The 139,916-nt window shown below is 51.5% G+C and overlaps 5 protein-coding genes and 1 long non-coding RNA gene across 21 annotated transcripts in view; 5 read left to right on the forward strand and 1 right to left on the reverse strand.

Moving 5' to 3' along the window:
* The first annotated feature begins 25,070 nt into the window (after positions 1-25,070).
* Positions 25,071-48,217, forward strand: LOC128102931 (probable splicing factor YJU2B). 9 transcript variants are annotated; one of them, XM_052726859.1, is made up of 14 exons: positions 25,071-25,182; positions 29,196-29,434; positions 32,233-32,286; positions 32,658-32,740; positions 33,533-33,588; positions 34,874-34,934; positions 36,097-36,239; positions 36,315-36,487; positions 37,579-37,717; positions 39,728-40,271; positions 40,833-41,008; positions 42,386-42,562; positions 42,649-42,873; positions 45,001-45,823. In XM_052726859.1, the coding sequence occupies exons 2-14, from the start codon at positions 29,432-29,434 to the stop codon at positions 45,156-45,158; spliced, it is 1,992 nt and encodes a 663-aa protein (XP_052582819.1). In that variant the 5' UTR covers positions 25,071-25,182; positions 29,196-29,431; the 3' UTR covers positions 45,159-45,823. The 9 variants fall into 9 exon arrangements, 8 of the variants coding, with proteins under 8 accessions (XP_052582819.1, XP_052582820.1, XP_052582824.1 ...); XM_052726860.1 differs by lacking the exon at positions 25,071-25,182 and adding an exon at positions 27,613-28,134; XM_052726862.1 differs by lacking the exons at positions 25,071-25,182; positions 45,001-45,823 and adding an exon at positions 48,103-48,217 and having other exon boundaries at positions 28,176-29,434.
* On the forward strand, positions 48,198-50,414 carry CUNH19orf53 (chromosome unknown C19orf53 homolog). The gene is made up of 3 exons (XM_052726866.1): positions 48,198-48,311; positions 48,396-48,451; positions 49,708-50,414. The coding sequence occupies exons 1-3, from the start codon at positions 48,221-48,223 to the stop codon at positions 49,846-49,848; spliced, it is 288 nt and encodes a 95-aa protein (XP_052582826.1). The 5' UTR covers positions 48,198-48,220; the 3' UTR covers positions 49,849-50,414.
* An 11,180-nt stretch (positions 50,415-61,594) lies between these two features.
* On the forward strand, positions 61,595-86,266 carry Zswim4 (zinc finger SWIM-type containing 4). The gene is made up of 14 exons (XM_052728219.1): positions 61,595-62,243; positions 63,887-64,088; positions 66,444-66,800; positions 68,524-68,672; positions 68,748-68,898; positions 70,201-70,368; positions 71,119-71,472; positions 73,505-73,642; positions 73,905-74,159; positions 74,486-74,621; positions 77,453-77,607; positions 80,256-80,419; positions 82,799-82,880; positions 84,423-86,266. Exons 1-14 carry the CDS (start codon positions 62,106-62,108, stop codon positions 85,280-85,282), a joined length of 3,309 nt encoding a protein of 1,102 aa, XP_052584179.1. The 5' UTR covers positions 61,595-62,105; the 3' UTR covers positions 85,283-86,266.
* An 11,893-nt stretch (positions 86,267-98,159) lies between these two features.
* On the forward strand, positions 98,160-105,390 carry LOC128104314 (uncharacterized). 4 transcript variants are annotated; one of them, XR_008215955.1, is made up of 4 exons: positions 98,160-98,431; positions 100,940-101,011; positions 103,552-103,792; positions 104,027-105,390. It is a non-coding gene; the product is annotated as an uncharacterized LOC128104314 (long non-coding RNA). The 4 variants fall into 4 exon arrangements; XR_008215954.1 differs by lacking the exon at positions 98,160-98,431 and adding an exon at positions 99,086-99,648; XR_008215953.1 differs by lacking the exons at positions 98,160-98,431; positions 100,940-101,011 and having other exon boundaries at positions 102,500-103,792; positions 104,027-104,216; positions 104,738-105,390.
* A 7,032-nt stretch (positions 105,391-112,422) lies between these two features.
* On the forward strand, positions 112,423-123,500 carry Nanos3 (nanos C2HC-type zinc finger 3). 2 transcript variants are annotated; one of them, XR_008215811.1, is made up of 2 exons: positions 112,423-112,518; positions 123,254-123,500. XR_008215811.1 is itself a non-coding variant. In XM_052728681.1 (2 exons), exons 1-2 carry the CDS (start codon positions 119,426-119,428, stop codon positions 123,319-123,321), a joined length of 525 nt encoding a protein of 174 aa, XP_052584641.1. In that variant the 5' UTR covers positions 117,084-119,425; the 3' UTR covers positions 123,322-123,500. The 2 variants fall into 2 exon arrangements, 1 of the variants encoding a protein (XP_052584641.1); XM_052728681.1 differs by lacking the exon at positions 112,423-112,518 and adding an exon at positions 117,084-119,882.
* Positions 123,501-124,592: 1,092 nt separating this feature from the next.
* The window catches only part of Brme1 (break repair meiotic recombinase recruitment factor 1), a 24,995-nt gene continuing 9,671 nt past the window's right edge, over positions 124,593-139,916 (reverse strand). For all 4 annotated transcript variants that reach the window (XM_052728680.1, XM_052728678.1, XM_052728679.1 and 1 more), the window contains 7 exons: positions 137,735-137,909; positions 134,825-134,903; positions 133,834-133,938; positions 129,594-130,703; positions 126,962-127,059; positions 125,296-125,388; positions 124,593-124,994 (listed from right to left, as the gene is read on the reverse strand). In XM_052728680.1, coding sequence (XP_052584640.1) covers positions 124,868-124,994; positions 125,296-125,388; positions 126,962-127,059; positions 129,594-130,703; positions 133,834-133,938; positions 134,825-134,903; positions 137,735-137,835 — 1,713 coding nt within the window. In that variant the 5' untranslated portion in view covers positions 137,836-137,909 and the 3' untranslated portion in view covers positions 124,593-124,867. The remainder of the gene's footprint in view (positions 124,995-125,295; positions 125,389-126,961; positions 127,060-129,593; positions 130,704-133,833; positions 133,939-134,824; positions 134,904-137,734; positions 137,910-139,916) is intronic.

A 139,916-nucleotide genomic window follows, 5' to 3' on the forward strand; every position in this document is an offset into this window, starting at 1 on the left:
CTGGAGGACGGAGATGACAAATGTATTTGTTTGGGGCTCTTCTCTGTGATCCAGCTCCTAAACAGTTTTAGGGCGACCTCTTCAGAGGGGGAAATGTTGGAGCAGCAGCGAAGGCCTGTTAGGACAAAGCTTCCTCTGGTCAAGAGAACAGAGTCCCTGGCTTGGGTACAGACCTGACATTCCCCTCCAATCACCTGGCCAAGGGAGTACCTAGAAGACAATCCCCCTTCAGCCATAGTGAAGAGACACACGGAATAACTGGTTCCTCCCGGAGATCCAGAGCTTCCCCAAGACCCAACAATCCAGTCATTTACTATATCAGAACTTTACCCTGACTCAAGACTTCGAAGAGTTTGCTGGAAATTTAAAGAAAAAAATGAAAACGTACAATAAAGATGGGAAATTGTAGGGAATGTTTTCTAGTAAAGACAGACGGCCCACTGTCTTTACTAGACAATGTAAGGCCAATATCCCATAACTCTCCCTCCTCACCTTCAATCTCCCCTTGTAAAACTTTTATGGAAATCTTTCTTGTTTGTTTGTTTTTGTCTTTCGAGACAGGGTTTCTCTGTGTAGCTTTGGTGGCTTTCCTGGAGCTCACTCTGTAGCCCAGGCTGGCCTCGAACTCACAGAGATTCGCCTGGCTCTGCCTCCCGAGTGCTGGGATTAAAGGCGTGCACCATCACCGCCCGGCCTATGGAAATCTTTTAATCTCCCTCACCTAGTAAAACTTTTGTTTACACAAAGCCCCCTCCCACTTCATTCCTGGAACTTGATGGCCTGGAATAACTGACCCCTTCTCCCAATCCTTCATTTCCCTTACACCGATTGTGAGGTCAGACCCCGGGCAATGGGGAGAGGACACAGTCACTACTTGTGTTAGAATAAAAGCTCAAGTGAACCTTCCGAGCTGGTGTGCTGATTGCTCACCGGTTTGGGTTCTGGCACACACACTCTTTTTGCAAACAGAAATTGCTTTGCCAAGTTACTTTTACTTTGTTAGTGTGTACCTGTGTGTGTCACCAAAATTATTCTTTATTTCTAACACCAACACAGGTGAATCCCTGGGGCCTGCTTGTTGGGAATGGGCAAAAGGCACCTTGCCCTAACTACTGCCATTTTGACTTCAGACTCCATCTTACCTGTAGGGTGAAACAAAGTTCAAGTTCCCAAGCCCTAGGGGAGCTGGGGACTTTGCATTAGCACCCTCCTCCCTATACCATAGAAATAATGTTATGCATCTTTAGTTCTCTAGAACTTTATGGCTGTCCCTAACAACAGAAAGAACAAATGAATCTGATTGGCTGGACTGAAAAGCTTACATTCTGTGTCATTTCACAATGGTGGAATACACAGGGAAGAACCCTAATCTTTGAATTCTGATTGGTGGAAAAATGTAACTTAACTTAGCACAGATGTTTGTGGGTTTTGTGCTTAAATATTTGTTGAAATGAATGTTCAGGGTCTCAATTTGGCTCCCAAGTCTGTTCTGCACCCTGATTGATTAGGTTTTCTTGTGCTGCCCAGTAGTAAATCTTGCTTTGTGGAACCTCCTGTGTCTGCCTGGGTTAATTCACAGAGCCTCAGACCACAACACACTGACCAGCTAGCCTGACCTGGTGAGCTCCAGGCCAGTAGGACCTTGTCTCAAAAAGACAAGTTGGACCACTCCTGGGAACAGTACCTGAGATACATATTATGAACACACATGTGTTTAGGCAAGTCTTGGACTGCTGAGTCCTACCCACAGCCCCACCAATAGCCAACAGTCGATGATCCACCATTATTAATTATAAAAGTTCGGCCTATAGCTTAGGCTTGCCCCATTAGCTCTTATAACTTAAATTAACCTATTTCTTTTTTTTTTTTTTTTTCGTTTTTCGAGACAGGGTTTCTCTGTGTAGCTTTGCGCCTTTCCTGGGACTCGCTTGGTAGCCCAGGCTGGCCTCAAACTCACAGAGATCCACCTGGCTCTGCCTCCCGAGTGCTGGGATTAAAGGCGTGCGCCACCACCGCCCGGCTTAACCTATTTCTTTTAATCTACGTTCTTTTATGTGGCTCGGTTACCTTTACCATGTACTGCCCATCCTGCCTCCTCTCCATCTGGCTGGTGACTCTGCCTTTCTTCTTCCCAGAGCTCTCTTTGTCCAGAAGTCCCTGCTATATCTCCTGTCTAGCTATTGGCCATTTAGCTTTTTATTAAACCAATCACAGTGACACATCTTCACACAGTGTAAAGAAATATTCCGCAACACTCAGCCCCGGTTCTTCTGGAAGAAATCTCCTTCTAACCGTAAAACATTAAAGCACTCCACTCCATCAGAGCCCAAGCCTTCACTCTCCTTGTTCCTAGAGGCATGTGCTGGTCGTTTTCAGAGTGTCCCTTCTCTTGGAAGGGGCCTCAGAGTGTCAGACAAGTGCCACTTCTGGGTTCTCCATGATTTTCAGTCAGGCACGCAATGTTTGGTCGCAACCTTCTCAAATCCTGGACAAAAGACCCCAAGACGTGTAACAAGCCTGCTGGTGTCATCTAGGGGACTGCCAAGTTCATTCCCTGGCACAGACAAAGGACTGAAGGATAGAAGACCAAGCCGTGGAGAGAGGGAGAATAACAGCTTCAGGAGGAGAGAGGCCTCAGCGGGTCTGCTGAAGGTGTGCTGGCCTGGGTACAGACAGAGGCCTTGGGTCTCGCCTCTCCCTGTTGATCCTGCTTAGAAACCCACCCAGTGCCTCTTCTCACTGTCCCTCTTCTCAGTGTCTTCAGGGAACAAGAAGATGCTACCTCAGGGAGCCTGCTTCCACTTTCCTTCTTCACTCTGCCCTACAGGGCCAAGTCCTAGCTACTCTCCATGGCCCCTTCAATCCTTCAGCCTCTATATTGCTAATAACAACACCACGTGGGAGACTCATACTGAAGGGCTCTACATTCCTAACGCTAGCCACCAATGTCCATTCCCTTATTTGGCCACTTCCTGTGCCTGACTCATTCCTGAGGCTGATCACCAAGATGCAGCTATCAAAACACCAAGGCCCAGCAATCAAAATTCATTATTCAGCTACACTGACTAACATGTCCAATCAGGACGTATCAACTCATCCTAACACAGAACTTCCCCCTTTTTCTCTTTAAAAACTACTCCTGGGGTTTCCCTTGCACCAGGCTTCTATCTGACCCCAAAATGCCCCCTCTGTAGCTGGAAGTTTTTGTGGGTCCCATAGACACTTGGTCCAAGTAAATACACAGAGGCTTATATTAATTACAGACTGTTTGGTCTATGGCCCAGGCTTCTTGCTAGCTAGCTCTTTCATCTTAAATTAACCATTTCTATTAATCTATGTTTTGCCATGTGGCCATGGCATTACTGTTGTTTATGGCACAATGTTATTTATTAAGCGGCGCTGTTTATCATGAGAGAAAAGCCAAGAGGTACAACAAAACCCACTGTAAGAGTTTATTAAGGGAAGGGAACAGAAGGGGTATACATAGGCCTATGGAATGATCATGTAGGAGGAGAGGGAGAAATAGGTGGAACTTGCTTTATAGGTTGCCCACACACATGTGCATATGGGCTTATGTAGCTACGCCATGTATGTGCATAGGTTACATGATCACGCTGCATGCAAATTAATCACACAGCACACAGATTATGTAGGATGTAAGGCCCTGGGATGACTAAGCATCTTGCCCGGCTACTGGACAGCGCAGGAGAGGTCATGTAGCTGGGGGAGTGGCTAGGAATTCTAACAATTACCAGTCTGTTGATGTGTTGATCCTTTGGCGGCGGCTGGCGTCTGCCCTGACTCTGCCCTCTTCTCCCTGTGTCTCTCTTGAATTTCCCACCTGGCTCTTGTCCTGCCCTACCACAGGCCAAAACAGTTTCTTCATTAACTAATAGTAGCAACACATATTCACAGCATACAGAAAGACCACCCCACAGCAACCCCCCTCAAGGCGTCTCTTTCATTACTCTCCGCCTCCATCCACACTCCCATGAATCTACAAGGATGACCCCAGCTAAGACTCTGAGCAATAGTAGAGAGGGTGCTTAAACTGGCCATCTCCTGTAATCAGATTGGTAACCCTGCCAATTGTCATCAGAGAGCCTTCATCCAATGACTGATGCAGAGATCCACAGATAAGCACTGGGCGGGGCTCCGGGAACCCTGTTGAAGAAAGGGAGGAAGGATCATACAGGCCAGGGGGTCAAGGTCATCACAAGGGAACCCCAGAAATAATAACCTGGGCTCCCAGGGGCTCACAGACTGGACTGATAGCTAGGGAGCCTGCATGGGACCAACCTAGGCCTTCTACATATGTGTGACAGTTGTGAAGCTTGGTCTACTTGTGGGACTCCTAACAATGGGAGCAGGGGTTGTCCCTGATGCTTTGGCTGGCTTTCAGGAACCTATTCCTCGTAGTGCGTCATCCAGCCTTAATACAAGGGGAGGAGCTTAGTCCTACCTCAACTTGATATGTCATACTTTGTTGACACCCGTGGGAGGCCTGCCCCTTTCTGAACAGAAACAGAGGAGGGGTGGATTGGGGGAACAAGGTGGAAGATGGGGACAGGGGGAGGAGAGGAGGGAGGGAAAACTGCAGTTGGGATGTAAAATAAATCAATAAGTTTAATTAATTAAAAAAAAAAATACTCCTGCAGAGACAACTGCTGCTATCTTTGCCCGATTCAAAAGCAGGCACCTGGCTCACTAACCTAAGACAGAGCGCCTGTGTGGCCTGGGCAGGCGTCTCCACGACGGGCAAGGTGACCTGCTGACGTCCCACGCAACCTAAGTCAGAAGCTCATTTTTTTAGTAAAAGGGGGACCTGTAGGGCTCTGGCCCCCGTTTTGGGTAACTGTTGCCTTGCTTGCTGACCTTGACCTTGATATCCTCCCTATGCTAATTCCCTGCCGGGTTCCACCCTCCTGAATGCTTAAGGGAAGTTCCTTGTCTGTGTATCCTGTATAATGGGCGTTAACAGTTTAGATGCAAGATTGTAAAACATCGATAGCAAACTTCTGCCCTCTGGGGTTCTCCCATTGTGCTATAAGCCTGTATTTAAGACCGCCTCCCTCCTTCAATAAACAGCATTCAGCAAAAAAATAAAATAAAATAAATAAATAAATAAATAAACAAACAAACAAATAAATAAATAAATAAATAAAGGAAAAAAAAAAGCAGGCGCCTGTTTGTGACTCTCCCACCCCAGGGTAAATAAATCTCCTTTGTGCTGAGAATTTGATGTCTGGGTGTGTTCAGTGCGGACTCTGAGGCCCCTTCACATACACGTCATCAAGTTCAGCTGAGAGCTTGAGACACAACCTGGGCCCCTCTGGACCACGGCTCCTGTGTGCTGACCCTGAGGAAACACATTCTAGATCCTACCTTGGTGATGCTGCCCTCTTCTTAGTCACAGCTGATTTTTCAGTCCCAGCTGATGAACCCTGATTGTCCCAGGAAAGCAAAGCTTCACTGCTGGCCTCTTGCTAACCACAGCTGATTCTTCAGCCCCAGAAGACCGGAAACCAGAAATTCTTAATACAAAATATTACAACAGCCCTGAGAGTCCTTGGGGACTCTGAAACGTCACAAGTCAGGCTTTCATCATCTATGTTTATCTCAGCATTTTTATCTTGTAAGCTTCCACAGAACAGTCCATTAAACTTTGAACACCAATGGCTTTTTCAGCCCACATTTCCAAACACTTCCACAGTAATCCCGAAACAATGTGGTCAGGTCTGTCACCGCAACTGCTCACTCCCTGCTATCAATCTCTGTCTGAGGTGGGTGTCTATCACGGTGACAAACACCATGACCAAAAGCTACTTGGGGAGGAAAGGGTTTGCTTCATCTTACAGGTGACAGGCCACCATGAAGAGAGAAGTCAGGGTAGGAATCTGGAGGCAGGAACTGAGACAGAAACCATGGAGGAGTGCTGTTTACTGGCTTACTCCTGGTAGCTTCCTTTTACATGCAACCCAGGGGTGACACTACTCACAGGGGCCTGAGCCACGCCACATCAATCCCTAATCATGAAAATACCCCATAGCAGACTTGCCTACGGGCCGATCTGATGTAGGCATTTCCTCAGCTGAGTTTCTTCTTCCCGGGTGACACTAGTTTGTGGGATGTTGACAAAAGCTAGCCAGCACAATGGCTTTTTGCTATGTAGTTCTGTAAACAGAACCTGGAGTCCTCTTGACCCACTCAGCCAATTCCTGTGTTTGCCGTAATTATTGAGCCCCTTCAGCAACCCTCTCCCACACCGCTGGCTTTTCACCTCCATACAGCTGTTGTTCCAATTCGGATAAATGCATATTGTGCCTGATCTAACAAGTAAATTACAGCAGTGGTTTACCCCGCGGTCGGGACTCATTTGTGGAAAATTGTGGTGTTTAAACATAAGACACCCTGGGGTGTACATGAGACAAAAAAAATTAAAACCCAGCCTCTATGATGGGCTGGGATTGTGACTTAGTTGATGGAGCACTCGCTTGGACCAGTCCCTGGGTTTGATACCCAGCATGCATGAACACACACACACACACACACACACACACACACACACACACACAGTGTCTAAAGTATAGGACTGTCTCAAGTATTTCTATCAGCTCTTCAGCTGTGGCTGATTTTTTTACAAAAAACTTTTGTATTTTTTTATTTTTGATCGTTCCTTTAATTCTCTCAAGCATCTACCTGCCACTCCATGCTTCTGCAGTTACTTGCCTGGGAACAGCAAGAACTTGAGGAAGTTGGATAGCCCCACCCCATCCCATGGGGCCTTGCTGTGTAGCCTAAGCTGGCCTGGAATTCAGGGTCTTCCTGCTCTAGCCCCTGAGTGCAGGGATGCCACCATCCACTTCTAGCTTTGTTCTAAACAAGACTAATATGGTAATGAATAGGTCTATCTGAAGCTCAGGACCTATTGAGGGACATGGTAATTACACTGTCACACCCTTGTCTAGGATCAGGATGGAATCTCTGACTTGAAAGCTGGGTGTGATGGTGAGGCAGGAGAATGGCACGGGGAAGATATCACTCAAGGTTTGCAAAATTAGCATCCAAGAGCTAACGCTTGCCTTGTAAGCATGTGGACCTGAATTTGATCCTGAGAACACACATAAAGAGCCAGGTGTCGGTGACACACACCTGTACCTCCAGCACTGGGAGGGCAGTGACGGGAGGGTCCCTGAGACTAGCCTAGCCTAATCGGAGATTCATAGGCCAGTGAGACACCATGAACTGTTTCTAAAGACGATACCCAAGATTGAACTCTGACCTACACACACCCACACACACATGCACACGCACATGCACACACACCATCACACAGAGGATCATAAAGAAAAATAATAATTTTTCAAACTAGAAAACCCTGTTGGCAAAGATGGTGGTTAGAACTGGCTGGAGTCACTAACACCGGCGCAGAAGCACTCCAGAGGCAGTCCATTGTAGAAAGTGGAGGAAGTCCTGAGTGAAGGTAGCCATGACATGGGCATGGCCATGTCGAGGACCCCATGGCCTCAGATCCATGGAGGAAGGGCAAAGCGCCCTGCCAGGTGAAACTCAGAGCGACTTCTGCCCTTCTCTGTCTATAAAGCCAGTGTGCGGGTTTGAATGAGAATGGTCCCCATAGGCTAATACATTTGAATGTTTGGAGGAGGTGTGTCACAGGGGGTAGGCTTTGAGGTTTCAAAAGCCTCTGCCAGGCCTAATCCTCTCTCTCTCTCTCTCTCTCTCTCTCTCTCTCTCTCTCTCTCTCTCTCTCTCTCTCCCCCCTCCCTTTCTCTCTTTTCCTCTTTCTTTCTGCCTACTACTTGTAGACCAGATGTCAGGTCTCAGATACTGCTCCAGGGCCATGCCTGCCAGCTACTGCTCCAGGGCCATGCCTGCCAGCTACTGCTCCAGGGCCATGCCTGCCAGCTACTGCTCCAGGGCCATGCCAGCTACTGCTCCAGGGCCATGCCAGCTACTGCTCCAGGGCCATGCCTGCCAGCTACTGCTCCAGGGCCATGCCTGCCAGCTACTGCTCCAGGGCCATGCCTGCCTGTTACTGCTCCAGGGCCATGCCTGCCTGTTACTGCTCTGGGGCCATGCCTGCCTGCTACTGCTCCAGGGCCATGCCTGCCAGCTACTGCTCCAGCGCCATGCCTGCCTGCCTGCTGCCACATTCTCTGCCATGATGGCCACAGCCTCACCCTCTGAAACTGTAAACAATCCCCCAATTAAATGCATTCTTTTATAAGTTGCCTGGTGTCTCTTCACAGCCATAGAACAGTGTCTAAGATAGATAGCTTCTGCTCAGTTTACGGGGAACACTTGCTTCTTATTTATTTTTATGTTTTTACGTCTTGTTTGTTTTGGGGGGCTGGGGCACTGGGGGGCTGGCCTCACTTCCTATGTGGATGAAATGTGATCTCTCTGCAAGCTGCTGCCACCATGCCTTCCTGCCATGACAGACTGTGTCCCTTCTGGAACTGTGCATTAGGATAAGCCCTTGTCTCCTCTAAGTGGCTGTTCTCGCTTTTCTCAGGGTATTCTACTCAGTAATAGAAAACTAATGCAGAGAAGAAGAACTTGCCCTTAACGGGAGCAGTGATGGTCACTAGGCTGGGGGCCTGCGTCGGGTAGAAGTGGGAAGGGAGAAATCTGCCTAGGGAGTGTGAGCATCACACTCCTGAGCACATGGGTCTGCTGCTACTGCCATGGTCTGTAAAGCATCAGACTACAGCTTCTTTAGACTAGTGTGTGTGTGTATGTGTGTGTGTGTGTGTGTGTGTGTGTGTGTGTGTGTGTGCTCAAGCATGTGCTATATATACACATCGTGGGGTGTGTACACGTGAGTATTCAGGCCAGAAGTTAATGCCAGGTGTTTTTGGCAATTATTTATTTTCTTGAGATAGCATCTCTCACTGAACCTGGACCTCACTGATCGGCTAGTATGGCTGGTCAATGAGCTCCAGGGTTCTGCCTGTCTCTGCCCTACCTTCCAGTGCTAGGGTCACAGCCGTGTGCTGCCATACCCAACTTCCACATGGGTACTCGGCTCTGAACTCAGGTCCTCATGCTGGTGCTGTGGGATGTTCTGTATGGCAAATGTGTTGCTGATTTGTCAATAAATAAAACACTGATTGGCCATTGGCTAGGCAGGAAGTGTAGGCGGGACAAGGAGGAGAATAAAACTGGGAAGTGGAAGGCTGAGTGAGAGAGACACTGCCAGCCGCCAAGATGACAAGCCACATGTGAAGATGCCGGTAAGCCACGAGCCATGTGGCAAGGTATAGATTAATGGAAATGGATTAATTTAAGCTGTAAGAACAGTTAGCAAGAAGCCTGCCACGGCCATACAGTTTGTAAGCAATATAAGTCTCTGTGTTTACTTGGTCGGGTCTGAGTGGCTGTGGGACTGGCAGGTGAGAGAGATTTGTCCTGACTGTGGGCCAGGCAGGAAAACTCAAGCTACATGCTGGCACAGCAGGAACTTCACCAGCTAGCCACCTCCCCAGCCCCAGGGGTCATGACCCTTGTTTGGAGGTTATGCACAGGGGCTTGGAACTCTTCCAGCTAAAGCTCCCCTCATGGTGTCTCTCCTTCCTGTGGCAGAGTCCCAGACCTGCGAGGCCTGCTGCAAAGTGTCTTTCCACATTGGAGGGAGGTTTCCTTTTCCTGTTTACTCACCTGCCATCTTCCCTTATGTGTGTCCACAGGCCACGCAAACTGTGTCACTGTTCTGTGTGGACACACAGTCCTTTGTGTCCCGCCTTCCTGCTGTGACAGGAGGGCAGATTTGTAAGCACCGATCCCTTTCCAGGTTTTGTTTCCACAAAGGACTTTAGAGACCAAATAAACCAGCTGTGGCTGAAGGAAGGTAAAACATTGCCCTGCCCACCTCCACCCCGACACCAGGCAAGTACTCTACTGCTAAGCCAGTTACATACTTTACATTTATCTCAGGCTGTCAAATGAAGCATCTCTACCGGGTTAGTCTTGCAGAGGACCTGAGTTTGGTTCTCAGCACCCACATTCAGGTCTCACAACCTCTGTAACACCAGCTCCAGGCATCTGATACCTTCTTCTGTCCTCCAAGGGCACCACATGAATGTAAATCACCTACACACACACACACACACACACACACACACACACACACACACACACACGCACACAAATAAAAAATAAAATATTGCTGGGCAGTGGTAGCACACGTCCTTAATCCCAGCACTCGGAGGCAATGGCAGGCATATCTCTATGAGTTCGAGGCCAGCCTGGTCTACAAAGTGAGTCTCAGGACAGTCAGGGCTGTTACACAGAGAAACCCTATCTCAATAAACCCAAATAGATAAATAAATAAAATATTGGGGTTGGAGAGATGGATCAGTGGTTAAGGGCCCTTGCTGCTCTTGCAGAGAACCTGGGTTCAGTTCCCAGCACTCACATGGTAGCCCACAACCACCTGTGACTACAGTTCCAGGGGATCTAATGCTCTTTTCTGACTCTTCAGGCAAATATCACACATGTGGTACACATATATACATGTAGACAAAACAAACACATGGCCTACAGTGACCTCTCCGTGTCAATGAGGAGTGCTCAGTGCCCACAATGAGTGCTGGACTGAGTGTTTGGCCGCTGACTCAGACTGGGTGACCTGTGGAGGAAATTCAGCCTCCTCCACTGGCACTTCTGGTCCTCCACACCCACCAATGTCTTTCCCATGAAGGCACTGCAGAAGCATGTTCTACCAGGACTTGATCCTGTCAGCTGGCCAGGGCTCCTGTGTCAACGGCTGGTAACTGAGACCCATGTGCCTGGCTCCTTTCTCGGACTGTTCACCTCAGTCCCGGAACGCAGGGTTCTGATTGCCGTGGGTGACAGCTGTCCAGTGGCTATCTACACCAACCTGGGTCACAGGGCTTTCTCCCCGTCCTCCTGACATCCATGTAGTAGATCACCTGTCCTCTTGGTTTTGTTTTGAGAAGGGGTCTCACACTCCAGTCTAAACTGGTCGAGAACTCACTATGTGGCCCAATTTTGAGCAATCCTCCTGTCTCCACCTCTCAAGCCCTGGGATTTAGATCTCTGAGCCACCACACCCAGCCTTCTTCTTTTTTTTTTTTTTTTTTTTTTTTTTTGCTGTTGTTGTTGTTGTTGTTGGTTGGTTGGTTTTAGTTTTTCAAGACAGGGTTTCTCTGTGTAGCCCTGGCTGTCCTGAAACTCACTCTATAGACCAGGCTGGCCTTGAACTCACAGATATCCTCCTGCCTCTACCTCCCGAGTACTAGGATTAAAGACATGCACCACCATGCCTGGCTTAAAAAGTTTTTTTTAAATACAGTGTGCTTGCTAGTTTTATGCCAACTTGACAAAAGCTAGAGACATATCTGGGAAGAGGGATTTTTTTTTCTTTTTTGGTTTTTTGAGACAGGGTTTCTCTGTGTAGCTTTGTGCCTTTCCTGGACTCACTTAGTAGACCAGGCTGGCCTCGAACTCACAGAGATCCGCCTGTCTCTGCCTCCCGAGGCGTGTGGGGAAGAGGGATCTTAACAGAGAAAATGCCTCCAGAAAAATTGGGCTGTAGGCAAGCCTGTGGGGCATTTTCTCGGTGGGTAACTGATGTGGGTGGGCCCTTTTGATTGTGGGCGGTGCCACCCCTGGGCAGGTGGTCCTGGGTGCTATAAGAAAGTAGGCTGAACAAACCATAGGGAGCAAGTCACTTATCAGCACTGTAATCCGACTTTCTTTGGACACTGGTTCCCAAATAATGACACCAAGACTTCTTATTAATTATGAAAGCTTGGCCTTAGCTCAGGCTTGTCCCCAACAAGCTCTTATAACTTAAACTAACTGGTTTATATTGATCTGTGTTCTGCCCCGTGGCTCATTACCTCTCCTCAGTACTGTACATCTGACTTGCTCTGAGTCTCACTGGCTTAATCCCATGTACCTCAGATTCTCCCCAAGTTCCTCTCTGTCACCCGTCCTCTCCTGCCTAGCCATTGGTGATTCAGCTCTTTATTAAACCAATCAAAAGGTGAGTTAGGCAGAGACATATCTTCACAGCGTACAAAAAATTATCCCATAACACAGAACTCCTTCGTGGCCTCTGCTTCAGTTCTTAGCTGCAGGTTCCTGCTGGAGTTCCTGCCCTGACTTCTCTGGATGGTAGACTACAAGCAAGCTGTAAGACGAAACAAACCCTTTCTTCCCCATGTGACTTTTGGTGCGGGGCGTTTACCCACCAACCCCACAGCTCCCCAGAGTTTTCTTGAGTGTGAGCAGCAGGAAATATTAGATAGAAGGATTTATATTGTGGAGATAAACAGAAAATAAAGGATAGCCTTGAGGGCCTGGAACCTATTCCAACTCTCTGCCTCAGGGTATTTATAGAGACGCCAAGGGGTGAAGCAAAAGACCTCCCCCCAGTACAGTCAAGTGCAGACCATCTCAGACACCTGCACTCAGGCCCGTGGTCTAATCATCCTTCTCTATGCGGACCTCCTGGGTAAAGCCACGAGGAACCTGAAAACGGGCTCCCACATTTTGGTCATGGTGTTTTGTCTCAGCACAGAAACCCGAATTAAGCAGAAAGTTTCAGGCTTTCCTGTTTGCACATCCTCCCCAAGGATTGGGGAGAATAAGTAAATAAATAAATCTAAATAATAAATTATAAAGAAAAAAGTGATCTTTTTCTCTTTTCTTTTTTTATAAAAAATAAATTTTTATACAGTATATTCTGATTACAGTTTCCCTCTCCTAACTCCTCCCAGATCCTTCCCACCACCCCCCACCCAAATCCATACCCTTTCTTGCTCTTTTCCTCAGAAAACAAACAGGAATTAAAAAATAAATTAATAAAATAAGATAAAAATTTAAAAGTAAATAAAATAAAACTAACCTGAGTGGGACAAAACAAACAATCAGAAAAGAAAAAGCAGGCCGGGTGGTGGTGGCGCACGCCTTTAGTCCCGGCACTCGGGAGGCAGAGCCAGGCGGATCTCTGTGAGTTTGAGGCCAGCCTGGTCTATAGAATGAGTTCCAAGACAGCCAGAGCTGTTACACAGAGAAACCCTGTCTCCAAAAACCAAAAACCAAAAAAGAAAGAAAGAAAGAAAGAAAGAAAGAAAGAAAGAAAGAAAGAAAGAAAGAAAGAAAGAAAGGAAGAAAGAAAGAAAGAAAGAAAAGAAAGAAAGAAAGAAAAGAAAGAAAGAAAGAAAGAAAGAAAGAAAGGAAGGAAGAAAGGAAGGAAGAAAGGAAGAAAGGAAGGAAGAAAGAAAAGAATGAAAAAGCACAAGAAATACATACAGACATAGACACACACATTCACATACACAAAATTCCCCAAAAGACACAAAATTGGAAATCATAATAAACAAGCAAAAGACCTGTAGATGAAAGAAAGAGAGAGAGGGGGGGGGGCTAGACAAAGCATTATGAGACAAAAAAACCTCCAAAAATGCCACCGAGTTAGTTTTCTGTTGACCATCTACTGTTGGGCACAGGGCCTGCCCTTAAGAATGGTTTGTTTACCAGTGAGACTCCGTTGGAAAAAACAAAACATTTTATCCTTTGTGAGCAGTTAGCAATTGGAGATTACCTCTGGGCTTGTGTCCACTTCCTCTCTCGGCACTGGGACCCCCATCCAGCTCGGACCCGTGCAGACCCTGTGCATGTTGTCACATCTCTGAGTTCATGTGTGCAGCAGTCCTGTTGTGTCTAGGACTTTTCCTTGGTATCCTCCATCCCCACTGGCTCTTAAAGTTTTCTGCCTCCTCTTCTGCAGCATTTCCTGAACCCTGAGGTGGGCAATTTGATGGCACATCCCATTTAGAACTGAGTGATCCAAGGTCTCTCACTCGCTGCACATCGTCCAGCTGTGGGTCTCTGTGTTTGTTCCCATCTGCTGCAGGAGGAAGTTTCTCTGATGATGGCTGAATGAGTACAGCAGAATGTCATTAGGAGTCATTTTATTGCTCAGTTCCTTCAGCAGACAGTAGTGTTTGGTTTTCCCCTAGGGCCATGGCCTGTTTAGTCTCAGGTTCTTGGCCACGTGAGCAGTGCTGGGCATGGGTTCAGTATCACAGAATGGGCCTTATATGAATCAGATAGCGGTTGGTTACTCCACAACATTTATGCCATTAGTGGACCAGTGTATCTTGCAGGGAGGTCACCCTTGTAGATGACCTTTCTCCTCTGGTGGCGCGCAGAGTACCTTCCAGTACCAAGAACACTAGTCAGTAGGGGTGAAGGCCTAGGTAGGCACCAGCTCGACTTCTCCATGTTCAACGAGTTACATAGGTGGTGTTTTTAGCAATAGGGCCTTTCCATTTGTTTCTGAAAACTGACCAATAACTTTGGCAATAGCCTGGGTTGTCTGGGGTTTCTACAGGGCTCCTTTGGCCAATAATTCAATAGCTGTAATCCATTCCTGGTGGTGGAGGTTTCGTTTTGTGGTGAGAGGTGTCTAATAATAGCCTCCCTGTTACTTGGCGACCCCTTTAGATTTCTTTCACATATGCATCTGCAATAGGTTTCCTTGTGACCCCACAAATGGTCCTTCATTTTAGCTGTCCCACCTCATATTCTCCCTTACCCCTCTTCCACAGCCCTCCCTGTTTGATCCTCCCATTCAGTCCTCTCTCTACTCCATCCATCCATATCCATCTACTCTACTTGCCCTCCTTAGGAAAGTACTCCCCGACCCAGTCCCTTCCTCTATACCTAACCTCCGTGGTTATACAGACTTCTCGAAGGGGCAACAGCTGACATCCACATGTAAGAGAACATACCATATTTGACTTTTGGGATCCGGGTTACCTCTCTCAGGATGATTTTTTTCATAAACTATATCCATTTACCTGTGAATTTCATGGGTTTTTTTTTCTTAACAGCTGAGTAATATTCCATTATGTAAATGACCACATTGTCTACCCATTCATCCATCAGTGGTCATCTCGGCTGTTTCTAATTTCTGGCTATTATGAATAGAGCAGCAGTGAACGTGGTTGAGCAAGTGTCTCTGTAGCACGGTGTAGAGCCCTCTGGCTATACGCTCAGGAGTGGTGTAGCTGGATCTTGAGGTAGGTCTATTCCCACCTTCCTGCGGGACTGCCATACTGATTTCCATAGTGACTGTACAGGTTTACACTCCCACCAGCAATGGATGAGTGTTCTCCTTACTCCACATCCTCTCCAGCATGAGCTGTCACTTGTGTTATTGACCTTAGCCATTCTGACAGGTGAAAGATGAAATCGCAAGCCAATCATGGTGACACACGCCTTTAGTCCCAGCACTTCAGAGCAGAGGCAGGTGAATCTCTGAGTTTGAAGCCAGCCTGGTCTACAGAGCAAGTTCCAGGATAGCCAGGGCTACACAAAGAAATCCTGTCTCAAAAAAAGATGAACCGGGCAGTGGTGGCGCATGCCTTTAATCCCAGCACTTGGGAGGCAGAGCCAGGTGGATCTCTGTGATTTCGAGGCCAGCCTGGTCTACAGAACGAGGCACCATAAACTGCCAGCCTGGTCTACAGAGTGAGGCACCAAGACTACACAGAGAAACCCTGTCTCAAAAAAAAAAAAAGGATGAAATCTGGAAGTAGTTTTTGATTTACATTTCCCTGATCCTGATGACCAAGTGTGTTGAACATTTCTTTGTGTTTCTCAGCCATTTGCATTCCAACTTTTGAGTTGAACTAAAACTGTTTAGTTCTGTACCCTATTTAAATTGAGTTACTTGTTTTTTGTTTTGTTTTTGTTTACTTGTTTTCTTGATGTCCATTTTTTTAGTTCTTTACATTTTTTTGGATATTAGCTCTCTATCAGATGTGCAATAGGTGAAATCTTTCACAGTTCTGTAGTCTGCTGCTTTGTGTGAATGATGGTGTCCTTTGCCATATAGAAGCTTTCCATGAGGGTCCCATTGATTAATAGTTCTTATTGCCTGCGCTATCAGTGTCCTGTTCAGAAAGTCATTTCCTGGGCCAATGAGTTCAAGGCTATTCCCCGTTTTCTCTTCTGTCATATGCAGGGTATCTGGCCTTATGTTGAGGTCTTTGATTTGGAGTTGAATTTTGGGCAGGAAGTGGTTATGAATCTATCTATGTGCACCTGTCCAGTTTGACCAGCACCATGTGCTGAAGATACTTTTTTCCAGTATGTGTTTCTGGTTTCTTTTTTTTTTCTTTTTCTTTTTTTTTTTTTTTTTTTTTTGAGCTGAGGATTGAACCCAGAGCCTTGTGCTTGCTAGGCAAGCACTCTACCACTGAGCTAAATCCCCAACCCATTCTGGTTTCTTTATAAAAACTCAGATGTCCATAGGTGTGTAGACTTATGTCTGGGTCTTCAGTTCAATTCCAGTGAATAACCTGTCTGTGTTTATGCCAATACCAAGCTGTTTTTATTACTATAGCTCTATAGTACGATTTGAGATTGGGGATGGTGATACTTCCAGAAGTTCTTTATTATTCAAGATTGTTTTAGCTATTCTGAGGTCACTGTGTTTCCATATGAAGCTGAAAATTGTCCTTGCAATTTCTGTGAAGAACTGTGTTGGGATTTTAACAGGGATTGCACTGAACCCATGGATAGCTTTTGGTAGGATGGCCATTTTCACTACATTAATCCTACCAATCCATGAGCACGGGAGATCTTTTCCATCTTCTGATATCTTCCTTGATGTCTTAAAGTTCTTATTATACAAGTGTTTCCCTTGCTTGTCTAAAGTCATCCCCAAGGTATTTTATTTTATAATTTGAGGCTATTGTGAAAGGTATTTGTATAAACTGATGACGTGACCGCTCCATGGTATGGTTAAAGAAAGGTGTTCATTGTAGACAGAACAGCCAGAGGCACTGGGAAGAGTCCAGAGCAGAAAGAAGCAGACTGAAACCTGTCCAGTAGACTGGACCTGACATCAAAGAAGCTGGAGCAGAGACAGAGAGACTGAGACAGACAGAAAGAGGGGAATGAGAGAGACAGAAGGCATATCAAAAAATAGCAGTGTTATAAGGAGAATGAGTATGAGTAGCTTGGGGAGGGAAGCCTGTGAGCTTGAGGGGGGAGGGTTAGGGTGAGTTCATCTCCCAGAGCCCATGCACCGAAGGAGAGACATCTTCTGGACACTGTCCTCTTACCACCACACCACATCGTGGCACATGTGCCAACAAACATGCTGCAGATTAAAATATAATATAAATTGGGGAGCCAGAGAACTGACTGCTCCTCTAGAAGACTCTGGTTCGATTCCCAGCACCCACTTTGTGGGACACAATCATCTGTAACTCCAGTTCCAGGGGATCTGACACCATCCTCTGGCCTCATGGGCACCAGGCATGCACATGGTACACAGAAATACTGCAGGCAAAACACACACACACACACACACACACACACACACAAATTTAAAATAAAAAATAAAACAGGGGGCTGGAGAGATGGCTCAGAGGTTAAGAGCACTGACTGCTCTTCCAGAAGTCCTGAGTTCAATTCCCAGCAACCACATGGTGGCTCTCAACCATCTGTGATGAGATCTGGTGCCCTCTTCTGGCCTGTAGACATACACGCAGACAGAACACTGTATACATAATAAATAAATTTAAAAAAATAAAAAATAAAAAAAAAAAATAAAACAGATGCTGGCAGCTGCTGCTGGCTCCCGGTTCCCTGCTGCGCTGGCTTCTGTATTAATTACTGTACCCAGGGCTGTGGACCGAACACCTGGCAGGTAGTAACTTAAAGGAAGAAGGGCTTATTGTGGCTCAGTTTGAGGGAACATAGTCCAGCACAGCAGGAAGGCACGGTGGTGGCAGTGGCATACGGCGGCTAGCCATATTGCTTCCAAAGTCAGGAAGCAGGAATGGGCTATAAAGGCCCAACACTCTTCCCCGTGGCTGTGCGTGAGGCTCCATCTCCTAGAGGTTCCACAACCTTCCCAAGTAGTACCAAAAACTGGGGACCAGGCACTCAATCACAGGAGCCTGCATGGGACATTTATATTCAAGCATCAGCTTCTCATGGCTGTGACAGAATGCCTGAGAAAGTCAACTGAGAACGTCAACCACTGTTTCAGCAGCTTCAGCCCATGGTCGGTCCAGTGGCCGGTGGTGTACAGGACACAGTGGTAGAAGACAGGACAGAGGAAGTTGCTCATAGCAGCTAGGAAGCCAAAGAGCCTGTAAGGAAGGAGCTAGGGACAAAATATACCTTCAAGGACACACCCCTAGTGATCTACTTCCTGCCTAGTCTCATAGCTAGCTCTAGGCCTGCCAGGGATATATCGTGATACCTGTTTGGGTGGGAACTCCACCTCAGCCCCTGGCACCCTGGCATCCTATACCCAAAGTGTCTGGAATGTTCTGGTGGAGGATCCACGTCATATTCCCCTCCCCCATCTCTTTCCCCAAACCCACCCCTTCAAAGCCCACCAAACACAGCAGCTCCTCCCCCAGAGAGGCTCAAGGCCACTCCCACAGGGCATATAAGCTGCAGCCCAGAAAACAGACATGTGGTTCTTCTGGTCTCTTGTTCCAGGTCTCTTCTCTGAGGGGCTGGGGAACCACCCGGGGACAGTTTACCCCGTTAAACTTGGACTTTTCCAATTCGGTCTAATTCGGTTTAATTTGGATTGCTGTGTCAGCGGAGAGGCCTTCAGGGTGAAAAAACTTATCAATACCCTTTCTCAAAAAACACAACTAACTAGCTGGGCCGTGGTGTCGCACGCCTTTAATCCCAGCACTTGGGAAGCAGAGCCAGGTGGATCTCTGTGAGTTCAAGGCCAGCCTGGTCTACAGAGCAAGATCCAGGACAGGCACCAAAGCTACACAGGGAAACCCTGTCTCGGAAAAAAAACAAACAACAACAAAAAAAAAACCACAACTAGCAAACAAACAAAACCCAAATCCCCCAAAAGCACTCCTGCTTCCTGCAGGCATTTGTCACAGCTGTGAGAAAAGTTACTAGAAGCTTCCCTGAAGTCTTTGAGGGAGCTGTCCACCATATTTTTGTTTTAGATTTTTTTTTAGTTGTGTGTATCTGTGTTGTTGTGTGGGTGTGTGCACAGGTGCTCTGGGAGGCAGGGGTATCAGATTCCCCCCTAGAGCTGCAGTTACAGGCCATTGTGAGCCCCTGAGGCTGGGGGAGCATCTGGACCATCTCTTAGCCCTCGGCATGTTTTGAAATGCCCTGCGAGACAGGAACACAAGGTAGATGTGGTCTGGACTGAAATGCCCCCCAAAAGTCAGGTATTGAGGATGTGGTTCTCGACGCAGCAGCATTCATGGCTAGGATCCTGGGAAGTGGCTGAGCCACGGAGCTCTGGCCCCCATTAATAGAACAACCCATATGCTGATTCAGAGCAGACTGAGCTACAGGGAAGTGGAGGAAAATAGAGGATGTGGTGCTGCCATTTAGGGGGGGCAAGAAAGGGTTTGATTTCTTTACTTAAATAATTAAGAGGCAATAACAGTAAAAGAAATGTGCATTCTAAAAATAATAATTAGCCGGGTGGCAGTCGTCTACAGAGTGAGATTCAGGACAGGCACCAAAACTACACAGAGAAACCCTGTCTCAAAAAAAACTAAATAAATAAATAATAAATTAAAAATAAAATAATTAAAAGGCAACAAGGAAGTTTTGCAAAGCCAAATTTTCTTCAAGGAGGTTAGTGAGAAAGTGAACTCTTCACGCTAGACGTGAACCATCATACGCCACTTGCTCCTGGCCTTAGAAACAAGCACTGATGGGGTAGAGGACCTGCTCACACTGACCAACTTCCCCTTTAAGATTGTTTTGTTTTTTAAGGATTTTTTTGTTTTTACTTTTAAACAGTTTTATTGAGGAAGAATGACATAAAAAATGAGAATATCTTTAAAACAAATAACTTGGCAAATTTTGATGCATAGATACATTTGTGAGACATCATCTTAGCCAATATAGTAGACATTGTTGTCACTTGCCAAAGTAACCTTGTGTCCTTCTCTAGTCCTTCCTCACTCCACTCCATCTTCTGCTGACCCCTACACTCCACTACTGAATTTTGAGGGACTTCTGGATAGAAGTCTTTTTTTTTTTTTTTTTTTTAATGCTGAATGCTGTTTATTGAAGGAGGGAAGAGGTCTTAAATACAGGCTTACAGCACAATGGGAGAACCCCAGAGGGCAGAAGTTCTCTACAGATGTTTTACAATCTTACATCTAAGCTGTTAACGCCCATTATGCAGGATACACAGACAAAGAACTTCCCTTAAGCATTCAGGAGGGTGGAACCCGGCAGGGAATTAGCATAGGGAGGACATCAAGGTCAAGGTCAGCAAGCAAGGCAACAGTTACCCAAAACAGGGGCCAGGGTCCTACAGGTCCCCCTTTTACTAAAAAATGAGCTTCTGACTTAGGTTGCGTGGGATGTCAGCAGGTCACCTTACCCGTCATGGAGAAGCCTGCCCAGGCCACACAGGCGTTCTGTCTTAGGTTGATGAGCGCCCCCCAGACATTACTCGTCTCTGAATACTCATTATCATACAGGCTCAATCGTGTGTGAGCTGCAGAGTTAACTGCTGCCAAAGATCTCAAAGTGGCGCTGGGCTTGCAATCTGTGTGTTCGACACAGAAAAGACCGACAGAGGTCCTAACCCACCCATAGCCAGTAAGCTAAAGGCAACTGAGCCATTCCCTTCCTTAACGAGCCTTACTGCAAATTGGAGTCCTTGTAAGATGGTATCACAAAAGCAAATGGAACTTGAGTTTATAAATTTATAATTTTCAAAGCCAATCGAAATGTATATAACTATTGAATTAAATTTATCATGCCCAATAGAATGAAAGATTAACTAACTGAGGTAGCTACTTTTGCTGCCAGGGTCTCCACTGTGTTAGCTGTAGTAAGCAATTATGAAATGGTAATCCCAGACACAGTAGCAGCAGTGGCTGCCACTGCTATAACAGCAACAACAGCAGCAGTAATGTCAAATTCTCTTCTGGAGCATGTGGAATTTATTTTTATTTATGTGCACCACGTGTGCTGGTGTCCGTGGCAGTCAGAAGGTGTCAGATCCCTTGGAACAGGAGTTATAGTCAGTTGTAAGATGCTCAAAGTGGGTTCTGGAAGCTGAATCCAGGCAGTAAGTGCACACAGCCTCTGAGCCACCATCCATCTTAGTCACAGCTTCTATTGCTGTGATAAACACCATGACTGTCTGAGTTAGGATCACTGTTGCTGTGATGAAAACGCCATGATCAAGCCTGGCTGTAGTGGCGCATGTCTTTAATCCCAGCACTCAGGAGACAGAAGCAGGCAGATCTCTGAGTTCAAATCCAGCCTGGTCTATAGAGTGAGTTCCAGGACAGCCAAGGCGAGAGAGAGAGAGAGAGAGAGAGAGAGAGAGAGAGAGAGAGAGAGGCAGACAGACCATGACCAAAAACAATTTGAGGAGGAAAGGCCTTACTTGGCTTACACTTCCATATAGCTGTTCACCATCTAAGGAAGTCAGGACAGGAACTCAAGCAGGAGCTGATGCAGAGGCCATGGAGGTGTGCTGCTCACTGGCTTGTTCCCCATGGCTTGCTCAGCTGGTTTTCTTACAGAACCCAGGACCACCTGCCCAGGAAAGGCCACACACACAATGGGCTGGGCTCTCCCCCACTGATCACTAATTTAAAAAATGCCCTACAGGCTTGCCTACAGCAGGTCTTATGGAGGCATTTTCTCAAATGAGGTTCCTTCCACTCTGATGACCTAGCTTATGTCAAGTTGATGTAAAACTAAGCAGCACAGCATCTCTCCAGCCCCTCATCCTTTTTTTTTTTAAGAATTTAAATACATTCTTGGGGGGACACAAGCATATGGGTGTGTCACAGCATGAGTGTAGAGGTCAGAGGACAACTTTTGGAAGTTGGCTCCCTCCTTACTGTTGTGGGATAACCTTTTTGTACACAAAAGATGTGTCTTTGCCAAGGCACCTTCTGATTGGTTCAATAAAGAGCTGAATAGCCAATAGCTAGGCAGGAGGAGGTTAGGCAGGGCTTCCAGGCAGAGAGAGAAAAAGAAGAGATGAATCTATGCGCAGGAGAGAGACGCCAGAGGAGACAAGAGGACATACAGGAGGAGAGGTAAAAACCACAAGCCATGTGGCAGCATGTCATTAATAGAGATGAGTTAATTTAAGTTATAAGAGCTAGTTAGAAACAAACCTATGGTCAAGCTTTCATAATTAATAATAAGTCTCTGTGTCATGATTTGGGGGCTGGCAGTCCAAGAAAGCCTGCTACACTTTCCACCATGTGGATTCCAGGAATCAAACTCAGACGGTCAGGTTTGCGGCCTGGAGACTGAGTCTTCTTGCCAGCCCCTCTCATCCTCCGTCAGTTACTTCTGCATCACTATGACAGAAGTTCTGACATAGACAACCTAAGGGAGGAACTGGAGGATTTCAGTCTTCAAAAGGCTGAGTGTGGTGGCACACATCTTTAATTCTAGCACCCAGAGGCAGAGGCAGGTAGCTTGCTTTGAGTTTGAAGCCAGTCTGGTATACATAGTAACTTTCAGGTCAGCCAGGGCTACAAAGTAAAAGCTTGTCTCAATAAATAAAATGCTTCCATAATTGGAATCGCGCATGTGCTGACTGTCCCTAATTACCATGGTTTCTTGAAGTTCTCGGGTCCCAGGAAGGGGCTCTTCAGGGCAGACGCTTCCTATTGGTCCCCCATCCATAATAATTGGCAGTTACTGGGCAGGATAGTGCTTGCCTTTAATCCCAGCACTTGAGAGGCAAAGGCAGGTGAATTCCAGGACAGCCAGGGCTATACAGAGAGACTCTGTCTCAACCAACAACAACAAAGAAGAAATGGCAAGTCAACAACTCTATCTCATCCTCTCTTTTAACTAATTTACATACCAAACTGGAGGCTAATATGGATGAGGCTATTTGAATCTCCCTTTCTTGTAACTCTGCCTTTACAGTAAGTTCCTACTGGGCCACCATCTCAGCCACAGATGCATTTTTCACTACACAGAGCAGCAGCCAGGCAACCCTGGCATGCACTCTCAAATTGCAAAATTTCTTCCAAACCTTTAACTGTTCTCAGGGAATCTCAATATACACAAGGTGGACCCCATTCACCAAGCAGGCATACCACCCCCATACTGCTGATGGCATGACCGCTTCATGATATGGTTAAGGGGAAGGTTTTTAGAGCGAGGGGAGGGAAGAGGGGGGAGAGAACAGCCAAAATAGGAGGGTTATAAGGAGAATGAGTAGCTGGGGTTAGCGAAGTCGGTTAGCTAGGGGAGTTTAGGGGAGGGAGGAGGTGAGAAGAGCTGGGATGCTGGCATGGACATATGTAACGGGCTCTTGTGGTACTGAGGGAGCCCAGAGGCCAGCATGCACTTCGGTATGCTACAAACTCCAGTCATTTGTTCCTTCTGCCTTTTGAAATTTGGGGAAACGGAGTTTCCTTTATACCTGACAAATATCACATAGACAAAGATTGGCATCCTGGAATTCCTTCCACGGATACTCCAACTTGTGATGGCTCATCCTTAGTTACACATCTCACCAGAGCAAGAACCATGTAACTGCTGCTCTTGCATAAAGTACACTAACACTTACCATACAGGGAAGGTCGGCTTATTGTTATCTCCTCCTCTGTGCTCCCCTCAGGCTGCTTAGCCTCGGTTACATGCCTGTCTAACCATAGCCAGAACCACACACGCACTCGTCCCAACTCCTCTTTGGAGCTGCATAGCCATGTTTCATGCCAAATGTTGTGTCACAGACTTTTCCTGGGAAGACACGGCACAAAGGCATCGCCAATCAGAACAAGAACCCACAAAAGACCAAAGTAATGACAGCACCAAGGTCTGACCTGGTGAACCAGCAGGAGAATGGGTCAGGGTTATTTACAACCAGGAACAGAGATGACTCAAAAGCAGGTCTGAGTCACTTCTCACAGCCGGGGTTCGCGCCCTCCCCAGCCGTTGACTCCTTTTGTAAAGCTAAGGGGACTTCAGGAATCTCCCATGTTTCTGGCCTTTTGTTTTCAACAGGCCTAGCCAAAGTGAAGATATTCTAGAGAGGCTCCTGTATCTCTCAATCTATCAGATTATGGCAATAATGGACCCCAAAGTTCCCTAGGAATCTCACGCTGGGCAAAACCAGAGGGGAAAGTTCTCTTCTGGAAAGAAATTTCACAGTTCTAACTTGTCAGACCGCTGAGACTGAAGCCCAAGACGGTGATGATGGGTCTGTGGTGGGCGGAGCCACACATTGGCCCGGTCTGCCTAGATGTGAATATCCTTGTCCCTTTATTTAACTTTGATCTCACTTCAGGACTTGGGTGGTTCCTTCCCTGAATCTCTTTGTCCCCCTTCTGAAAGTGCCAACATTGAATAAATCTTTTTCTGCTTTCTATTTTTTTTTTTAAGATTTATTTATTTTTACCTGTATGGATGTCTTGGCTGCATATATGTATGTGCACCACATGCATGCCCAGAGGTCCACGGTGATCTCTCCTTGGGGATCGCTCCTTCCCTCAGACCTTCACCTTCGTGGCACCCTAGCACTCACCCACATGCACACATTTTTTTTTAAATATAGTCTCACACTCTCCTAACTGGCCTTTGATTATGTAGACCAGACTACCTGTCTCTGCTTCCAGAGTGTTGGGATTAAAGGCGTTCGCCAGCACGCCTGGTCATAAATGTAATTTTTTTAAATCCATAAATGAATAGCCGGTGCTCTGCAGCCCCGGGGTAATCGGATAATCCCACCACTTGAAGATTACAAGGCGAGTCAGAAGTTCAGAGTCATCCTCAGCAATATAATGAGTTCATGGCCAAATTGGGCTACAACAACAACAAACTTCTCAAAAATCAATTAATCAAAGCTTTAAAATGACGAATCAGCTCTTTTTGAAAGCGCAGCCGCCAAGCCTGGGCGGTGGCAAGTTAGCACTTCCGGGAGGGAGGGGCCTGGCAGCCATCTCAGATTGGGCCCCGCCGAGTGGGCGGGGCTTTTCCAGCTCGACGGGCCGGAATGGGTCTGCCTGCAGGACTCTCAGCCAATCAAGATGGCGGAAGTGCCTCGCCCCGCCTCGCGCAGGCGCCTTCGCTCCGCGGAGGCGGGCGCTCCGCGGGTTCTCGGGCCGGGTGTGCTTCCGGGCTGGTGGCGGCGTGACGTCAGGAGGAGGGCAGGTAGGTACGGGGTGCGGACCGGTCCGCGGCGGCGACGGGGGTGGCAGGACCTCGATCCCACCCCTGCGGCTTGGCGCGGGCGATGCGAGACCTGCGGACGCGAGCGGGTTCCCAGGGCCCCTAGCCGTCTTCCTGCAGAAGATGAGCCCTCCAAGCCCAAGTGTGGAGCATGGTGCTTAGGAACAGTAGCTTGAGGGCCGGCGAGGTGGCTTAGCTAGCAGTGGCGCTTGCGGCCAAGGCTGACGACATGAGTTCGACCCCCGAGCATGGTGAAAAAAGTCGATTCTTGTGGGGTGTTGTCTGACCTGCACACACTTTGTGGCACGCTCCCCCAACACACACAAAAGAAATGAATGTAATTTTTAAGGGGCTGGAGAGATGGCTTAACGGTTAAAGCTTGTACTGCTCTTGCAAAGGACTGGGGTTCAGTTCCCAAAGCTCACATCTGCCTGTAGCACCAGAGAATCCAACCCTCTTGCACTCACTCGTTCATAAACACATACACATAACTTAGTAATTTTTACAGTTGTTAGTAGGTAGGAGAAAGAGCTGAAATCGTCCTTGCTCTTTGTCCCATGCAAGATTTCTTCTCAATGCTTAACACCTGCGACGACTTCCAATTGCAGCCATGACAGCTGCGTCCTTTAGAAAACTACTTCTTTTCCACATGAGGAAACCGAAGGTCAGCGGTAGCGGCTGGCCCGGAGTCAGGCAGCTGGGAAGCAGCAGGGGAGACTGATAGGCTTGCTCAGGCAGGTCAGGAATGCCTGATGACCTCATCCCTGTGCATACACCTGAGCAGCCTGCATGTAACCTGGCTGTGGAACTGTGACTAACCATCTTAAGGCTTCGGAAGCCGAGGCTGGGGGATCTGAAGTACAAAGCTAGCCTGGACTACATAGAGGGGCGTGTCTCCCAAAACATTCTAAAACGGACCCCAAGCCCACACTGATTCACAAGCTAGGTGTCTACACTTACTTCATTACAGCAAGCTCCAAAGTCATTCCTCCTGTCAGGACCCCCATTTTCCTTCTTTTGTTTGTTTTGTTTTTGCTCTTTGAGATGGGGTCTCACTGTGTAGTTCTGACTGGCCTGGACCTGCTGTGTAGATCAGATTGGCCTGGAACTCAATCTGTACTCCTGGTTCTGCCCCCTGAGTTTGTGAGGCATGCGCCATCACGCCCTGGACCTTATTCCCTCCTGACAGGTGAAGAAGTGGGAGCTCCAGGAAAGTCAGAGACCCAGGCAGCCGGGACCCCAGACCTGGCGGGACCCCAGACCTGGCGGGCACTTAAGTACTTGGCCATCGAAAGTATTTGGGTGAGGGGGCAGCAAGATGGCTCAGTAGATGAGGACACTTGCTGCCGCCCGGCCTGACAACCTGAATTCCATCTCTGGACCCACTCGGTGGAAGGAGCGAACTGCCTCCTCCAGGTTGTCCTCTGACCGGCACAAACTGTGACGCATTCGTACCTGGACACACACAATGATTTTTTTAACTTAGGGGTGGAAAGATGGTTCAGCAGTTAAGAGACATACTGCTTTTCTAAAGGTTCTGAGTTCAGTTCCCAGATGACTCACTGCTGCCTGTAGCTCCAGCTCCAGGGAATCTGCCATCCTCTCCTAGACTCTGTGGGTATGTGCGCACACACACAAAATTTAAAATAAATAAATCTTTTTTTAAAAAAAAATTCTCAAGCCAGGCAGTGGTGACACACACTTTTAATCCCAGGAGACAGAGGTGGCAAATCTCTGAGTTTGAGACCAGTCTGGTCTACATAGTGAGTCCAGGACAGCCAGCACTCCCTGTCTTGAAAACCCCAAAAAAGAAAGAAAAAAAATTTTTTTTTTTACATTTTATCTATTCATCTTGTATGCGTTCGTGTGCAGGGTATATGTCATGGCACATGTGTAGATCAAGTCTGTTCTCCCTTCCACCATGTGGGCCCCAGTTTTCAGGTTTTAAGTGGTTGGGGAGCTACATCTCAGCCTTTTGGTTAATCTAAGATCAAGTGTAAATCATTGAGCATCTCAGAAGACAGGTTACACTTACGTGTAATTCAGACTTACCAATAAAAATAAGATTGGGAGCCAGAATGGTGGCTCAGGGTGTCATAGTAGCTGCCACACAATCCTGGAAGCCTAAAACCCTGGTAAGTTTGAAAGGACACAAAGTTGTCCTCTGGCCTGCACTTACGCGTGTTATACACACACACACAATAATAAAATTTTTTAAGAAATTGGTTTTCAGCTGGGCGGTGGTGGCGCACGCCTTTAATCCCAGCACTTGGGAGGCAGAGGCAAGCGGATGTCTGTGAGTTCGAGGCCAGCCTGGTCTCCAAAGCGAGTTCCAGGCAAGGTACAAAGCTACACAGAGAAACCCTGTCTCGAAAAACCAAAAAAAAAAAAAAAGAAAGAAAGAAAAGAAATTGGTTTTCCCAAGGCCAATCTTTTGCCTGATATCCATACGTGCTTTTAGCCTAGGGCAGTTGAGCACAGATATTGTGTGGTAAGAAGACAGAAATGTGTGTTATCCATCTGTCAGTTTTACCTGCCTGTGTTCACTCTAGAGCACCCCTCCTCCCCAACGCAGCTGTCCCCTCCCCCAGTTCTGACAGTTCTCTAACTTGCATGAGTCTCTGCTGCTCGCCCAGTTAGCATTTATTTCAAGACTGGGTCTCCTGTAGCCCTGACTGACTTTGAACTTGATCCTCCCGCTTCCACTGTCTGAGTGCTAAGATTACAAGCATGTTCCACCACATGTGATTTGTGCAATTGGTAGAACCCAGAGCTTCCTGCATGCTAAACAATGCTATACTAACTAAGCCACATTCCTATCCCTTTTTTGTTTGTTTGGTTTTTCGAGACAGGGTTTCTCTGTGTAACCCTGGCTGCTCTGGAACTCACTCTGTAGACCAGGCTGCCTCTTCCTCCTGAGTGCTGGGATTAAAGGTGTGTGCCACCACTACCTGGCTCTTATTTTTATTTTTTATAAACTTACTTATTTTGCAGTGCTGGGGATGGAACCCAGGATCTTCTGCATGCTAAGCAAGCACTGTCCCCATGAGCTAGATCCCTAAACTGTTTTAGTTTTATTTTGACATTGCCCAGTATATTGCCCGTGCTGGTCTTCAATTTGGACTCCTCCTATCTCAATCCTGTTATCCTTAGTAGCTGGGGTTATAAGAATTACACCTGGCTCCAAGAAGTGACTTTAGATTGGGTGATTGGATGAGGCCTCTGGCATTCAAGAGAAACAACAAAAACTACATCTTTGGACCTAGGGCTAGGCCAGTGCTCGGGCCAGTGCTTAGAGTCCTCCAGTTAGGGAGGAGGGCTGTGGCTCAGTAGTGGAGCCCCTGCTTAGAATCCTCCAGTTAGGGAGGAGGGCTGTGGCTCAGTAGTGGAGCCCCTGCCTAGAATCCCCCAGTGAGGGGCAGGGAAGTGGGTCAGTGGTAGAGTGCTGTCTTGGCCTTTGGGAGGCTCTGAGTCCATCCCAGCAGTTCAGGAACAGTTTGGTTGCCTTGGCCTTTGCGACAGCCAGGAACAGAGAGAAGAGAGGGGTGAGCGACCTCCCAAGGCTGGGAGGCAGTAGGGCCTGTAGGTTTGATTATAAACTAGACTGGGAGCCTCTGGAGGCCAGGGCATCATGACACAGTAGCACATACTATGAGAGACCCCTGCTGGGCCTGGGAGACTGTTCATGACTTTCTACCAAGCTTACAGTCTGAGTTTGCTGAAAACTTGAAGTGGGAAAAGAGAGAACTGACTCCTACAAGTTGTCCTCTGACATGCTTAACATGCCATGTACATACACATACAGGCACATAAAATAAATAATTTAGGATGTAAATTGAAAAGGAGCCCCTTGCAGCTTCTGCATCAGGAGCAGGGCAGGCAGTAGGAATGGAGGCCTGGGTTAGGACACAGACCACCATCCCTGCTTGGTCACACCAGCATAGAGTCTGGAGCCACATGGTTCTCTTACTGCCTTTCTACCTGTCTCCCTCCAGGCTGTCCTTGGATGCCCGTGTACCCTGTGGAGGCTCAATGCCAGGTCATAACTCAGCCACTGTGAACTTCAGGACATAGGAAGAGCCGAGCCAGACCACCACACAGCCACATCTTTACAGGGCAGCTTGTGGCCTCTGCAGCTCCACAGGAGGATACACCCCACCCCTGCATGCATTGACCAGGCCACTTTCCCAGTTACAGCCTTGTTCGTGACGACCTGTAGGCAGCTCCCAAGATGGTGAGTAAAAGATTCTCAAGCCTGGGTTACTCCTAGGTGCCAGCACAGCCTCCAGGCAGCCCTGCCCTCTCAGGCTCTTGTGTGGTAGCTAGTGACTGTTGTGCATAGTGGTTGCAGATCTTTGCTGGGCACTCAGACCACCACCCAACAAGTCCTCTCCCATCTCGATCTTGCTCCCTCCTTGCCCCTCCCTTTCGGATGCCATTTAGCTGAAGATTATCTTAAACTCCCGACCCTTCTGCCTCAGAGATCAATCATATCCAAGTTCTGGGATTATGCCTGTTGCATCAGAGCTGGGGATGAAGCCAGGGCCTCATGCTTGCTGGGCAGGCACACTGCTGCTGAGCCGCATCCCCAGCCTTGCATTAGCCGCTGTGAAGTGTGGGAGGTGTTCCTGCCCACTCCTCCTTCAGTGCAGTTCCAGAGAGTGTCACCCTGAAAAGGAGGCCCTGCACTGCTAAGCTAAGCAGTCACTCTTGAAAATGTGTAGTAATTGTACGTTTGTCTGTTTACTGTAGAGTGGGTGCACGTGCATGTATGATCAGCTTCGGGGAGCAGGCTCTCCCACCATGCGGGCTCCAGGTTTCACATTCAGGTCCTCAGGCTTGCTGGCAGACACCTTCACCCCCCATCTCCTCAGCCCTAAGTAGTCACCCTTTGTCCTTCCCTCCTCACCATCCCGAGAGCCACTCTTGTGCCCCCAGACTCGGAATCTCCCTGCCATGAGCATGTGTGCCGTCCTGTCTGGTCTCCCAGTCAGCATGATGTGTTCAAGGTTGTTCCATGAACTGTGCCCAAGGCAGGGCTGGTCTCAGGACTCTAGGCAAGTGCTTACCACTAAGTTACGTCCACAGCACTGGACCAGGATTTTGTTGTTGTTGTTGTTGTTTATTTTTGAGATTGTATTTTAATTACATTTCTCCCTTCCCTTTCTTCCTCCAAATTCTCTCATATATCCTTCCCAGCTTGCCTTCACCTTCATGGCCACTTTTTTCATCCCTCTTTCTTACATGTGTATATGTATTTGTATATACATGTGTATTCCCAAATATAACCTGTTGAGTTCTTACAATGTCACGTGTGTGTATATTTCCAGCGTTGACCATTTGGCTGGACAACCCATTGGTGTGTTTCTCCTCGGGGAAGGCTTCCTCTCCTGCTCTTGGTTTCCCTCAGTTACCTGTAGTTCTTTGTGTAGGGTGGAGGCCTCATGGTCTCTCCCTGCTTTGGCATGTCTGTGGTGTCCTTGTTCAGCTCACATTTGGGTGATTGTGTTGGTTTACAGGTATAACTTCTGATGTTGTTAAGAGACACAATCTCACAGCAAAGTCCCTGATCCTCTGGGTCTTACAGTCTTCCTGTTCCCTCTTCCACAGAGTCCCCAGAGCCTTAGGTGTGGGAGTGTTTTGTAGATGTGACCACTGGGTTGTGGTTTTCTGTGGTGGTCTCTGTCTGTTGCAAAGAAAAGTTTCCTGGATGATGGGTCAAGACCAGCAGTTCTCAACCTGTGGGTTGAGACCCTTTGAGGGTAACATATCAGATATCCTGCATTTCAGATATTTACATTATGATTCATAACAGTAGCAAAATTACAGTTATGAAGTAGCAACAAAATAATTTTATGGTTGGGGGTCACCACAGCATGTGGAACTGTATCAAAGGGCCTAGCCTAAGGTCTGGCTTCCATCCCTAGCACCCCATAAACCAGGTGTGTGCACGTCTATAATACCAGCCTTGGGAGGTGAAGCCAGGAGGGTCATGGCCACCCTCAGCTACATAGCAACATTGGGAAAGTTGAGAACCCTGGAGGAGGATGTGGGAAGTCTGGTGTGGAGTGAGGTGCTATAGGCAACACAGCTCAGCTGGTCGGCGTTCTGGTCAGTTGCTCCTCCTGATAACTGTTTGAAGCGTTCCACAGTGAAGAACAAGTCCTGGCTCTGAACAGCCCAGCACAGCCACCATGTCAGAGTGGACCTTCTGCCGGGACCCAGGTTTTGAGACCAGCTTGACAGCCCTAGCTTGGGGGAGGGGTGTCTTTAAATGTATTTCATGGGCTGGAGAGATGGCTCAGAGGTTAAGAGCACTGACTGCACTTCCAGAGGTCCTGAGTTCAATTCCCAGCAACCACATGGTGGCTCACAACCATCTGTAATGAGATCTGGCGCCCTCTTCTGTATACATAATAAATAAATAAATTTTAAAAAAAAGTAAATGTATTTCATGGGTGGCCTAAGAGAAATGCTAGTAGGGCATTGTGCCATACCCCTGTAATACCAGCTCTCGCAATGCTGAGGCAGGAGGATTGCCTTGAATTTGATGCTAGCCTGGGCTATGGAATGAAATTCTGTCTCAAAAAAAAGGTAGAAATGGGCTGTAACTCAGTTGGTGGAGTACTTGTATAGCGTAAGGTCTGGATTCCATCTCCACTCTTCCATAAACTAGGTGTGGTGCATGTCCATAATACCAGCCTTGGAGGTGAAGGCAGCAGCAGGGTCATGGCCAGCCTCAGCTACATAACAAGTTTATGACCAGCTGGGCTACTTGAAACACTGTTTAAAAAAAAAAAAAGACAAACCATTAGGAGTCAGTGGCCATCCCCACTTCTTTACTATTGCCTACAGTCCCCCAAAACATGCAGCCACTCCTGTAAGACAGTGTGGCCTTAAGGAACTCCCAAAGCTATAACAGTTGGTTTTCCAGCCAAGCTGCCCCTGTAGATCAGACACTGGATAGAACTTTCAGCATGTCCCCAGGTCCTGCATTGTCCTCTCTCACTCATGCTTCCCCTCTGTTTTCAGGGTGAAAGGAAAGGCCAAAACAAGTACTATCCCCCAGACTTCAACCCCGAGAAGGTAAGCAGCTTCCCACAACCCCCACAGCCTCAGGGACCAAGTGTCACAAGTCACCTAGAGACGACTCCATGCCCCTGCAGATGTGTGCGGGCTCTGCCCAGTTACCATGCCACTGTATGTAAAGTCCTGCTGTAGACTCTGGTGTCCCTGGGGGCTTCTGGAACTGCTTCCTTCAGATACCAAGGACAACTCTGTCCCTGGCTCCAAACTGTGTACCTTACCAAGAGCTCCACACCTCCCATGTTGCTTGTAGGATGTCAGACTGAAGCCCCTTCCACCCAGGGGGGCACTTGTCCCCCAGAAGGAGGAACAGCAAGGGAACAAGCTGCCCCAGTTTGGCCTTGCCACCTTCACTCACCCTTTCCATACAGCATGGCTCTCTCAACCGATACCACAACAGCCACCCCCTTCGAGAACGGGCTCGGAAGCTGTCACAAGGCATCCTTGTCATTCGGTAAGAAACTATCCACCCCCTCTCCCAAGACCTCCACCTTGCATCGATCTCATGTCCCCGATTGATTGGCCCAGTGCTGCCAGGTTCTAATCCATAAAGCAGGAAGACATTGCATCAGTCAGCTATTGCTGCGTAACAAAACAGTAAGTATTTGTTATTGACAACAAGTCTGGTGCTTCTTCTGGACTTGGAAGGACCTGACTAGGCCTTCTTTCTTCAGAGTAGGGGCTTGGTAGCTGAAGACCAATTGGTCCAGTGGGCCTTGGCCTGTATAGATAGGCTTTCCATAGTGGGTCTCTCTTCCAGCAAACCAGCAGTATCATGGCTCCAAAAGAATGACCAAAAGTGCCAGGACTCTGAAGGCCAAGACCCAGACCTGTCACACTTGTCCCTTCTTCCCCTTCAGTTGCCCAATATGGATCCTGACTCCAGGGCTGGGGCCAGACTCTTGTTTTGCATGGGACAAGCCACAGAGTGATGTACAAGGACATGACCACAGAAGGAAGAGTGGCCAGCCAGGACCTCCAGATACTAGATGGCCTGAGGCAGGGGGATCACTGAGTCCAGGAGTTTAAGAATAGCCTGGATAGCATAGCCAGAATATAGCTTAAGAAGAAAGGGAGCAGCATGGCTCAGTGGGGGAAGGCATTTGTTGCCTAGCCAGACACCTGAATTCAGTCCCTAGAACCCACGCAGTGGAAGGAAAGAACCAGCTCATGACTCTCGTCTTCTGACTGCCACACATACAACGGATAAATAAGTAAACAATGAAAACTCTTGTCTTTTCTCTAGGTTTGAAATGCCATACAACATCTGGTGTGATGGCTGCAAGAACCACATCGGCATGGGTGAGTTCTCCACCACCCTGCCTGCCCCTTCAGCCCCTCTGTGCCAGGTGCTGTGAGACCCCGAGACACCGTCACCTCCAAGGCCACAGAGAAACCCTATCTCAAAAAAACAAGCAAACGAGTGAGAGACAAATGGCACGGGACACATGGGGCACCCCTCCAGGAGCTGGGCCCTCTCCAGCTGCCCAAGAGCCGTAGTGCCTTGTGAGGCCTCATTCTATAGAACCTTTACTCATAGCCCAGCAAGGCCTGCCATTGAGCCTTCTCTTGGAATTGCTCATCCTGGGCAGGGGCAGGACCTCTCTGCAGTGAGCAGGGTCTCAGGACCTGCCCCTAGGTAAGGGCAGGGCAGGGAAGCAAGGGCAGATACTGCTATGGTAGGCTATGGGGCAGAGACAGTGTCATGCCTGTGGCCCACGCCCGGGCTAGCTAGGAGCCAGGAAGTGGGCATGGCAGCCAGATGCACAATGCTGGGGACAAGGTGGCTGTGGAAGGGAAGGGCGAGTGAGGCCTGTGCTGTCAAGGGAAGTGAGGGAGCCCCACGGGCACTTAGACTGTGTGAACAGAGCCTGGCCCAGGGCATGCTCAAGACCCTGAATCCTGTCCCCAGCACTGAACAGTCCCGCTGAACAGTGGGAACTGAACCACCCCCATGCCTCATGGCCACCCTCCAGGCGAAATTAAAGCAGCTGCCCCAGAGAAGGAAACAGCCAGGTCACGCCATCAGTTGCACCCAGGCTCAGCTGTTGTCGCCAGGCTCTGTCACTCAAGGACTGTGTCACCTCCCAGGAAAAATGGACATCCATGAAAGGAGTGCCAAAAGCTGAGTTTACACGCACTCAGGCAGTAGGTCTTTCCTTATTTGCAACAGGGTCTGACTATGTCACCCAGGCATACTTCACCTTGCCTCTGCCTCCCAAGTGCTGGGTCTCAGGTGTACCCCCAAATCCAGCTCTCCATTGACATTTATTCCCAGAGCCCTGTGTGTCAGAATTACAGTCATCTCTGTTGACTAGATGGGAAACTGAGGCCCAGAGGGTTGAGGCACCTTGAGTAGGGATACACAGTGAAAGCAGGGTTGGAAGCTGAGCCTTCCTGTTCCAGTCCACACTTTCCTATGGCCTAGGTACTCCTGTGCCTCCCAAACGTCACTCTCCTGCCTTGAATTTCTGTGCCCTTCCTTCCGGGGCACCTGCCCTGCCAGACAACCAGTCACCAGCTTGTTCCCACCCAGAGCAAAGCTGTCGCAGGTGCCTTGGTCCCAGCCTCTCTCCCACCCTCTCAGGTGTGCGCTACAATGCAGAAAAGAAGAAGGTTGGCAATTACTACACAACTCCAATCTACAGGTAGGAGCGTCTGCTGGTACCTTAGGACAGGCCTGCTGGCACAGGTTGAAGGAAGGGGAAGAGAACTTGGCATCTTCCCCCAGAGCCGTTCTCTGTATAACCGTCCATCTTGGCCTGTCAATCAGGGCTTGTCCCTACCTCCTCAACTCTTCATGGCTCCCACCTTCCCCAGGAAAAGCTCAGGCCCCTCATTCACTCTGCTTCAGGCCGTGCAGCCTCTGCCCCCTCCACACAGGAAGGTAAATGGCCCCACCCCTGCGCTGCGCACACACCACCTTCAAAGAGACCTTTTCTAAAGCCGTTGCCTGTTACGTGGTCACTTTTCTTGCTGGCACGTGCTCATCTCCGGCGCGTAGCCCCTCCCACAGCAGACTGTCTACTCCACTGACTAGCAACATCCCCAGCTGCTGGTACCAGCCTGGCATAGAATAGCCAATAGGAGGGAGGGATGGGGGAGGTAGGGGAGAGTGGGAGGAGGGGAGGGAGGGAGAACAGGGGTTGGCATATAAAATGAAAAAGAAAAATTTTAAAAGAAAGAGGAGTGGGTGGGAGGGTGGGAGGGAGGATGCCCAGGTGGGTGACTAGTTGAGTGGGAGAGTGACTAGGTAGAGGATGGATAAATGGGTGAATGATTGGTGGGTGGATTAATAGGTAGGTGGATAGATCTATAGATGCATAGATGGACCAATGGACAGGTAAGTGGATGGATGGATTAGTAGGTAGATGGACAGACATGTAGGGGGATAAATGGGTGGGTGGGTGGATGGACTGATGGGGTGTGAGTGAACTGATGGAGTGGTGGATAGGTAGATGAGAAATGGGCAGATGAGTGAGAGCAGCTTTAGTGTCTGGGTGGTTGGTATGGAGACAGTCTGACTGTGTGGCCTAGGGAGTGTTGGGATCACAAGTGGGTGCCACCGCACCCTGCACCAGATGTTGGCCAACACTGGAGCATGCTGAGCAGGCCCTGTACTTTGGACCCCCACCCCCTTCTTCAGCCTCTTGGTTGCTCCGTCTGGATGCAAGCCTGCGTGTCTTCCTTGGGGTGACTGCTGGGTGCAGTAGGTGCTGAGTGATTCCTTCAAGAGTGTGGTACACCAAAGGAAGTGGGCAATGGTTCCCATGATAGGACCACTGCATCCTAACTCCAGTTCCTCTCCAGGTTCCGGATGAAATGCCACCTTTGTGTCAACTACATCGAGATGCAAACAGACCCTGCGAACTGTGACTATGTCATCGTGAGTGGTGCCAGTCGCAAGGAGGAGCGTTGGGATATGGAAGACAATGAGCAGGTGCTGACCACAGGTGAGCACCACCTGCTTGCCCATCCCACATGACCCCAGGTGCTTCCCCAGAGTCATGCTTACGTGGTCCTTGCAGAGCATGAGAAGAAAGAGAAACTGGAGACAGACGCCATGTTCCGCCTGGAGCATGGCGAGGCTGACCGTAGCACACTGAAGAAGGCCCTCCCCACGCTCAGTCACATCCAGGAGGCACAGAACGTCTGGAAGGATGACTTCGCTCTGAATAGCATGCTCCGCAGGCACTTTCGGGTGAGGGGGCTCCACAGTGGACATCAGCGCACTCAAACCTGTGTCCCACATCCCACTTGCAAGCTGGTCATTTCCCCTCTGAGCCCCAGGCTCCCTGTGTACAGCAAGCACATAGTCATGCTCCTGCCTCATTTCTTCCTGCTATTATAACATTCCACTGACTGAGAAGTTTATATACTAAAAATGTATTATTCGCTGCTATACAAGCTGGGAGTCTAGCATTAAGACATCTACAAACTGACTCTGTACAGAGTGCCTGGTCGGGTTCCTCAGAACTTCCTGCTGGGTCCTCAAGGGACAGACAGGACACACAGGCTCCTTATGGACTCCTGTGTAAGGCACTGATCCCGTGATGAAGGCGAGCCCTCACAACCTGGTCACCTGCCCAAATCCTCATGTGGTCAGCCATCACACAGCGAACTAAGTTTCAACATAAGCAGGGAGCCAGTTTTGATGATACCTGTCTGTGGTTACAGCCACTCGGGGGACTGAAAATGGGAGGCTCCCAAAAGCCCAGGAGTTGGAGACTAACCTCAAAAACAGAAAGCTGGGCCTGGTGACTCATGCTTATAACCACAATGCTCAGGAAGCTGAGGCAAGGGTACTACTTCAAGTTCCAGGTCCGTCTGTGTTGCAGAGGGAGACCTTACCCCCCGCCTCCAAAAATGAGAGGCAGGTAGAAAAAATTCTAGAACCTCAGCATTGGTAGTGTGGCCAGGCTTAAGTGTGGCATTAAATTCCCTGTCTCCTGTGTGAACCTCCCAAGTCCTGGGATCACAGGCATGGGCCACCCTACCTTCTTTACCATCTTATGGAATTTATCTAGTGGGTCACACCCACAGCCCATCATTGATCAAAGTGTGTTGTAGCACATGGCCATCGTTTTGGCATGAATGCATGAGGGACAGAATGCAGGACACTGACATGACCCCCTCCACTTGGGTCCCCTTTTGCATCACGGGTACTGTATGGGCCCTTCCCTTGCTTCAGTGTCAAGGGAGAAACTGAAACCCAGTGCCAGGAGTGAGACCTGTGGGTCTCAAGGAAGCAGGGTTCTGATCTCCCTCCCTGTGTGTCACACCCACCCACAGGAAAAGAAGAAAGCCATGCAGGAGGAGGAAGAGAAGGACCAGGCACTGCAGGCGAAGGCCAGCCTAGCCATCCCTCTCGTGCCAGAGTCAGAGGACGACCGGAGGCTGGCCGCCCTGCTAAGGTTGCACACGCTGGACTGTGAGTGGTGGCACTGGGCCAGGAGGTCCATGGGAGGCAGAGGTTGCATGCAGGGTTTGGGGCTCCTGGTCCCTAAGGGGCCCTGTTGCTCACAGTGGTGGGGAGAAAGCTCAAGGCTTGGGTCTGGTCTACGCACACTCTGCCCCTGAACCTGAGACCCTGTACAGAAAAGTAACCCTTCTTCCCCACAGCCTATGAAGACAAACAGAAACTGAAGCGCACAGAGATCATTCACCGCTCTTGGTTCCCCTCGGCCCAGGGACCCAGTGCTAGCAGCAGCAAAGCTAGCAATGTCCTAAAGAAGCTGTGCCAGGGCCGCAGACCAACCCCTAGCACCACAGGCACAGTGGGGGACCTGGGCATAGTGAGGAGAAGGTCTCGAGAAGTTCCAGGAAGCCCCCAGAGTGCAGCAGACGGTCCCTTGCCAGCAGAACCAAGAGGGCCACCAGGAGCCACCCAGGACAGCCCTCAAGAGACAGCAGCGGCCCCTAGGACCAGCAAGACACCAGAATCCAAGAGGAACTGTAGAGAGCAGGCCTTACCCCTAGGTTCCTCCCAGGAAGACCTACTGCACCCCAGTACCCCCAGTGCCTCCCTGGTGGCTGACTACTCAGACTCAGAGAGCGAGTGAGGGAGTCAGAATTCCGAGGACCGGAAGCCAGGACCAGGACTCAGCCAGACCTTATGGACTGCAGGCCCCGCTGCTGCCCGCCCAGCCACAGCCTTCTCTCCCTCTACAGATCATTATTTATTTAGTCTTGGTGAGGATGTCTGTGCCTTGGGGTAACCGCTGACACCCTAACATTAAAGCCCTGTTCTTTGTCCCTGACTTGGGTTGCCAAAGTCACCTAGTAGCCATCCCGCCTTCACTTCCACCAACTGAGCCGATGCTGCTACAGCCGCTGTGGTGACAACAGTGTCCCCACAGGACAGGATCAAGGTTGGCCATGGCCGCCATGCAGTGGCGGTGCGGCAGCAGCGAATACCTTTGATCCTGGCACTCAGGAGGCAGAGGCAGGTGGATCTGAGTTCGAGGCCAGCCTGGGCTTCATAGTGAGTTCCAGGTCAGCCAAGGCTACACAGAGAAACGCTGTCTTGGAAAATAAAAACAAAGCCGGGCCACGGTGGCGCACGCCTTTAATCCCAGCACTCGGGAGGCAGAGCCAGACGGATCTCTGAGTTCGAGGCCAGCCTGGTCTACAGAGCGAGACCCAGGACAGGCACCAAAACTACACACAGAAACCCTTTTTCAAAAAAGAAAAAAAACAAAAGATTGGTCATGGCCTGGGGTGGCCTCCTGTATGAGGTAGCAGGGACTACATAGGAAGGTTAAAAGAGGGCCAGGCTGCTGGAGCCACAGAAATAATACTAGGGGTAGGCAGGAAGGACATCCAGCCTGCAGGCCATAGGCTGGTATGAGCCACTCATGATGACCCAACCAGGAGGGGTGCTTGTGAAACAACCACCAAAAATGCTCTGGTCCCACCAGTGGTGGCACACGCCTGTACTCCTGGCACCACAGCAGCAGAGTCAAGGTATGGTCCAGTCCAACCTGGGCTAAGTAGAGAAATCCTTGTTTTGCTTTTTTAAGATAGGGTTTTGCTATACCTGGCTGTTCTGGAACTCACTATGTAGACTAGGGGAACTCAGACTCACAGAGCTCTGCCTCTCAAGTGCTGAAATTAAAGTCTAAGATTTATTTTTAATTAAGCGTTTGTATGTACGAGTATGTTGCCCCAGTGAGGTCTGAAGAGGACCCCTGTAACTGGAGGTAGAGCCAGCTGTGAAGCCACCTGGGAAACGAACTCTGGTCCTGTGCAAGAGCAGCAGTATGCACTCTTAACTACTGAGCAATCTCTTCAGCCCCTAATAATAAAGGTTCCTCATAGTACTTGTTTTTAAAGAAATGGGGCTAGAAGTAGTCCGAGGAAGGTCGTTTGACTCAGTGATTAAGGTTGTCTGTGAACCTGAGGAGGCTGCCGAGTTATCGCTTCTGTAACGGATGAACAGGTCTCGGCAAAAACGACCCCATCACCGACTACCTTAGCGTTCCCAACTTGGCGCTGCGACACCGGAAGAAGCCAATCGCTGCGTGCGTGCATGCGCAGGCGCCTGCACCAGGACGCGGCTCCGCCCCTCAGCCTGACCCGGCTGCTGCAGTGTATCCCAGCGCGCCAGGCACCATGCGTCTGGAAGCCATCCGTTACTCGCCGGGCTCGCTGCAAATCCTCGACCAGCTGCAGCTGCCTGAGCACTGCCGCTACGAGGCACTGGGTTCGGTGCAGCAGGCCGGGGAGGCCATCCGCGCCATGAAGGTGCGCGGCGCCCCCGCCATCGCGCTGGTGGGCTGCCTCAGCCTGGCGGTGGAGCTGCGGGCGGGCGCCGGCGGTCCCGGGCTTGCCGCTCTGGTGGCCTTCGTGCAAGACCAGCTGCGCCTCCTCGTCGCCGCCAGACCCACCGCTGTCAACATGGCCCGTGCCGCCCGCGATCTGGCTCGCGTGGCAGCTCGGGAGGCGGAGCAGGAGGGTGCCACCGAGGAGACCTTGCGGGAAAGGTACGGGATCCTGGACCAGGCAGTGCAGCCGTGTCTCGTGTCCAGGGGCCCACTTGCAGGACTAAAAGTCCATCCCTGCGCTGTGTTCCCCAGGCCCTTGAACTCAGCCCCTTAGCAGCACCACACCAGCTTTATGACACCTGTTCTGCAAGGTTTTGCCATGAGGTTTTGTGTGCTCTGCCCTGCTTTCCTCTCTGCGGATCTCTTTCCTTCCCCACTTCCGGTCAAGCCACTTCTCAGTTTTCTGCCGAACCTGTCAGGTTCCTGCTCCCTCCTCTCCCCTTCTGTAGTAACACCTTGTCTGTCCCTAACACTGCCTTCTTGTCCTTCTTTTTACCAGTTAATTAACTGTCTCTCCCACCCTGATGTCATCACCGCAGAGGGCTTTGTTGTTTACTGCTGTGCCCTACCCCCAGCACCTGGCTTACATACAGAGATTTAGTGAGTAGAGTGGCAGGTGTGTCCCCAGAGAAGGTCCCAGGAGAGCCCCACAACTTTGAGGGTCGGGTAGCAGCTAGCCAGGTCCACTCCAACAGTGCTAAGAGCTCCTGTTGTCTCCAGAGTAATCAGCTTTGCTGAAGATATGTTGGAGAAGGACCTCAGAGATAACCGGAACATCGGGGACTTGGGAGCCCGCCACCTCCTGGAGCAGACCAGCCCCAGGGGTGGCAAGGTGACCGTGCTAACCCACTGTAACACTGGCGCTCTGGCCACTGCTGGCTATGGTACAGCCCTAGGTGAGGAGGCACCATCAATTGTTAGGGCATGGGAGGGTCTTTTTTGGGTACAAGGCAAAACACCTTGAGCTGGAGGTGTTGTTCAGTGGCAAGAGTGCATGCTCAGCTTGGGCTGGCTCGGCAGTTAATAGCTGTACTACTTTAGAAAAGAACCTGTTCAGTTCTCAGCACCCACACGGAACAGCTCATAACCACCTGCAACGCCAGCTGCAAGAGAACCCAGCACCCTCTTCTGGCCTCCACGGGCACCTGCACTCACATGCATATACACACACATAATTAAAAATGAGTTCTTTTAAAAGAGTATATGCTTAGCATGAACAAAGTCCAGGATTTAGTCCCCAGAACACAAAAGAAGGAACCCAAACTACTTCAGCCACAGAAATGTGAGTATTGGTTTTGTATTTTCAAATATTATTTTTGTGTGTATGAGTGTCTTTGCCTGCTTGTGTGTGTGTGCACATGTGCCTGGTGCCCAGGGGGGACAAAAGACAGTACTGGCTCCTCCAAAGCTGGAAGTACACACGGTTGTGAGCCACCGTGTGGGTGTTTGGAACCAAACCCAGGTCCTCGGTAAGAATAACAAGTGCTCTTAACCACTGGGCCATCTCTCCAGCCCAGGATATTAGGAGGTTGTTGTTGTGTTTTCCTGCCCCAAGTATATCTGTTCATGTACAGAGACACGTAGGAAGTCACTTGCAGGTAGGTATGGGTATATCAAGTCCAACTAGTGGTGTTAGGACCCTAGCCCCCATTTTGCCCGTGGATTGAAGTAATTCTGCTATCAGAGACCAGAAAGTTCCCTGGGTCACCTGCCTAGAGAAGGGGCATAGTGTTGACTCCCAGAGGACAGGGAGTAAGAAGGGAAAGCTGTGACCAGGAGATAGGGATCTGGGAGTCAAGGCAGCAGATTCCTCCTGGCCCTTGGTTGTCCAGGAAACTCTCCTGTCTGCCTAAACCCAGCACTGGATTTTGGGAACCCAGATCTTTAGAAGAAGGCTCATGTACCCCATTCATTGACTTAGCCAGCATTCACTAAACAACTACTGACTTCCAGGGAGTGAACTGTGGAAGACGCCAGGCATCTGCAGCCTTGAGTACAAAGGAATGACAGGGGACTTAGAATATGGGTCAGCAGTGTGGCACTGCTGAGAACCCTCCACTAAGAGCTGGGTGTGCGGGGCTGCTGTACGAGACTGAGGAATCTCGGGGTGTCAGAAAGTGGATGTAAAAATGATGTGAGCAGATGAGAACAGTGTGTCAGGCACAGGAAACAGCTGCAGAAAGGGCTGAGAGTATGCTGTGCTCTGCACTCGCCTCAGCATTTGCAGCCCTAGTCTCAGGGCCACGCTGCTTGTCCGCTGGGATACCCCACAGGTGTGATCCGCTCCCTGCACAAGATGGGCCGATTGGAGCATACCTTCTGCACAGAGACCCGGCCCTACAACCAGGGAGCCCGGCTGACGGCCTTCGAGTTGGTCTATGAGCAGATTCCTGCTACTCTCATCACTGACAGCATGGCAGCCGCTGCCATGGCCCACCAGGGTGTGTCAGGTCAGTGGGCTGGGCACAGTGGGCAGGTAGTGCAGTGGGCAACCAAAGCCAGGTACGTGACCTTCCCAACTCTCCCCCACCCCCAGCTGTGGTAGTCGGAGCTGACCGGGTCGTCGCCAACGGAGACACAGCCAACAAAATAGGCACGTACCAGCTGGCCATTGTCGCCAAGCACCACGGTATCCCCTTCTACGTGGCTGCCCCCAGCTCATCCTGTGACCTCCATCTGGAGACTGGCAGGGAGATTGTCATAGAGGAACGCCCTAGCCAGGAGCTGACTGACGTGAATGGAGTCAGAATTGCGGCCCAGGGTAAGGTGTGGGCTTGGCACTCAGGGTACTGTGCACTTCCGTGGCATGAGCTGCTTTGCTCATCCAAGCTCCTCAGCTGGATTCTGATGATGGAGGTTAAATTCAAAGTCAGACTTTGTAAATAGTGCTAGATGGCTAGAGATGGGGCTCAGTAGGTAGTGTTGGGATGGGGACCTGAGTTTAGTGCCCAGAACCTACTTTTTAAAAAGACAACTGTGAGCCGGGCGGCGGCGGCGGCGGCGCACGCCTTTAATCCCAGCACTTGGGAGGCAGAGGCAGGAGGATCCCTGTGAGCTCGAGGCCAGCCTGGTCTACAAAGCGAGTTCCAGGACAGGCGCAAAGCCACACAGAGAAACCCTGTCTCGGGAAAAAAAAAGAAAAAAAAAGAAAGCTGTGGTGGCACAGGTGTTTTTTTGTCTATTTGTTTGTTTTTGTTTTTAATTAATTAATTTATTTTTGGGGACAGAGTTTCTCTGTGTAGGTAGCCTTGACTGCATTGGAACTTGCTTTATAGACCAGGATGACCTTGAACTCAGAGCTAGCTGCCTGCCTCTGCCTCCCAAGTGCTGGGATTAAAGGCATGTGCCACCACCACCCAGCATGGCAGAGATTTAGAATCCCAGTGCTGGGGAGACAGAGAAGGCAGATCCCTGGAGCTTTCATCCAGACGAGTCTAGTCAGCCAGCCTCAGGTTCAGTGAGAGACTGTCTCAAAAACTAAGCTGGTTCCTGAGGAACCACAACTGAGGTGGACCATTAGCCTCTATATGCAAGAGCACATGGACACACATAAAGAATAGTGCTAGGTGTGGTGGTGCAGCCTGTAATCCCAGCACTCCAGTAGCCCAGGCAGGAGAGCCCCACAAGTTCAAGACCAGGTGGTACAAGTGAACCTCAGGCTAATGTGGACTGCCAAGTGAGACACTGTCTGAAACACCAAAAACAATCAGAAAAGCGTGAAACTGACCAGGCTGCCTGGACAGAGGTCTATACAGACAGCCAGGCATGGTGGTACATACCTGCACTCCAGCACTGCAGAGGCTGAGGCAGGAGGGCAGCTAAGAGTTCAGGATCGTCTTGGCCCACATAGTGAGACCTCATCTCAAAAATCAGGAAGACCCAGGCAGTGGTAGCAAACACCTTTGATCCCAGCACTCGGGAGACAGAGGCAGGCAGATCCCTGTGAGTTCGAGGCCAGCCTGGTCTACAGAGTGAGATCCAGGACAACCAGGACTTTACCCAGAGAAACCTTGTCTCGAAGGAAAGAAAGATCAGAAAGCTGGGGCCCTAGTGGCTGCTCATGAGGCCATGACAAGATCACCAGTTCAAGGCTAGCCTAGTCAACATAAACTCTGTCTCAAAATAAACATTTTAAAAGGGGCCAAGGATATAGCTCAGATATGGAGCATTTGCCAGAATGTACAAGAGGCCTGAGATTCAACACCTAATACTACATAAAAAAAAATTTTCGGGTTGGGGATTTAGCTCAGTGATAGAGCGCTTGCCTAGCAAGCGCAAGGCCCTGGGTTCCATCTTCAGCTCAAAAAAGAAAATTTTTTTTTCACATTAAAAGTAGTCAAAATACATTGTCTTAAAGATTAAACAAGATATTTTCAAATAATTTGCTGGTCTTAGTGGTGCTCATCTGGTGAACCTGGGAGGTAGAGGCAGGAAGACAAGGACTTCAAAACCAGCTTTGGCTACATAGAAAATTTGAGTCCAGCCCAAGCTACATATATGACCCTGTGTTAGAAAAGTAATTACATTTTTAAAATTGATTTTCAAAACATCTGTGAAGGGCTCCGCCCCATCCTCAGAACAGATGTTTTGAGCACACTCACATTGGAGCCAGTGCAAAAGCCCTGGGGTAGATTCTGGAATTCTATAAATCTTGGATCAGGTAAGAATGGGGTCCATAAGGCTAAGACTGAGGCCTTCTTGAGCAGCAGGAGCTATGGCTATGTTCCTAGCCTCAGTGCCCGCACCTTTACGAATGATTTGGTATGTGTAGACCCCTGGATTCTCAAGGACTCACTAACCCCAAGAATTGCTGTGGTGAGGACAAATGACACCAGCCAGGGAGTTCCCAGAGCCAAAGCCCCACCTCATGTGCCCTCTCTCCCTGCAGGAATCCGGGTTTGGAATCCTGCCTTTGATGTCACCCCCCACGAACTCATCACCGGTGGCATCATCACTGAGCTGGGTGTCTTTGCCCCTGAGGAGCTCCGAGCAGCCCTAAGTGCCTCCATCTTAGAGGGACAGACCCTAGATAGTCCCCAGATGTGACTAGCAGGCTCTCCCCAACCTGCTCTGGTTCCTCTGGTTTTATAATAAAGTTCTCAAATGGCTACCCAAAAGCTCATCCTCACCCATACCCCCTCTTCCAGCTGCTGAAGCAGACTGGATTTACCAGGCTCTGCAGAGTCCCAGCATCTACAACAAAGCTGCCCAAGTTCACATTCCAGCTCCTCCTGTGTATGACCATGCATGGGGTACAAAACCAAGTGTGGGGATACATACCTGTAATCCCAGCTCCTGGGAGGCTTTCTTTGGGTTTTAGGCTACCCTGGGCTACAGATTGAAAAAAACAAACAGGAACATAGGGATAATGAGGATGGTCTTAGCTGCCTTTGAAGTATTTGGGCTTTTTTCAAGACAGGATTTTTTTTTTTTTATGTTTTATAAAATCTTTATTGACAAATAATTCACATAGTATACAATTTGTCTGTTTGTACAATTTGATAGACTTTAGTCCAGCATCCTCATAGGCCCATGACACCATCACCACTTTCTATTTTAGAACATCGCTATCTTCAATTTCATACACACATATAATGTATGGTAATTACATTCCATCTAATCTTTTTAAATGAACATAATATCTGCAATTGTAACCATTTTTTTAAGTTCACATTTCAGTGGCATGAATTACATTCAAGATATTAATTACATTTGTGGTATTCATTAATTATATTAATTGTATTGATTAATTACATTCATGATATTATGTCCTGATACTACTGTCCATTTATGGGCTTTTCCATCACACAAAACAGAAACTTAGGAATCATTGCTCTATATTCCTTTCTTCTCCAGCTTGAGATAATGTCTAATCTTTCTGTCTATGAATTTGTATATTCTATATATTTCATGTAATAGAAATCTACAGTATTTAAGACAGGATTATCTAAGTAGCCCTCACTGTTCTGGAACTTTCAGCCCCGGCTGGCCTTGAACTCACAGAGATCTACTTGTCTCTGCCTCCTGAGTCCAGGATTAAAGGTGTGCACCACCACCACCCAGCTATTAATTTTTATTTTATGTATCAGTGCTTTACATGCAAGTGCCTGGTGCCCTCTGAAGCCAGAAAAGGACACTGGATCCCCTGGAACTGGAGTTATTGATGGTTGTGAGCTGCCACGTGGGTGCTGGGAACAAAACCCAGGTCCTCTCTGCAAGAGCAGCAAGTCCTCTAGAAGAGGACACCAAAGTTCATGAATCAAGATAAATGGTTTTGGGTTTTTTTTTTTTTTTTTTTTTTTTTTTTTTTTTTTGGTTTTTAGAGACAGGGTTTCTCTGTGTAGTTTTGGTGCCTGTCCTGGATCTCGCTCTGTAGACCAGGCTGGCCTTGAACTCACAAAGATCCGCCTGGCTCTGCCTCCCAAGTGCTGGGATCAAAGGCGTGCGCCACCACCGCCCAGCCAATGTTTGTTTTTTTTAAGACAGAGTCTCTATGTATCTCTGGCTGGCCTGGAACCTGTTATGTGGACCCGGCTGGTCTGGAACTCACAGAGACTCACCTGCCTCTGCTTCCTGAACAAAGAGTAAAGGTGTGATCCACCACAGCCTGCTTTGCTTTTTTTTGAGAGTCCCTGAAGCTGGAACTCAACAATTAGGCTAGGCTGCAGGGACCCTCCTGTCTCCAGTCCCCTCAGCACTGGGATCACAGGTATGTGTTGCACAAATCCTAATTGGTCTTAATAAAAACCCAGAGCCAGGTATCAGGGTGAAAGCTGAAAGATCAGAGAAGCAGAGCAAACCACAGCCATCACCTCTCAACTCACCAACTCCTCAGCCTGGAAGAGAGCGAGTTCCTGTCTCCTCCTGCCTTATGTTCCCTTCTCTGCCCAGCCATATCACTTCCTGTCTCAACCTCCCTAGTGCTGGCGTTAAAGGTGTGTGATCCCTTAAAGGTGTGTGCCACCACTGCCTGACCTCTATGGCTACTGTGGTTAGCTCTGTCCTCTGACCTTCAGGCAAGCCTTATTTCCTAGATTACAAACAATGTATCACCACAGGTATGTGCACCATCACTCACTGGGGATGGAGCTCAAGTCCTCACACATGGACAGTAAACACTTTACCCACTGAGTAATGTTCCCAGCCACCAGGTGCATATTTTAAATCTTTAATATAGAAAAGAAGCCGTGGTGGCAGTGGCGCACGCCTTTAATCCCAGCACTCGGGAGGCAGAGGCAGGCAGATCTCTGTGAGTTCAAGGCCAGCCTGGTCTACAGAGCAAAATCCAGGACAGGTACCAGAACTACACAGAGAAACCCTGTTTCAAAAAACCAAAAAAAGGGGCAGGGTGGTGGTGGCGCACGCCTTTAATCCCAGCACTCGGGAGGCAGAGGCAGGCGGATCTCTGTGAGTTCGAGGCCAGCCTGGGCTACCAAGTGAGTTCCAGGAAAGGCGCAAAGCTACACAGAGAAACCCTGTCTCGAAAAACCAAAAAAAAAAAAAAAAAAAAAAACCAAAAAAAGAAAAACAAGTAAAAGAATAAAGCTGATGCTGTGACTGTTTTTGTGCTGTACGTGTGACGCTGAATGCCACCCCAGCACAGCTGCAAAATTAAGTGTCATGGTAACCTAAGGGTTTTTTAGTGGCGTGTTGATTTACTTATTATGTGTGTGAATGGTTAAAAAACAATCTGCAGGCGCCAGTCCTCTGAGTGCTGAGATGAACCGAATGCGCCACCACCCAAGATTGCACACTAGTTAGGAGGCATGGCGGCAAGCACCGTTACCTCAGGGCCATCTCACCAATGACTACTTCAGGGTTTTGGCACTCCCTTATTTTCCACCAAAAATGAGTTCCTTGCTTGCCTCACCTCAAGCCTAATTTTGAACTTTTATGTATAAAAAGCACAACCCACCATGTTTTATAATACACAAGTGACCTGCCCCTGTAAATGGTAACGAAATTTTCCTTCGAATTTTTTGGACAGCAGTTCCTGTAAGTGTGCGGCTCTGGGTCCCCTGAGGCCTTCGGTCCCGCTGTCGCCGGTGACGCCACGCGACTTCCGGCTCTCCTGCAGCGGCCCCGCCTCTTCCGGCTTGTGGTGAAACATGGCGCAGGGACAGCGCAAGTTCCAGGCACAGAAACCTAAAAGCAAGGCGGCAGCTGCGGCGGAGCGGAGCCGAGGGCCGAGGAAAGGCGGTGAGGAACGGGGTGGAGGAGGGCGAGAGGGCGGCGGAACTCGGGGAGGGCGGCCCAGGCTCACAGGCTGGTGTCGCTCCGCAGGTCGAGTCATCGCTCCCAAGAAGGCGCGCGTCGTGCAGCAGCAAAAGCTGAAGAAGGTGAGGGGAGCGCAGCGGTGGGTGACGCGGGATCAAGCGGGCCGGCTGGACTCCCAGCGCCGCGTCTGTGCCCCCCCCGTTCGATGGATCCAGGGGTTCTGATGTGTGTCAGGGCCCGTCAGCAAATCGCTTCGGGTTTTTTGTTTATTGTTTATGTGCATTAGTGTTTTACCTGTGTCTGTATGTGTGCGTGCATCAAGTGTGTGCCTAGTACCCGAAGAGGTCAGAAGAGGATGTCCAGTCCCGTAGAACTAAAATTCCTGACGATTTTGAGCCATCATGCATGTGCTGGGAACTGAACCTTGGTCTTCAGGGGTCACAAGTGCTGAAGCCGGCTTGGTAGCGCACGCCTTTGATCCTAGCGCTCTGGGAGCAGAAGCAGGCTGATGTCTGAGTTCCAGGCCAGTCTAGTCTATGTGTTTTAATTATATGTATGTGTGTGGGTATGTGCCCATGCCCACAGAGGCCAGAAGGAGAAGCACTTCCACCAGGATCTCGATTCAGTTTCCAGCACCCACATGGCAGCTCACAACCATCTGTAACTCAGCCCCAGGGGATCTCCAGTGCTGTCCAGGCACTGCATGCATGTGGTACACAGACATACGTGTGAGCAAAACACTCTTGTACACATAAATAAGAAATTAATTAGGAAAATTAGAGGCTCCAATCTGGTTTAGATCTTGAGTAGATCATTTGTCTCCCCAGAGCTCCCCTAGGTAGGTTACCCAGCAGCCTGCTCTGCTCTGTGAGGTATCTACTCTCAGGTCCTTAAGTGAAATCCTTCCACGGTCTACCATGGGACCACTTTGCCTTTTGCCTTCCCAGGTTCAGAGGTCATCCTTGAACTCCACTCTTACCCAGTCTGGTCCCTTTAGCATACATCCAGAATCCACCTACTTCTGCCCCATCACCTCCAAGGTTGGATCCTAGCCAACTCTATCCTCTCTCTGCCGTAGCCGCTGAGGCATCTGCCTGTGCTCAAAACTGGTTCCCCCTCTGCCCAGAACCTTCCATGGCTGCTTCCTGCCCGGGTCCTTCACCTCTCCATCCTTTTGTCTGTCCCTCTGGCCTTACTGGCCCTTTAAGGATTCTTTGTCCCGCTGCTAGACATGAGCAGAGCACCCAGGCCTGGTGGTAAGTCAAGGAAAGGGGAGCTTGAATCTGAAGCCGCTCTCAAAAGGAAGTGTGTGTCTGTGTCTGTGTCTGTCTGTCTGTCCAGGCTGGGGAGAGTGAGGGCTGCTCTGTGTCCCCCACAGAGCCTGGAAGTGGGGATCCGGAAGAAGATTGAGCATGACGTGGTGATGAAGGCTAACTCCAGCCTGCCTAAGAAGCTCGCACTGCTCAAGGGGGCGTCAAAGAAGACAGGGGCCACTGCCCCCAGCAAGACACCATCCTAAAGACCCTGGGACTTGGCAGGTGACCCCACAGGCTGGCCAGACTTGAAGAGGACCCTGCTCCAGTCAGTCCTGATGACACCTGGGACAGCAATTGGCAGGTGACCATAAAGCCTGAAGCCAGCTCCCTGGGTACTAAAGAGGCAATCGGCTTCCTGTGGGCTCAGGGCCTGTCTGTACTGGGGTGACACATTGTGATGAACCTGGCTCTGTTATCCCTCCAGCCCTCAAGCAGTCTGATGGGAAGCTGTTTAGGGGCTAGGTGAGCCTCACTGGTCTCCATAAGAAACTTCTCCTATCTACGCAGTGCCCTTGACAGCCACAGACCCGAGAAATGGCAGTGACATCTGTACCTGAAGCTGGCAGCTGGGGATAGTTTCTTCCCTGGGTCCTGGGTTGCCCCAGCCCCCCCAGGTCACCCCCTGCAGTCATCTAGTGTTAGTTGTCTTATACATGAAGAAGGGTTCCATATCTTCAGTGAGGTACCACCTCACCCCGTCAGACTAGTGATCCAGAGCCACTTGGGGACGCTCCAGTGTAACCCAATAAAGCTGTGCTCACAGAGGCCACATGCCATTCTTGTGCTTTCCCGCTCCATTCCTACCCCTTGGCTTGTCGAGCTAGCCTGCTGACACTCCAGAACAAGGACTTGGCCAGCTCAGCTACCCTCATCCATAGCACAGCTCTGCTTCTGTCTCCACTGAGGGGCTCACACCCCTGGTAGTCACTCAGACCTGCTGGACCAGATGTTGATCATGTCATATGCAGGGTGCTTGACGTGGTGGCATCTCCCTTGGTGTGGCCCTGGGACAAGTGATGAGTATGCTGGTGGCCTATCCCTTTTTGCCCAGCCATTTCACTCACTGAGGAGGCAGAAAAGTGTCAGGTTACCAGTGACTGCCCCCAGCCCTGACTGGGTGAATTTGTTCCCGAACAGTCGGAATTTGGTCAGAATTTAGTGTTGAGACTAATGCACCCAGGCTGGCTTCTGGCTGGCCGTGGCCGCTAGGGATGAGATCCACTTCGTGTGTGCTTAGCCAGCACTCTGGGTCACACCCTAGCTCCCAGTGCACTTGCAAGGGGAGGAAGGAGCTACTGGGCTGTAGTCCTGCCAGGACACGGTTGCTCTGCTGTGAGCATGGAGGGCACCTTTAGAGGCTGTCACTCACTTCAAGGCTGGACCTTGAAGGGGTTGTTAGTGCCTCTGGCTTGTGATGAGGCAGTGTCTGGACATGCAGCTCCCCACCACACCTACCTTCTGGTACCTCACCACAAATCCCGAGGCATGGCTCCACTTCATTGTGAATACAACCAGTGGCCTGCCTCAGGTTTAGCTTGGTTTTCTGAGACAGGGTCTCCCTGTATAACCCTAGCTGACTTAGAACTCACTGCGTAGACCAGGCTGGTCTCCAACTCAGAGCTATACTGGCTTCTACTTTCCAAGTTCTGAGATTAAAATGCCCAAGGGCCAAGGACATAGGTTTTTTTGTTTGTTTGTTTGTTTGGTTGGTTGGTTGGTTGGTTGGGTTTTTGTTGTTGTTGTTTTGGTTTTTGGTTTTTCGAGACAGGGTTTCTCTGTGTAGCTTTGGAGCCTGTCCTGGAACTCTGTAGCCCAGGCTGGCCTCAAACTCACAGAGATCCACCTGCCTCTGCCTCCCGAGTGCTGGGATTAAAGGCGTGCACCACCACCGCATGCGTTATTTTTTGTGTGTATATATGTACCTGATGAGGCCAGAGGCAGCCCATCCTCCAGAGTTGGAATCAAAGGCAGCTGTGAGCCACCCTACGTGGTAAGAGCAGTGGAAGCTGTTAGCTGCTGAGCCTGCTCTAGCTCTATCACGTGTGTTCTGTGGTAGAAAGACTAGGATGGCTGGGCACATGCCTTTAATCCCGGTACTCCAGGTAGGGGCAGTTAGGGCTCTGAGTTCAAGACCAGTCTGGTGGGGGGCAAGGGTTGTCAGCTTACCTGGACTAGTGGGCATCACTCTTTGTATCTAGCTGACATTTGCAGAGGAATGATGCCAGAGGCTGGCTGAATGATGACCACCCTGAGCTGCACCATGGAAGCCAGGGGGGGTGGATGGAAGACCCTGTCCCAGTATGTGAATCCCCCTGAGGTGCCTGCCACCACCAAGCGCTAGTCTAACCCTCCCACATGCACCAGACAGCAGCAGCACTCCAGAGAGCTTCCAGCCCCTCAGCGGCGCCTCCTGGTGACTTGAGCAGCTGCTGAGTTTTCAGACTCTGGCGTGGAGGTGGCCACTATATGACTATTCAGCTGCTGTCATGTAAGCTAATCCAGTAAATGCACCTTCGTATTACATTCTGTTGGTTCTCCAAAGCACTCTGCAAAACAAACATTCACATGGGTGCTTGTATCAGTGTTGATAGAATGCTTTGCATTAGCACAGAGGCAGAAACAACTTGCATTTGCATTAACTGGACTGGGTGAGAATCTGCTCCAGCCACAGTGGAATATTATTCAGCCATTAAAATGGAATGAGGGGCTAGAAAAATATCTCAGTGGGTAAAAATTTGCCACCAGGTTTGACCACCTGAGTTCAGTTCCCAGAGCCCACATCGGGAGAAGAAAACCAACTTAAATAAGTTGTCTTCTGATCTCCACACCTGCAACAGGACGTGCACATGCTCACACAGTCACATCGTACATAAGTGCACATGCTCACACAGTCAAATTGTACATAAGTGCACATGCTCACATAGTCACATCGTACATAAGTGCACATGCTCACACAGTCACATTGTATATAAGTGTAAGAGTGAAATGAAAGTTTGGGAAGGTGGCTCAGTTCAGAGGTGAAGAGTACTTGCTGCTCTGGCAGAGGACCCAGGTTCAGCCTCCAGTACCCACAGCAGCTCACAATGCCTGCAATTCAGTTCCAGGGGCTCCAGTGCCCTCCTCTTTCCTCCATGGACACTCCATGCAAATGGTGTGCTTACATGCATGAAAACATTAAAAGTACTTTAAATGTGCCAGTTGTGGTGGTACATGCCTTTGATCCCAGCACTCCGAAGGCAGAGCTTGGTGGATTTCATGAGTCCAAAGCCAGCCAGAGACAAGTACAACTGCAGTATAGATGAGCCTGGAAACACAATGCTGATGCTGGGCATCATACACACCTATAAACCCAGCACCCAGTGAAGTAAGGAAAACCAAGAATATTAAGATCATCCCCCATATTTCAAGGCTAACCTGAGATACTTGAGACCCTGCCAAGAAAAAATTAAAAATGCCCTGGTGGTGCAGGCCTTTAATCCCAGAGCTCAGGAGGCAGAAGCAGGGAGGTCTCTGAGGCTCCCTCGTAACAAACCAGGTACGGAAAGATAAATAGGTATAGTTCTGTGAGAGGGCAGAGCAAGCAGATGCTGAGCAGGAGAAGAGGGGCATGGTGTCAGGTAAACACTGGGTTTCCTCCTGGCCTGAAAGTTCTGGAACTAAATAGAGGTGAGCATTTTATCATATCGGGAATGTGCTGACTGGCAAAAAAAATTACACACACACACACAAATATATATATTTATGATAGGTGAACTTAAAAAGATAGGCTCACTTCTCACTGGTTTGATGTCTGACATCAACAGCTCCTCTGGAGTACCCATGAAGACTTCAGGCCACCTCATTTTCACCTAGAAAGACTGGCGAACCAGGGACTTACAGTATGCCCATGACTAAGCAAGACTATAGGCTTCATTCAATTGAACTAAAACATTTGTGGAATGGGTAATTTGGAACCATCCACACAGTTAAGCAAGATCATACTGGCTCTTTGGACACACACATTTTTAACACACCCCCCCCCTCCAAAAAATGTAGCTATAAATGGTAATGGGCACCTGTAAACCCTGCACTTAGAAAGGTGAGTCAGGGGGATCGCCAGCAGTGTGAGGTTTGGCAGGTCAGCCCGGGCTATAGAGTTAACAACTGTCCAAAAGCCAAGAGCTAAAGTATCAGTGGTAGAGAGCTTGCCTGCCTCTAGCAAGGCCCTCAGCACCATCCCCAGCACCACGAAAAGGAAAGAAGTGTGAGGGATGGTCACCAAGAAAAACTAGAGCTAGGAGAGCTGGGCCAGCATTCCAGGGACTGCAGTCTGCTTCTGGGGCTCTTGTGCACCAGGAAGACTGAACAGAGGAGAGACCTAGACTCACTGGGAATGGAGTCTAGGAATCCATACTGGTCAGCCTCTTTCCTCCCCTGTTCCTAAGGGGCTGCTCTCTGTAACCCCAGAGCCACACCTCTCCCAACTTGGGAATCAAGGCTCTCAGCCACCTGTGACCACCTCAGTGAATAGTATCTTTCCCTTAAGGTGGGACTCCTTAGCCCAGACCACATTCTTCATGCTTCTCAAGCTGCCTAACTGTTCTTCTAAAGAAACAACTGGGGCCGGGCAGTGGTGGTGCACACCTTTAATCCCAGCACGTGAGAGGCAGGGGCAGGAGGATCTCTGTGAGTTCGAGGCCAGCCTGGTCTACAGAGCGAGATCCAGGACAAGGCTCCAAAGCTACACAGAGGAAAAAACCTGTCTCAAAAAGCCAAGGAGTGGGGGGGAGGGGAACAACTCGGGCCCCCGCAAGGTGGCTCAGCAGGTAAAGGGGCTTGATCCCCAGACCCGCATGGTGGGAGGAGAGAGCTGATTCCCACCGGCTGCTCTCTGACCTCCACACACACGCCGTGGCGCTTGTGCACATACAAAAGTAACTGTCTTGTTGTTTTGTTTAGGAAAAGAATTTGTGTAAGAGATGGACTCCGCATACTGTGTTGGATCTTGCTAATGTTTCCTTTAGTTCTTTTATCTTCTGACTCTCGAAACCAACTGGCACTTACTTAGGAAAGACGTCTCAGTCCCACTACAAGTGTGCTATAATGACCCAGTGTCTTACGGAGAGCAGAAATCGGAACATCACCCAGCCCCAGCCCCCTGCACTCTTCCCTGCCTTGCCCTCCCACCTGCCATCTCATCCCTGCACTCTTTCTCAGATGCCACCTCCGTCTGTGATCAGTCATCCCTGGCCCTAGCAGGGCCATTTGATCACCACTCTTGTGGGATTTAAGGGGGTTCTTCATTTTATTTGAGGCAGGGCAGGATTTCTCTGTGTAGCTCTAGCTGGCCTAGAACTCACTAACTCACAAGAACTCCACCTGCTTCTGCCTCCCAAGTGCTGAGATTTAAAAGATTAAAGTGCCGGGCTGCCCCCAAGCCTGGTTTCTGTTCGGCTTGGTGCTGGGGATGAAGCCTGGGGCTTCCCTAAGCAAGCTCTGCTGGGAGCTAGCCCTCAGCCCTGCTTGCCTCCGCTGCTTTCCTGTGTGCTTGCTGCTGTTTTGTCCAGGTCTTTCCCGGTTTAGACCTGCACCCAGAGGGTGGCCTGTGGGCTGGTGTGTGCAGAAGGGACGAAGCGGGGAGGGAGGGAGGATCTCCTGCCAAGAGAGAAAGTCCAGTGTTTGGGGAGCTGCTCTGCCCTCTCAGGCGCTGCCACAGCCCCGTGAACTTGCTGAACAGCCCCAAACTGTGAGCTCCAGCAGGTGGACCAGTGCTGCCTAGGGAGCCATGCCCCACCAGGAACCACTCATCTTCCACATTCCCACACCCTGCCCCCTTGAGCTACTGCATCCTGCTCAGGCACAGTCTTAGATGCTCACATATCATGCTCTTCTTAAAAAACAATTTCTACAGGGCGGTGGAACTACTACAGGGTGGTGCACACATTTAGTCCCAGCACTTGGGAGGCAGAGGCAGGTGGACCTCTGAGTTCGAGGCCAGCCTGGTCTACAGAGTGAGTTCCAGGACAGCCAGGGCTACACTGAGAAACTCTGTCTCGAAAAACCAAAACTTTAATAAATAAATAGATAGATAGATAGATAGATAAATATGAAAATAAGTATCTATTTATGTGTATGAGTGTTTTGCCTGTGTGCATGTCTATGCACCCCCACGCGTGTACCTAGTGCCCACTGTGGCCAAAAGGATTTGAATCCCGTGGAACTGGGTTATAGATATCTGTCAGCCACCATTTGGGTGCTGGAGATCCGTGTCCCAAGAAAGAGCAGCCAGTGCTCTTAACTTCTGAGCCATCTCTCCAGCCCCTGGATTGCCCTCTTGAAATTTATCTTTTTTTTTTTTTTTTTTTTTTTTTTTGGTTTTTCGAGACAGGGTTTCTCTGTGTAGCTTTGCACCTTTCCTGGAACTCGCTTTGGAGAGCAGGCTGGCCTCGAACTCAGAGATCCGCCTGGCTCTGCCTCCCGAGTGCTGGGATTAAAGGCGTGCGCCACCACCGCCCGGTGAAATTTATCTTTTTACCTGTCTTTGTGGAATAGGGAAAAGCAGGAGACCCATGGGACCTGGGTCTGGGGCCACCAGGAGGCCCTGGGGACCCAGTCAGGCCTGCCCCCAACTAACCTCCTGCAGGCAAGTCAAGAAGCCCTGAGAATAGCAGCCCTGTGGCTCTGATGCCAGCTTGGTGGTCCTCTGCAAAGGCCTAGTGGCCAGGGACTTGGAATGAAGGCACACCTGTCCCTTAAGCCTCCTTGACAGCCTCCTTCCTCCTCACTTCCCTCCCCCGTGATGCCAGTAGTTCCTACACCTCAAATTCTACATGAAGGTGTTTTGCTCTTGTGTTCTAAGACAGTTCTGTGTAGCTCAGGCTGGCCCCAAGCTTGACCTTAGCCTCAGTGCTGGGATGACAGGCAGGCCCAACTATGTCTGTCTGTCTGTGCCAGATTCTTCTACCTCCTGCCTGTGTGTGAGACGGTCAGCTAGTCTTTTAACCTCTCTGAGCCACCATGGCCCCATCTATTTAAAATGGGGACCCAGCACCCCACCCTAGTGGGCCAGAGCAGGAGACTAGAGTAACTTGGGACTCTTTAGTGTGGTCATGAATTGTCATTGGAGACCCCTTCTCCAGGGTCAGGGAGCATCAAATGTGATTTTAGACTCAATTTTTTCCCTGTCTGGAATGCCATTTTTCCTGGCAACACTCTACGCATGAGCTTGTGTTTCCAAAAGGAAGCAGAATCACAAATCTGAACTGGCCAGCAGGGCTGCGGGCTTGAGGCCCAACCACAAGCGAGCCAGACTGCCTGTGTCAGCTGGCCGCTGCTGGCAGTGCAGGCAGAACAGGGTCCCTCAGAAAGTCAGGGTGGACATGTCCCCAAGCTGCAGACCTGTGTCCCCTCCCTCACCTGAGCTGGTAGGGCAGCCCTACTTTTCTTGTAGGTTGGGAGCACATGGGTTTGGGGTCAGGAGCTCCAGATGCCTAGACAGTGATCTCACCATACAGGATGAGTAGACAGGGCTGGCACTTCCTAAAGCCAGAACCTCGGTGTTCCAGCAGAGGGAGGGCACCACCAGCCGGAACACCACCACCATCTCCTTTCCTTAAAGTATTGCTTTCAAGGGGGCATGCTCGAAATAAGCTTTGAGAATTCAGGGGACACCCCAAACCTTCCTGGCTCTATTCTGACCCCCACATTTTACCAGGATCTCTGTGTGACTCAGGGCAGTTTCCTGACCTCACTGGACCTCACTTCCCTCATCTGTCCTATCTCCTGAACTCAGATTCAGACCCTGTCTACTGTGACCCCACCCAGGTCAATACTCAACTGTCTCATTTGTGAGATGGGATGTTGTCCAAATTTATATGGATTATAACAGAATAAAGGAAATAAGCAGCCAGGCATTCTGGAATACACCCGTCATCTCGGCCCTTGGGAAGCTGGGGCAGAATCATCAGGAGTTCAAGGCTAGCCTTGGCTACATAGCAAATTCCAGGCCAGTTAGGGTTACATATGTGACCTTGTCTCAAAACATGGAGCTTAGTTGGCAGAGCACTTGCTGGGAGCATGAATACCTGGGATGAATCTCTAGTACCCAATAAATTCCATGTGGTGGCACAGGCCTGAAATCTCAACACTGCCAATGTGAAGACAAGAGAATCAGAAATTCAAGGTCACTCTCAGCAATGCAGTGAGTTCAAGGTCAACCTGGTCCACTGAGACCCTGTGTCAATAAATGAAATAAAATATAAAAGCTGACCTCACCCTGTGTTGAGTGATGTTCATGGTCAGGACACTTGATGGCTATTTCCCAGGAGCATGATTGGCCTCCTGGGAAGCCAGCCCGAGGCCCACTCAGAAGGGGGACCCTAAGTCCCCAGCTTCCCCTCACCTTGGCCACTCCTTCCCATGGGTCTGTCTTGTCCCAGCATGCTCAGCATGGAGCTATTCCAACCTGCAAACTGAAAATTAAGAATAAAGATAACCAGGAATGCAGGTTTGCAGGCCTCCAGGCTACCTCCCCTGCTGGGTAACCTCAGGCAACTGGCTCTTCTAAGTCTTAGTTTCCTAATCTGAGAAATGGAAGGTGGTAACTGTCATTGTGGCTAGGCTTTGAGGGTTTCATTCTTTTCTTTCCCCTCCCCCCACTTCTTCTCCTCCTTCTGTTACTGAGGATGGAACCCTGGGCCTAGCAAGCCAAGCCAGCACTCTATCACAGAGCTGCACAGCAGCCAAGACAGTGCCTGCTATTCATGTTATTCCTCACTTTGTGTCTGTGTGTACATATTGTGCACCTGCCACAGTGTGTGTGTGGAAGTCCGATGACAGCTTGTAGGAGTCGGTTCTCTCCTTCTGAGCCTTCAGGCTCTGGGGGTCAAACTCAGCTGGTCAGGCTTGGTAGCAGGCACTTTTATCTGTTGAGCCATTTTGCCTGGCCCAAGGCAGTGGATTCTTTTTTTTCCTTTTTCTTTCTTTTTTTTTTGGGGGGGGGGTCTTTTGAGACAGGGTTTCTCTGTGCAGCTTTGAAGCCTGTCCTGGAACTTGCTCTGTAGACCAGCCTGGCCTTGAACTCACAGAGATCTGCCTGCCTCTGCCTCCTGAATGCTGGGATTAAAGGTGTGCGCCACCACCGCCCGGCCACAGTGGCTTCTTTTTTTTTTTTTTTTCCGAGACAGGGTTTCTCTGTGTAGCTTTGCGCCTTTCCTGGGACTCACTTGGTAGCCCAGGCTGGCCTCGAACTCACAGAGATCCGCCTGGCTCTGCCTCCCAAGTGCTGGGATTAAAGGCGTGCGCCACCACCGCCCGGCCACAGTGGCTTCTTAAGGCCAGCTAAGTCCAATAAAAATGCAGCATGAAGGACTGTAGAGATAGTTTAGCAGGTGAAGAGCCTGCTGTTGAGTGGGTTCAATGCCTCTTCTGACCCCCATGGATGCACAGATATCCATGCAGACAAAACACCCAAACACATAAAATAGAAATAAATAAAATTTCAAAAACCTTTTTTTTTACTAATATGAAAGGAGGGCTGGTGAAATGACCCAAGAGGCAGGGGGACTTCTGGAGCGAACCTGGAGGCCAGAAGAGATTGTGATATCCCCTGGAGCTGGAGTTCCAGGCAGTTGTGAACTGCTGTGTGGTGTTGGGAATTCAATGCGGATCCTCTGGAAGAGCAGTCAGTGCTCTTAACTGCCATCTCTCCCAGCTCCTCTTTCTTTTTGTTTGGTTTTGAAACAGGACCTCAATATGTAGCTCAGGCTGCAACAGGATCTCAATATATAGCTCAGGCTGCCCTCAAACTCACCATGCTTGTGTCCGAGCTATTTGAGTGCCAGGATGACAGGCATGTACCACCACACCTGGCTCTCTAGAAACGCTCTAATTTTTTTTTTATTTATTGTGGTGGTGGGGCACGCATGTGCCTCGGCATACATGTGCAGGTCAGAGGACAGCCTGCAGGAGTTGGTTCTCTTCCTCTATCATGTGGGTTCCAGGGAACTCCAGTCTTCAAGGTTGGTGGCCACCATCTTTACCCACTAAGACAGTGGTTCTCAACCTGTGGGTCCCAACCCCTCGGCAAGCCTCTGTCACCAGAATATGTACATATGATTTAAAACAGTAACAAAATTACAGTTATGAAGTAGCAACAAAAATAACTTTATGGCTGGGGTCACACAGCATGAGGATCTGTATTAAAGGGTCACAGCATTAGGAAGGCTGAGAACCACTGAGCTAGCCAGCTCGTCTTACCCCAAAAAGTCTTTTTAAAGAATATTTTTCAGGTTGGGTGGTGGCGCACGCCTTTAATCCCAGCACTCAGGAGGCAGAGGTAAGCAGATCTCTTGAGTTCGAGGCCAGCCTGGTCTACATAGTGAGTTACAGGTCAGCTAGGGCTATGTAGAGAGATCCTGTCTCAAAAACCTAATAAAGATTTCCTTGTTTGTGCTAGTTAGTTTTTTTATATATTATTTCATTTATTTGTCAGTTTGACAAAAGCTAGAGTCACCTGGGAAATAGGAACTTCAACTGAGAAAATTCCTCCATCACATTGGCTTATACGCAAGTCTGTGGGGCATTTCTCGACTAATGATTGATGGGGGAGGGCCCAGCCCACTGTGGGTAGAGCTAGCCCTGGGCAGGTTGCCATGGGTTACGTAAGAAAACAGTCTGGGAAGCCATGGGGAAGAGAGTGGGGAACAGAGTAGGGAACAGCATTCTTCTATGGTTCCTGCTTCAGTTCCTGCCTCCAGGCTCCTGCTTTGAGCTTCTGCCCTGGTTTAATGGCTGTGATCAGGACATGTAAACCAAATAAGCCCTCTCCATCCCAAGCTGCTTTTGGTCGTGGTTTTTATCAACACTATAGAAACCTAGAACAAACTGGGTGACGTGGTGAATACCTTTAATCCCAGCACTCAGGAGGCAGAGGCAGGTGGATCTCTCTGAGTTTCAGAGTGAGTTCCAGGACTGCCAGGGCTACACAGAGAAACCCTGTCTGGGGGGTTGGGAGAGAGAAAAGAAAAAGAAAGCAAGCTAGGGCATTACTGCTGCTGCTGCTGCTGCTGCTGTTCTTGAGACAGGGTCCCTCTGAGGATGTGAGGACTCCTGGAGCTGAAGTCAGGGCAGTGTGAGCCGCTCTTGGTTCTGGAAATGGAACCCAAGTCCCTGGAAGATTAGCCAGTGCTCTTAAACCCTGAGCCATCTCTCCAGTTCCTCCAGTGTGTTCTTTACCCGTGCAGCACGGCCCCACTTGAACCAGCCCTGTCTGATGCCGTGGTAGGGAGGGGCAGGTCCAGAAGGGAACAGTGGACCAGTGCCAGAGAGTGCAGGCGTGAGGCCTGGAGGAGAGAAAGAGTTCCTAGCCGGCTTCTGGGGACCAGCTTGGGTTCCTCCTGCTTTAAGGATCATGTCAACTAAGTGGAATCACAGCATAAACTGGGTCAGCAGGTCCTAGATGGAGGTCTGCTGTATGCTGGGCGCTGTTCCATGTGCTGACCTGTCTCTGCAGGGCTTATTGCTCCATGGAGCTCAGAGCCCAGAGAGACATTTAACAACCCCCTCACCCTGGCATAAACCTGGCATCCCAGCGTTCTGGAGGATGAGGCAGGAGGATCTCCAATCAGGATACTAATCCCGGATACATAATGGGACCTTGCTGAGAGACTGAATAAATGATGTTGGAGAGGCCACGAGGGTAGGAAAACGCAGGATTCTCTTATGTCATGGGGATGGGCGCGAAGGTGCCAAAGACGGTGACTGACTTCCCGGCTACGGATAAGTTGAGTCAGGAAAAAACAAACAAAAAACGATTTGAGGTGGGGTTTTGACATACATTGCTTCGAACTTAACAAAACTGCCATTCTCGAGGTCGCAATGGGTAATTTCAGTTCACGTATGTGGAAAGTGTGTCTTAGTTCTCAGCTCCAGAGGAGCCTTTAAAGCGAAGAGCCCACAAGCGCGGCCCCAGTCGGCTCCTACAGCTCGCACACTGTACCGGTCGTCCAGAGAGGTTGCGTGAGCTTCTGGGGTCACACAGCCCAGAGAGTCGGCCCCGGCCCCCAGGCGCCCGGAAGCGACCCTCCGTAAACAAAGCCGTGTGTAGGCGCAGCCCCAGCCTCCAGGCTCGTAGGCCGGCCCATGGGGGCGGGGGAGGAATGTTGTGAATGAACGTGAGGCCGCCCCGAAACTCCTCACAAGGCCGAGCCGCGGGGTCCCCTCGCTTTGATTGGCTCATACCGCTCCGTGATGGACAGCGCCTCTCCCTGCGGCCTTTTATTGGATGGCATCGAAAAGACTGACGTGACGAGTACCGAGTGAACGGTGGCTTCTAGGAGGCGGGTCTGCAAAGACAGCCAATGGTGAGGGAGAGGTAGGGCGGCGGGGGCGGGGCTTCGGCTGAGGAGGCAGCGGCCGCGGAGACGGCTTCATTGTTGTGAAGAGTCTTAAAGGGGCCGCGTCGCCCGGCCGGCCCGGCCGGATGGAGCCCCCGGCGGCCAAGCGCAGCCGGGGCTGCCCCGCGGGGGACGAGCCTGGGACCGGGGCCCGTCGAGGCCGCCCGGAGCCGCTGCTGGACCTCAGCGCCAAGCGGGTGGCCGAGAGTTGGGCCTTCGAGCAGGTGAGGCCCCGGCCTGCCCCAGGCCTCACACCTCGCCCCCTCCCCAGCGGCAGCCGCACCCCCCGGGGCCCGCGGCCCGCGCCTCCGCCCGCGACCCACCCGGTCCCCATGCAGGCCGCTTCTCTCCCCGGGAGGGACACCCGCCCCGAGACCCACACTGCTCCATCCTGCCCGCCGTTCCCCTGTCCCGCCCTCCGGGGAGAAGACCCCAGCCTCGCAGGGCCCACACAGACGCCCCTGGACCCCCGTGCTCCAGCCTGCAGAGCCCTCCTGCCCTCTCCAGGCACCCCGCCTGTGGGACCAGAGGCAGGCTCACTGAGGGAAGGGCTCTGGGTCCCTCCTCGCCCGTCCTCTCCCTCCCCCTCTCTCCAGCCATCCCGGAGCCACGAGTGGGGTAGCTGGTGGGCAGGGGCACCTGGAACCCCTACTCCGTGGCTGGTGGGTGGAACCCCGAAAGTCCCCTCTCCCTGTCTTAGTGTCCCCGAGGGGATGGGAAGGTGCAGGGGCTCCTCTCAGTCCCAAACAGGCGTCTTCTAGCCTGACTTGGAGGGTGTTGTGAGCTCGGCAGCCTCTTCCTGAGCTAGGGTGGGTGGGTTTCGGCTGACTGTGGATTGAACAGGCTGATTCATGACCGGGAAATCCCTCCTTAGTCATCTGCCAACTGTCAGGAGCCGAGACACTGACTCCCCCTTCTAGAAACCTGGGTAGGGCTTCTGTGCTGTCCACCCTGTGTGACATGCCCAGAATAACCTTAAAACCATCTTCAGGGCTCCCACAGCTCTGCCTTGACTCAGCCAGGTGCTAAGAGAACTCGGGAAAGCTTCTGGAACCCTTTGGGAGTTGCTCTCACTTTGAGGAAACTGGGGCACAGAGAGGTTGAGAAACTTGTCCAAGGTCACGCAGCCAGTGACTAGCCAGCTCAGATTGGAACACAGCCTCAAACAGCTGTTCTGTTCCTTGGAGCCCACAGGGGACAGCAGAACAGGGAAGGGGCAGGGAAAGAAAACCCAGGGTGGAGCTGGTCTTGGGAGTTGGAGCTCCTTGGCTTAGAGATCCTGAAGAGATGAGTTTGTCCCATCTCCGAGCCTCGGGTTCTGAGGCAATGGCACTGACTCAGTGCTGTGGTTTCAGCATCCTGTGTCCCTGTGAGGACAAGAAGCCATCTCCATAAGGAGCTAAACAGAGGGAAAGCTACGACCTCAGGCCCTTGATTATTCTTACACTTGTATCTAACTTCTTGCCCCACAATGCCCACAATGCCCAAGCTATAGAAGGGTTTTACCTCAGACCCCTGGGAAACTGGCTGTAAAAACTTCTAGAATGCTAAGTATGAGCCAGGCACTATTGTAAGTAAATACTATTGTATTGAAAGCTGTTTTGTTGCTGGGAATTTTACTGTGTTACCCAAGCTGGCCTTGAACTACTTGACTCAAGTGCAGCCTCCCAAGTAGTTGGGATTTCAAGGTGCACCACCATTCTGGGCTCACTGGTATACATTTTATCTTCCCAATCTGCATAGGATGGTTGGTTCTCACATTCCTACTTTAAATTTTGGAAATCTCAGATTCAGAGAGGTCAGGTGGCTTGTAAACACACAGCCAGGGTTCTATCCCAGGTTCCTAACCCACCAGCTCTTCCCACAGGTGGAGGAGCGGTTCTCCCGGGTGCCAGAGCCAGTTCAGAAGCGCATCGTGTTCTGGTCTTTTCCACGAAGTGAGCGAGAGATCTGTATGTACTCATCACTAGGCTACCAGCCCCCAGAAGGCGAGCAGGATACCCGGGTGCCATTCACCCGTGGGCTGCACCTGCTGCAGAGTGGGGCTGTGGATCGAGTGCTACAAGTGGGTGAGTGAGGAGGTCCTGGGAGGAGGGAGGGTGGACCAGGGGCTGGGGAGTTCCCAAGCCACCTGCTCTGAGGCCCAGATGTGGCATTGTCCAGGCACAGCACTGGGGAGACAGAGGCAGGTGATGGAGAGGTCAACCTAAGTAAGCTACACAGTAAGAGCCTGTTTCAGTAGGGGGACGTGTACTAAAGCTAAGTATATAGTTGATGTCATTGATCACGACTTCGGGACACTCAGAGAGAGGAAGGTGAACTAGAAAGCGAGGGCAGAGAAGGACCAGGCATTGGCAGGAGGACCCAGGTAAGGGAAGAGACGGGTGGAGTTGGTCTTGGATCTTGGAGTGGGGCCTGCTAAGAGGGATTGAGACATAGCGGCAATTCTAGGACCTGGGCTTCACGCTGGGCTTGAAGACAGGATTATGAGCTGAAGGTAGACCTCAGACTGCTGAGCTGAGGAATAGAAGAGTTGGGAAAACAAGGAGGAAGCAGGGTCCCAGGGAGGACCAGAGGGTCAGCCACAAGGAAGAGCCAGTTCCCAACCTCAGACAGAGGGTATCTGTGATGCATAGGTAAGAGGCCAAGAACAAATGATGCTAAGACTGGATATGGTGACACACACTTGTAACCCCAGTGCTCAGGAGGCTGGGACCAGAAGGGTTTAAGGTCATGACCAACCTAGATGAAACAGTGAAACTCTGCTTCAAAAACCAAAACAGTTCCAGTGTGGTGGCACATACCTAAGACAGAAATAGATGGATCTCTGTGATTTCCAGGCCAGCTTCATAGTAAGACCCTGTCTCAGTATTAAACAGAATGATCATAGGCCTCAGCACTGGACCCAGGTAGAAGCCAGTCATACAAATTTGGGGACAAAGACTTTGAGGCTTAGGCAGCCATGTCCTGGGAGAGTTCGTGATCAAAGATTTGCAGCCATGTGTAGAACAGTAGAGTGATTATAGTTGACAAAAATTTATTGTGTATTTTATAAAGAACTAAAAGGAAGAAGTTGGAAGCTTCCAAACACAGAGAAATAATCACTGTTCAAGGAGCAGGAAAAGCCAGTTACCCTGATCTGATCACCTATTGAGTTACCACATCATATACTACAAATGTGTACAACTATTATGTGATGGAGAAAATGACAAATTAAAAAAAAAAAACACACATACACACCAACTGAACAACAAAATAACCAAGGCTAAGGCCATGAGGGGTGGGCTCAGACCTCAGGCAGTGGGCCCAGGTGTTTCTTAAGTAGAAGGAAAGAAAAGGAGCCAAGAAGGCCAGGTTTCAGGAAACAGGGAGGAAGATGAGGAAAAAAGGCCTTAGACCCTAATGAGTAAGACTTTATTCTTGGCTTTCCATGATAGCTGGTCATGGCTAAGCCATGGTAACCCTGCCTCACAGCCTTGGTACCCCCTTTGCCCGGGCATAACCTAGCCACAGGCCCCATGGCTACCCCTGGTATGAGGAAGCCATGCCTTGCATGACGCAGGTTGCATCAGGCTGCCCAACCAGTCGGATGAGCCTGATAGACACTCAGGACTGCCCAGGACTTGCTCCATCATCCCATTGCCCTCAAGTGCCACAGGCCTTTGGCATCTTCTCAGGAAGTTCAGAGCTTCTAAAGCTCAGTTGTAACCATAGCAACCCAAGGGTTTTCAACCCAAAGCATTTCAAACATTGTGTCTACACTAATAATACTATTTAGTGATTATTAGAATAAGGACAAAGGAGCAGAGGAGAGGGCTCATTTGGTCAAATGCCTGCTGTTCAAGCATGAGAACCTAAGTTCAGGTGTTCAGCGTCTGTGTAGAAGCCAGGCATGGTGTTGCATGCCTGTAACCCCAACACTAAGAAGACAGAGACAAGAGGATCTACAGGGGTAGCCTAGTCAAAGGGGCTAGCTTCATGTTCAAGGAGAGAACCTGTCTCAAAAATAAGGTAGAAAGCCAGCATGGTGGTGCACACCTTTAATCCCAGCACTCAGGAGGCAGAGGCAGGCACATCTCTGTGAGTTTGAGGCCAGCCTGGGCTACAGAGCGAGTTCCAGGACAAACAGAGCTATATAGACAAACTTTGTCTCAAAAAACCAAAGATAAATAAACAAGGCCAAGAACAATTGAGGCACCCCACCAAAAAAAAAAAATAAGGGTTTGCTTGAGACTTAACTTTATGTCAAGCCATTCTAAATGCTTATCATGGGTAACTCATTCATTTATTAAAACTACATACGGAGATCATTGTTGCAGCATATGGACAGATGATGAAACTGAGGCATAGATGGGTTTTCTCAGTGGGGCTGTGCATCCAGGTCTTGGGGTGATCCAGTCTCCACAGTGTATGTTTTGTCTTAGGGTTCCACCTTAGTGGGAACATCCGAGAATTGGGGGCCCCAGGAGAGCCAGAGCACCTTTACCACGTCTCCATCAGCTTTGACCGCTGCAAGATCACCTCTGTGAGCTGTGGCTGCGACAACCGAGACCTCTTCTACTGCGCCCACGTGGTGGCCCTGTCACTATACCGCATCCGTCATGCGCACCAGGTGGAGCTGCGGCTACCCATCTCTGAGACTCTGTCACAGATGAACCGTGATCAGCTTCAGAAGTTTGTACAGTATCTCATCAGTGCACACCACACTGAGGTGCTACCCACTGCCCAGCGCCTTGCTGATGAGATCCTCCTGCTGGGCTCTGAGATCAACCTGGTCCATGGTGAGTGGAGGGAAGGAGGGGCCGTGATGCAGAGGCCTGCAGAGTGGGAACCATTATGCCCTGCTTTGGAGGATGTCACACACCTAGAGAGAGGCCCATCCTTAGGTGTCTGACCCTGAACAGTTAGAAATAGGGCAGGTGTGGTGGCACAGGCCTGTCATCAGGACTGGGGAGGCTGAGGTGGATTGAAACGTAGTGACACCCTGTCTCATGTTGAGGGAGAGAGAGAAGTCAGGCAGTGGGCAAGAGCAGGAGGGTTCAATCTTAGTGTGAACAATCTTAGTGTTCAACCTTAGTCCCACAGGATGGGGTGTCTCAGAATTCCAGGGTAAAGGCTGAAAGGTGGGTGTCATGGTGAAGTATGGATGTACCCAGGAGGTGTTGTGGGGAGGGTCTGCTGCTGGTTTGCTTGACTGTAGTGGTAGGAAGATAGCGGGTATGAGTGGTGGATGGGAGCGACAGTGGGTCATGGGGTGCTGAGTGGGTTCCAGGAGATTATGATTCATCACCAGGGAAAACTGATACCGTGAAAGAATATAGGGGATGAGCAGATAGCTGAGTACAGTGGCTGGTGAGTGGTGCTGATCGCTAGAAGGGAAGATGAGCAACTGGATAGAGAGGGGTTTGATGGGACCCTTTGAAAGACCAGTGGGTAGCCAGAGCTACAGAATGGTACCCTGTCTTGAAAAAATGAAAAGAAGCCAGGTAGTGGTGGCACACGCCTTTAATCCCAGCACTCGAGAGGCAGAGGCGGTGGATCTCTGTGAGCTCAAGGCCAGCCTGGTCTACAGAGTGAGTTCTAGGACAGCTTGGGCTACACAGAGAAACCCTGTCTTGAAAAAAAAAGCGGGGGGAGGAAGAAAGGCAGGCCAGTAGGTGTATACACTAGGGGCTGATGGGTAGGTGTTGTGGGGTTTGAGTGAAGCATATTTGTGAACTGGAGTAGTTCAGTGGGTAGACAACATGGCTGATTGATGGATAAATGGGAAGATGGGTATTCTGAGTGGTCAGACAAGTAGGAGGGTGGGCAGGTGAGGTCATAGTATTAGTACACACACTGTAGGTGGGTTGGATACAGGACTAGTGAGCTAGGATGTGGGTATGGAGGAACTGGTATGGAGGGGAAGAGATAGAAACTGGCTTAATATGGATGGGCGGTGTTCCAGGTGAGATGATGGATGAGGAAATGGATAAATGGCTGGTGTTTTGTGAAGATGACTAAATGAATGGATACATACAGTGTTCCATAGACTGAGTACCTGACTAAGTAAATGGAGGGGCTGGTAGTGTTTGGGACAAATGGGTGGATAGACAGATGGATGAACCAATGGACAGATTTATTTTTGGTTTTTTGAGACAAAGTTTCACTGCGTTGCAGCCCTGGCTGTCATGGAACTCGCTCTGTAGGCCAGGCTGGCCTTGAACAGAGATCCACCTGCCTCTTCCTCCCGAGTGCCAGGACTAAAGGCATGTGCCACCACCGCCTGGCTAAGATGTATTCATGGACAGATGAGTGAATGAATGAGTGAGTGAGATGAGTGAATGAATGAGTGAGTGGAGCGACAGCTAGACTGGTGGTGAGTTAACAGGTGGATTGTTGGTGTGACTGGACAGATGCACTGGTGGGTGTTGCTTCTGGTGGACAGAGCAGTGATTTTGGAGGAATGGACAGAGGGAGGATTGGCACCCTCTCTCCCATTCTACACTTGTCTGTTCACCCCAGGTGCTCCAGATCCCACGGCGGGTGCAGGCACAGAAGATGCCAACTGCTGGCATCTAGATGAGGAGCAGATCCAGGAGCAGGTGAAGCAGCTGCTTTCCAATGGTGGCCACTATGGGGCCAGCCAGCAGCTGCGCTCCATGTTCAGCAAGGTGCCAAGGCTGGAGGTGGGCAGGGCAGAGGTCCTGGTGTGCCATCCCTTTCTTACCACCTGCTTCTCCACACAGGTGCGGGAGATGCTGCGGGCACGAGACTCTAATGGGGCACGCATGCTAATCCTCATGACCGAGCAGTTCCTGCAGGACCCTCGTCTGGCCCTGTGGCGGCAACAGGGCGCTGGCATGACAGACCAGTGCCGGCAGCTGTGGGATGAGCTAGGTGAGACGTGGGTCCTGGGGGGCTCACAGCCTGGCCCTCACTCACATTAGCGTCTGCGCCCCAATCTTCCCTCCACTTAACATGCTAAGCACCTCCAACATGCTGACCACCCCACTGGGTGCTGGAGCTCCCAGACAGAATAAGACACAAAATCTGGCTCTCCGGGTGGCGGTGGCGCACGCCTTTAATCCCAGCACTCGGGAGACAGAGCCAGGCGGATCTCTGTGAGTTCGAGGCCAGCCTGGTCAACAGAGCGAGATCCAGGACAGGCACTAAAACTACACAGAGAAACCCTGTCTTGAAAAACCAATAATAATAATAATAATAATAATAATAATAATAATAATACAAAATCTGGCTCTCCCGGACTACTATTCAGTGGGAAGACCCATGATTACTACTACATGGTTAGAGCTGGGGATATAACCCAGTGGCAGCAGGCTTGTCTAGCAGGCATGAGACCTTGAGTTCCGTCTCCAGCAAGTGTGGATAGATACATACATGGATGGGTGGCTAGATGGGAGGATGTATGCATGCATGGATGTTTTAAGTGCTGTACAGTTTTGTCCCTTGATGTCCTTGGAAGATTGGTTCCAAATCCTTTAAGACACAGACATCTGGGATGCTCAAGACCCTTATAAAAGCATACAATGTCTATAGGGAATCTATGCATATCCTTTCTGTACAGTTTTGTTTTGGTTTTGATAAAGGGTCTGAGTGTAACCCAGGCTGACCTCAAGCTCACAGTGTTGCCAGGGATGACCCTGAGTTCCTGGTCTTTCCTCCTCCACTTCCCAGGTGCTTGGGGGCTCGTTGGTCACCACTACAGCTGTGCCCTGTGTCAGATGATGAAAGGGAATGTGGAAAGTGGGGAAGAAACAACACTAAGACTCACAAGGCACCAAACCCAGGGTTTGTGACCTGGGACGAGTGGAGTTTCTTTGCCGTATTTCAGTTTCTCTCTCTCTTTTTAAAGTCACATTTGTTTATTCTGTGTCTGTATGTGTGGGCATACTACAGTGCACATGTGGAGGTCAAAGGACAACTTTGTTGGGTTAGTTTTCTCCTTCCATATGTGGGTCCAAGGGACTGAACTCAGATCATTAGTCTTGGTTACAAGCACTTTTCCCCACTGGAGCCTCTCACTGGCCCTATTTTATTTCCTTACCATATGTGAGGAGACACTGAACTGCAACCCATGTTCAGGGTAGAACATGTGCCTAGGCTGCAGCAGTTGCTTGTTAGCCTGGGTTACGTTAGTGATGCTGAGCTGGATACTGAGCCTCTCTCTCTGCTCTTCAGGGGCTTTGTGGGTCTGTGTCATTCTGAGCCCCCACTGCAAACCAGACGAGCGGTCAGGCTGGCTGCAGCTGCTTGGCACATGGGACAAGCTAGATGTGTGCCCACTGGAAGAGGGCAACTACTCCTTCGACATCCCTGCCCTACAGCCTACTGTGACCTCCAGGACAGGTAGGAGAGGGGCTGGCCCTACCACCTATTTCCAACGGAACCATCACCACTCACTACAGCTCAACCTTCTGTCACAGTACTGTGTCCCAGGAGAGAGAAGATAGGAGAGATGAAGGGGGCCCCATTGGTTGTCCTTCCAGCCAAAGAGAGCAAGTGCCAAGGGCAAAAGTAATGACATCCTTAAGCGTAGTGAGACACGGTCCTTGCTGGGCCTCCAGCGAGCAGAAGTGAGACAACGGGTAAGGGAAGGGCAGGAACCCAGCGTGGGGGGTGGGAGGGCAGGACACAGTGATGTGGGTGTGGGCGAGACAAATGAAGAGGGAGATGGAAGAAAAAAGAGAGATTAGAAAGAGGCAGAGAGGGGCTGGAGAGATGGCTCAGCAGTTAAGAGCACTGACTGCTCTTCCAGAGGACCTGGGTTCAAGTCCCAGCACCCACATGGTGGCTCACAGCTGTCTGTAACTCCAGGATCTGATACCCTCACACAGTCTATATACATGCAGCAAAACACCAAAAAAAAAAAAAAAAAAAAAAAGGCAGAGAGAGCGAGGGAACAAGAATGGCTGCTGGCAGGGAGGACAGAGACGTCCTCACCTGTGTGCCAGTGCTGTGACAGATGCCAGCCCCACTTTCCAGAATTCACATCCATCACCTGCCTAGGGTAGATCCCTGAGTGGGTACCTGGTGGGAGAAGCTGGCTACAGTTTGTCCGCCAGCACCACCATTACTACGTTGGGCACCCTCCTGCAGGCTCAGAGGATGAAGAGGAGGAGGTGACAACCACCAGTCTCCGACGTACAGTGTTCAGCCGAGCATTGCAGGCTGGGGAGTTGCACTGGAATGACAGCCACCTGCAGAGGATCCTGGCCAGTGATTCCTGTGGCCCGAGTCTCACTGGCAATATGGGAGGTGACAAGCCAACCTTTGACCCTCAGGGCCACCCCATCTGGCTGGGTGAGCCTTTGCCTACTGCCTGTGCACGGGTGGATACTTTGCGTGCCCATGGTTATCCCCACAAGGCTCTGCGGCTAGCATGTGCCATAATCAACACTCTGCGGCTGCAGCGGCGACACCAGCTTGAGAACTACAAGCAGCAGAAGAAAGGTGAGTGAGGCCGCAGGCTCCAGGACCCAGTGCCCCAGGAGAGATAGCACAGAGGGTCTGGGTACCACCCAGCTCCCACTCAGTGTCACGGACAGAAAGGATTTTGTCACAAGAAGCACTGTTGGTTGAAACTGAAGCACTATGTGGTTGGAGAATTCAAGGAGTCTGGTGCAGTTACGTGGTAAAAGCCTCTTAAGGCCTGAGGCCTTGGGTCTCAGTCCTAGCAACAGAAGAAAAAGAACAGAAAAGAGTAAGAATTGGGTCAGGGGCTGGAGAGATGGCTCAGAGGTTAAGAGCACTGCTTGCTCTACCAAAGGTTCTGAGTTCAATTCCCAGCAACCACATGGTGGCTCACAACCATCTATAATGAGATCTGGTGCCCTCTTCTGGCCTGCAGTCAAACATGCCGTATACATAATAAATAAATAAATCTTTAAAAACGAAACAAGAAAAAAAGAAAAAAAATAATAATTGGGTCAGACTGCTAATAGATACTACAGCTCTTGGGCCAGTTCCCAAGAAGACTCTACAGCTTGCCACCAGAACCTCATCTTGCACCTTGCCTTGGCCACCCCTGTTCACAGGGCAACTGCCACAGAATAATGACAGCATTCTTGTTGGTCATCCGCTTTTCATGCAAGGGAGGCTGGGAAATGTAGAAGCTTCCAGATCCTGCACTAGGCAGGTTCCCACTACATGACCCTCAAGGATGTGCTTTTATGGTGGAAAGAGAGAAGCAGAAGACTGAACTATTTGATGTACAATTTGCTCACTTTTAAACATGGGCAACAAATTGAGTTGTGTTTCAAATATAACAAACATTTGAAACACAGCAGAAGGGCTTGTGGGTATGGCACCGAATCTGGTTTGGTAGATTGCTCACCTTAGCACTTTATAAGTCAGGTATGGTGGCCCATGCCTCTAACCCTAGCACTTAGGAAGTGGCAACAGGAGAGTCAGAACTTCAAGGTCAGAGGTCAAGGCCAACCTAGACCACGTGAGAACCTGTCTCAAAAAAAAAAAAATGCTGAGCGGTGGTGGCGCATGCCTTTAATCCCAGCACTCGGGAGGCAGAGCCAGGCGGATCTCTGTGAGTTCCAGGCCAGCCTGGTCTGCAGAGGGAGATCCAGGACAGGCCCCAGAGCTACACAGAGAAACCCTGTCTCTAAAAAACAAAAACAAAATAATAATGATGATGATGATAATAATAATAATAATAGTAAAGTAAAAAAGCAGAGCCAGGAAACGGCTCAGTAGGTAAAGTGCTGGCTGTGCAAGTGTGAGAATCTGAGGGTCTGAGTCTGTGTGCCCTGCTGCCCACATAAAATAAAAGCGGGCATGTCGCTCTCCCCCAGGCCTGGGAGTTGAAGACAGGCAGGTGGTAGGGCCTTGCTGGCAGCCGTTCTAGCTGAGAAGGCAGGCTCCAGGACTAAAGGCTCACCAAAGAGCTTGTGTAAGATAGAGGTGGCTGGAGAAGACTCCCAACCCGGAACTTTATCCTCAGTGTATGCACGGGGCGTGCATACGCACGTGCACATGCATACACCACGAACACACAAGCACCCTGAACAAAAGGGAAGGTCCTGTGACTAAATCTGGGGACAGAGGAGGCCACTGGCTGAGTTCTTGGCAGTGAAGCTGATAAAGTCAGAGTGTAAGGGAGGAATGGGCTCTGGAATGGAGGAGTCAGAGCTATCTCCAGGTGACTTGGGAATGGCACAGGCAGAGCTCAGCGGCCAGGGTTCGTTGTTCTGAGATCAGGGGAGGTCGGTGGATGAGCGGCCTTCCGAGGATTCAGGAGTTATCATAGGAGAACTTTCATATTGCCCCTTGAGGGGCCTCAGAGCAGTTTGAGCTTGGCCGCAGAGATGGGGAAAGGGTTAGAGCTAGGAGAGTGCTGCCTTGCATGTTTCAGGAAGATGGGGAGGCTCACAGGCTGGCAGATGGCACTGGGAGACTGGTGTGGAGTGGGGAGAAAGCCCCCAGAGCTTGAGTGGGTGGCTGCATAGAGCCCACCTCTTCCCATCTACAGAACTGCTCCAGAAAGGTGCTACCTGCCTCACAAGCACTGAAGGCTGGGTGGGCCATCCCCTGGATCCCATTGGCTGCCTCTGCAGGGCCCTGCTGGAGGCCTGTCGACTGGAGGAGGAGCCTCACTCTCTTTACCCAGGTACCCACCCTGAGGACCCCTGCAGGAGGACCAGCACCCACTCTGTTGGCCAGATATTGTCACATAGCGAACTTAGTAGTTTTGAGTGTGCACCCTGCCAGGACCAGGAGCCAGTAGGCTCAGCCTTCTCAAAATGAGGGCGCCATTGGCCAGGGCTAAGAGTTGGGACTGTCCCTAAACCTCTCCACTTCTGTCACCAAGCTTGGGGCCTAGGGGTGGGGGCGGATCTAGACTTCAGCGGCCTTGGGTGTGTCTCTCCCAGACTTGGCCACAGAGAAGCGGAAGCTGGCCTACCAGCATGTGCCAGTGCCAGGGAGCCCTGGGGAGTCCTACCTGGCACTGGCGCTGGAAGTTGCACTGCTGGGGCTAGGGCAGCAGCGGGCCCTGCCGGAGGGGCTGTATGCCCAGGACAAAGTGGTACGCAGTGAAGAGCAGCTGCTGGCTCTGCTGGAGGAGGTGGAGCTGGACGAGCGGCTGGTCCAAGTGCTGCGCAAGCAGGCTGGGCTGCTGTTGGAAGGTGAGTCCGCTCTCGGTCAGCCCTCATAGCCCTATAGGATCATGGTCCCAAGAATAAGCCTCCTCTTTGATGCTATGACCTGTCAACCCACCACATTGTAAGCCCCGCCCCATATTCTAGCCCCACCCATGGTTTGACCCTATTGGCTCCTTGCTGAGTCTCCCCCCCCCCCCATTGCTGTGGCTGGGGCTGGCATTCCTCCTCATCCTGTAACCTCATTCTCCTTCACCATGCACTATTGCCTAGAGACCCCTCTCTTCTTCTGCTCCTCCATATGTATCTGGAGCTCAGGGATAGTGGAGACTGAGGTCACCCTGTCCCTGTAGGAGGCCCTTTCAGTGGCTTCGGAGAAGTGATTTTCCGGGAGAGCGTACCCATGCACACCTGTGCCCGATACTTGTTCGCTGCGCTGCTGCCCCACGACCCAGATCTGGCCTTTCGCCTGGCGCTCCGAGCCATGAGGTAAGGGCAGGAGAAGGGAGTGAGGAGCTAGGAGCCCCACCTCCAAGATGGGTCTCATAGTCTGGTTAATGAGGCCCACGGCCCATACAACAGAGTGTGTTTCTCTGTTAAATGGAAATGTATAATACGGTGAACTTGAGAATGATTCACAGCTACAGACCACAAGCGTGCTCGAAGTGTCGGCTTTTTCTAGGAGGATTTGTCTCAGCCTACCTGAGGCTCAGTGGAGACTTGGATAGCAGGTTCCCTGCACTAGGGGCATGACTCAGCAGTACCCTGCTGGCCTGGGTGTTCTAAGGTTGAGACCGGTACCCAGCATTGCACATATGAATGTATGTTTTTTCTGCAGTTAATATTTCTGTCATGTTTAAAATATATATAGGCTAGTGGCAACATCAAGTCATTCAACAAATGCCTGTGCCCTAACTGGACCAAATAGAGCTTGTAAATGCAGCACAGTCAAAACGGGCCTGACGTGCCGGAAGGCCTCGGTGCACTCCGCCGTATGCAGATGGGCTCCAGAAGATGGAGGAGACACCAGGAGGCGGGAGGACTTGGACATGAAGCTGCAGCTTCACATAAGGGATTTCAAGGGAACTGGCCGAAAAATGCTTAAGGCAGTGGAGGGGAGCAGAAGGGCTGAGTGGGAGGGGTGTTCCAGGCAGAGGCCTCGGCTGCCCAGCAGAACCTCTCATCGTTCCCTGTGGGCACACCCGCTCCCAGAGCATCTGCAGGAGTGATGTCTTCACTTTCCCTCTATGATAGCTCATACAAAGGAAACGTACCTTCTGAGCTCCCAGTGGACTGGTTGGAGCCAGCGAGAGGAGGGAATGGTGAAGGGATGATACAGGGGGATATCTGCATACACATAGCTCCTCCCTGTCACAAACTGATGGATTCCCAGGGCATCTAAACAATCTCTGGTTCTCTGGTGAGGTTTGTTTTTGTTTTGAAGCAGTCATGTAGCCTAGGCTGGCCTCAAACTCTCAAGGCTGACCTTGAACTCCTGGTTCTTCTCCCTCCCCCTGGGATTATAGACATGCACTACCACCCTTGGCTAAATGCATTCTTTTGTTTGGTTGATTTTGTTTTTGTTTTTTTGAGACAAGGTTTCTCTGTGTACCCCTGACTGTCCTGGAACTCATTTTGTAGATCAGGCTGGCCTCAAATTCAAAGAGATCTACCTGCCTCTGTCTCCCAAGTGCTGGGACTAAAGGTGTGCACCACCACACTCGTCTTAAATGCATTTTCTTAATAGCCAGGTGTGATGACACAGGCCTGTAATCCCAGCACATTGAGTCTGAGTTGGGATCTCAAGTTCTAAACCAGGTTGGACTACATAACAAGACTGGAACTCAAAACCTAGATAGTTGACACATGGTGAGAGAGAAGGGATGGTAGTGGGGAATGTGTGGGTAATTAGAGTTGGACAGATGATAAAGACATGTGTGTATTTTGTTATCTGTGATCCGTCTTTTCCCAGACACCCCCCACCCCCGCCCCACCGTAAGCTCTAGTAGAATTACTGTCCGTCCCTTCTAGAATGTCACCTGTTGTTTGTTTGGTTGCTTGCTTTTCTTTTCTCTCTCTTTCTCTCTTTGTGGGTGGGGTCTTTCTGTGTTGCCAAGGCTGGTCTAAGACTGTTTTGGGGTTTTTTTTGTTTTTTCTTTTTTTTTTTTTAATTGTTTTGTTTTTTGTTTTGTTTTTCGAGACAGGGTTTCTCTGTGTAGCTTTGCATCTTTCCTGGAACTTACTCTGTAGCCCAGGCTGGCCTCGAACTCACAGAGATCCGCCTGGCTCTGCCTCCCGAGTGCTGGGAGTAAAGACGTGCACCACTACTGCCCAGAAAGACTTTTTTTTTTTAAAGTACTTTCTTTTTTTAAGTAATTTATTTATTTTTATTTTGTGTGTTGGTGTCTTGCTGGCATGTATGTCTGTGTGAGGGTGTTGGATCCCCTGAAGCTGGAGTTGCAGACAGAGGTGAGCTGCCATGTGGGTGCTGGGAATTGAACCAGATCCTCTGGAAGAGCAGCCAGTGCTCTTAACTGCTGAGCCATCTCTCCAGCCCCTGGCCTGAGACTTTCAACCTTCTTGCCTTAGCATGCCAGGGCATGTGTGGGCCACCATGCCTGGCCTGTTCCCGGTAGCTCCTGTTCATGATGGAAGTGAACTGAATGTAATGCCATCCTGTTCAGACATGTGGCTGCAAGTGGTAGTATTGCATTCTTTTTTATGCCTGAATAGTATTCCTTGGTGTGCAGGTATTACGTTTTCTGTAGCCATTCAATGTGTTCACATGTGTTGACTATCATAATGTGGCCATTGCAAATTGTGGTGCAGTACACAACAAGCACCCTGTCTCTTTGACATACTGATTTACTGTGGACATGTGCCCAGCAGTGAGATTGCTGGGTTATATGGTAGTTCTGTTTTTAGTTTCCCAAGGAACTCTGCTTTCTGGCATGGTTGTACTAATTCACATGGCAACTGTGGATAAGCTTCTGTTTTCTGTGTGTTTTTAGAGTGGAGGACCAAATGCAGGGCCTTGTGCTTACTAGGTGACTGCTCTATACTGAGCTCAGACCCCAGCACCTCAACAAGTTTCCCTTTCCCCCCATCCTTGCCAGCATGAATAGCTAGCTTCTCTATGATAGGAGCCATTAAAATCCTAGGCATTTTTTGCTACATGCTGGGATGGAACCCAGGGCCTTTAGCAGACTCTACCAGCCGAGCCTTGGCACCCCCAGCACCTCACTGGGAGATTCTAGGTAGGGACAGAGGTAGAAGTGGCAACCCCAGCTCACCCTGTGCTTGCTTCTCCCCTGTCCCAGGCTGCCTGTGCTGGAGACAACATTCCCAGCTGGAGAAGCTCACCCTAACCCGCTGGACTCCATCATGAGCAACCGCTTTCCCCGTTGGTTCATCCTCGGCCACCTGGAGACCCGCCAGTGTGAACTGGCCTCCACCATGCTGACCGCTGCCAAGGGTGAGGGCAGGGACAGCCGTCCTTCTGGTGTCCTGGGTGCCCCTGACGCCCTCTCATTCTCGTCCTTCTTCCATTTCCTACCCACTCTTATCCTTCATTTATTTATTGTTTTTTGTTTTTAATTTTCTTTCTTTTTAGATTTCACTTTTTTGGGGGGTTGTTGAGACAGGGTTTCTCTGTGTAGTTTTGGTGCCTATCCTGGATCTTGCTCTGTAGACCAGGCTGGCCTGGACCTCACAGAGATCCGCCTGGCTCTGCCTCCCGGGTGCTGAGATTAAAGGCGTGTGCCACCACCGCCCAGCAGATTTCACTTATTTTTTATGTGTATGAATGTTTACCTGAATGTATGTCTATGCATTATGTGTGTGCTGTGCCCATGGAGGGCATCAGATCTCTTGGAACTAGAGTTACAGACAATTGTGAGCTGCCATGTGGGTACTAGGCATGGGTAGGAATCAAACTCTGGTCCTCTGCAAGAGCAGCCAGTCCTCTTAACCTCTGAGCCATCTCTCCAGCCCATTTTTGTGTTAAGCTGTGGTCTCAGAATGAATCCCAAGCTGGCCTGGAATGTGCTGTGTAGCTCACGGTGACCTTGAATTATGATCTTCCACCCTTAGCCTCATGTTCTACCATTCCTACTCTGCTTCTTTTACCAACTACTTTCCCCCTACTACTTGTACATCCTCTGTAAGGAACGAGCAGAATCTTTGCCCAGTGCTGGGAGGTGGCAGGCAACAAAGCTATCCCAAGTCCTGTTGCTCTGTGAGGATGTATAGTCAACTAGCCAGGCCCTAGAGCTCAGTTGTAGAGACCCTGCTTAGCATGTGTGAAGCCCTACTCTTCCCCAGCACCACAAAAATAAACAAATGAGCTGGGAGATGATGGCTCATTTGATAAAGCATTTGCCACACAAGCATGAGGGAGCACCTAAGTTCAGTCCCCAGATCCCATATAAAGATGGGCATAAGGCTAGGTACACCTGCCTTTATTCCCTGCACTTTGGAGGTAGATGCAGAGGCAGGCATAGTTCAGTGAGTTTGAGGCCGTCCTGTTCTACACAGTAAGTTCCAGGCTGGCCAGAGCTACATACTAAGCCCTGGTCTCTAAAGTAAAATAAAAAAGGCTAGGTGTGATGGCATACACTTGTCAACCCAGTACTGGGAAAGTGAAGACAGAGGATCCCCAGGGTCTGCCATCTGGCCAGCCTTGGCCTAATTGTGAGCTCTATCCCAGTGAGAAATCCTGTCTCAAAAAAATGTTGAGGGAAGAAGGCTGGAGAGGTGTCTCAGTGGTTAAGAGCACTGTGTGCTCCTGCAGAGGACCAGAGTTCAATTCCCGCCAACTATGTATTGACTCAAAACCATCTGTAACTCCAGTTCCAGGGGACCCAACGCATTCTTCTGGCCTCTGCAGGCACCAGACAAAACACCCATACACATAGAATAATAATAATAATAGATATTTTTAAAATGGTGGACAGTGCCTGAGGAATGACACTCAAGCTTGACCTCTGGCCTCTACGTATACATGTGTCCACACTCAACCACACAAAACTGGCAGACAGTCAACAAAGAGATCACTGTACACAAAGAGGTACTGGTGTCACATAGTTCACTAAAGCAGGCAGCCTTGTCTTTTTCCTGTGGTGCTTGAGGTGGGATCCAGACCTTGTACAAGGTAGGCCAGTACTCTGCCACTGAACCACGCTCCTAGCTCACCTGCTGGACACTTAAACACAGACCCATATGAGAGCAGAGCTATGCTTGGGCTGCAGTAACACCATAGCACAAGCTGGGCAGCTTGAGTGTAATTCTCGTCGATGAGGAGGCCACAGTCCATGCTTAAGGTGTCAGGGTTAGTTGGCAGTGAGGGCACACTTGTTGGTTTACATATACTGTCCTTCCTTAGTGGAGGTGGTGGGAGAGGGAAGGACACAGAAAGTTCTTCCTTGTCTCTGGTAGGGGTACTCAGCCCCTCACAGGGCCCCACCCTTCTGATCTCATCCCACCCAGCTGCCCTTCCCATCAGGATTTTCCAGCACAGGAATTTGGAAGAAGAAGAAGAAGAGGGAGGGACCACAGTTTAATCCACATTGTCTTTCAGGAGCATTCGGGGCAGGGGGATATAGCGAGTGCAGAAGTTCTGAGTCTGGTTTACTGCTGTGGTATCTGAGGGACAAGAGAAAATACGAGACTGGAGGTGCAGCTCAGTCGTAGAGCCCCTGCCTCAGTAGTGGAATCCCCCAGTAATGGACTTAGTGGTAGGGTGATAACCCAGCATGTGTGATGCCCTGGGTTCCATCCCAGCACTTCAGAGTCACACTAATGGAAAGAGGCTAGTGTGACCAGAACAGTGATGGAGTGCAGAATCGAGAACAGTGGTGACAGTTTTGGTAAAGGCAGCATTGGGCTGTGGATATAGCTCCTGAAGAGCACATGGTTAACACACACAAGGTCCATCCCCTCGCCCTACAAAACAGAGAAAATAACGAGCATTCGTGCAGCCTCTTGGGGCTGCCTCTTCACAAAAGCATTGCCAAGTTCCCTGCCATACACAGGAGGTCCTGTGTGGAGGATTGGTGTGACAGGTCATTCAGCTCCACTTATGCTGCTGTTCCAACCATGGCCTCTATTACTCCTTCTGTCCAGGAGATACCAAATGGCTGCATGCAGTCCTGGGTTCCGTCCAGCAAAACATCCACTCCCCGGCCCTGCTCTTCAAGTTGGCACAAGATGCCTGCAAGACAGCCACACCAGCCAGCGCACCACCAGACACCATGCTGCTGGGCATTGCACTGGAGCTTGGCCTGCAGGTACTCTAGCTAACATCACCAGGAGGGTGCTGTGTCCTGGGCAGATGAGTGGGAACCCTCTCCTTGGGGCAAAGGCTGACATAGGAGTCACACCTCTGAGGGTGGAGTTATAGACCAAAATTGAAGTGATAGGAGATCACTATAGGTTTGAGGCTCATGATAGGAACTTATCTCCAGGACTGTGATTAAAGATGGAGAGGATCCAGGTGGGCTGGGCAGGGCAGGGTCTGCAAAATAGTGGAGGGGCCACAAGAGGGGCAGAGAATACTGGTAGAATGCTTGCCTAACATGCATGAAGCCCTGGGTTTCGGCCTCAGCACCACATAAGCCAGGTGTGTTGGTGCACACCTGTAATTCTAGCATTCAGGATGTGTAGGCAGGATTGGAAGTTCAGGGTCAACCTTGACTACATAGAGTTGGAGGCCTGGAGATATTATTTGAGACCCTGTCTCAAAAATAAATAAACCCATAAAAAAAAAATCAAAACATCAACACAGACCATGTGCTGGGGTGGGACTCCGCAGGGCTGTAGTAGGTTATACTAGGTCCTGTATTCCATCCCCAGTATAAAATGTTTTTAATCAGAAAAGACAGAAATAGAGCCTGAGGTTGCCTCTTAGTGTCTCAACAGTTAAACTGATGGCTCTTCCAAAGGACTCGTGTTCAATTCCCTGTACCCACATGGCTGCTTACAACTCCAGATCCATAGAATCTGGTGCCATTTTCTGGCCTCTGCTGTCACTACACAGATGTGATGAAGGGTCACAGATGGAGGCAAAACACCCATACACATTAAATAGATAAATAAATAAAATAAAGACCCTCAGAGGTGGGTTCAGAGCTGAGGCCTCAGGGCAGGCAGACATGTCAGAGGTTTCTTTCTGCTGGGATCCACAGAGGGCAGGGGAAAACCTTCTGACTTGAGGTATGCAACTTTCTGAAAAGAGGGCCTGGTTGGCTCATTATAAGCAGGATTTTGAGTGAGGCCTTAAGATCATAGCAGTGGAAGTGAGTATTACTGCAGAAAGCCTCAGCCATGTCATCTTGGTTAATTTTCACAGCACCACCATGCAGTAGATTCTCTCTCTCTCTCTCTCTCTCTCTCTCTCTCTCTCTCTCTCTCTCTTTAAAGATTTATTTATTTATTATGTATACAGTGTTCTGTCTGCATATACACCTGCAGGTCAGAAGAGGCACCAGATCTCATTACAGATGGTTGTGAGCCACCATGTGGGTGCTGGGACTTGAACTCAGGACCTCTGGAAGAGCAGCCAGTGCTCTTAACCTCTGAGCCATCTCTCCAGCCCCTTGATTCTCTTTTTGTAAGATTTGTCTTTATTTACATGCATATGTGTGCTTGTGTGTTAGTTTGCACATGTACATGCAGGTGCCCATGAAGGCCAGAGAAGAGGGCTTCCCTTGGAGCTGGAGTTGGGACATGGGTGCTGTGATCTGAACTTGAGTCTTCTGGAAGAGCAGCAAGCGTTTGAACCCCTGAGCCATCTCTCTGGCCCCAGTCTTTGTTTTTCATGGATATTGGGCATCAAACACAGGTTCTCAGGCTAGCATGGCAAGTCCCGTACTAACTGAGCCGTCTTCCCGGTCCTTTTTCTTTTCTTTTCTTTTCTTTTTTGGTTTTTCGAGACAGGGTTTCTCTGTGTAGCTTTGGTGCCCATACTGGGTCTCAGCTCTGTAGACCAGGCTGGACTGGAACTCACAGAGATCCGCCTGCTCTGCCTCCTGAGAGCTAGGACTTAAGTGTGTTACCATGCCAGGTCCATTTTTAAAAAAAGATTTTATTTTTAATTATGTATGAGTATGTGTGCATACATATGCACAAGGACTGTGCTGTATGTGGATGTGTGCTCATGTGTATGGGTGCCCTCAGAGGCTTCAGATGCCCTGGAGCTGGAGTTAAAGGTGGTTGTGAGCCATCTGCTCTGGGTGCTGGGAACCAAACTCCCACCTCTACAAGAGCACCAAGTACTCTTAACCACTGAGCAACTCTCCCAGCTCTTCCTAGTCTATACTTTCATCTCTATTTTTAAAATTTTATTTTTATTTTATGTGCTTTGGTGTTTTGCCTGCATGTATATCTGTGTGAGGGTGTCAGATCCCCTGGAACTGCAGTTACAGACAGTTGTGAGCTGCTATGTGGGTGCTGGGAATTGAACCCAGGCCCTGTGGAAGAGCAGTCAGTGCTCTTAACCACTGAGCCATCTCTCCGGCCCTATATCCCTATTATAGAGCCAGAAACTGAGGCCAGAGAGATGAGGGCTCTCACCCAGGACCGTTGCATTAGCTCTGCCTACAGCGTCCTTGGGCCTAAGCCATCAGCCACAGCAGGACTCTGAGGACCACCCTCCTCTTTCCCTGCAGGTGATGCGGATGACACTGAACACAATGACTTGGCGGCGCAGAGAGATGGTTCGCTGGCTGGTTAGCTGTGCCACAGAGATTGGTGAGTACTTAGAGGGGCCACTGAAGAAGCCAGACAGGCGCCAGAAAAACTGGCCCTGACTGGCATGCTGTGCAACCCTTTAACCCCAGCACTCGGATGTAGGGCAGGCAGATCTATGAATTTGAGGCTAGCCTGGTCTACATAGGATATTTCAGGACAGCTAAGGCTTCATAGTAAAAGTCTGCCTCAAAGCAAACAAATAAAAACAAAACAAAAGCAGGCCCTTCCCCGTTGGCAGCTCTAGGCCAGCCTGGGAGGGAGCATCCGGTGGGAGAGACGGAGGTCCACAGTCTAGTGGTTGGCCAGGCTGAAGTGGTTAGGAGTGGGGAGGAGGCTTCAGATGCTAGCCATGCCATGGTTTCCACTCAGTCCAGCCACTCTTGCTCCTTTGAAAAAGGGAAAATTTAGCTGGGCGGTGGTGGCGTACGCCTTTAATCCCAGCACTCGGGAGGCAGAGGCAGGCGCATCTCTGTGAGTTCGAGGCCAGCCTGGTCTACAGAGTGAGTTCCAGGAAAGGCGCAAACCTACACAGAGAAACCCTGTCTCGAAAAACCAAAAAAAAAAAAAAAAAAAAAAGGAAAAGAAAAAGGGAAAATTTTCTATCCAGACATGGTGGTTCACCTGGAACACTGAGTAGGTTAAGTCAGGAGTACCCATATTGTAGACAACCTGGGCACATAACGAGACCCATCTCAAGACTCCATGGGTTAGAAGTGTGGCTCAGCAATGGGGTGATCACTTGGCAGGGACAAGATTCCTGACTGCATCTCCCCAGCACCAGTAGAAAAAATTTGTAGCTCATTTGATAGAATGCAGGCCTAGCATGCACTCGGCCCTGTGTTCTCTGGACATGGTGGCACATGTCTAATCCCAGCACATGGGAGGTGGGCCAGGAGGACCAGAAGTTGATCCTTAGCTACATAGCAAGTTTGAGGTGAGCCTGGACTATGAGACCTTGTTTGTTTTTAATTAATTAACTAATTTTATGTGTATGGGTGCTTTGCCTGCATGTATATCTGTGTGCCGCCGCATGTGTACCTGGTACCTGTGGAGGCTAGAGGATGCCTTGGAGTCACCGATGGTTGTGAGCAGTCATGTGGGTGCTAGGAATCAAACCCAGGTCTTCTGGAAGGGCAGCCAGTGCTCTTAACCACTGAGCATCTCTCCAGACCCATGAGAACAGTTAGGCATGATGACCCACACCTTTCATCCCAGCTCTTGGGAGGCACTGGTAGGTGGGTCTCTGAGTTTGAGGTCAAATAGGGCTGCATAGTGAGACCGTCCCCCCCAAGTGGTTCTGCATGGTGAAGCTGGGAGGGTGCAGAGCTGGTGGTCACAGTGGGAAGGGAAATGGGGAGTCTTGCATGCGCGCGCACACACACACACACACATACACACACACACACACACACACACACACACACACACACACATACACACACACATACACACACACACACACACATACACACACACACACACACACACACACACACACACACACACACACACACACACACCATTCCCTCTCCCCACGCCCAGGCCCACCAGCGCTGATGAGCATCATGAAGAACTGGTACTCCTTGTTCACCCCAGTGGAGGCAGTCACTATCGTGGCAGTGACGGGCACCACGCACACCACTTTGCTGCGACTGCAGCTAGACACTGCCGGGCGAGAGGAGCTCTGGGCCTGTGCCCGCACCTTGGCACTGCAGTGCGCCATGAAGGACCCCCAGAACTGCGCTTTGCCAGCCCTGACCCTGTGTGAAAAGAATCACGCAGCCTTCGAGGCTGCCTACCAGATTGTGCTGGATGCCGCAGCTGGTGGCCTCGGCCACGCCCATCTGTTCACCGTGGCGCGATACATGGAACACCGAGGCCTACCTTTGCGGGCCTACAAGCTGGCCACACTAGCCTTGGCGCAGCTCAGCATCGCCTTCAACCAGGACAGCCACCCCGCGGTCAACGATGTGCTGTGGGCCTGCTCACTCAGCCACTCGTTGGGACGGCATGAGTTGTCAGCCATTGTCCCTCTTATCATCCGCAGCATCCATTGTGCACCTATGCTCTCAGACATCCTACGCCGCTGGACGCTCTCAGCGCCCGGTCTGGGCCCACTGGGGGCTCGCAGGGCTACCAAGCCACTTGGGACTGACAGGGCACCACTTTGCCAGCTCCTGGATGCTGCGGTAGCTGCCTACATAACCACCAGCCACTCACGCCTCACTCACATCAGCCCACGTCACTACGGTGACTTCATTGAGTTCCTGGGCAAAGCCCGAGAGACCTTCCTTCTGGCACCAGACGGGCACCTCCAGTTCGCACAGTTCTTAGAGAACCTTAAACAGACCTACAAGGGGAAAAAGAAGCTGATGCTATTGGTTCGAGAGCGGTTTGGCTGAGGGACTGCAGATTACTGGGAGCATGGGTATGCCCTGGCCTGCCTTCCCGAAGCAGGAGGCCCGTGGCTACTTAAGGGTCAAGTCTCGGAATGTGGGAGGCAGGAGTGATGCCATTCCAAGTGTGTGCCTAGGAGTATGCAGACAAATGGGAGATCTGAGGATCTGAAGCCATACTGCTAACTAGAGGCCTGCAGGGGGCGTGCCTGGGCACCCCACAAGCAAGAGGCAAGGCTCTGGCTCTCCCAAACTCACAGGGTTAGCTAGGGCTTCCAGGAGAAGGGCTGGAGTCAGAACTTTCCAGAAATTAGTTCTTGAATTCAGTGTAGCAGATCCTCCAGAGCCCACCCAGGGGCCTGGGGACTTCACATCAGGGTAGTTCAATCCCTTGTGTTTCTTTCCTCTCGTACAGCTCAGGGGTCCTGTCCCACTGCCCTGCGCTCCCAGCCCACGCTGCCAGCACAAATCAATGCCTCACCCCACTGAAGGATATCAAGAGGCTTTGGGCCTCTGCCACATACCTCACCCCCAAACACCCTGTCCAGCCAGGACCTGTCTTGTCTTGGGCACCAAGGTCACAGGGTAGGATGGGGACAGCTCTCTGCTGCCCGGACCCCACCACTAGTAACTGGATACACAACTCAGGAACCAGGCTGCCCTCCAACCTGTTGTGGGAGGTCCAGGCAGACAGCCAGGGACTCTCCCCTGTCTTCCTTTCGCTCTACACGGCTGTCTCTGTTTCCCCACTTCCTTTAGTTCAGCCATTTCTGCATCTCTCTCAAGTCCCAGCTGCTGACAGAGGCTCCCCTGTATCCCAGGCCTTGGCCCAGGGAAGAAGAGAAGGGAGAGCCTCCACCCCAGAAGAACCTGTTTCTCTTGTATATTAAGGAAAAAGTTGGCATCATTTTGTAACTTTTTTTTCCTATTTATTGAATTCCATGCTGTATTCCTTTCCTTTTTTAAAAAAAAAAAAAAAATTCAATTTTGGTTTTTGGGCACAGTTTCAAGAGTGGGACAGGAGGGGCTGCTGGCTTCCTCCAGTAGCATCGGGGTGACAAAAGAGCAGCTCTGCGGCTTTGGCTTTGGCTTTACCGTCTGCATGTCACAGCCCCCCTGCAAATCAGGCGCCTGTTGCGCAGCCTGAACAGCGCAAGAAATGGCCACCAGGGGGCGCCGGGCTCCAGACAACGAGCTCGGGAGGTCGCGCCAGGTACGGAGTGCAGCTGGGGACGCCTGGAGCTGACGGGGACTCCTGGGCCCACGGTGGCGTGCCCATTGCACATCTGGGCTACGGGTGAGCCTCCCAGTTCTCAGATGGATTCATCCAGGGGCCGTTGCCTTGGTTTTCTTCTCATTCTCGGGTTCTTTGTATCCTTTAGCCACTGACGGATCGGGTCATGGTCTAGGATAGTTGGGCGGGGTGTGGGGGAGGCCGCTATGGGGCGCTGCAGCAGTGCGCGAGTTCTGGCACTGAGGGAGCTGGCTGTGACTTGGCTCCTGGTGCTCCTTTGCTCAAGGGAGCCAGTCGGAGGTGACCCTGCCTAGCAGGTCCCTCAGTACTTCAGGTGCCTGAGTCCCTGGCACCTTGCCAGCCAGTGTATCCTGGCGTATGCAGAGCACTCTTTGGGACCTGGGACATTGCTTCTGGGTTCTCAATCTCGCACATACTCCCTCACGGAACTGGGGTGCAGCACAGGTTTGTCAGCCACTAATGTAGCCCTGTTAGGCTTAGTGACTCCTTCCTATCACCTCAAACCAAAGTTCCTTTCCACGTTCATTCTCTAATACACCCCAGGCCTGAGTTATCCCTCCGGTCCAAGCAGCCCCCAAGTGTCACTCACTCAGGATCTCGACACAGCACTCTCTGATCAGGACCCCTCTGACCACAGAAATAAACTTACACCTTCCTGGAAGCGGGTGGGGCAGGGTTGGAGATAGGTGGGAGCCAGGGTGGGGGCGTAGCAGGGCACCTAGTATTCCAAAACTCCAGACACTGGGGGAGGACTGACTCAGGTCAGCCTGGGCTACACAGAGAGACACCGCCTCAAAAGAAGAAGAAAGCCAGCAGTCCACAGTGGGAGGCAGGAATGAAGAAACATCAGACCTTAAGGAATGAAGCCGGGCAGCTTTTATTTAATTGGAAAACAGGCACAGCATTCAATACAAGCTCCGCCTCTCTCCCTCCACCCAAGCTTCCATTTGCCCCTACCCAGGGTGGGGAGAGGACTCTGGGTGATCTAGGAAGTGGAACTCGGCCCCATGCCAACTAGTCTGCATCCAGTCCGGTTTGGGGATAGCAGCCTGGAGACTACTCCAACACGCCACAGTCCCAGGGGAGGGAGGAGGCTCTGTTCATATCCTTTGAGGGCCTGTGGACCTTGCCCCCGGTGTCACTGCCAACAGTGGAAAGCTGCAGGCCTCTCGGGGGTGCTAGGCACACTGGATAGGGCCAGTGCCTTGTTGCGGAAGCTGGGAGTTGGCATTTAACGGTCAGAGGGCCTAAAGCAGCTTCCTCTTGGGTAACTGACTGTAGGGAAGGTGTGTGTAAGGGGTAGTGCCTGGGCCCCACTGGGCTTAGGAGAGGGAGGGCTGCAGGCCCTGAGGGAACACAACTGGCTTGCCTTTTTATGCAAGGACCACCCACTCATCCATCTGTTCTTTGTGGGAACCACAAAGATCTCAAGGTGTGGCCGTGTGGGTTGGGATACCCAGATGCAGGCTTAGAGGATGGGCCTACAGCAGATAGCTGGGCCTAGGCACAAACGACCGCCTCATTGCTCCCAGGTCCCCATTCCATCCAGGTCTCAGGTCATGGCAGACATTCTGCAGGGGTGCCAGCTCCTAGGGGGCTGGACTCCTGTTCCTGCTGAACTGAGCCAGTGCACTGGAATCAACTGTTTCAGCTCAGTAGGCACAGGAGGCGGAGCCCAGGGAGAAGGAGGCCTGCAGGGTGGGCAGCGGCGTCTGAGGAGATGGGGCCCGGTGGGGCGGAACTTAGCCACTGTGAACACGACTCACTGTGGACCTTGCTCACAAGCAGCTAAGCCCTGCTCCTCAGGCCAGTTGTCATGCTGGGTTTCTCTGTCACCTGGTACCCAGGATAGGCATCGTTGGCAACAGGAGCCCCCAAGGCAGAGCCCAGGGTCAGTTGGAAATCCCTGGCAATGTGATTTGTGACTGGCATCAAATCCCATCGCCAGGAACCCCAGCCGGCCGAGGCACAGTGAGGGGACAGCAGGTGGATCGCAGTGTAGCACCTATGGGAGAAAGAGGAGACAGAATGAGACTGGGAATATTCCTGCTTGCCTGCCTGTCTTTTGTTATTTACTTCAGGCAGGGTCTCACATAGCTGAGGCAGTTTCTGAACTGGTGATTCTCCTGCCTCCACCTCTGGAGTCTTGGATTACAGGCTCACCTCTCCACACCCAGTTTACAGGGTGCTAGGGACAGAACCTAAGCTCTGCTTGCTGAACCACACCCCAGCCCTCCATCTGCTTCCAGGAGGGAAGAAGCCAACAGAGGAGCATCAGTAGGGAGAAAGGAGTGAGCCAGCCAGATGCTGGGCGCCCAAGAGTGCGGCCAGCCCCAGCCCTACAGGGCCGGAGGTGCCCGGAATGTCCTAACAGGTCAAATAGGGCGCAAAGGCTTCTCAGCTGGGTTCCACACACTTTGTTTCTCTCCCCGCCCACAGCCCTGAGCCCAAAGAAGGCCAAATGGGGCTGTGGAGAGAGGAAGCTGAGGGAGGTGGGCGGTTGGGGGGAGGAAGTGACCTCACCCCAGCTGGCGCCACTTCCTAGAAGCCTGAAGGGCAGAGGGAACTCCAGCACCTCCCGCCTGTGCCTCCATTGCTGTCTTCTCCACAGACACCTCAGATACACCCGACCCCAACCAACCCAGCACCCAAGCTGGGGAAAGCGGGCCTCTCCATCCCAATACCTCAGCAAAGTTTAAGTCCCTGTTCCTCCAGTTTCCCAGAGGCCTTCAAGCCTCAGTTTCCCCATCTGTAAAGTAGACCAAGAAGCATTGCAGTTGGTGGCTCAAACTCATCTCTGCATTGAGGAGACTGAGGCAGGAGCGTTGCCAAGAATAAAGGCCTGCTTTAGCAACATAATGAGTTTTAGGCCAAGCTGGGCTATAGTCTGAGACCCTAGTCCTAAAGAACAAAACAAAACAAACAAAAAACAAAACCCTCTACCAGGTAGGCCAATGTTAATTGACTGATAAGATGCTATTTGGCACTCAGTACCAGGACAAGCCACAGATTTTAGGACCTACCCAGTGTAGAATAGCTTTTCCTGCATGCCAATTAAAACTTTCAGGGGCCAGAAAGAAGGTCCAGCAAGTAAACACACTAGCCATCAAGCCCAATGCCCTGAGCTCAAACCCCAAGAACCACAGAGTAGAAAAACATACCTCCTGCAAGTCGTCCTCTGCGCTTGTGACACCACACACACACACACACACACACACACACACACACACACGTGTAAATTTTTTTTTAAATTTTTTTAAATTCAGGGTTGGAGAGATGGCTCAGGAGCTAAGAGCAGTTGTTATTCTAGCAGAGGAGCTACATACATTCCCTTCCCAGAACCCACATGACAATCACAGCTATCTATGACTCCAGTGCCAAGAGCTCTGATGCTCTCTTCCGTCCTCTGTGGATACCAGGCACACATATAGGGCACATACATACATGTAGGCAAACACTCATACAATAAAATAAATTCTCAGGAATGTTTAGTCCCAGCACTTGAAAGGCAAAAGAAATCAGATCTCTGTGAGTTCGAGGCCAGCCTGGACTATGTAGGGCATTTGAGACCAGCGAGAGCTACATAGTGAGACCGTGTCTTAGATAAAGCATGGAGAGATGACTCGGTGGTTAGGAGCATGTACTGCTCTTGCAGAGGACCTGAGTTTGACTCCCAGCACCCACATCAGGCGGCTCACAACTGCTTGTGACAGCAGCTCCAGGGGATTTCACTCCCTCTTCTAGTCTCTGAGGGTACTACACCGACACGCACAAACCCACACACAGACCAGACAACACACATCTTTAAGAAGTTTCAGAGTCTGAGGTGATAGGTCATCAATAATGTGATTGCCATGCAAATGCAAGGTACTGCATTATCCCCAAGCATGGAAGCTCACACTTAAATCTCAGTGCTCGGGAGGCGGAGCTAGAAAACCCCTAGGGCTCACAACCACCTACAGCACCTTTTTGTCTGGCTCCAGGTGCCAGTGAGATACCCTGTTTGAGAAAAATGGTAAGGGCTGGGAAATGGTTTAATGGTTAAGAGCGCTTGTCCCCGCCCCCCGCACCTCCCCTTGGATTTCTCTGTGTAGCCCTAGCTGTCCTGGATCTCACTCTGTAGACCAGGCTGGCCTCAAACTCACAGAGATCCCCCTGCCTCTCTGCCTGTGTGCTAGGATTAAAGGCGTGTGCCACCATGCCTAGCAGCACTTTTTGCTCTTGCGGAGAACATGAGTTCAGTTCCCAGCATCCACATGGTAGCTCACAACCATCTGTAACTTCAGACTCACAAGATCCCATGTCTTTGATACCTTAGGACACCAGGCACACACATTCCTGAGAAACTGCACATGAGGTTGTACTCTGTACACACACACACACACACACACACACACACACACACACACACACACACAAGTTTCTGATAACTCAGGAGGAGGAGGGTAAGATTTTCAGATAGCCCATGCCACACACCAGGACGGGGTCTTGACCCTCTCAAAAGGAAAAAGGGAAAGGAGAGGGGGAAAGGCCTTTGCTAGGTGAACTCAACTCTGGAGCTTGTCTGCCTGCAAGGGAGCTGTGTGGCTTCTTTGCTGGTTGACATAGTCAAAGAAGACAGCCTCTTTGGGACAAGTCTTTATCTGCAAAACAGCAATAATAAATTATTTCAGACCCTGGTGTGATAGTATGGGCTTGTAATCCCTGCATCCAGGAGGGATGGAGGGGGGGAACTCAACCTCGAGGACAGCCTGGGCTAACAAGTGAGACCCTGTTTCAAAAGAAAGGGAGCTAGAGAAATGGGTCCTCCTCCTCCAGGGCCCCAGGTTCCATTCCCAGCACCCACATGGTGGCTAACAACTGTTTGCAACTCCAGTTCCAGGGAATCTGGGGCCTTCTGGACTCTGCAGGCACCAGACACACATGCAGACAAGACACCCACACACAAAGTAAATATTTATTTTTGTTGTTTTGAGACAGGGTTTCTCCCCTGCTGTCCTGGAACTAGCTCCACAGACCAGGATGGCCTCGAACTCACAGAGATCCACCTGCCTCTGCCTCCCAAATGCTGGCTTTAAAGATGTACAACACTACCACCCGGCTAAATAATTTTTAATTTAAAAAAAAAAAAAAGCAACTGGGGGTGAGGCCTAATGGCAACTTGCTGGCCCAGCACTCCAGCCTGGCTCCATCCTCAGTACCATATCGATGAAGTGTGTTGGTACAAGGTTGTAATCTCAGCATTCAGGAGGTGGAGACTGGGGATTAGAAACTGGGAGTCATCCTTGGCTATAGAGCAAGCTGGAGGCCAGCCAGGCTACATGAGACTCTCAAAACAAAATTGTAGGGCTAGAACGATGGCTCGGTGGTTTAGATTGCACACTGCTCCGGCTTGGTTCCCCAGCTCAGAACTGCCTGTGGTTCCAGCTCCAGGGGATCTGGCGCCCTCTTCTGGCCTGTGTAGGAACCTACACATACATGCACATACCGATCACATACACAAAAATAAAAGTAAAATAAATCTTTAAAAAAATTAAGAAAAGCTCTACTTCCTAAGTAATTGAGATAGTCCTTGGGTGACAGGGGACATCAGGACAGAAGGATTCTGTCATATCATTAATGACAGGCAGATCCTAATGGCTAGATCTGGCATTACTCTCTGAGGAATAGGGATTGAGAGATGTCCTGCTGTGTCTCCCTTAACACACGCCACCGCACAGGCACACACGCCACCGCACACGCACACACGCCCGCTGGCTACCCTCCTTCCCACCAGGCCCCAGCCCAGCTCTGTCCCTTTGGGGTCTGGGGGCAGCCCAGGGCCTCAGGCTGGGCAGCCTCCCCAGTCACCTCCGGAAGTGAGACAGCATATTCGTCCCAGGGACTAGAACGGGAAGGGCGGCCATTTGGCCAGGCTGGTTTCCTGTGGGGTTTCCCCTACAAAGAGCCCAAGGCTGCGGCCAAGGCCACTCCCATCCTCACACCAGAGGTCTGTCTGGCGTGGAGGGGCATTACCACGCAGGTGTCCAGGAGCCGGGACACCCTGTACCAAAAACTGTGCCTCTGTCTCATAGGAGGAGGGGACCCAAAGGGACCGAGGTCCTGGCGCTGGAGGCCGTGGGGAACAGGGCGGGTTTGGGCTGTGGCTCCCCAGCCGGTGTCTGCACACACAGCCCACAGGCCCTCGGCAGCTCTGCAGGACCCATAGTGGACCCCAAGAAGGAACCAGGGCAGGGCCCTGCGGCCGTCCCCGAGCTTGATCCTCAAATACTTTCCACCCTCGCGGAGAGCGAGGATCGGAAAATACCGAGGGCTGCAGGCCCCGCCCCGCCCCGCCCCGCCCCCGCCCCGGTCACCAGCACTCGCTAATGGCCCAGACTCTTCCCAGGAGCTTGGCGGCTGGGCCGGGGCCAACCCGACCTGCGGCGCAGATGCCTGCCCTCCACGCCCGTCCCCACGCAGGGACAGACAACCCGCTCGGGTTGGGGGCAGGGCCCGGTGCCTACCCGGGAGTGGAGGGGGGCGCAGGAAGGGGTGAGGGAGGGCTGAATCACTTGGTATAAATAGGGAAAGACGACAGCCACGTCCCACCCTCGCTGCCCGCCAGCCACACAGTCCAACCAAATCCCCTACTCCATTTCTTAAAATTCCTTTTGCGGTGCTGGAGACGGACCCGGTGCCTGGCACACGCTAGACTAGTGCTCTACCACTGAGTCACATCTTCAGTTCCCCTCAAGCCAATCAGAGTCCACAGGGTGAAGTTCATCCCAGGCCCTGGCCTAGCCTGGGATAGGAGATGGGAGCAGGGACCTCCATCACTCAGTCTCCTGCAAGGCTCTGGCTCACTCCCTTAACACGCCAAAACTTCCAGGAACCAGCCAGGCAGCGAGGCATGCCTGTCATTCTACCATTCAGGAGGCTGCAGCAGGACTGCCGTGTGTTCGAGACCACGGTAGGCTATGAAATGAGACTCTGTCTCAGCCCCCAAAATGACTGGGGGTGGAGTGCACCCTACTCTGCAGAACGTGCACAGGGTCAGTGAGTTCCATCCTAAGCACAAACCCTGCATACTGGTACACACACGTAATCCTAGCACTCAGGAGGCGGAGGCCGAAGGACCAGGAGTTCAAGGCCAGCCTGGGCTACTTACCCAGTTCCAGGCCAACATGTGCTACATAGGGTCATGCCTCAAAAAGGTTCTTCTGTTAAATAAGATTAACAATTATCATTTCCAGGCCCAAGGCTGAAGGTTCCTGAGCCCTGAAAGCGAACTTGTGGCTAGGTGACCCCCAGTCTCAGAAGGCAACTCTAGAGACAAAAGGGAGGCACCAGGGGAATCCCAAACCTGTTCCCCCAGCCCCTCAAAGCCCATGTGCCCATCCTGGCCACCCAACCCTGCTCTGCCCAGGGCCACAGCTCAGTAGCCACACCCAGGGTGGCGCCAGCTCCAGCAGCCTGAGGCAAGGCGCCGCTAGAGTGTGACTCAGCCATGCCCGGCATGGCGATGTCCTTCCCTGCCCAAGAATTCTCACGCCCACGCCACCACCCTCAATCCTTCCCCATGACCAGCTATGAAGACACACCTCCACGTCCACTCAGGACATCCGGAGATGAACTGACCAGCATTCAGGAGACTGGAGGGTCGCTGTTACACTGCTTCTCCGAGTGCTCCCATTTACAGATGGAAAAACTGAGGTGGAGACACTCAGCACTGTCTACACTCCCTCCATAAAGAGGCACACCTGAGCTGGGGTTGGTGGTCCACGTCCATCATCCTTGTCCTTGAGAGATGCAGGCCGGGGACTGGGAGCTCAAGACCATTGTTGACTTGGTTTGAGGCCTGCCCAGGCTACAAGAAACCCTGTCTCCATCAGCTAAAAAGGGATGGAGATGAAGCTCAGATAATAGAGTGCTTGCCTGGCATGCACAGGCCCTGAGTTCAGTCACCAGAACTTTGGAAGCCAGAGGTGGTACAGGCCTGTGATCCCAGCACTCTGGCTGTGGAGACAGGAGCGTCAGAAGTTTGAGGCTAGCCTGAGACTCTGTCTCAAAAAACAAACTACAAAAACAAAAACAAAAAGACTAGACCGATGCTGCTATTGAATAGGGTGGGCATGGTGGTGCTGCGTCCTGGCATTCCCAACACTCGGAAGCTGAGGAAGGGTACTGCATGAGTTCCAAGCCAACCCGGGCCACACACTGTTCTGACTCAGCCTGTGCTCCGGGGAGACCCTCCCGTTCCCACACAGGCCTGTGGCAGGAAAGTGCAGAAGGATGGGGCTAGCTGGGGCCTGCTGGGAACATCTGGCCTCCACTTGCAACAGGCATAGGGTGGCCATGGCATGGGGGTGCCTCGTGGGGCATCCGCCTTGGCTGCCTCTCTCCAGCAAGCAAGAATCTGCCAAGCTCAGAGGCCGGGCCAGCGCAGACAGGCCCGACCCCCCTGGACACGCCCTGTCACGCATATGCGCCGCGTGCCAGCCCTGGGCTGGGCCCACAGCTATTTTAAGGCCCCCTGCTAGGTCCTCAAGCAAGGCCTGGCCAGTTGGGGGGTCTTAAGGATGCTCTCAGGGGGCCCCTCCGACAAAGACACAGAGCTGTGATGCTCCCCAGAGCACGGCCCCCGTGCTCCTCTCTTCCCGGCACTGTGGTGGTGTGAACACATGCGCCCAGCCTGTCCCAGGCACAGTGCGTGGGTGAGCGGCCCGGGCGAGCCCGCATCACCTCGCCTGGAAGCCTGCGCACCTGTCGGGTCGCTCCAGCTTCGGGCTGGGCTGGCGGGGACAGCCCGAGGCCAGGGTCCTCCAGCCCTTCAACTTACCTTCTCGGGCCACCCTGCCAGTGGCGGGCAGCCGCTGGAGCTGGGAAGGGGGCAGGTACAGGGAGCCAGGGCACTTCCTAGACACTCAGATGGCCATGGGGCCTGGCCAGGCGGGAAGGTCACGCACAGCTCAGGGGCTCGGTGGCCTGCAAGCTAGAGGTCAGTCCGGGGCCAGCGCAAGACAGCGGGCCTCTCGTGAGGACCGAGGGCTGTGGCCTCGGCGGCTCCACGCCGGGGTCAGGCCTCCAGGCCCCCGCGGGTCTACCTGCTGTCGCCCGCAGCGCGATCCAGCTCCTGCCTCCGGGGCCGGCCGCTCGCGGCCCCTCTCTCCTCCCCGGCCCGCGCGGGAAAGTTGCCGGCGCCCGCGCCCCGCGAGTCTCTCCCGGGCCGGACCCCACTTCCCCGCGGGGGAGGGGAGCCGGGCTGCGCGCGGGCGAGACGACGCCGGCCGCGCCCCACCCCGCCGGCCGGCCCAGATCGCCTTTAAAACCTCCGCGTCTCCTCCCCCCACGGCCGGGCAGGGGGCGGGCGCGGGGCGGGGCGGGCGCCGCCGTCATGTGCCCCCGAGGCGGCCCGCCCCGCGCGCTCTCTCCTGTCCCCCCAACTCAGGCCCAACTTTCTCCATATCCGGAGTGGGCATGGGCCTGGGTACGCTGGGGTCCTGCCAGACAGGAATCTTCACTTGCACAGCACCTTCTCCGGTCTAGGAAGTCCCTCCTTTTATCTCACCCAAGCCTCTCTTGCTGCTGTGGAAAAGAGTGTCTGACTCTAGGCCAGGTGACCCCCGAGTCTGGGCGCCTCCCCTTTCCAGGCTTCCCGGCACCCTCCCCCACCCACCAGGGACCTCTGGGAGACTCCACAGCTAGGGTATATCCCTGAGAAAGAGCCCCCTCCCCCACCCCATCCTTCCCTTTTTCTGTGTGTGTCTCTCCCTCTTCATCCTCAGACCTCCCCTCCACCGGCAGGAACACGGTGGCATTGTTCCCCGGGACGGGGCCCTGCCTCAGGGCCTGGACCGGTGCCCAGGTAGGGGGCCAGGAACAAAACGCAGCCAAGGAGGGGTAGGGTGCCCTGTGTGGCCACGCCAGCCTCCTTGGGCATGTCGGACTGCCACTTGGCCCTCTGCAGGGCAGGACAGAGGCGCATGGGCCCGGCGCACCCTGAACACCACGCCACAGCACGGGTCAGGGCGGGCGGATATTGCTCTGGGCGCAGTTCTTCCCAACAACTTCCAACGTTTCCAAAGACTGCCACGGAACCCCCATCTTGTGCCCTTGGAATGCTGCTAGGGGAGATGGGTGACGGGCACATGCCAGGGCGGGCACTGGAATGGCCCATCGCCACTTCCCCGACCGCTGGCACTCTCACACTTGGGGGCGTACATGGGATTGGGGTTGAAGCCACACTAAGTTGTCACCCCAGAGGCCCAAGCCCTGGGGACTCTGCAGCTTCCTTCCACGTGGGGCCCAAGGGGCAGGCTGGCCCAGACTGCAGGATCTGACAGGTTGGGGCACGAGGGGGAAAGAGCGGCCCACCCGGCTGGGGCCCCAGGGGAGGATCTGGGGGGTGGCACAGAATTCTCCAGCTCAGGGCGGGCCCTGGAAGGTGGGAGAGATGGCCTCATGGCCCCCTGAGGAGGCATAAAGTTGGGTTCTAGCTAGTCAGCTAGTCGGCCCAGCATTCCAAAGGCTGAGGCAGGAGAATCACAAGTTGAAGGCCAGCCTGGGCTGCAGAAGATCAGTTCAAAGCCATCCTGGGGCTACGTGGTGAGTTTGAGGCCAGTTTGGAGTATATGAGACTGTCTCAAAAAGAGATCAAAGAGAGATATAAAGGCAGAAAGAGAGAACGCACGGGATTCCCCTGGTGTCTCGTGTACACGCGGTTCACACAGATTCAGGCACAGACCAGTCTCTGGGGTGTGCCCTGGTGGAACCCCATCACCCTGCCCTCAGACGCACATTATCTGTCCTCTGTGGACACGTTTTTTTTTTTTTTTTTCCTTTCCATTTTGCTTTGCTGAGATAGAGTCTCACTGTACCCCAGGTTCAACTCTCTTGGGACTCATGATCCTCCTGCCTCAGTTTCCCTAGTGCTGAGATGACAGGCATAAACCATCATACCTGGCCTAGGGACACCCATTCACCAGTGGATGAACTGGTTTATCACTCCCGTGAGTGGCTTGGGTCAGTCTGACTCCCGCAACAACTCCCAGTCCCAGAGAAGGAGCCCCAGTACCCCTGACCCTCACTGTCTGTGCCCAGGTAGTGGCCCTAACCCAGAGACAGGAGCCCATGGGATCTCAGCTCACCAAACTCGGCTTTGACTCTTGTCATGGAAGAAAATGGAGAGGTCCAGGACAGGCTGAGACCAGATTATGTGGCGTGCGCGCGCACACACACACCACACACACACACCACACACACACACACACACACACACACACACCACACACACACACACACCACACACACACACACACCACACACACACACACACACACACACACACACACACACACACACACACACACACACACACACACACACACTGAGCTGAAGTGTCTGGGTGCTGCTTCTCTGGTTCGGTCATGCTCTGGTCCACCGGTAGTGGAACACCTTAGAGCCCACCAGGTCGGTGGAGCGGGGGAGACGGCATCAGGGGACCCTGTCAGGTCTGAAGGTCGCCCCCACAGGTCACCCGGGCGCACACGCAGGGCGCCCCGGGCCCCATGGCAACGCAGCCCAGGGACATCAAACAGGGAGGCCGCACGTCACTGCGGTTGGGGAGGCTCCTCCCCACTGGCTGGCGGCTGGCTCCTCGGGCCGTCAGGCAGCCCGCCTCCTGTCGCCGTGGCGACCGGCTGTGTTGTAGACTGTCCCGGGCCCACCAGATCCCTGCCCCCTCGCTGGGGCACCGCCGCTCCCCGCATCCGGCGAGGGCGCCCAGCTCTGTCGTTCCGCCGCGGGTGTGGGGCCTAGTGCCGGGCAGAGTGGCCTGCCTTCTGCGGCGGGCTCAGAGGAGCCCCTGGAGATGAAGAGCCTCCCCAGGGTCTCTGGAGGGGTGGTCGGCCACGGGGTGGGTAGGTGCCAGGATGCTATTTGGGTAGATGACACCGGAGTGGCCCACAGGATAGGTAGCCACCAGGGCGCTGTTGGGGTGGGTGACACCGGAGTGGCCCCGGTGTGGATAGTTAGTTACCAGGACAATATTGGGGTGGGTGACACCGGAGTGGCCCCGGGGTGGGTAGTCAGTTACCAGGACAATATTGGGGTGGGTGACACCGGAGCGGCCCCGGGGTGGGTAGTCAGTTACCAGGACAATATTGGGGTGGGTGACACCGGAGCGGCCCCGGGGTGGGTAGTCAGTTACCAGGGCGCTGTTGGGGTGGGTGACACCGGAGTGGCCCCGGGGTGGGTAGTCAGTTACCAGGACAATATTGGGGTGGGTGACACCGGAGCGGCCCCGGGGTGGGTAGTCAGTTACCAGGACAATATTGGGGTGGGTGACACCGGAGCGGCCCCGGGGTGGGTAGTCAGTTACCAGGGCGCTGTTGGGGTGGGTGACACCGGAGCGGCCCCGGGGTGGGTAGTCAGTTACCAGGGCGCTGTTGGGGTGGGTGACACCGGAGTGGCCCCGGGGTGGGTAGTCAGTTACCAGGGCGCTGTTGGGGTGGGTGACACCGGAGCGGCCCCGGGGTGGGTAGTCAGTTACCAGGACAATATTGGGGTGGGTGACACCGGAGTGGCCCCGGTGTGGATAGTTAGTTACCAGGGCGCTGTTGGGGTGGGTGACACCGGAGCGGCCCCGGGGTGGATAGTTAGTTACCAGGGCGCTGTTGGGGTGGGTGACACCGGAGTGGCCTACCCCGGCACCAGTGACTGACATGAGCCCTGGCCAGGGGAAGGAGGGGGAGGCCACACAATGTGTCAAGTTTGGTTCGGCCGCGGCCAGGCGCTGGAGCGCGCAGGGTTAAAGACAACCCTTCTCGGGGTCTCCCCTCCTCAACACCCCCTCCCGTCCGGGGGATTTCGGGCCCCAGCCCCTCTGACGTCAGTGCGGTTGCTATGGCAACCGCCCGACTTTCCCAAATAAAATTACTGCGGGCGAGCAAAGTTTCCTGGAGTCGGCGGCGGAGTAAACAATGGCAGGGGCGGGGCTCGGCACGGGGGTCCCGAGGCCGGAGCGGGGGATCCCTGTCCCGGGGCTCTGGGAGATGGGTCCGGACAAGGGGACCGAGCGCGGACGCCCCCGCCGCTCCCACGCGTGTGCACTTCCTGTCGCCGGCTGCGGGAGGAGGTAAAACAAGCCGGCAGGCAGCAACCGGAGCCGGGACAGGGAGGACCAGGCCCCCCGAACCCGCCAAACCCATCAGCCAGGGACTTAAGAACTAGTGCAAGTCTCCCACCCCTACCCCGGGGCCTCACCTAACCTCTAAAACAGGAACAGATTCGCATCTGTTGGCTTCTGCCAGGTGCAGGGAGGGACCCCAGGTTGGGGCCAAAGCCAATTAAATGACTGTAGCTCCAGGTGTGCTTGATATCCCCCTCCAAGTGGGGTTTCCAGATCACAAAGCACGCAATTCTATTTGATTTCCAAATACACGGAGGAGTTTTTGTTTCCCTGGGCAGGGAGGGCCTGTTTTGATAGACAGGGTCTCCTACTGTAGCCCAGGCTGGCTTGGAACTCAGGCTGTAGTTTGGGTTCTGCTAGAACTCCTGGCAATCTTCCTCCCTCAGCCTTCCAAGTGGTGGGATTACAGACCCAAGCCATAGTCTTGTGTTAGGTCTGCTTCCTATCTGAGTGTGCAAGAGTGAGTCCAGTGTAGTGTTGCACGCCTCTAATCCCAGCTTGGGAGGCCAGCCTGATCCACAGTGAGTTCCAGGACAGCCAGAGCTACATCTTGAGACCATTCAAAGCAACAACAACAACAAAAATATGTAACTGTGTCCTGTGCAATATTTAGTAGGCAGATATACTAAACAAAGACAAAAAGTTAAACTAAAAATGACTTAGTCTGTATTGTAAATTCAAATGTAATTGCAAGGGCTTTTTATTTTAATTAATGTATTTTTTGAGACAGGGTCTCACTGTGTAAACCTAATTGGCCTGGAACTCACTCTATAGACCAAGCTGAACTATAGAGATCCACCTGCCTTTACCTCCTGAGTGCTGTCATTAAAGGTGTGTGCCACCACACCCAGTGTGAATTTTTTTTTCTAGACTGGGTTACCCTGTCAATCCAGGCAATCCCTGGCTGTTCTGGAACTTGATCGGTAGACCAGGCTGGCCTGGAACTCAGAGAATTGCTGCCTCTGCCTGGGATTAAAGGCATGTGCAACCACTGCCTGGCCCAGCATGAATTTTTTTTTTTCTTGTTTTTTCGGGATGGGGTTTCTTGTGTAGACTTACTGTCCTGGAACTGGATTTGTGGACCAGGCTGACCTTGAACTCACAGAGATCCACCAGCCTCTACCTCACGAGTACTGGGATCAAAGGTGTGCACCACCACCACTGGGCTCCCAGGATGAATTTTTTTTTTAAACTATATTTTATTTATGTGTGTATGTGTTTGTGTCTCTGTGTGCAGGGGACAGTACAGGCCAGAAGAGGGCCTTCCATTCCGTGCAACTGCAGTTGACAGGTGATCTGGTCATCTCAGGTGGGTGCTAGGCTTTCTGGCCTAAGTGCAGCTCCCTGCTCCCCACCTGATCCCCTCTAGCCTCCATTCTCAAAAGAAACAGTGGAATCCAGTCCTGGTTCCCTCTCCACCCCATTCTCCCACCTGCTCCTCAGCTCCATCTTCTTTCACACCTCTGCCCTGGGATCTATAAGGATTTTATCTTTGATGCTGGATTTTTAGTGTTGAATGCTTGTTTTGAGACAGGGTGTCCCAGGCTGGCCTCACACTCCCTAGGTAGCCAGAGATAACCTTGAACTTCCGACCTCCTGCCTCTATCCATGGAATGCATCCACAGGTACAGCCCAAGCCCACCACCACCGTTTACACAGTGCTAGTTCAGACACAGGGCTCTGTGCCTGCCGAGAAAGCCCTCCACCACGGAGCCACATCCCCAGCCCAATTTGCTTATTTTTGAGAAAGTCTCAGTATATAGCCCCAATCTGCAATCCTCCTGTTTCAGCTTTATAAATTCTGGGATTATAGTTGTATAGTTGTATACCACCATCTCTGCTAATGAAACATTACTTTTTATTTGAAGTGGAAGTTGAGACAAGACTTTGCTGTGTAGTCTAGGCGTGGTGGAACTCACTACACTGTTAAGGCTAGCTTCAAATCTGAAGCAGTCTGTTGCAGAATATTTGTGTACACTGTAAAGATGTGTATCTGCCTAAGGTGCCTTCTGATTGGTTTAATAAAGAGCTAAATGGCCAGTAGCTAGACAGGAGAGAATAGGCGGGACTTCTGGCCAGGGGGGAGAGGGAGGGAGGAGGAATCGAGGCATGGGATTTTGCCATCAGACTCAGAACAAGTCGAATATAGCCGGGCGGTGGTGGCGCACGCCTTTAATCCCAGCACTCGGGAGGCAGAGGCAGGTGGATCTCTGTGAGTTCGAGGCCAGCCTGGACTACAGAGCAAGATCCAGGAAAAGGCGCAAAGCTACACAGAGAAACCCTGTCTCAAAAAACCAAAAAAAAAAAAAAAAAAAAAAGAACAAGTCGAATGTGTTGTACTAAGAAGAAGCACCTGAGCCACGTGGTAGAACATAGATTAAAACAAATATGGGTTAAGTTATAAGAGCTAGTTGGGAAAAAAGCCCAAGCTAAGGCCAAGCTTTCATAATTAATAATAAGTCTCCAGGTCATTATTTGCGGACTAGCGGTCCAAAGACATTTCAACAAGAAAGCTTGCTACAGCCATCCTCCTACTCTACCTCCCAGATTGACAGGATCACAGGCATGCACCATTATGTTGTAGCTGAATATTTTTTCACTTTTTAAAAAGATTTTTTTTTTTTTTTTTTTGGTTTTTCGAGACAGGGTTTCTCTGTGTAGCTTTGCGCCTTTCCTGGATCTCGCGCTGTAGACCAGGCTGGCCTCGAACTCACAGAGATCCGCCTGGCTCTGCCTCCCGAGTGCTGGGATTAAAGGCGTGCGCCACCACCGCCCGGCTTTAAAAAGATTTTATTTTAAATTGTGAGTATATGGAATGCTGGAGAGATGGCTCAGGGGTTAAGAGAACACTGTAACTCCAATTCCTGGGGATCCTACACCCTCTTCTGACTTCCACAGAGGTGGCACATACATAAAAACACTCGTACACATGAAATAAATCGAAAATTTACAAATTAAAATTATGATTATGTGGGCAGTGGGGTGTGTACACATGAATGCAGGTGCTCTCGGAGGCCAGAGGGGGCATCGGGTCCCTTGAAGTGGAGTTACAAGCAGTTTTGAGCTGCCAGTTATGAGTGCCAGGAACTTACCTCAGGTCCTCTGTAAGAGCAACAAATGCTCTTAACTACTGAGCCAGCTCTCCAACCCCTAAACACCTCCTAAGTGGGACAAAAATCACCTCAGGCAAGCTGGTCATATCCCTACTGAAGGCCAGGTGAGCAATGACTATTATGGGATGCTGGGAGCCTAGAGTGATTGACACTGGCCCTTAGGGACCCCTTTCTGGGTCTCCTCAGGGAAGGTGGCCCAGGAGGCACAGTGTTGAACTGTCTGTGTCCAGAGCTCAAAAGCAGCACCCAGCTCCAGTGTGGACTTGGCATTCATGCCCACACATTCTACAAGATTCCAGACATAACCACTCAAATCATCCACCTGGGATTCTGTCCTGTATCCTCAAGTGATGGCAATGCTTTGCGACTGTTTCTCAGACTAGCAATGCCCAGGTACTTCACAGGCCTGCGGCAAGCAATACATTAGCTCGCTGAATGAGCCAGACACAGTGGCTCAGGCCTGTGAAGCCAGCACCCCGTGGAGGCCAGAAGGTCAGGAGTTGGAAGTCATCCTTGGTTATACAGTGAGTTCCAGGTCCATCCGTACTACAAGAAACCCTGTCTAACCAAGCAACTGTCCCCACTTCCCCCAAGAAAACCTAATTTGTTGATGACTGATGTACAACATCTGCCTAGAACTGGGGGCGGTTAGCAAAAAAGGATATGCTCCTGTGGCAGGCTTTGGATCGCCATCCCTACCCAAGCAGGCTGCTTCTAGGAGAGCAACTTTGTCCAGTTCCCACAGGCCTTTCTACAGAGAACCAGGGATGAGTCTGGTTTGAGAATTCGATTGTTCTTGAACCCCGAACCCGACCACCAACGTCTCTCTTAACCTCCTAACCTGAACACTTCAGGACTACAGGCCTGATCTGAACCCTGACATGGGGAAGGCCACCAGGGGAGCGCCCCGGCCTGGCTCCTGGCCTGGCTGGAGGCTCGAACCCAGACCAAAGGAGGCTGGCGGCGGCCGTTGCCTGGTAACGCGCTGTTTGTTGGCGCGGGGGCGGGGCGGGCGGTGACTCACCGCGGCGTGACGCGGACGGGCGGGCGCCGGGCGGGCTGGCAGCCAGCCCGGGGCTGGCGGCGACGGGAGGGCTGCGGCGGGGGGGGGGGGGGGGGGGGGGGGGGGGGGGGCGCAGCAGGGCAGGCCTGGGCTTCGGGCTGCTGCCTCAGTTTACATTTTACATGAGTAAACTGGGGCCTCGTTGCAGGAGTAACTGATGCTGGTGCCTCCCCAGACCACTTGGGAGTCTCCCGCCTGCTCAGAGCCCTGTAGCCTCAGTTTCCCCACCTACGAAAGGAGGCCAGAAGAGGCCACCTCCAGACCGGTTTGAGAGTTCCATCTACCAAAGGCTAGCACACCCCAGTAGCCCAGCCCGCTGCCCCAAGGAGGAGCAGGGTGTAAGTGTCCTCCGTGGTTGTACCCAGCAACACAGGGCAGTCAGAGCAACGTGGGTACTCCCGGAAGTGGGTGTGGGGCATAGGCCAAAGGAGTTGCCATGGAAGTGACTGGAGAGGACACTTGTGGAAGCCGGAGCGGGCAGCACCTGCTGCGGGTGGCGTCCGGAGGGGGCCTGGGCATGAGTCACTGCCCAGCAATGAGGCTGAGTCACAGGGCGGGGTCCCGGCGCCTCCCCCACCAGCCGCTCCCACAAAGGACCTTTTGAGAAGAGCTCCGCACCCCCGCCCAGCCCCCAGGCTGTCTCGGGTCTTAGTTGTGGGCACAGACACTTCTGGGCTGCCCCCAGGAGCCTGGCCTGGGCCTGGGTGTCTGCCACATCTGTGAAAAGTCACCATCCAGGGGCATCCCCGGAGAGGGGGCTTCCTGGCCGCCTGAGTCACCGTCAGGACAGCAGAGGATCATTTTCGCTGGGCCCACGCACAGAGCAGGCTAATTGAGTCAGGCTGTCTAATGTCGGCAGGAAAAGCGGGTGCTGGAGGCATCTCCCGTCTTCAGGACCGCTCAAGCCTGAGGGGCCTTCTCTCCTTGAGACCTTGGAGCCTTCTCAGGCAGGACACAGACAACCAACCATACCAGGCCTGAGGATACCAAAAAGTCTCCACATGGGTACAAGGTTTCAGAAGGAGCCAGTAGCCAGCGATGTTTAATCCCAGCACTCGGGAGGCAGAGGCAGGCAGATCTCTGGCCAACCTGATCCACAGAGTGAGTTCTAGGACAGCCAGAACTACACCGAGAAACCCAGTTTAAAAAAAAAAAAATGCCAGTTGCGGGGGCACATATAGTCCCAGCACTCAGACAAATGGCTCTCTGCGTGTTTGGAGCCAAACTGGTCTACATAACGGGTTCCAGGCCAGCCAGGATACAGAATGAGACCCTGGCTGGCTCAAAAGGTCAGCGAAAGCAGGGTGTGGGCGTGTGCGGGATGCCTGGAGAGGTGGCTCAGCAGTCCTCCAGAGGACCTGGGCGCGATTCCCAGCACCCACATGGCTGCTCACACATGGTAACTCCAGTTCCAGAGAATCAGACATTCTCTTAGACATGCATACAAGCAAAACACCCATACTTATAAATAAATAAATGTTTTAAAGGAGATTTAATAAAGCATCAAAAAGGCAGTTGATCAAGGTGTTATTTTTAAAATTTGTTTATGGCCAGGCATGGTGGTGGACGTCTTTAATCCCAGCACTCTCCAGAGGCAGAGGCCAGCCTGGTCTACACAGAGTTCCAGAAAGACCAGGGCTACAAAGAGAGAACCCCTGTGTATGTGTGATGTATTAATGTATAAGGACACTTTGTCGGAATGAATTGAACTCAGGTCCTCTGGAAGAGCAGCTAACTCTTAACTGCTGAGTCATCTCTGTAGCCCCAACCACGATGTTTTTAAACTGGGTTTGGTAGCTGTAAAAGTGTTTTAAACAGAAGCTGTGAAAGCTCTATGGAAGTAGAATCCATGGTGCTCCAGGCCTTTAATCCAGCATGCAGGAGGCAGAGGCAGGCAGATCTCTGTAACTTTGAAGCCAGCCTGGTCTCCATACCGAGTTCTAGGCCAGTCAGGGCTACACAGTGAGAACTCTTAAAACAACAACAAAGGTTGGTTGCCACCCCTTGATTCCCAGTACCACGTGGTGAGAAAAGAGAACTGGCTTCCAAAATTTGCCCTCTGACCTCCACTTGTGTGCCTTGACATGCTGTATGCACCCCCAATAAATAAATATTCAGGAAAAAATAATTCACACACTTCTAAATTGATAATCAATGCACTCACATGTATTAGTACATATACACAGATGTGGGTAGCCCAGCACCACACCACACTTTGTATTATTTGACTTTATTAGTTTATTCGGTGGCTAGTGAGACCCTCAGCTTAAGAACAAGTAGCTCTTAATAACTCTCAGCTCACAATATCCTGTAGCTCCAGCTCCAGGGGCCCCCCATGGTCCTGTTCTCATGTGTGCACACCTCCCCATGTACATATAATTAAAAGAATGTTTGCTGAGTGTGGTGGCACACACCTTTAGTGCCAGCACTCAGGAGGCAGAGGCAGGCAGATCTCTGAGTAAGAGACCAGCCTGATCTACAGACCCAGTTCCAGGGCAGCCAGGGCTACACAGAAAAACCTTATCTTGAAAAAGCAAAAACAAAATTTAAATAACAAACAAAAATAATGTTTTTGTGGGTTTTCTTGTTCGTTTTGAAACAAAGTCTCACTTGATAGCTCAGACTGGCCAGAGTGCTAAGATTACAGGCCTGTATCACATCATTACTGAGTTATTTTATATGACTTGACACTTTTTTGGGGGGGGCAAGGGACAGAGTTTCTCTATGTAGCCCTGGGATGTTCTGGAATTAGCTCTGTAGACCAGGCTGGCCTCGAACTCACAGAGATCCGCCTGCCTGTGCTTCCTGATTAAAGGCATTCGCCACCACCACCTGGTTGATTTGACACCTTTAATTTTTATTTTTATGTGTTTGGGTGTCTTACCTGAGTGTATGTCTGTGCACCATGTGTGTGCAGTGCTCTTGGAGTCCAGGAGAGGGCATCAGATCTCAGAACTGAAGTTACAGATGGCTGTGAGCCACCATGTGGATGAGGGGAATTGAATCTCGCACCTCTGGAGAGCAGCCAGTGCTTTTAACCTCTGAGCCAACATGCCAGTTCTGTGAATTCACACTTTTTTGAGTCTGGCTGTGTTGCCCACACTAGTATCGAACACTAGATATCATGGGACCCTCCTGCCTCTGCCTTTCAAATAGCTGGGACCAGATTGGGTTTTCACCCCCTGGCCCGCAATCCATTTTAGAACTTTTTACCATCCCCAAAGAAACCCTGAGTTCATTAGTGGTCACTTCTGTTTTCTCTCTAGACAGCAGGCCCTGCAACCCTGGGCTCTCAGTGTCTGTGTATGAATGGGTCTCAGGATTGGGGCTTCCTCACTTTGTAGGTTCAGCCCAATTGGAGCCTGCCTCAGAACATCTCTTCGATCATTGTGCAATACTGACGTGTGGAGACACTACACTATGGGTGATGATAAGATGTACTGGGCGACTGAATCTGGGGCTCACACACACCAAACCAATGATCACCATTGAGCCAGCTCCTAGTCACCCAAACCCATCTGTATTTTAAGCTTGAAATTTTTAGCCAAGTGTGGTGGAGCACACCTTTAATCCCAGCACTCTGGGAGGCACAGACAGGTGGATTTCTGAGTTTGAGGCCAGCTTGGTCTACAGAGTGAGTTCCAGGACAGCCAGGATTACACAGAGAAACCCTGTCTCAGGGAAAAAAAAAAAGAAGGAAAAAATTTCGAGACAGGGTCTATCTGACCAAGTTTCCCAGGCTGACCTGAAACTCACTTTTTAATCCAAATTGGCTTTGAACTTTGAATCCTACTGCCTCAGCCTCCCTAGCAGCTGAGATTCTGGGCATGCACTAACAAGTCGCTATGTGGAAAGTGCAATGGAGCACTTCTTAGGAAATAGGCATTAACATGAAAGGGCAGCGTAGCTACAGTAAGTCCCTGGATTCCATCCCCACCCCCACGGAAGGAAGGGAGGGAGGGAGAGAAATCCCAAGGAAGCCAATACTGAAGTTTCCAGTGAGGACAGGATGTGATGCAGCACCAAGGAGCCACATGAGGACAGAAGGGACCCTAGGCTTGCCTGTCAGCCACTAGCCATGGGACCACCGATCGTTTGGGATTCTGCTAAACAGCTGGACACTTGGGAGGCTGAGGCAGCAGGGTCAGTAGTTAGAGGTAAGCCTGGCCTCCGCAGTAAAATACTTTCTCAAGAACACAAACGCACGCGCACACACCAAAATAGTAATGAAAATGAAAATTAAAAAGTGAAGCAGCCTTAGCACTACAGAAAGTGTAAATTTAGTGTCTATTAAATACACCTGTCTAAAAAATAAAACCGGGCCAATGAGATGGCTCAGAGGGAAAGGTCATGTGCCTGATGACCTGCTTTGATCCCCAAGACCTACCAGATGGAAAGAGACTCCTGAGTTGTCCTGTGACCTCCAGAGCCCCACATGTTCTCTCTCAACAGCTGCCCCCACAGCCGGGGCCCTCCTTGGTTGTTCAATGAGCCTTTCCCACACTTCTTGTGCCTCCGGAGTTCTCAGAGCAGCGAACTTCACAGAACTGCCTGCTGCTTGCCTGCCCCTCCCAGCGATGCAGGCAGGCTTCCCATTTCTTCTGTTCCCTGATAATTATGGACTATGAGCTCAACAGATGCTCCTGGTGACACGAAATAGGTGAAGACGGAAGGGTGGAGCTCCAACTCGGTGGTGGTAGTGCTTGTGTAACACGCATGAGACCCAGGATCAGTCCCTGGTCATGACAAAAACCACACCAAATCAAACCAAAATCCGTGACTAGGAGTAGATGATGTATGGATACGGCAGACAGACAGGAGAGAAGGGCAGCTGAGGATACAGAGTTCAGGGGCAGCCTGGGCTACAGACAGACGCTTGGGAAGGGAGCAGAGAAGGATGAAGATGAAAAGGAGGAAAAAGAAAGGTAGGAAAGGAGAAAGAGAGGAGATTTGAGATAATCCAGTCAATAGAGTGCTCACAGAAGCACCATGTAGAAAAGCAGCAGGCCGATGAGAACTCAGCAGGAAGAAGCAGTTACCACCAGGCCTGGCGGTCTGAGTCCCATACCGGGCTCACATAAAGGAAGGAGAGAAGCAAGTTGTCCTCGGAACACACACACACACACACACACACACACACACACACACACACACACTATATATATAGATATATATCTATAGATATATATCTAGATATATATCTATAGATATATATCTATAGATATATATCTATATATATATGCTGGTTACAAACCCACAGAGGATACCTGTCTCCAGAATGCTGCGATAAAGGAAACTGCAGAAGTAAACGATTTTAACAGCTGGGTTAGTGGCACATGTGTGTAATCCCCGCGTCGGGGAAATGGAGGCAAAAGTACTTCTGGGACTCCCTGGAAAGCTAGCCAAACCGAATAGCAGCCCCAGGTTTCACTGTGCTCAAAGCAAGTAGGTGGTGGGAGGTGTGGTGGTGCAGGCCTTCAGCGCCAGCACTAGAGGCATACAGACCCCTGGTGGAAGGAACAGCTTGTGCCAAGACCCCGTGCAGCTTAAGGCCTGGTGGGACAGAGGGAGCGGTGGGTAATGGAGGAAGTGCAAGCCTTTAGCCTTAATTCTAAGGATCAGCCCTCAGTGGTCCAAGCGCCCCCTGGTGGCCATAAAGGAGCAGCCGGAGAGGGCGAGAAGACCAGGCAGGTAGCAAATGGGCTTGTCCAAGAGGAATGCTGTGGGGTCCTCGGTGGGAGCTCCGGGAAGCAGGATTCTAGATGCATACACAGGAAACCAGAACCTGAACTTGAGAATTCGTTGCACGTTATTAAATGTTTGGGCCTCTGCAGCTAGGAGGATGGTGCTGCCGTTTCTGCAGACAGCGCAGGTGGCAGAACTTGGCTCGAGATTCCACGCCAGCCTCCTTCTAAGAGCCCTGCGTGTCGCCGCCTGGGCCCCACCGGGGTGCAAAAAAGGCAGCCCCTTTCTTCCCGGATGACTAAGTGTGCGACCCGTGGGCGACGCCCAGAGCTGCCGACTCAGGGACTCTGGGATGCTAGAGCCCAGGGCGGCCACATCTGGGTCCCCAAGGAGACCCCGAGGAGGCGGGGAATCTCGCAGGGCTCAATCGGGCAGAGCGGGGAGTCCTCCGGACAGTGGCCCAGGCGCGGGCTTGCCAGGCTTGCCAGCTGCTCGCATTCTGTCCTGGGCTCCTGCGGGGTGGAGGGGTCTGACAACCGGAGCGTAGACTAGCCACCTGGCTAGCAGTCAGAAATCCTCTCCCGGGACATTAACCGGTTCCGGAATGCAAAGGCGCCTGCCCAGGCCCAGTAAATAAACCACAGGAAGGGAAGCCAGACGTTCCGAGAGACGCCTCGGAGTGAGCCTGACGCAGACGTCACTGCTAGGGGTGGGATTATTTCAGAAGAGCTCTTTCAGCATTTTGGCGGGGGAGGGGGGGGGGTTGTTTCCCAGATTGGGGCGGGAGGTCGAGGCAGAGTCCCCGTTTGCTGGGGGAGGAAAAGCTCACTGAAGGGCAGCCTGACCCAAAAACTGAGGAGCGCTGGAGTCTGCTGCCCCCTGCAGGACACTAAACAAGCAGGCGCGCCCGAGCGGGAAAAGGACGGAAAAACAGACGCCCTCTGTGACTGTGCCGCCTAGGGCAAGAGGCTTGTCTCTCTGTATCTCAATTGTCCATCTGTGAAGAGGACAATATCCCCTTCACGGACTTTGCTGGTTTGGCTCTGAGATGTCAGTCTTTGTAGCACTGAGGGAAAATGAAGTTGAGGAACCCGTCCCAATGTTGTCTCCCCAAACCGAGGAACAGGGACGAGTGAATGAACGGGTGCCATGTACTCCAAAGCCACCCCTTCCAGGTTGGGCGTGGGAGCAACGCCTGTAATCCCAAGCCCTTGGGAGTGGAGGCAGGAGAATCAGAAGTTCAAGGGCAGTCTTCACTTCATGGGGGCGGGCAGGAAAAGGACACAGGCGTCAACAAAGCTGACCTTACATATAGAGGCCCAAATGCTATTAGGTGGTTTTGTTTTTTACTTGTTCTTTGAGACATGGTATCATGTAGCTCAGGCTGGCTTCAAACTCTATGTAGCTAAGGATGCCCTTGATCTTCTATCCTACCTCCAGAACGCCTGTACCACCATGCTTGGTTTATGCTGGGCTTTCGCACTCTTACCAACCGAGCCGCATCCTCAGCCCCAAACTACTCTACACTCCCTTTTCCTTCCTTGCATATGTCTCAGTCTCCACCCCACGGGGTTTTCCTGGGCCAGCTGAGACTTGCCTTTCTAAGGAGGGTGTTTGAAAGGGAAGCCTATCAAGGAGAAACTGAGGCAGGAATGCAGTAAGGAGTTAAAGGAAGGCAGGCAATAGCCAGGAAGTCCAGGGCTGGAGCCCTACAAAGGTAAAAGCTTGAGTTTTGAGGGGCTCAAAGTCGTCAGCCCTGGGATATGGGCGGGGCATACAAACACACATACAAACATATAAACATACATACATACATACATACATACATACATACATACATACATACATACAGTGTCAACTGTTGTCTCTGCCCCAGGCTGGTTTGACCTTTCCCCCAACCAGCTGGGACTGTGGCAAGACTCGTGTGTGTGAGTGTGTGTGTGTGTGTGTGTGTGTGTGTGTGTGTGTGTGTGTGTGTGTGTGAAGATTCTGGAGGGGCTCAGCCAGTGCTTCCTTCCTGCTTGTGTCCGGGCAGCTGCCACTTTGGGGTTCTGCATATGCATCTCTGGCTGACCTGGAGCCCTCCCCCCCTCATATGTGCCCCACCCCAAGAGGAACTTGCATAACCGGACTGCGTGCACGTTTTGGCCCCATGGTCCCAGAAGCAAGTGTTAGGTCCAAGTACCCGGCGGTCCTGGCTCTGTTCTGTGACCATGAAAGGCTGCTGTGTATTGCCCAGAGACTCTGTCTGGTGGTCCCTATGGACATGCTCTGGTTTATTTTGTTTGTTTGTTTTGAGACATTATAGCTCAGGTTGGTCTGAAACTCACTCTAATCCAGGCTGGCTTGAAACCACGATCCTCCTGCCTCAGCTTCCTGAGTTCCAGGGTTTAGAGGTGTGGACTAGCTTACCAGCTGTGTTCTGGTTTTGTTTGTACCTTACTTCAGGGTTTTTCTGGGCTGTGCACCCGGTTGTGTGTACGTGGTGGGGTGTGATCTGTGAAACTGGGCTCTGGCTGGGCATATTCAGTTCTAAGAACATTTCGTGCTGTCCCTCAAAGTGGCGTCTGCCGCTCCCAGGTATCCCTACGTGTGTGGCCGCCACCCCCTTCGTCCGGCAGGCGTACGCCCCAAGGCCCCCGCGCACCTTCTCTGTCTGTGGCCCGCGTGCCTTTGTGCGCGCGTGCTCCCGCCGCGCCTGGAGGGCTGCGTGCAGCCCGGGTCCCTGCCCGCGCCCCGAGTCCCCCGCCAGCCGCAGCCTGCAGCGCGGGGGCTTTGCAGGCGGCCCGGGGCGCGCACGGCCGCAGCTGGACCCACCGGCCGGCGCCGCGCGGGGGCCTCGGGGGCGCGGGCGCGTGGCCGCGGGTTCGAACCGCTCGGTGCCTTCCCGCGCGGGCGGCCGGGCGGGCTCCCGGGCCCTGGCGGAGCGGAGGGCGCTGCAGCGGCGGAGACGAGGTGAGCGCGGGCCGGGGCGGGGGGCGCACCTGCCGGTCACGGCCACGGCCGAGGCCTCCATTGTTCCCGGCCGTGCGGCCCGGGACGCCGCCTGTACCGGGACACGGCCGCGAGCGCCTGGGCCGGGCCGACCGGGGCGCGGGGCCGGGGCGCTTTGTTCTCGGGGCGCGGGGCGGGAGGCCGCCTCCGGCCGGGGGCACGGACCGCATCTGCACGGTGATCGCGGGGGACAAGGTTTGCCGCCTGGAACCCGCCCTCCAAAAGTGGCCGCAGAAAGGAAAGATGGCCCCGATCACTCTGCTGAGGAGCTCTAGCTTTAAAGCGACCGGGCGCCTTTCCTGGGGACCTCGCCCCGGAGGGCATGCATGCTGGGGCTGGGGGCTGCAGAAGCCACATCTCTGGCTAACTGGGGGCTGAGAAAGTACCCCATCACACTTGGGTTCCCCATCTCCGTCCCACCCATCCCCCACCGCTCACAGACGCACTTGCCAAACCAAAATTAGTCTCAAGTCATCAGACAAAGTCCTAAAAGGCACACAGCGCGACACAGACACACACTGTCCCATTAATAATCTTATATCCTAAGCACATAGTCAACCACAGCACCCACACCCATGCACACTGCACCACAAAGGCTGCGAAATACCCCTGCAGAGGAGCAGTTCCCAGTGGAGGGTAGGACAAAGCAGGGACACACTAGTGGTGCTCACCCTACCTGGTCACTCACATACCCAGAATAACTGGCAACCACAGGTGCAGGATGGTCCACAAACCCACTTCCAAATAAGGACACCCTCATATGAGCCCCGAGCAGGTTCCAGCAATCCAGTCACCAGAACACAGGTATGCATGTTGACACAGACACCCACAGAGACAGTCACCCATAAAGCCATAACTCCGTATGGAGCAGGACGTGGCGACAGGTCTGTCTTCCTAGCCCTTGGGAGGCTGAGACAGAGGGAAGCTCAAGGCCTGCTTGGGCTACAGAGTGAATCTGAGGCCAACCTGGGCAATTTAGAGGCTGTCTTTAAAAAAAAGAAAAGAAAAGGAGGCCAGATGTATTGGAGCAGTTTTTGTTTGTTTGTTTGTTTTTCAAGACAGGGTCTCTGTGTAGCTTTTGGAGCCTGTCCCGGATCTCACTTTGTAGACCAGGCTGGCCTTGAAGTCACAGAGATTCACCTGCCTCTGCCTCGTGAGTGTTGGAATTAAAGGCAAACGCCACCGGAGCAGTTTTTATCCCAGTACTCAGGAGGCAGATCTCAGTGAGTTCCAGGCCAACCAGGGATTCATTGGGAGACCCCGTCTCAAACAAAAAACAAACAAACCTCCACAAAAATCAAAATAACTAGTGAGCTGGGGTGTGCCTTCAGTGTTAAAGCAGTGTACTAACCTGGCATAATGACAAGGCCCTAGGGTTTGGTGCCCGATGTCAAAACAAACACAAACCAACAAAACCCTTGGAACTTACATCCACAGTCACCTACCCTAATGCTTTCATTCTACACATGGATACTGAAGACATCGATGATTACATGCATACACAGATACACAGACCCACAGGGAAAGACACACAGAGGTGGAGCTACACAGATATTCAAAAGCTCAATATTTTGTTAAGCCGGGTGGTGGTGGTGCACACCTTTAATCCCAGCACTCAGGAAGCAGAGGCAGGTGGATCTCTGAGTTCAAGGCCAGCCTGGTCCACAGAGCAAGTTCCAGGACAGCCAGGGCTACAACAGAGAAACCCTGTCTCGAAAAACGGAAAAAAAAAAAAAAAAAATTGTTGTTACTGAGACAGGGTCTCACTATGTGAAACCTTGTTCAGACTGGAACTCCCTATATATAGACTAGGTTGGCCTCAAAGTCACAGGGTTCCGCCTGCCTCTGCCTCCCGAGTGCTGGGGTTGTAGGTGTTCAACACCACCGCCCAGCCTTTTTTTTTTTTTTTTAAGATAGGTTCTCACTAGGTGACCTCAGGCTTTTGTGAATAAGTACAGAGGTGACAGGTCTCAACAGCCACCATGTCCAGCAACACTTAACTGAGCTGCTGTTGTGTACCAGGCAGCAGCTGGCTCTGGGGACACACCTGTGACTCAGAGTAAATCCCCTGCCTTAAAACAGCTGTTATTTCAGTGGGGCTGGGCCTGGGGGATGCTGTTGCTGACAGGCTGCAGTCACCCAGTTACTCTAACAAACCCCATCTGCCCACATACACCTGTTCACACATCGACCTGCAATTAGACCGGCACTCGACACACCCACCTACAATAATACTGACGTCTACACATAAACAAGCCCACAGGATGGAAGTGCATACATTCACACACACACTAGTAGCACCACCCAATATGGCACGCACACACACTCTCCCCCCCCCCCACTGAGCTCCAGAGTGGCTTAGAGCAGAAAATTCCCTACTAACCCATTAACAGGTGTGTAAAGCAGATGTAAGATTTTGTGAGGACAGCCCACCTTGATGCATACCCAGGACCACCCTGCACCTTGAACTTCAGAAGTTCAGAAGAGTGTCTGGAGTTCCCATCAGCCCTTCATCATAGCCCCCAACCCAGGAGAAGCCAGACCCCTCTCATCCACAGCCTTGGCCTCCCATCCAGCCAGCCTAGAATTTTGGGTTTTTGGCCTACCCACTGCCCACAGGCTGGGTAGGACACAGGAGCTTCTGTGAGTCCCCCCATGAGAGACCTGAGTATCTGGGAAGCACTGGAGAAGCTTGGGAGGGAAGCCTTGTAAGTGTGGCTAAAAGGAGGTCTAGCCAGCCTGGACCATCAATGTGACCCCGTCAGTGTGACCCCACGGAGACGCCCTCTAATGAGCTCTCCGTTTTCCAGGTCCTACCTCTTCCCTTCTGCCCCACAGACTTACACACAGGCATTGCTCACTGAACATTGCAGACCACAGGAGCGCTCTACAGCAGACAGCTGACCCACCCACCACTCCTTCCCCTTGATGGTACAGCTAGCCCCATCTGGCTGGGCATTTCACCTCACCCTGACCTCTAGGACGCGAGTCAGCTGCCCAGCTTTTTTGCTGCTCAGAGAGAGCGGGGCAGGGCCCACCCAGGTCACTCACAGACAGACGTTCCCCGCTGCGGTGCCCCCTGTAGCAGGCAGGACCTGGGGTTGGGGATGGGAGGAGACAGTTTCCCACCCCCACCCTAAGGGACTTCAAAGTCAAACCTCCCGCCTAAGCACCCTAGGCTGGCAGACACGTGGCGGGAAGTCTGCGATCAGCCTCCAGCCCAGAACTCAGGTCAGGGCTGTGAGCCCCACACACCAGGGGGCATGGCTGCTAACAACCTCACGGACCCGCACCGGGAAGAGAAGGGGGCAGACACACAGTCGCAGGAAGGATGCAGTCAGACCCAGACAGGCGACCCCCGCTGACAAAGGGCAAGCGAGCGCAGACAGACACAGAGGGCGGGAAGCCCGCACCACGCCTGCAGACAAAGAGACGGGGGGGCGGGGCCGGGCGCCTCCGCCCCGCCCCCGCCCCGCCCCCCAGACCAGACTCCCACAGGCTTGCTGTCCTGCTGGGAATGCCCATAGCGGACACCTCCCATTGCTTAAGATAAAATCCGAGTTCCGAAGGGCAAGTAAGCAGAGTGGACTTAGAGGATAAAAGAAGGGTGTCTGCAAGATGACCCGCATTGCCCAGAGTGTCTTGTGTGCCTCGTAAACATCCATTTTAGCTTTCTGGAACCCCCTAAAAACTGTTCTGAACTCGCCGCGACCCCTTCCCCAGGGGTATAGTGGCGATCTGTACAAAGCCCCTCACCTTCCTCTGACATCTAAGCCCGGACCTCTTCAGGGCCGAGAGTGTCCAAGGCAGGAGACACGTCTTTCCCACGAAGGGCTGCCCCCAGCCCCTGGCCTCAAAGGGGGCTGCTGGCCAGCCTCAGGGGTGGGAATGTGACCAGTCCTGGGAAGTGGGCCTTACCAGGTGGGAGTGCGTCCTGAGTCCCGCTGGTTTCTGGGGCCTGGTTTGGGTCTACGGGTTGGGGTGGACCTTAGGAAGAGCTGAGCTTCTAGGGGACTTCTTCTGGGGGTGCTCTGGAAGCATACCGAGGTGCTAGACAGGGTGGGGCCTAAGCTCTCTAGAAGGTCTAGAGATCTTCTAGATCTAGAAGGACCGGCTTGCAGGAGGGTCCTAGGGACCCTGGCAGAGGCCTGAATTGAGGGCAAGTCTGGGGTTGTGGCCTGGGGCTGCATAGGCTGGTGTTGTCTCTGCCAGAGTTACTGGGTCTCACAGAAGCATGGTTACACCTGGTGCTCCGGGTCTGTCTTGTGTGAGCTCAGGAGATTCCTGAGGGTAATCACTCCCCTCACTGAAGTGTCAGGAGCTCAGGTAAAGCAAAGTTGGCAGCGCCATGGGTGAAGAGCCCAGGCCTTTGCCCACGTGGGCAGATGCTCCACCCCTAGCCAAAAGGCCTAAGAAATCCTGTCATCTCTTTAGACCATTGAGAAGCCTTGGGGGGGGGGGGGGGGAGAAGGAGAGAGAGAGAGAGAGAGAAAGAGAGAGTCTCAGGAAGGAGGTGGGGACGGGCAGGGCAGTGCCCCCTTCCTCTTCCCCCGCTCACTGTTCGGCTGGGAAGGGTGGAGGTGGGCTTAGGAGGAAACAAGCTTAGAGACCATGGGAAAGCAAGAAGGTCTACAATGTATTGAAGCCTTATTTATCCCACAATCAAGCTTGCCCGTTACATTGTTAAAGGAACTTGTTTACGGCTCAGTGGTCTCTGACCCTCCCAGACCAGAACCTGGTGGCTGCCAGACTTCCCAGGGGGGTTAGAAATGTCCCTCCTCTGTGCTCTTTTGGCCTCAGTTTCCCCAACTAACTACTGGGGGGGGGGGATCTGCACCTCAGGCCCGCTTTGGTAGATTTTATTTTTTATCTCACTACTTAGCCCTCACCAGGAACAATTTAGCCTGGGATGTCATGTCCACTACTGGCATCCCTTGAAGAAAGTACATGAATTCAGACAGGCACCTTGTTGCCTCTGTGGCAGGGCCACGTTTTTTACATTATGATTTGTATTTGTTCTGCTTCTCCTGGGTCTCCAAAAGGACAGTTGATGCCGAATAACAATGGCTGGTTTCATGAGAGTCAGAGGGATCCTGGCTTCTCATCACCCTCCATGATTCCTACTTCGTATCCGGGCCACTCCCCACTCCAGTTCTCCAAGAAACTTGCCAAGGGTTTGGGGGAACATTCAACCTGTCGGTGAGTTTGGGCAGCTCAGACAAACCATCGACCGTTGAGTGGACCCCGAGGCCTGGAACTGCCGTCTACCCCATCACCATCCCCACCTTCTAGATCTGGGAGATCCCCCCAGGCAGCCTGGCATCCCCTCCCCCAGGCCACAGCAAAGGTCACAATCAACATTCATTGTTGTCGGTGGGTTGTGAGGAGGAGGTCAGACCCACCGGGGGGATGAATGTCACTGTGGCTGGCCCACACAACAGTCCCAGGGATAAGGACAGGACCCCTTAGAAACCCCAAATTCTTGCTCCCCTTGCGGAGATGGATTGGTGTCTGGGATCCTGATGGGCAGATTGGAATTAGAAAATAAACCCTGGAGGATTAGATGTTGGGGGGGGATCATAAAGTGGGGCCTCCGCGGGCAGAACCCATTCCTGAAAGGATGGATGTTTCTCAGTGAGGTTTCTGGAATGGGTGAATTGGTAGATGGGCTTGTGACAGACAGATGGGTAGGCTGGTGGACTAGTGGGGTGGAAGTGTGCCCTACCCAGTGGTGACCCCCAACCAAGCACCTTTCGGAGCTCAGGCTGAGGCCTCCTCTGACAGGTAGTGTTGGGAATCAGAGAGCTGGCATATGCTGGGATGCAGCCTGCCTGCCTGTGCTTGGGGGCTCTTTCCCGTCCTTTGGGGCTCCCAGACCCCAACCTTGAGGCTGCTGAGCTAACTGTAGGAGGGAGAGTTGGGAACTCCACTCTGTAGCCCAGGACAAACAGCTGAGGTGTCTATTAGCATATCAAAGCTGACACTGGCTGCTGAGTACTCCCAGCATCCCTCAGTCCCTGCCTGTTACAGGGTCCTTCTGGCTGGCATACTCAGGCTGGGCTTGCCCTTTCCCCAGCTTTTCTGGTTCCTTCATAACCCCGCCGCCGCTTTGGTTATATGGTCTTTTCACCTTTTTTTTTTTTTTTGGCCTCTTGGCCGCCCATTCCAGGTTCCCTTCTGTCCCTCTCCCCACATGACCTGGCTCAGTCTACTGGTCATATCCACTCTAGACTCTGCTGAATGTTGCCTATATTGTCCCTTTTATCTACAGTAAACCTCCTCAGCCCCTTAGGAGCAGTCCTGCCCTTTCTTTTTGTCTCCACGCTTCATGACTAAGTTCTCAGCCACTGGAGTGGGCATGAAAGGCCCTCAGTGAAGACAGAGCCTTGGGACCCAGCCCTTGTCTCCCATGCACAGGCCCCCTTCCGAAGTACTGGGATTTTGCATTATTTGCCGTAACAAGGACTCAAGGCCACCAGGACCCTTCCCCAGCCCTGAGGAAGGAAGATAAAACAAATTAGTAAATCAATATAAGTGTTTGGCCCTGGGGCGGTGTTCTTAGCCATCCCCCTGCCTCTCACCTAGCTGGCCTGCAAGGGTTGACCTCCCACATGGAGGGGGAGGAGACCCTGGGAAGCCTGGGGGTTCAGTGGCTCCTAGTCTACCTCCAGCCCACACAAACACCATATACCCCCTGGGCAGGTATGTAAGAAGCCCCCAGTGATAATGAGGGACCCCCCAGAGTCTGCCTGCTCCACCCTCTCACATCCCCTCAAGATAGAAAAGCAGCAGGAGAAGCTTTAGTGTCAGGGTCGGAGGGAAGCAGGAGCCAGGCAGTGTTTTCCTTCAGCCGCTCCTCCGCCCAGTCATGGGGACTTTCAATCTGTGGACAGATTACCTGGGTCTGGCAAGCCTGGTGGGGGCTCTGCATGAGGAAGAGGTGCCTGATGTCAGGCTGGACCCCAAGCCAGAGCCCAAGCCCATTCCAGAAAGCCGGAAAGCCAGCAAGGAATCCTCAACAGCTCCTGAACGCTTGTGCTCGTTCTGCAAGCACAATGGCGAGTCCCGGGCCATCTATCAGTCCCACGTCCTGAAAGATGAGGCGGGCCGGGTGCTGTGTCCCATCTTGAGGGATTATGTGTGTCCCCAATGTGGGGCCACTCAGGAGCACGCCCACACTCGACGCTTCTGCCCACTCACCGGCCAGGGCTACACTTCTGTCTACTGCTACACCACCCGGAACTCTGCAGGCAAAAAGCTGACCCGGCCTGACAAGGCAAAGACCCAGGATGCTGGCCACCGCCCAGGAGGAGAAACAGCAACAGGTGTCTTTGCGGGTGGTTTAGGGACTGGGTGGAGAAGGGACCCATTCTAGACTCTCAGCTCTTTGGGGTGTTTGTGTGTGTGTGTGATGCCAGTATCTAGGAAACTAAGCAACCCACTGTGTAGGGCTGAGAGCATTCTGAAAGTGTGTAGAGCATAGCTCGGGAGTGGGGTTTACGTTGCTGTGTGGTCTTTCACAAGTCACTCTCCCTCTCTGAGCAACCCAGGCATACAGTGGCAGTCAGATGTTGTGGGGTGCAGTTGTGAACTCTGGTTTCTGCTTGGGGATCAGGAGTTGTGAAGTTTGGGGGAAGCTGCTAAATCCCTTCTGAATCCTGAAACCATTTATTCATTTGCCAAACAATATTTTCATGTCTGTTCTGCACTGGGTGCCGGGTTAGTAGTGAACAAGGTGTACAGGAGAGTGACAGTTAAGCCAGTGCTGAATTGGGGAGCACTTGGCTCAGATGAGGGGGTCCCAGGACTTCCTGGAGAAGGTGACTTCTAGGAGTCTTAATTCCTTCAGTTCCGGTGTGGGAGGTGGGAAGTGTGGACTGGGCCTTCTTGTAAACTATCATAAAGTTCAGTGTGACTGGGTAAGGGTGTGTGCTATGGGGTGGCTAGAAATCATTAGGTCTTTGGGGTGTCACTTTAGGGAGTTCGGAGTTAGGGCTCGTGCATAGTGTGTAGGAGATTCTGAGTTTGCTCCCCAATCAGAACCATAAAAAGTAAGTTTGGGGTGCTATGCCAGCACAATGACTCAATGGGTAGGGACTGTCTGTAATTCTAAAGACCCAAGTTTGATCCCTGGGATCCACGTGGTAGGAGAGAACTGATTTCCTTCAAGTTGTCCACTGACCTCCGCCACAAACACAGCAAGAAGGCTTAAAGAATTCTGCAGGAGTGTCAGACCAGGACCAAGGGGTTCCTGAGCCCCATGGCTGTCATGAACCTCAAGGCAGCAGGGCAGGAGTGGGGGCAGATGGAGAGACTGCAGTTGGACCCCGTAGGAACTTGCTTGGTGGGTCTGTGCTGTTACAGTGTGGGGGCCTCCCCCATCTCCCCCACAAATGCAGAGTACCACCCTCCACCTTCAGGCCTAAGCACCTGAAACTAAAAGGTTTTCATGGATTTTAAGTGTGTGGGTGGTTTGCCTGCATGTGCCCATGCGCTTCAGAAGGGGGTGTGGGATCCCCTGGAATTAGTTATAGATGGTTAGAAGCTGCCATGTGGGTGCTAGGAATTGAATCCTAGTCCTCTGGAAGAGCAGCCAGCACTCTTTAACTAGAGAGCCAGACCTCCCTGTCCTGTTAAGTTTTTATGGTTTCCATGCTAATGCACCAGGATTTCAGAGGCAAATTTCAGAAGGAAACACTTCAGGGTGCCCTAGTGTTTCCTGTTTATTCTTTCTTTATATTGTTTTGTTTTTCTTGAGATAGTGTTTCTCTGTGTAACAGCCCTGACTGTCCTGGAGCTTGCTCTGTAGACCAGGCTGGCCTCCAACTCAGAGATCCACCAGCCTCTGCCTCCCAAGTGCTGGGATTAAAGGTGTGCGCCACCGTGCCCAGCTGTTTTTTTTTCCTTGGGTTTTTTTGTTGTTGTTAGGTTTTTTTGTTTTTTTTTTTTTTGAAATAGTGTTTCTTTGTGTAACAATCCTGGCTGTCCTGGAGCTCGCTCTGTGGACCAGGCTGACCTCAAACTCACAGAGATCCGCCTGCCTCTATCTCCCGAGCACTGGGATCAAAGGTGTGCGCCACCATGCCTGGCTGTTATTTTTTGTTTTGAGACAGGGTTTCTCTGTGTAACAGTCCTGGCTGTCCTGGAACTCCCTCTGTAGACCAGGCTGGCCTGGAACTCACAGAGATTCTCAGATGGTCAGGCTTGGCCACAAGCTCCCTTTTACCCACTGGTCCGTTTCACCAGTCCTCAAGAGATGCAGATAATTTTATTTCACGTGTGTGGATGTTTTGCGTGCATGTATGATTGTGTACCACCTGTGAGCAGTCCAGAAGAGGTATGAGAAACCCTGGAACTGGAGTCGCAGCTGCTTGTGAGTGGCCACATGGGTGCTGAGAACCACGTGGGTCCTCTGCAAAAGGTGCTGGTTGTTGGTAAGCTAGCTCCTACCTGCTGCTGTTTTTTTTTTTTTCTTTTTTGAGACGAATGTGTATATGTATGGTTTTTTGTTGTTTTGTTTTGTTTTTTTGAGACAGCACTCTATTTTGGAGCTCAAGCTGTCCTGCAAAATGCTGGGCTAGCAGGTGCTTGCCTGTCCAATAGCTCTGCAGGCCTCAGTTGCTGTGAGGCCTCAGGAGGGATACGAAAGTTTGAGGGTGGGACACTGAAGGAGACTCGGGTGGACACCTGGCTGCCTCACCATGGCTCCTTGTCGGCTGTGTGCTTGTCTCCCTGGGCGGTCTGGGAGCGCCTAGAGGGTGGCAGTGCACTGGGCTGTCTCCCTGGGCGGTCTGGGAGCGCCTAGAGGGTGGCAGTGCACTGGGCTGTCTCCCTGGGTGCTCTGGGAGCGCCTAGAGGGTGGCAGTGCACTGGGCTGTCTCCCCTAACTCTGCAGTGGAACTCAGGTGAGGATCCTAGTCTTTGGAAGTTTTTTGTTGTTGAGACAGTCTCTCCGTTTAGCTCAGGGTGGACTTGAAAGAACATGCCTCAGCCTCCCTATTGCTGGAGCAGACATGAACTCCCATGCCTGCCTGTTAGAGTTTTTTCCCCCCTCCGGTTTTTGTATTTTTTGAGACAGGGTTTCTCTGTGGAGCTTTGGAGCCTGTCCTGGAACTCGCTCTGTAGACCAGGCTGGCCTTGAACTCACAGAGATCTGTCTGCCTCTGGCTCTTGAGTGCTGGGATCAAAGGTGTGCACCACCACGCGTGGTGCCTGTTAAGAGTTTTATGGTGTTGGTGTGATGTGGAAATGGACCCCAGGGCCTTTGCACCACAGCCCTATTCCTCCCAGTGGGAGTCTTAAAGGGACTCGGTCCTGAGAAGCTAGCAATGGGCGGGGTGTGTGTGTGTGTGTGTGTGTGTGTGTGTGTGTGTGTGTTAGAGATGATCTCTGAATTCTGAAGGGACAGGAACACCTCCCTGGTACTGGAGGGTGCCCTCGCCAGCATACTGTCACAGCAAGCTGAGCATTGCATTCTAGGTGTAAGGAATGCAAGGTCCCTTGCAGCCTGGCAGGGACACCACCATCATTTGAGCAGCATTTCTGTGCTTTTGCTCTGGGTCCCGGGATGACAATCCCAGGTGTGGCCACCAGGTGGCGAAGCAGCCCAGGAAGCCCTAGGTGCAACCATGAGTACCCCGCTCAGCCATCTGAGCCCCTCATTTCAGCATTTCTCTCCTCTGCTTTCAACCTCCAGGTTCCAAAAGTGGCAGGAAGCCCTCTGGACCTTCACCTTCGGCCTGCAGTCCCTCCACTACGGCCTAGGAGCTCGGAGTGGGGAGGTCCATGGGGTACCCTTGCCAAGGGTCTGGACACAGGCATGCTGGAGACTGGACTTGCTTAGGACTCTGAGGCTGGCCACAGGCTTGTTAGAAATCGCTTGCCCTTCCCCTACCCCAGTCTTGTGTTGTTGGATCAGTACCCAATAAATGGAGAGGAGTGGAGCCTGGTCTTGGGACAAGGTGGTGTGGATCTGGCTAGCAGGGATGCTTCTGCATTACAGACCACAGCTCACTCCTGGTCACCTCCCACCCAACAGACTGCTCTTTGAATCTTGGGGTCACCTTGAGGAGCTGAATCAGGAGCATGAGGGCAGCTGTGAGGTTTTAAACCCCCAGCCACCCTGTGCATACTGATATGCAAAACAGGGGCCTCCCCTTGGCACTGAAGGTGCACAGGACTTGAGGGACAGGCTGCCTCCACTCTGTGGGTCACCACCCCTTTGTCTCCTTCAGCTCCACATCCTGTGGGGCGCTGAGGAGAGCACTGCCTGGATTCCATTAACTGGCCTGAGGCTTCACCCTCAGCCCATATCTTCTGGTGCTGAGGTTGGGGCAGGAATTGGATTTCTAGGGACCCCTTTGTTCCTGGCCTGGGGTGGGCTGGGAGCCAGGGAGGGGGGCTCCTTAGTAGTCCTGGGTCTGCGAGTGGCATTGGGGCAGCAGCAGCTCCTTGAACAACCCAAAGCACCAACCAGAGTCTCAGCCCAGAGATGGGGGAGGGACTAGTAGGGTTAGGGACAGCTGTCGCCTCCAGTCACAACCCTGCCTGTGTCACAGCCTCCTCCACAGGGTTTTCCCATAAAGGGGCTGAATGGGGAGGCCCTGCCTCTGCTGTGAGAGTTGAGGTCTGAGCCAACCTAGGCATGTATTTCTGCAAACAGGATGACTACCCCTGGCACAGCTGAACACTGTCATGTCCAGAGGCAGTTGTGGGGTGAGATGGGTGATCGGATCTCACCCTGCCTAGAAACTTGGCTGTAACAACTCCAGGGCGGCTTTGTGCCCTCCATCTATGTATGGATGTATTTCCCATGTGCACACAGCCACCATCCTAGAAACTTGGGACACTGAGCTGTGGGGAGCCCCCGACCTGTGTTCTGGCAGGAGTGGTTCTGGCTAGCCCTACACTTAGCCTTCTGCAGGTGGAGAAAGGAAGAACTGGAAGAGAAGGCAGCTGCAGGAAAGTTGAGGTTGGAGTGGTCTGTGGGCAGAACATAGGGACTGGGAACATGGCCACCACAGCTGCAAATCACAGGCTCTTGACTGTATCATTTATTCCTGCCTCCCCAAAAGTAACATGGACAGCACGGGGAAAAGACAGGCACAGGAGCAAAGAGCACCTCTCGTCCACGGCAACAGCGGGAAAGAACTGCAGCTCAGCTCAGGAGCCTGGGCTTCTGGGGCAGGGCCGAGCTGTCAGAGGACTTCCTGAAGCTCAGGTACCCTCAGCCTCTGACATATGGAACTCCAGGTAAGCTGACCGCCCCCCATAGACCTGGAGGGTATGTGGGTTCGCAGGCTGGAGCAGCCTACAGGTCCCTCCAGCTCTCATCCCCTTTAGCAAGGCTCCCCAACCCCTTTGTCAGGTAAGGCAGAGGCCTGGCTTTCTTGCGCTTGAAGGCCTCCAGGTCCCGGTGGGTGCTCATAATCAGCCGACTGTAGAAGAGACAGGGAAACGAGTACTAGCTGGGGCCTCCCCACTGCATGGGCCTGTCTCAGCCACACCTGCCAAGTGGCTTCTCACAGGTGCACAAATAGCAGGTGCAGGCACATCCTGTTCTTTGAATGTAAAAGCCTGAGACATGTAGGTCAGAGGTGATAGTCAGGATTCTACCACACAAATGTGGAGAAAGGCAGCCAGGGCTGGGGCCACCAGACCCCTGTGCTCCACACCTAGAGTCCTGCCTCAGTTTCTACTCTGTTCCCTATTCTCTCTGGTGACTTGAGTTGCCCTTACTTGAGACTGGAGAGCTCCATCACAAGGCCGCGCACTGTATCCGTGGCATCCTGCATCCTGCAGGCCTCCTGGGCCCAGGTCTCTGTAGGGGGTCTATCAGGAGAGAAAGAAAGGAGCGGCCTGAGTGCTCAGGACGGGCAGCCATTCACTGGGTTTGAGGGCTTATAATGTCCTGCCCATTTCCAGCCGCCCCTCCCCTGCACCGAGAACATCCCACCTTCAAATCCTGCCACACATGCTGCCATGCTTGGGCTGCTGCTGTGGCCTTCCCTGACCTTCTCCACTAATGGGCACCACCTGCCCTCGCCTGGACCCTGGCCCTCTGCGTTGTCTCTGCTCAAACCACACTGAATTATTCCTGGCCACTCTTCCAGTGCCTTTGAGGACTCTGGAATATTCTTTCCCAGTTTATCTTGATGATCAGATTTTTTTTTTTTTTGGTTTTTTCGAGACAGGGTTTCTCTGTGTAGCTTTGCGCCTTTCCTGGGACTCACTTTGTAGCCCAGGCTGGCCTCGAACTCACAGAGATCCGCCTGCCTCTGCCTCCCGAGTGCTGGGATTAAAGGCGTGCGCCACCACTGCCCGGCCCTAAACGAATTTTTTTTTTTTTCGATGCAGGGTTTCCCTGTGTAGTTTTGCACCTTTCCTAGAATTCACTCTGTAGTCCAGGCTGGCCTTGAACTCACAGAGATCCACCTGCCTCTACCTCCGGAGTGCTGGGATTAAAGGCTTGCGCCACCACCACCCGATGATCAGATTTTAACTCCTTGAACGACCCCTTAACACTTATTTAACTCTAATTTGCTTCCCATGATCCCCAGCACTCAAGATACTCTGGATGAGGACATGCCGCACCATTTCCTAAAGGGATGTGTAGCCTCTGTATGAGCAGAGTAAGGGCCCTGTCGGCTCAGGCTGACAGCTGTCGCTCTCTCAACTTTCTATACTCAGGAGCTCCAGATCTGCCACACGGGCTCCAGGCACCTAATGGTGGCAGCCTGTCAGGCCCTCGGCTTTCCTAGAGTTTCGTGGACTCTAGGACCCACACTGGGGTGGCACGGACTGTGGGCTCTTTTTCACTAACTGTGGGTAACATGGCTAACCTGCTTCTGGCACACTGACACAGGGAGGGACTGCTGACAGTGGCAGGGGAAGGGTACGTGTTACAGCAGGCTGGAGGAGGGACGGGGACAAAGGAGGTCAGGGTGGCATTCTAGCCCTCCTTCACAATTGCCTGATGGAAACAGAAACTTGGCGGTAAATCATTGACAAGTCTCTGCAGAGACACAGGCTTAAGTGCAAGGTAACAGGAGGGAAGGCCTGCAAGGGCCAGACAGGGTAGTGAGGAGAAAGGGGGGCAGTCCCTGGGGTCCCTGCCCAGAGCCAGAGTTTGGGGCAGCCGCAGACTGTTCTGCGCACAGATCCCAGCCCCGACTAGACGCCCATTTATGGAGCTCAGGAACACCCAGGCTCCTCTTAGGACACCCATGCACAAAGAGGCTGGAACAGTCTAAGGTGCTGGAGGGACTGCCCCAGGGGACCCAGCTCCTAAGAACAGGCATTTTGGATGTGGACCATGGGCACCTGAATTCCCAGGACATACGGTGTATGGCAGTTTGAAAGACAGGCCCAGCTCCCATTCTGGATTGAAGACTTTCCAGCCTACCTGGGCTGAGCTTTGGCCACTGCCTTCGGGGATCCTCCAGTGGCATCTGGGCTAGGGGCAGGCCAACCAAGACCTGGCACACTCCCTGCAGGAAAACCCTGGAAAGAGTAGGGACAGTGTATGAATCACCGTGCCTGGCAGAAGGAAGCAGCACAGGACCTATGTTCACTTCAGCTGAGCTCCTGCAGAGGAAGCATGATGCCAAGCCCGGCTCCAGACAACTGCTCTGCCCTCCTCTCTGCTCCGTGCAGCAGGCTGCTAGGCATCGTGATACACTGAGTTTCACCCCAATCACTGAAGTGTCCCAAAGTATCTTAAAGATCCTGGAGCAAAGCTGGGCATAGAGGTGCACATCTTTAATCCCTGCGCTTAGGAGGCGGAGGCAGAGGCAGAGGCAGAGGGCAGGCTTATCTTTGTGAGTTCAAGGCCAGCCTGGTCTACAAAGTGAGTTCCAGGGCTACATAGTGAGACCTGTCTTGAAAAACCAGAAACCATGGCCAGGCTTGGTGGTACATACTTGTAATCCTAGAAATTTGGGGTCTGGGGCAGGATTGGGGCTTGTGAGTTTGGCACCAGCTCCTGGGTTTCAGGCTACCCTATGTGAGTGTGGTCATTGTGAAACTGATATGCCGCCCCCTTTAAAAAGAAGAAAAAAGACCCTGAAGCTGGGGCACATGGAACTGGGGGGGGGGGGGTGAGGTCAACGTGGCCTGCAGAAAAAGTCTAGAGACCCAGCGGCAGCAGCAGAAAGGAGGTGGTGTTATGAGCGTCCTATAAGGGAAAGAGTTTGCAAACAGGTTGGCATGGGAATTCATGAGGGGACAGTGCTGGACTGGTGGTACAGACCTGGGGGGTCATTTGAGCCCAGCCAGGGCAACCTTGCAAGCTCCATCTAAAATAAAATGAAATGCGACGTTTGTATTTGTTCATCCTACTACACTGCTGAGCTTTGTGGAAATGAATCTTCCCCTAAAAGGGGCCACACTTCCAGAATGCCTGTGGGGTGTTACCTTTGACAAAAGGGGCTATGGCACTTTAAGTCCTGGAAGCCTCAGCCAAATATGACCAGCCAATGCCCAATGCCCCAAACCTAGGATCTGCTTTCCCCAAGTACTAGGGATGGAGCCCAGGGCCCACACACCATTCAGCCATGCCAGCTGTGGCAGCTTCAGACCGACCCTGGAGCCATGAGGAAGAAAACACCAAATTCCTAGCAGGAGAGCACTGTATAAGGCTGAGCCTGTCACTGCAGGGTGAGCTGCAGGTGTGAGGTGACTGGATGTGAGGTCAGCAGGAGACCCATTCCTGATCCTAGTGTCCCTGTGTTGGGAGGTAGAGCCTCTGCCTTACAGCCTGGCTGGGTGACCCCAGTGTGTTCAGGAATGCCCAGTGTCAGAGATAACCACCCCTAGGCTGGCACTTCCTGCTGTCTGACAAGCTGAGTGCCAGGTATCTCTGGTCTTGATAGGTTTTCTTTACAGGGGTGGGATGGAACCCCAGCTTCTCATAGTGCTAAGACAAGCCATGTTGGCCTACGCCACAGGCCCAGTGTCCTGAGAAGCATAGCCCAGCAAGTTCCCCAACAAGGATGGAAGGGAGGCTCTCCCCATCTCTTTGGTGCTAGGATAGAACCCATGGCCTAGAAGCATGGCTGCCTGATTCTTGGATTGAGCACTAGGTAAAATTCTTTGCTTGCATTGAGGGGTTGTGTCTTATGAAAAGCCTCTCTCAAAGTGGCAAAATGGACTAGCTAAGTATATCAAAGAGAGGTTGTTGGTCAGTGTGAAGTCTTGGTTCTTTGGGAGGACACTCGAATAGCCTGCTGGAGACCACCAAGCTCTGTTCCAAGGCAGAATGGCTTTAGACTCTCTCCAGCAGAGGTAGGTGTATCACAGGCTCCTCCTCTCCAGCAGGTGCCTGGCCTCCTTCAACCTCTGTACCACACCCTGTGTAGGAGAGAGCTGCCTAGTCTCAGGGTGTGGCAGTGCAGCCCTTTGTCAGATCAAGTGCAGCAACAGACAGCAGGGCTGCTTTTTCCCAGGAGGTGAGGCTGACAGGAGACCTTGAATGGCTGGCTCAGAGGCATGGAAGGCTACATCTGGGCAGCTGTGGGTGGACAAGGCCCTTAGGAACTATAACACAAAGCACAATTACTCACGTGTCTGCAGGAAAATCATGTCAACATTCCCAGCAAGTCTCGAGAGAGAGAGCGAGGGTTCTCTCCAGTTCAGGGGTGAGTCCCCTTCCTCCATCTGCTTACGGGCACCAGATTCTTCAGGGTGGGACTAGTAGTGGTTTTGCACACCCCCTTGCCACTAATAGATGCTGGGCATGGGCGGCACAGTTTAGGGCTCCAGTTAGAGCAGGGAGGGAGGCCCCAGACAGATGAAGTTCCTGTCTCTCCCTATCCTAGGGCTCCTTAGCAGTCACATGGGCCAGGCCCACATGGATAGCCAGCAAGTCTGCCTTTCAGGAAAACCAGATTCCACTGTGCCCAAAGTTGCTGTGAGTCCTCCACCCCCCAATGTCTATGCTACAGAAAGGAAGTGTCAGACACCTCAGCCCCAGCTTGCCTCCGAATCTCACCGACCGGGGTGTTATGTGTATGTGTTGAGCACAGGAAGGCTCTTACCTGCTCAGGTAGGGCCTCCACGTTGGGGACATCCAGGGCATCTTGTATCTGGCTGTCGGGCAGAAAGTCTAGTTCCATTGCTGAGGACTCAGGCCATGTAGCCTGATCTCTAGAACTGGGAACTGACTGCTGCTGTCCTGCCAGAATTATGGGAATTCCTGGGCTGCTAGGACAGGCCTTGGTCCTCTGGGGAAGATCACTAGCTGCATGGCTATGCTCTAGCTGAGAGGAGGTATGAGGGGACAGACTGAGGCCTTCAAAGTCTTGATGGCAGTTCAAGCTGCTCAATCCCACTACCCTTTGGTTCGTGGCCTGTACCTGTAAAGGCAGCATTCCTATCCCTCCTGGTAACTGTCCATCAGAGCCAGGATCCTTGGTCTTGATAGCTGGACTCATTTCCTGTTCTATACAGCCTAGATCTCCAGCATCCACCATGGGCTCTTGTTCCCCAGGAACTGCAGCCTCAGGTAGGCTGGCCAGGATGTCACCAGGGGATTCTTCTTCCAGCCTGGCCTCCTCAGCAAGAGGTGTGTAGCCCAGCAGAGTCCCACTGCAGCCTCCACCAGGAGTCTGCCCATCCAAAGAGCATGGCAGCACGGCCTCCTCTGGAACCCTCTGTTGCAGCACAGAGGGATCTAAGCTCACATCTGTGTTGACACTGTCCTCTGCGGGGCTGCTGCAGCGCGGCACTGCGCCCGTGCTACTGAGCACGTGTGTGGTGACAGGCACAGCAGGGTCTGGGGCAGAAACTGGTGCTGAGATGTAGAGGGCGCCTGCTCCTTCCTGGGGCTCCCCAGACTGCTGAGCCCCTGCTCCTCCTCCTTGGGCACCTCCTTCCTGTGGGGCTCTGCTGTCTGCCTCTCCCCCTTCAGTATCACCATCTGACAGACGCCTTTCCTGGCTACTACTGCCTTGAACCCTGGCCCTCTGCATCTCAAAGTCACTGTTCTCTAGGCTCCCAGTATCTGATGAGAGGGTCCTCTCCTTTGAGCAGGTACCATCTGCCCATGTCTGGTCTTCTGGTCTCCTGGCATCGTGGAAAGGGAACCTCAGGGACTCCTTCTGTGGCTGGCTGCCTGCCTGGAGGGCACCCAGCTCTGGCCATGTTTCCTGTGGAAATGGGAGGATTCAGTCCTGGCCTTAGATAATCAAGCACTCTGAAGGCCTTTCTAGTTGGTACAAGCCTCAGGATCACGAGGTACCACAGTGGGGTCCAGCAACTGCTCTAGACAGAGCTTTGTGCTGAGGCAGGAGGACAGGAAGCACATACATCCCTCCTTTCATGGGGCCTTCCCTGCCACCAGTAAGCACTCAGGAGCTCATAGCATAAAAATCCAGATGAGCCGGGCGGTGGTGGCGCACGCCTTTAATCCCAGCACTCGGGAGGCAGAGCCAGGCGGATCTCTGTGAGTTCGAGGCCAGCCTGGACTACCAAGTGAGTTCCAGGAAAGGCGCAAAGCTACACAGAGAAACCCTGTCTCGAAAAACCAAAAAAAAAAAAAAAAAAAAAAAAAAAAATCCAGATGACCCCGAGAAACCCTGTCTCGAAAAGCCACATAAATAAATAAAATCCAGGCTGTAGGTTGTGGGGTGGCTCGGTAATGGATTGCTTGCCTAGTTACACAGGCTCTGAGTTCTAGCCCCACCCCCAGAGTCAACGAAGGATTTAAAGACCCTGCTTCCAGTTGACCCAATGGCACTTCACACACATCAGCTTATTACACTGTGTGTGTGTGTGTGTGTGTGTGTGTGTGTGTGTGTGTGTGTGTGTGTACGCATATCATAACCTAGATGTGAGTCTGGGGAAGACCTACCTTCCAGCTGTGGTGGTGCACATCTGTAATACAGCACTTGGGAGCTAGAGGTATGAGAATCAGGAGTTTTTTTTTTTTTAATTTTTTTTATTTATTTATTTTTTTTTGGTTTTTCGAGACAGGGTTTCTCTGTGTAGCTTTGCGCCTCTCCTGGAACTCACTTGGTAGCCCAGGCTGGCCTCGAACTCACAGAGATCCGCCTGGCTCTGCCTCCCGAGTGCTGAGATTAAAGGCATGCGCCACCACCACCCAGCAAGAATCAGGAGTTTTAAGGCTAATCTTGGCTACATGCCACCTGTCTTAACAACCTCTCCCTCCAGAAAGTGCCACCATGATGAGAAAGCTAAGGAGCTGTGGCAGCAGTGACCTTCCACTCAAGCAGCTCTTGTTCCATATACACTGGTTTTGAAACTGGGTCTCCCTGTGCAGCCTCACTGGCTTGGAGCTTGCTACATAGACCAAGGTGGTGTGAACTCAAAACACATGCTTCTGCCTCCCAAGTGAGAATATCTTTTTTTTTTTTTTTTTTTTTTTTTTTTTTTTTTTTTTTTTTTTTCAAGACAGGATTTCTCTGTGTAGCCCTGGCTGTCCTGGAACTCACTTTGTAGACCAGGCTGGCCTTGAACTCACAAAGATCTGCCTGCCTCTGCTGGCATTAAAGGTGTGTACCACCACCGCCTGGCTAAATTGTTTTTAATATTACTGTTGTGTATATGATTGTTTGATGTGTGGGAATGATACGTATATAATGTGTGATTCATTTATGTGTGAATGGGATGTATGCATATGTATATGATGTAATGCTGTATATGATATGTATATATAAGTGTGTAGGGTGTATGTGTCTGATATGGGGGGATGTAGGAGAAACTGCAAGCATGACCCAGTGCCTAGCCTACTTGGCACACTGCACTTCTAAATAAGGAGCACAGCAGACCGTGCTCCTGAAGTCAGAACATGAATTCTGAAGTAGTCTACAGACGAGTCTGCACTCTTCATGTCTCCTGTAATGTGCTTCCGAATAGAGACCCTGGTGGTGTGAACTGTCCAATCAGTGATAATGTGCTAACCAATCACAGTTGACAGGCTTCCACTATGTAAGTGGTTGCTCATGCAAATTGGTGGATGGTGCACGCCTTTAATCCCAGCACTCGGGAGGCAGAAGCAGGTGGATCTATGAGTTCGAGGCCAGCCTGGTCTACAGAGTGAGTTCTAGGACAGCCACTGCTATATAGAAAAAACCCTGTCTTTTCGATCCCAACCCCCCAATTTCCCTCCCCCTCCCAAGATTAGTTCTCATGAAGCCCAACCGGATCTGAAAGGCTGGCACATAGCTCAGGACAGCCTTGAACTCCTGATCTGAAAAGCTGGTATGGAGTTCAGGACAGTCTTGAACTCCTGTTCCTCCCATTTCCACCTACCTCCTAGGAGCTGGGTTTCAGGCAAGCACCATCACAGTTTACGCAGTGTTGGGGATGGATGACCCAGGGCTTTGTGCATACTAAGCAAGTGCTGTACCAAACATCCCCAGCCCCAGTACTCTAAGTTAGTGTGCTGAGACAGAAGCCAGGGTCCTGTCCTGGCTACTCAAGTGCTGTCCCACTGAGCCATTCCCCAGCCCTCACACTCACCGCTAGGTTACTCAGGTGCTCCCAGTTGGGGACTATTGCAAACCTGCTGCTGCCAAGGCCACCATGCACTCCCTCCAGGGGCATGTGTCATCGGCGACATGTCAACCCCAGGACTCAGGACGGCAGGGCAGTCCTAAGACTCCTGAGGGCTGGAGGGATGACCAAGCAGGCATGGGTGGACAGTGTTCTCACAGAGGACCTGAGTTTGATTCCCAGCACCCATTTCTGGGGTTCACAACTGCCTGCAACTCCAGCTCTGGATCCTCTGAAGAGCAGCTAGTGCTTCTAACTGCTGAACCATCGCTCTAGCCCCCACATTTTTTTAAAATTTTTTTAATTTTTATTTATTTATTTATTTTTGGTTTTTCTGAGACAAGGTTTTTCTATATAACAGTCCTGGCTGTCATGGAACTCGTTCTGTAGACCAGGCTGGCCTCAGACTTACAGAGATCCCCCTGCCTCTGTCTCCCGAGTGCTGGGATTAAAGGCGTGCACCACCACTGCTTGGCTCCCCCACATTTTTAAATGCTCCTGACTTGCACAGAAGCCCCCAAGAAACAGAGGAGGCTCTCAGGAAAAATATACTACCTTTCTGAATTTGACTGTTTCCATGCAAGCTGTGAGTCACGGCACAGAGTGGTCTCAGATGCGCTGCTAAGCATGCAGTACATACTGGGAACCTGGAGTGTGCTGCGATGGCAGTGGGGGCAGAGGCAGAGCACCAGACGGTGTGGTGTCAAGGAAGGCCAAAGTTAACCAGCAGGAGCAGCCAACTAAGGGAAGGGAGGCTCTTACCTGGCTTCCTGTGCAGCTCTCTGGAACCTCTTCCCACGCCTTGGCTTTTCTTGTTATTGTCTTCTTTGGTTTGGCAAACTGGGGGACAAACCTCCCAACTGAGTTCTGTAAAGAGACACAATAAAAAGCAGCAGCATTGAAGAGTGGGGTCTTGGGAAAAGCAGCCCCCGCACATCCTTTTATTTGTTTTCCAGTACTCAGGACTGAACTTCCTTGCATACTAGGAAGCACTCTACCACTCAGTTACAGACCAGTCTTACTATTCCTTCCTTCCTTCCTTCCTTCCTTCCTTTCCTTCCTTTCCTTCCTTTCCTCCCCTCTCCTCCCCTCCCCCCCTTCTTTTGAGACAAGCTCTCTCTATGTAGCCCTGGCTGTCCTGGAGCTCACTCTGTAGACCAAGCAGCCTGCCTCTGTTTCCTTAGTGCTGGAACTAAAGGTCTGTCTCCATGCTAAGTTCTCCCTTATTTTAAGTTCCACCCCCCAACTTGTAATTTTGGTTTTGGGATGAGATTTCATATAACTTAGGCTGGCCTTGATCTTGCTATATGGCGAGGTTGACCTTGAACTCCTGGTCCTCCTATTCTCACCTCTGGAGTGCTAGTTACAGGCATGTCCCATCATACCTGGTTTATGCAGTCTTGGGGATAAAACCCAGTTCTTCATGTACACCAGGGCAAGCATTCTACCAACTGAGCTATATCCCCAACTATTCCTCCTCTATCCCACCCCCCTTACCTTGTTTCTTGAGACAAGGTCTTACTTTAGCCCAGGCTAGTCTAGAATTTGCTATGTAGTGCAGGCTGGCCTTGCACTCAGATTCACCTGCCTCTGTTTCCCAAGTTCTGATTAAAGGTGTGCACCACCGTGCCTTGCTTTGATTCCCTTTCCTGGAGTCTCACACAGCAGCTGTCTTCTGTCCTTGTGTGTCCCTGCATTCCTGTGCGCAGTGAGAGCTGCTGGCCATTAACAGGATATAGACCAGGAGGCTCACCTGGGAAGGAGGCAGGGGGGCCAGCTCTTCTGGTGACCCTGGGAGGTCAGAGGCAGCTCTTGTGTCTTCCACAGGGCAGCTAGGTGGGGAGAAGCAAAACAGAAGGCCTGGGAGTCCTTCCAGGTGTCACTTACATATCAAGACAAAGAGAGGTCAGGGGTGCAGCTCCAGCAGGGGAGCCTATGGGTCTATCCCCAACACATGCTCGCATACACACACACACACACACACACACACACACACACACACACACACACACACACACATACACTATATATATATATACACACACAACATACTCCTACACATTTTCTCAAAGGACAAAAGGAGATGAGAACTTAAATGAAAAGTAATTCTGAATCTTCTAGGGAGGGCCTGGAAATTCCTTTTCAGGGTTCAAAGGATACATCAATTCCATATGCCTGACACAGGGCTGAGGATGGAACCCAGGGCCTGGCACCTGCTAGGCAAGTTCTTTATCACTAGGCTCCCAGATTGAAACCATCATCTTGTTTTGAAAGGGTGAAATTTACAAAGAAGCATGATCAACATATCAAGTGCAGTATTGCTGAGCAATAAAATCAGAGTGGGAGAAGCCCTTGCCACATGAGCAGGCTTATCAAAAAGCTGGAGGAGTGGTACAAGAACCATAACCCCGCATCCCATGAGAAGGCAGGAGAACCCCTGAAAGCTTGTGAGCAGCTGGCCTGTCCATAACAGAGCAACAGACATCCTGTCCCCAACAAGTGGGAAGTCAGCACTGACTCCACAGGTTGTCCCTGACCTCTGACATTCACACAGAGGATGTGCTGCAAGTCAGCCCCCATTCACACACAGCAAAAAAGGAAGGAAGGAAGGAGAGAGGGAGGGAGCAAAAAGACAAAAGAAAATCCTAACCAGGCTGTGGTGGCATACACCTTTACACCCAGCGCCCAGAAGGCAGAGACAGGCGGATCTCTGTGAGTTCAAAGCCAGTCTAGTCTACAGAGTGAGTTCCAGGCCAGCTAGGGCTGCTCAGTAAGACCATGTCTCAAAATATTTTTAAAAATATCTTTTAGGTGCTAGGGGTAGCTCAGTAGAACAGACATGAAGAGGGCTGGATTCCATCCCAGCACTGCAGAGTAAATTACAAGTTTTACACTAAGGTCATTTGTGTGGCTTCTGGAACACCAGCTAGATTTTTCTCCACATTTTGTTGTTTTATGTTTTTTTCCCTGTGTCTTTTTCTGTATATGTGCCATTTCTTGTTTTTTTTTTTTTAAAGAGTTTTATTTATTTTATGTATATGAGTGCTTTATCTGCATATACAACCTTATGCCAGAAGAGGGCATCAGATCCCACTATAGATGATTATGAGGCACCATGTGGTTGCTGAGAATTGAACTCAAGACCTCTGGAAGAGCAGTCTTAACCACTGAGCCATCTCTCCAGCCTCATAGGTGCTATTTCTTAGTGAACATGTAAAAAAATAGCTCAAGATGGGTAGAATCCCTACCCCACCCCACTCCGGTCTGTCCAGGAGGCCTCACAGCCGTGCATCCCTACTGGCCTAGAAGTGAGCAGAGAATTAAATCTCTGTGGCTTTCTGAGAGTGTAGCTAGAGTTTTCCTGCCTGGCCCACAGTCAGGACAAATCTCTCTCACCCGCCAATCTCACAGCCGTCAGACCCAACCAAGTAAACAGAGACACTTATATTGCTTACAAGCTGTATGGTCGTGGCAGGCTTCTTGCTAACTGTTCTTACAGCTTAAATTAATCCATTTCCATTAATCTATACCTTGCCACATGGCTCGTGGCTTACCGGCATCTTCACATGCTGTTTGTCATCGTGGCGGCTGGCAGTGTCTCTGACTCAGCCTTCCACTTCCCAGCTTTATTCTCCTCCTTGTCCCGCCTATACTTCCTGCCTGGCCACTGGCCAATCAGTGATTTATTTATTGACCAATCAGCAACACACTTGACATACAGACCATCCCACAGCATGAGAGGAAGGATTGGGTGATGTGTGGCTCACACAAGAAGTCTGCAGAGTTAGCAAGATTGCTGTGACCTGAAACCAGACGGACAGACATACAGAACAACTGTATTCAGTAACCATGGTCACCTAGCCCACAATGTCTTCCCCAAAGGCTTTGCTCCCAGTTACTTTCCTGATTCCACTGTCCTCCTTCCTTCCTTTTGGAGAGAGTCTCACTATGTAACCCCGCTGGCCTCAAACTAACATACCTGCCCCTGCTTCCCATGTGTTGGGATTAAAGGCATGTGTCACCATGATTGGCCTGTTTTTCTTTTCTTTTTTTTTTTTTTTTTTTTTTTGGTTTTTGGAGACAAAGTTTCTCTGTCTTGTTTTGGTGCCTGTCCTGGATCTCGCTCTGTAGACCAGGCTGGCTTCAAACTCACAGAGATCCGCCTGGCTCTGCCTCCTGAGTGCTGGGATTAAAGGCGTGCGCCACGACTGCCCAGCTGTTTTTCTTATACATGTGTATACATGTACATGCATGCACCCAGAGGACCACCTCAGGTGTCATCCTCAGGGCACTTTGAGACAGTCACTCACTGGCCTGGAACTCACCCATTAGGCTACAGTGACTGGACAGTGAGCCCCAGGGATCTGCCTGTCCTACCTCCGCAGCCTAGGATCACAGGAGCACACCACAATGCTGAGGCTTTTTTACATGGCTTCCAGAGATGGAGTCAGGTCTTTGTGCTTGTGAGAAAGGTGTTTTTCCACCTGAGCTGTCTTCCCAGCATCAACCTGTCATGTGGCTGAGATTGAGACTGGATCGGTGTTAATTGTGACCTTCCTGGGCCAGGGAGGGCTGCAGTAGTGGCAGTTCACCCTGGTCCACTCCCCTGAGCTTGCTGTGAATTACTGAAGCAGAAGCCTGCTGTAAATTCTGAGCCACCTACCTGGAAGCTGTGGGTCCTGGTTCCTCCCCACCTGGTTCTCCAGATGCTGCAGGTTCTGAGCTGTCTTCTGACTCTCCGGAGTGGTGTGACTGCATCAGCATGGAGCTCTGGGGGCCTCCAGGGGCGTCTTTCAGCCGTGGGTTCTTAGAAGGCTTTGAGAGATGGAGGCCATCCCCTGGTTGGAGAGGGAAGTGAGGGGCAGGGCTGCAGATCAGACATGGCACCATTGTCAGCTTGGGAGGGCCGCAGCTAGACTATAGGTGAGTGGGTTAGTGTTGAGTGTTGAGGGTAGGAAGGCCAGTTCTGGAGCTAACCTGATGATGGGGACGGGAGAGAGCCCCATTCAAGATCCAAGGACCCATTCCCTCATGTGGCTATACAATTAGATTTTTTTCTTTTCTGATGAGACAGGATCTGGCCATGAACTGTCAAAATGTAGGAATGATAGGTGGCTTGCATTTTGGAAGTTGATTCAAGGGCTTTGTGTGTCCATGTGCAAGTGTACCTGTTTGTGCATGTGTGTAGGGGCCAGGGGTGAACATACAGTGTGATTGCCCAGGAGTCACTCAAGCTTATTGTTTGAGACAGGGACTCTCACTGGGACCTAGAACTCACAAGTAGGCCAGGCTGGACCAGGGACTTCCTGTCTCTGCCTTCCCAGTGCTGGATTACAGGTGGGCCACCTTACAGGTGCTCTACACCTGAGCAGTCACCTCAGCTTTAGTCTGTAATTGGCTATGACTAGCTAGAATCCTTTATTTATATTACTTTTAAACTTTATTCTATATATGCAGGTATTTCATCTGCATGTGTGTCTGTGACCATGTCCATGTTCAGAACCTGCAGGGGCCAGAGAGGGCATCAGATCCTCTGGGACTGGAATTACAGACATTTATGAGCCCCACGTGGAGACGGGAAACAAACCCACATCCTCTGGAAGAGAACATCCTCTAGCTCCTGCGATTAGATCTTGAAGCAGCTTGGCTCCAAACCACACGGGACAGGTGGAACCAGGCAGGCCCTCTCTCCCCTGGGAAAAGTGTGGCAGGTCTCGGTTCTGATGGTGGAACCATGTCTGAGGTCCCCACGAGCCTCCCCTTCTTACCCAGGGCTTTCTTTTTCAAATGACAGTGACAGTGCTTCTGCTGGCCTCTGGGAGTACCGTTATCTCCTGTCTCCTGTAACTGAGTGACATGCAACAGAGCTTGTCCTTCCTGTCTTCCTGTTTTGACTAGAGGAGTGTACAGGCCAGCACTGGTGTTCAAATCTAAAGCAATAGCTAAGGAAGCACACGCAGAAGCCAGGTGTGGCAGTACATGCCTTTAGCTCCAGCACCTACGAGGCTAAGGTAGAAGGGTTGAGAGTTTGAAGCCAGCCTGGATTACATGAGACCCTGTTTAAAAAAAAAAAAAAAAGCTTCCAGAACATACCCTCATCAGGCATAGACAATGAAACCTGAAGTACACAGGAGGCCCTAGACACCTGCAGGATATATCCTGGAAAAAGTGGGGCCACAGGGACAGGAGGCCTCGTGGTTCCTTGTGTCTTGGCATGCCCATCTGTCACTCAGGTAAAAGAGGCTGTCCTTTCCTTGCCCTTGGTAGCCTAAAACTACTTAAGATTTTCTTTCTTCCCTTTAAGGAGAGATCCTCCTGCCTTACCCTTACAAAGTAGCTATGGTTACAGGCATATGCCACCACACCCAGCATTACACATGTGTGTATATGTAGCTATAAAGAAGTCCTCTTGGTCAGTACTGGAAATGAACCCAGCACACCCCAGACTAGGTTATCCCCTGGCACTGTGCTAGAGGTTGAATGCAGGCCCTCACACGGGGGGCTAGGTAGCCAAGTGGTCTACCACAGAGCTACATCTTTAACTGTTTTAAATCTTGAAATAGGGTCTTGCAAAGTTGTCTTTGCACTCTCTGCAATCCAGGCCAGACTTAACTCTGTTCTTTTGCCTTAGCCTTCCAACTGAGACACTGCATGCCTGTGTCGCCAGGCCCGGCTTGAAGGACGGATGCTTACTTACATAGAAGGCAATCATGGCTGGCCTTTCAGACCTAGTCACATTCTAAGCCTGCTTTCAATGACCACAGCAAGTGCACATTCTAGTGAGTTATATGTGCACATTCCTCAGACCTGGTGAGCTACGAGGAGACTTCAAGGCTAATCTTCCT

Source organism: Peromyscus californicus, unplaced genomic scaffold (genome assembly GCF_007827085.1).
Source record: "Peromyscus californicus insignis strain IS unplaced genomic scaffold, ASM782708v3 Scaffold_8__1_contigs__length_139910024, whole genome shotgun sequence".
Classification (NCBI taxonomy): Eukaryota; Metazoa; Chordata; class Mammalia; order Rodentia; family Cricetidae; genus Peromyscus; species Peromyscus californicus.

What these genes read in the sequence shown, in the direction of transcription:
- LOC128102931 (XM_052726859.1), top strand. An exon ending in CAAGAACCACATCGGCATGG is followed by an intron (nt 33,589 to 34,873) that starts GTGAGTTCTCCA and finishes CCACCCTCTCAG; the next exon opens with GTGTGCGCTACAATGCAGAA. An exon ending in TGCTCCGCAGGCACTTTCGG is followed by an intron (nt 36,488 to 37,578) that starts GTGAGGGGGCTC and finishes ACCCACCCACAG; the next exon opens with GAAAAGAAGAAAGCCATGCA.
- CUNH19orf53 (XM_052726866.1), top strand. Translation starts at nt 48,221, where the DNA reads ATGGCGCAGGGACAGCGCAAGTTCCAGGCACAGAAACCTAAAAGCAAG. An exon ending in CCGAGGGCCGAGGAAAGGCG is followed by an intron (nt 48,312 to 48,395) that starts GTGAGGAACGGG and finishes GTCGCTCCGCAG; the next exon opens with GTCGAGTCATCGCTCCCAAG. An exon ending in AGCAGCAAAAGCTGAAGAAG is followed by an intron (nt 48,452 to 49,707) that starts GTGAGGGGAGCG and finishes TGTCCCCCACAG; the next exon opens with AGCCTGGAAGTGGGGATCCG.
- Zswim4 (XM_052728219.1), top strand. Translation starts at nt 62,106, where the DNA reads ATGGAGCCCCCGGCGGCCAAGCGCAGCCGGGGCTGCCCCGCGGGGGAC. An exon ending in CTACAAGCAGCAGAAGAAAG is followed by an intron (nt 71,473 to 73,504) that starts GTGAGTGAGGCC and finishes TCCCATCTACAG; the next exon opens with AACTGCTCCAGAAAGGTGCT. An exon ending in GCCTCACTCTCTTTACCCAG is followed by an intron (nt 73,643 to 73,904) that starts GTACCCACCCTG and finishes TGTCTCTCCCAG; the next exon opens with ACTTGGCCACAGAGAAGCGG.
- Nanos3 (XM_052728681.1), top strand. Translation starts at nt 119,426, where the DNA reads ATGGGGACTTTCAATCTGTGGACAGATTACCTGGGTCTGGCAAGCCTG. An exon ending in AGGAGGAGAAACAGCAACAG is followed by an intron (nt 119,883 to 123,253) that starts GTGTCTTTGCGG and finishes TTCAACCTCCAG; the next exon opens with GTTCCAAAAGTGGCAGGAAG.